The sequence below is a fragment of the Rhinolophus sinicus genome, chromosome 3, assembly GCF_057876585.1.
Source record: "Rhinolophus sinicus isolate RSI-liver-muscle chromosome 3, RSI-T2T, whole genome shotgun sequence".
NCBI lineage: Eukaryota > Metazoa > Chordata > Mammalia > Chiroptera > Rhinolophidae > Rhinolophus > Rhinolophus sinicus.
This window is the reverse complement of record NC_142503.1, coordinates 24,027,592-24,171,770: the sequence shown is the minus strand read 5'-3', so window position 1 is coordinate 24,171,770 and position 144,179 is coordinate 24,027,592. Positions and strand designations below refer to the sequence as shown.

The 144,179-nt window shown below is 40.2% G+C and overlaps 1 protein-coding gene, 1 long non-coding RNA gene and 1 pseudogene across 3 annotated transcripts; 2 read left to right on the top strand and 1 right to left on the bottom strand.

Moving 5' to 3' along the window:
- The first annotated feature begins 698 nt into the window (after window positions 1–698).
- Window positions 699–12,363, top strand: LOC148758464 (uncharacterized). 2 transcript variants are annotated; one of them, XR_016020607.1, is made up of 4 exons: window positions 699–912; window positions 1,913–6,798; window positions 9,642–9,720; window positions 11,617–12,363. It is a non-coding gene; the product is annotated as an uncharacterized LOC148758464 (long non-coding RNA). The 2 variants fall into 2 exon arrangements; XR_016020606.1 differs by having other exon boundaries at window positions 1,913–9,720.
- A 13,751-nt stretch (window positions 12,364–26,114) lies between these two features.
- On the top strand, window positions 26,115–26,699 carry LOC148758463 (large ribosomal subunit protein uL15 pseudogene; annotated as a pseudogene).
- Window positions 26,700–48,872: 22,173 nt separating this feature from the next.
- Window positions 48,873–127,173, bottom strand: SLC1A3 (solute carrier family 1 member 3). The gene is made up of 10 exons (XM_019737239.3): window positions 127,034–127,173; window positions 125,184–125,460; window positions 106,249–106,386; window positions 65,227–65,431; window positions 62,359–62,401; window positions 59,228–59,520; window positions 56,554–56,787; window positions 55,804–55,998; window positions 52,966–53,100; window positions 48,873–51,196 (listed from the first exon to the last, which is right to left on the bottom strand). Exons 2-10 carry the CDS (start codon window positions 125,362–125,364, stop codon window positions 50,992–50,994), a joined length of 1,629 nt encoding a protein of 542 aa, XP_019592798.1. The 5' UTR covers window positions 125,365–125,460; window positions 127,034–127,173; the 3' UTR covers window positions 48,873–50,991.
- Between the last annotated feature and the right edge of the window lie 17,006 nt (window positions 127,174–144,179).

Sequence of the window (144,179 nt, the reverse complement as noted above, 5' to 3'; positions counted from 1 at the left end):
TGGAATAACAACTGCCATAAATATTAGCTGTTAATGTCATCATGCGAACCCTGGCTGTGTCACATAATTGCTGTCTGTGATCTTGGGCAAGTTACTTAATCTCCCTAAGCCTCAGTTTCCTCATCTGTAAAATGGGGTTAATAATAATCTTTACCTCATAGGATTAGTATGAGGACTAAATGGTATTAATTAATTGCTCATCTCTAAATTATAGTAGGTTGTCAATAAATATTTGTTACTGTTATTACTATTACAATATGACCATGGGTAAGTTATTTAACCTCTCAGAGGCTCAATTTTTTTATCTGTAAACTTGGAATGGTTATATCTGGCTCATAAAGAAGGGAGGAATAGATGTAATAATGTACATAAATGACCTGAATGCATAGTAGATTCTTGATAAAGGGAGCTATTTTATTATTTCCACAAATTGGCCTTCATGCTGGAGAGCCTCTCTGGCCGAGGGCCTTCTGTGGCCAGCTTCATGCCTTTAATTTGCTGCCCAAGTTGAACCACGTTCCCCACAGAATTGACATCTTTCCAGAGTGGATTCTGTTCCAGGTATCACCGTGCAACCTAACTCCTGCCCAGACAGGACCTACGTAATTGCTTTGTACACACAGTACTCTCAGGGCCCCAGTGGTGGCCTGGACCGTGAGGCCGCTGTATTTGATTTCTGTAGGTCAACAAACAAACATGTGAAATGAAATAAGCACGTTAGTCATGGCAGGTTCAGGTTGCTGTAATTAGCTTCTGTCCGGCCTGCTGTAGCGGCAGCAGGCCTGTGCTTCTCACTGCCTGTGTAACAAGAAAACACTGGTCCCAGAGCTCTGAGGTTGCTGCGGCTGAAAGCACTTGATGCTGATGTGTCCAGACAGACGCTGGCAAAAGTCTCTTCCTGTGGTGGTGGCGGTGAGCATGGGACCTTTAATTTTTCAGGCTGTAGAGTGTTACTGAGCCAGCTATTAGGCTTGGCAATGGGAATATAAATATGGGCTATGGACAGAGTCTCTGATTGCAAGGAAGTGCGATGGGGGCAGGGCAGGGATGGACACACACAGGCCAGGAAGCAAACAAGGACCATGTTTTTGGAGCTCAGTGGCTCCTGGGCTGAAGCCACTTCAAGTTTAGACTTTTCTTGGGGTCTTGCTGGGGAGGTGTGGCTCCACCAGGTGTGGCTACCTGCTGCTCCTGGAACAGCTTACCTGTGAGTGAGTGTCCTGTGCTCCTCTTCGTCCCTCCCGCTGCACAGGCCCCGCTCCTCTCCCTGCTCAGAAACTCTGAGTTACCTGGAAGCCAGCTGGGCCTCCCTTTCTTTCTCTCCACTGGAAATTTAGCAACTTTTCGACTGAATTGCAGTCTCTGTACATCATTACCCTGCAATCTGCCGAAGCTGTGCTGTATTGAATCACAATGATCGTGTCAGTAATAATAATGATAATACATTGCTTTGGTAAAGTTCTTTTGATTTTTCAGAGCAAACTGTATTTTTATGTCTGTTTTTTCCCCCAGAAGCTGCTACATATGCATATTTGTCATGTCCACCAGGCATTTATTGAGGACCAACGATGTCTATGAGCCTTGGAGGTGTAAAGGAGCATAACATACAATGCCCCCCCACCCCTCCTCCCAAGGAAAGTAAAAATAACGCAAGCTTTGTCAGTCTTCCTGCTATCTACTATCTCTGTGACCTTCGGCCTATCATTTAACCTCAGTTTTCATGTCTGCAACATAGGAATAATAACAGTATTTTTCCTTAGGATCTTGATGTGCTTGAATCTCACATGCAATCCTGGTAAATGTCAGCACTGAACTAGGCACCCAGAATGTGCTGGGGGAGCTTATTATAAGCGCAATCTCCTATACCTTACCACTGCTCTGTAAAGTAAATATTACTGCTCCCATTTTACAGGTGGGAAAACTGAAGTCTGGAGACATTCTTAAAGTCACAAAGCTATTGTGTGGAAAAGCTGGTGTTCAAACCCGGATCTTGTCTAAATACTGCACTGGAGCTCATTGGACGCTAAACCCAGAGGAGTGGTACGAACAGTATAAATGACGAGAATGAGAGGAATGCAGAGAAGCGAGCCCAGAAGATAAGTGCCTAGTTATTTTGAACATGTTCTTGGTCCCACCCTATTTTTAGTTGTATGCACTTCTACATTTAACAAGAAAACGATACTTAAGTACACTGTTCCAGAATGATTTGTGTTTATATCAGTGTTTGTGCAGTTAGACATTTTGCTTTTAGTCAGTGCTAGTGTGAGGTATTTGTATTCAAAGTTTTGCTTAAATAAAAGAGTGCATTTTGTTTAAAGGGGAACATTTTGGTGATAGCAAAGCCCAAAATATACTACCGTGTTTCCCTGAAAATAAGACCTAACTGGAAAATAAGCCATAGCATGATTTTTCAGGATGCTTGTAATATAAAATAAGCCCAATGCGTCTTTTGGAGCAAAAATTAACATAAGACCCGGTCTTATTTTTGTGGAAATACGGTAGGGCTTATTTTATATTACAGAGCACCCTGAAAAATCATGCTAGGGCTTTTTTTCTGGTTAGGTCTTATTTTCCGGGAAACACAGTATATGTGACTTTGTGACTCAATTTGGTACTAGTGCCCTCTGGTGGTAAAGTTGGAAATCGTTTACTTCTTACTGAGTGTAAGCGCTCAAGAGGAAAAAAATCTTGAATTTCCCCAAGATCTTTCCGATATCTCTTGCTAAAATATTAAGCAGTCCATCCTGGCACTGCTATTTTTTTTTTAATAAAAATATTTTATAAAGGTCCAAAACTGTAAGAAAGAGGTAAATTTTAACACAAACATTGGCTGCGTTGGCCTTTAATCATTTTGGGTGGAAAATATTTTGAAATCAATGACTTCATGTTACGTGAATTAATCTCAAGGAAAGTAAATATTGGCTAAAGATTTTTACTTGCCTTTTCCACAGAGTTATTTAGAGAATGTTGTGTTGGAATAAACTTTTTTTTAATACTCCATAAAGTACACGTAAAAAAAGACCCCCCCACTGGATTTCGCGTGGGTTTGTTTGGAGTAGTCACTATTCTAAAGCCCTTGGTCACTGTTCTAAAGCCACTTTTCCTCAGATTCTCAGGAATCTCAGGGCAGAGATGAAAGTCAATTGTGTGTTTCTGAGGAGAGTGATAGTGAAATTTCCATATTTTCTTTGAGGTTCTCCAATGTGGCATCTAATTCAATGGTGCAGGCTGTCCCCCTCTAAAAGAGATGTGAGCAGGTGCTACAGGCCAGCCATTGTATCGGGTGTTTTACATCCTGTTTAATCTCCAAGACAATCCTTTGAGGTCTGATATAGCTCTCGTTTTCTATAAGAAAGGGACTCAGAGAACTTAAGTAACTTGCCACCCAGCTATTAAATGGCAGATCTGGGATTGAACCTCAAGTTTCTGACCTCTCATCTTATGGCTTTTCTTTCTTCCTGTGGAGGATTCCAGGTGCTGGGTCGTGTTTATATGCAGCTCAAATCCCAAACTGCAACTGTGAGCTTGGCTGTGTATTATATCCCCTCAGGGAAGAGTGGCAGTGGGACTGATGTGTTTGTGTAAATAGCCTTGGCTGACACATGGCAATGTCACCTCTACAGAACCATAGGAAACAGAAAGCTCTGCTCTGCCTCTAGCAATAAGTTAAGATAAAGAATACCGTGACCTGTACTCACAACGGTGAGATTTGCACAAAGCCACAGCTGTCCAGCCTGCCACAGCTCCTTTAAACACAGTAACCACCTCTATGCACAAGTTAGAATTCTCAAAGCCAGTATTTGCCTCAAGAAACTAGACCCAGTGCAAACTTGCACCTCACCCTGTATCTTTCTTGGCCCTGATTTTGCTACTCCTTTTCTCCTGCGTGGCTGACCCTGTCCCTGAGATATGATATAATTGGATGCTTTCTTGATTAACGATGCTAGCTCCCAACGGCAATTCTGCCTCCCTTCCTTGGAAAAAGTACTTTGTAAAAATATTTACAATCCTAATCTTCTCACTCACTGATACACTGATGGCAGGAGGATAAATAGATTCTTTGGGAGTCAAGTTGGCAGTGGCTGTTTTGCAAATTCACTTCCAGGAATTTATTCTATATAACTACTCATGCATAAAACTGTCTAGGATACTAATTAAACAAATTATGGCTACTCGATTCCATAATATACTTACACTATAGACTCAAGCAGCTGTTTAAAAAATGACATGGATACATTCCCACAATATATGGCTGGAAATGGTTTTACAATATACTGTTTAATTTAAAACCAAAGACAAGCTGCAAAGCAGTGTATGTGCTTGAAAAGTTATATGACTTTCTATATTCATAGGAAAAATATTTGAAATGACAGCAGTGGGTGACGGGCTGTGGGGGTGGGAATGAGGAAGGAGTAGGATAGGGTGGAGGGAGCATCCGTTTTCTACTTATAAATTCAGGATTATTTATATTAAAAAAATAAGCATGTGTGAGTCTTGGAATTAAAAAAAATAATGCTTTCTGTATATTAACTGCAGCAAAAATATTTGAAACAGGATTTTGCTAAGAATATAGATAACATGTAGCATTTCAGGTCCACTTTATCAAGTACTCATGGGACAACCTATTTCACCTACATGTCTCAGATTTACTTCAGCTAATGGCCCCTCATATTGCCCCAGGTGGACCTGGCACCAAAGCGTGTGAAAGCTGGACCATGGTCAGTGTTGGCAAGTTGCCTCTCTCAGTGCCATACTTCACACTTCTCCCCCCAATTTTGTCATAGGCCTTTCTGGGATATCATCAGAAGTGGGAATTCACAGTGGAAAAGAAAGGTGATATGACCCAGTGAAGTGCAGTAATAAATTAGGAGGCACAGTGGAAGAAAGTCTGTTCAGCAAACTGGAAGTCGCATCTGGACAGTTCCCCAGAACTCAGGTAGAAGCCCCAGTCCCCAGAGAAAGGCTGGCTGCGTCCCACTGGTGGACAGATCACTGTGATTTCCAAGCAGGCTGGCAGGGGACATCAGGAACACGTAGAGCACTTGCCAAACTGGGGGCTGAAAATACCAAAGCATGATCTGGGTCCTAGAGGGGGTGGGGTATTAGGTCAATAGCCAAAAAATTAGGTATAAGGAATAAAGTTACCCCAGAATGGGCCATGGAGTGGGAAAGTCTCAAGAACAAACCAGAAGTTTTCCAAAAGTCTTGTGAAAGGTCAGCATCAGTAAAACCTGGGATTGGGGTGGGCCCTGAGTATGCAGGGAAGGGATGGGGGGCTCAGGTTGTGTAGGGAGAGAAGCCACGCAGAAGTGGCAGCTGCAGACGGCCTGAGAGGTGGGGAATTTTGCCTCTTCTGGTTTCCAATCACCCCGGCTTCTTGAAAACCTGAGTTGAGTGTGGGTGTTGGGTGAGGGTGGGTATGACGGGATTGACTTAATGAGCAACTGAAGCTGGCACATTGCTACCATCAGGAGTCCATTATTCTTTTCATTTGGAAAATAGTGGGTATGTAAAGACCTGGAAGGCTTAGTAGGTGTTGGAAAAACCACCACATTCTTGGTATTTCAAGAGACCACTACATGAATAACTTCCGGCCTTTCTGGTGACTGTTTCTTCTCGGTCATCGTCTCCAATCACCCTCACTTCCAGCCACACTGGCCTTGTCATTTTGCCTTGGACGTGCTTCCAGGCCTTTGCACAGAGTCTTCTCTTTGCCTGGACCACTCTTCCTCAGGATAGCTACACGCCTCCTTCCCTCAACTCTTCCAGGTCTGCTCAAGTCACCTTCTCAGGGAAGCCTAACCCAACCACTCTATTTTAAATTACAGTCTCAATTACCCTTAGTTTGCTCTTTTTTCCCCATTGAGGTCACTGCAAAATTTACTTAATTTTTTATGTTTATTGCCTGCGTCCCTTTCAGCTTCCTCCTGCATCTTGGAATGTAAATTCTATGAACAGATAGAGTGGTGCTTTTTTTTCTTCTTTGTTTGTTCGTTTGTTTATTTATGTATTTATTTTTTGGTCTGTTTTGTTCATGGACACCAGTGCCTAGAACAGTATCTAACACAAGGAGTATTTTCTACTTGTTGAATGAATGAACTGACGTACAAGTGGTAAAGGACTTGGCAACCTTTGGCCATGAAATGCTGCCCAGATACATAGAAATGCTTTCCAAAGACCTACGGTCTTCCTTCTCCTTACACTCTAAAATCCCTATGGATTTAGGTCTTGGCATTCAGCCCAGGAGATATGATTGCTGGCAAAAGTTGAGTGAAGCAGTTAAGAGCGTGGGTTGGCAGTCAGATAGACCCAGGTTGGAATATAAACCTTTCCACATACCGGCTGTGTGACTTTAGGACAATTACCTTCTCTAAGCCTAAGAATTTCATGCGTGTGAAAGCATGAAGCCTGCCACATAGTTGCCATTAAAGTGGTAGCTCATACGATCGATGATGGAGATGGATGAAAGAAATGGAGCCATGAATTTTTAAAAGGCAGTTTGTCTCTTCATCGTCGTTAGCTGTCTTAGATGACAATATTGGGGACCCCCCAAATTCTAGTTAATTTAAAAATATCAAGAGATTTTAATGGATTCTAGGTTTGTCCTTCAATAAGATACTTTTTAAAAGCCCAAACAAGCACAGAAGCTTGGAATTGGGCAATGTTTCTGAGCTTCAGATCTCTCTTCCAGGAAGGTGTGTAGATACCACGAAGGCAACTTGTGGCTGAGATGCACTGAGTGGAGCCAAGCAGAGAATTTGCACGGTCCCAACATCTGGATACAGGTTACCGGTGCAGGTGGAAAATAACAAAATGCAAAATCTATGGGCTCAGCTGAGGGAAGCCAAAGCAGAAAGCCTGGGAAAGCGAGTGAGAAGTGGGCCAGAACCAAAGCCCCAGCTGGTGGCTGTGGCAGCTTTTTATGTAGAGCCCATGGCCTCAGATAGAGACAAGAAGATGGGAGAAGAGAGCTCAGGGTCACCTGGGCCAAGCTTCCTCTAGGTACTAACCCCACCTCCTCAACAGCCCAGAAGAGGGCTCTAGGGTAACCTCCCACTGCTCTTCCAGATCTGATGTCTGCACCATTGCTTGGCTTCTTCCCAATCCTGCTTCCCCCTCTCCCTAACAGGCTTCTTCTGGGACCTTGGCCCTAAAAAAGTGTTTGCATCTGAATCATCGACTCAGGGTCTGCTTCTGGGAGAACCCAACCAAATACAGAAGGCTTCTCTCAGCTTTAGTTTTCAACAACTCAGGAAAGAATTCTGATTGGCCTGCTAAGGTCACATGCCCACCCTGGTCTTTGACAGCTTCTCCTTCATTCCTACTCCCTGCCCCTCCCCACGTGATTTGATCTAGACCGCCAGCACATCCCCAGCCCATGATGTGACCCGCTTTGTACCAGGCACTAAGGACGCTATGGTGAGCACCATGTTTGCCCGCCTGGGCTTACCATCAAACGGGAGAGAGCCATGAATCAAATAATCCCCCATTTACAAACTGTGGACAGTGCTCTGAAGGAAAAGCACAGGGTACTTTTAGTTTGTGGGAGGGAGCATGGCACTTCCTCCGCTCCCAGCTGCTGTGTGGAGAGTAGGCCGGCCAGAGAGTAGTGAAGAGTGGAAGCCAGGGCAGGAAAACCGATGAGAAGTGCTGGTGGTTTGATTAGAGTGGTGGCCCTCGAGTTGTAGTGAAGTGGACAGAACTCAAGAACCTTAAGGACTTAACCTATTGCTGGGGGGACATGGACGTCATCCTCACCAGTCCCCGTCATTGCCACAGGGTAAATGAAAAAGCAAAACAAAACAAAAACGGAAAGAAAACAAAAGCTACACCGTACATGGCAATTGGCGAACATTAGGAAACGGAAAAGCAAAAGAAAACTGAGGGGTGCTCTCTAGTCTAAAGATTCGTTTTATCATTTACTAGCCCCACCCCCTCCTTATTTTCAACACATGCATCCATCTCCTGTTTGGAATTTGTAATACAAAAGGGCTTCTTGGCTTCTGAAAAATATTACCTAAATAAATGTCACACATTGTTTCCCCATATTTTCATTATTTTTATTCCTTGGGGTGGGGGCTATCTAACGAATAATCTGATCTGTGAATCTGATCTCTATTCCTGATTCTGTAGGTGATAGAGACAAACTGCTTTCATGTATATTTTTCATGAAATTATTCATATCTGAGGAAAGATAGCTCAGAAATAGCTCTTTCACCATCTCTCCAAAACGTACTGTGGAGGGATGGTGACCACTTTCTGGAGACCCAGAATGGGGATGGCTAAATCATTGTCCCCAGGGTATGTGATGTTGCCAAGGCCTGATGTGTAAAGGTAGGAGTTGCTGGGGGCCCCAGCCCTCTGCTGCAACCAGGGGCAAACCCCTACACTGATCGCACTTCCTCTCTGCAACAGCAATGTGGAGGTGAAGCATAGTGAACCAGCCTTGTTTCCAAGCAGTAGAAGGAACTAGAGCTTTGGGGGGACTCCCAAGTAACTGGAGCCCATGCCGCCCGCTATGTCTGAAGGAAAGGCCTCTGAGGTTTCAAGAATCCGATTGGCTGGTTGTTCTAACATGCCAGGTCCTTCTTCCATGTGGCACTTCACTATGCTTACTAACAAATATTACAAATGACCCTGCTTAGAATACAAAGGGGCGTCTTCATTGTCTTGTGTTTTTGTGGGTTTTTTTTTTTTTGTCTTATGTATTTTAAGTCTTCAGAATCCATCAGGCCATCAAGCCCCTTGGCAGTTCTACTTCTCTTTCCAGACACGACTTTGTCCCCCAGCTCGCAGTTCCTTTACTCTTTGTTTTTTGTTTTCTGTTAAATTCATCTTTCCCCTACCACTTAACTCCCAGTCCACCTGTGCTGTTCTTTTTGTTCCCCTAATATGCTGTGTCCTTGCCCTTGTTCCTTCTCCTTTCCCGTTCATTTTTCCCATTCTGTGCTCCCTGCTACATCTCATGAACTTAGAAATTGCTTTCCGAAGACCATGGGTACCACCATGCATTCAGTGGCAAGGGCTGCTTCCATTCTGGCCTGGCCGATGACATTTCCTAGAGTATTCCCCACAGACGCTGACCCATCTGACCCAGATAATGTTTCAGTTAAGATAATCCTGGCTCAGGGCCCACAGGACTCACCAGTCATTATGCTATATTGGAAAGTAAAACTGATTTGGCAGTCTCATTAGATTATAACCAGCTCAAATCTTCCCTTCTGGCTTCTTCAAGCATAACATGTGTCCCTGGGAGCAGCCGAGGGGAGAAAAACCACTTCTCCCCACCACCCCCAGCTTTCTGTACTTCTTCTAGGCTTTTGGCTCAAATTAAATACTTACTCTGTTAGAGCAGGGAATGACTCGTTGGCCACTGTGCCTATCACCTTAAGTGGGTTTCTAGTTTGTTTTGGAAGCTACTAGGGAGTTCCAGAATATCATCTACCAACTTAAGAGTCCAGTTTCAGGATACAGATTGTATAGGCCCATGGATGCTGGGCCAAGAAGCTTGGACCACATTCTGTAACAGTAGTAAAAATAGCTACCACTTACTGGATGCTTATTAAATACGAGGCTTATTCTATATCAACTCATTTAATCCTCAGATTAATCCTATGAAATATGTATTATCCCTATTTCAGGAGGACATGGAGGCACACAGAGCTAAGTGACTTGAGCAAAGCAACAGAAATAAGTGGCAGAATCAGGATTGGAGCCCAGGTAGGTAGGTAGGCTCCAGAATCTGTGCTCTCATTTCTCTATACCACAACCTGTAGGTGATAGAGAGCTTCAGAAGGTTGGTAAGTAAGTGTGACATGAAGTCACTGATGCTCAGAAGAGGCATTTGTAAGCAGAGAGATAGAGTGACGGACGAGTGAATGAAGGAATCCAGTAAGAGTCTATTGTAATAAATCCTGGTATGCAAATATTGAAGTCTGAATTAGAGTGGAAACAATGACTATGGAAAGCTATAGATGGGAGAGATGGGAAGGACTTGTTTGAACTAATTTGGGACACAGAGGGAGGAGCGTGGCCTGAAACGTTCACCCCTGAGAGAATGACCATGGCCAGAAGTAGACGTGGCAGAAAGGGCCTCTGACTTGTATGTAGCCCTGAGATGGGGGAGGAGGGTCTTCAAAGCTCAGCTCCCCAGGGCAGAGCTAGGAGTTTGGGTCAGAAACTCCAGGCTGAACTGAAGATGATGCATTTGTCCTCAAGCCATGTCTTCCTCATAATCCAGGGCAAAGTGCTCAATGGGGGTGAGATTTAAGGATCTGGAGTCTGCCTTTATCAGCCATAATAAACATTTTTGTTTGTTTGTTTAACCAGATTTATATTTCCCTTTCTAGTTCTTTAAGGTTCTAACCTGCATCTGTCTTCCTATTTTAATAAGATACTCAGTGGTGATAAATATCCTTGAAATATTTGGTACAAAGAGCTAAAAGGAACTGTAAAAATAAAAACATTTCCCTCCATACTCCAAAGTATTATGGTGTCTGATAAAATGATAATATCTGGAGCCTGGATTTTAAAAAGCTCTCATTGCCAATAAACAAATGAAAACCCAGGGCTATGTAAATGTTAATGTTTTAGAAATGTAGGTGGAAGCATCGTTATTCTTTAATAACCTATGTTAGTACTTCATTATTTTGATAAAGTTCTTTTTTTATTGCAATTTCAGCGGGAGGTATCCCAGGGTAAGAAAATAAGATTTGGATTTATGTGAATAGGATTTTTTATTTCATCACTGATTTCAAATAGTGTTTTCCTTGTGTAAAAACATGTCAGAGACTTTATTTGTGGTCCAAAGCATTATGACTGAGAGTGAACCTTTCTTCAACAGGCAGATTTGAATAAATTCAGGAAGTCATTTAAGACATGATATGTCTCCTAGAACCTGATCCATGACAGGTACTTTTATTAACAAAATTTATACACTCAAATCCAGTGAATCAGAGGAGCTAATTTTCATTCTGGCAAATCATGAATTTTTTCATGTTTTGTTTTATTTTTTTGCCACTGACTACATATCAGGAGATTAGCACTGTCATGGAAAATGCAGTCTGCGTGAGTCACAGTTTGCATGTTTCTCATATCCTAGCTGAAGAATGTCTTCTGAGCTGGTTTTCAAGAATTCAGTGTGTTTAAAATAAATTTTGGGGGGAAGATAATGAAATTCTGGTTTGCTGTTAACCTTATTAGTCTATAAATTGTAATTTTGGTATCTCCAATGATGCAAAGTTTAAATGAGATATTGCTGTGAAAGGCTGTTTGAAACGATAAATTACTTTACAAATGTAAGAGGATCGTGTTACTGAGATAACACGCAGTTTGTTACAAAGCCAAATTTCTCTCACATTCCCAGTGGAAATTAGGCAATTAGGTAAACTCTTCCCTGCTTCTAGAGTATTTGTTGGATAACTATGGTTTTGGAACCGAAACAGGATACCTGCTGGAAGATTACTTTCCCATATCCCATGCCCAGATATGGGAAAGAGCTGAGAGACATGTGTGTTTGCAGTGACTTAACTGTCAAAGTTTACTCTTGGGTCAAGTTCACATCCTTATCAGTGAACTTCTTGGATTGTAATTCCTTGATTTTTCTTCTCTTCTCAGTTTCTTTTCACCCCCACCAACACATCAACTCAAATTTATAGAATGAAGGAGGATTAGGTGACACAGTGCCCAAACTAGACTGAGAGCTCTGAACTGGACAACGCATATCAGTGCACCAATAAAATCTGCTTGGCCATGTAGGACCATGCAGGTCTCCACAGACACAGGATCTCAAACTTCTGTGTGATGAGACTCTCTTGGGTAACAGTCACAAAAGTGAAAAAACAAAACAAAACAAACAAATTCTGATACATTAAGTCTGAGATGGAGCCCAGGAATCTATATTCTTCACCATCATTCCAGAGAATTCTGATGCAACTCGTTGAAGGACCACAGTTGGACAAACAATGCGTAAAGTCCTAAGTCCATGGTACTCTAGTGCTCAAGAAAATTGATTATAGTTATTAAAGTCCTTACTTTTCTTTGTGTATAAATAATTTTGTTCTGTCTCATAAGTACAAATAAATAAATATGGCATTCTACTGATTCCTTCTTCACCAAGGTTGGGAGATGCTGGATGAGAGTGGCTATTCCCAGAGTATGTCATGGTCACAGTGACCAAAGAGGCAGGGTGAGACTATAGATCTAAGCTTTCAATACCCTGCCCGTGAATCACTTTTTCTGAATTGACTTGTAAATCAATAAGAAACAACCGGAGACAGCCAATTAGTAAATAAACACAAAATCAGGAAAAGCACAGAGGATGATGTAAAGTCGCAAGGATCTGGTTAATCCTGTAGGAGCAATATAAAGAGTGACAGTTCGAAGGGTTGGAATGCTCTAGAAGCTATGTGAGCACAAGGGGAGTTCTCAGTCTCAAAATGCTATTGTGTGGCTTTAATAAATGTATTCAGATCCTTATTATTGTGGTCCAAGTGGGGCGCAATGTAGATAGCACAGAAATGTGTTATGCTTACCTTCAGCAGGCACGAGGAGGAAAATGGAGCCTTGGCTCTCAGAGCCTGTAGGTAATTTGGCAAATGTTTCTTGTGTACCTACTGTGTGCTCATCATCGAGCCCAGAGCCATAGTAGGTCTGACTCATGTTCTGTGTTCACTACCAGCCAGACAGCTGCCTTGCATTTCTCAGAGTCAAACTGAGGCTGGCTTTCAATCCCTGGATATAGCACACAGATACAAGCAGCTTTCTAGAGTTCTGGGCTTTCACTCTTATTCAAGAGGCCAACTCCATCCCTCAACCTGGAGAGATTAAAAGGCCAACTAATTGCTGCAGATCACTGATTTCTAGTTCCAAACCTGAAAAAAAATTAATAAAGACCACTGACACACTTGAGAAAGAGGTACACTATTAAACCCCAAGCATTAAACAGTGTGTGGGAGAAGCCATCAGGTAAATGGGCAAGATAAGGACTTTGGGACCCCTAGACTTGAATTCAAATCCTGATTCTGTCACTTCTTGCTCTGTCCAAGCCACAGTCTCCTCATCTCCCAAAAGGGAGTGATTCTACGTACGCCATCAGGTTTATGTAACGATTGATAGTATACAAATACATAGTAGCACAGTGCTGGCACATAACATGGGTTTGGGAAGTATAGAACGCTCCCTTCTTCTTCTTATCCTTATATCGGTCCTTCTATAATCTCGGTTTTGGCAAAGCCTCAAATCAAGCAGGTAGTACATTTGGTTTGAACTTTTTGGGAGAGAACCCTGTGTCAGAGTTCTCTGCAAATTGAGCATAAAATATTCTGATTCTAAAAAGAGAAATCATCATCTCTCTCTGAGGGTGTCTTAGCCAGGATTCCTTCCAGAAAGTAGAGCCTGAAACAAGGGTTTGTATGCAGTAGTTTATTTTGGGAAGTGATCTCAGGGAACTGGAGTGGGAGACTGGGGTGGGAGAAACAGGGAAACAGGGGAAGTCAATATATACAAAGGTTGTTATCAGTGATCACAACTGTTATCAGTGGGGAGCTGGGGCCTGATCCTTGTGGGACCATCTGAAAGCCGGGAAGAATGCATCTCACATATGTCCACTCAAAGGACACAATGGGGCAGGCATCCACCATCTTCGATCCCAGGCTGGCCAAGGATTGCCCCTCACACTGCCAGGTTTTCACAAGTGCTGGGTGGTTCCCATAGATGACCCAGGACAGGTGTCTGAAAAGCCCTGGCAAGCATATGGCAGAAGGAGGTGCATTCAGGAAAATTGGAGTAAAATGTTAGTTCCAGAGAATGTGAAGTGGACACGACCACGTTTAATACTGCAATCAAAGGAAATGTCAGCTGACAGAAAAATGAGCAAGTCTGCATCTCCCTTCAAACCTCAGATATCTTCATTGTTTACAAAACTAGCCACTGAAATATTCTTTAGTTTCCTCCACGTGGCATTGGGTAGGCTCATTGGTCCCTTGGTTTCCTGAACTCTAACTGCATGTACAGTCTCAGTTACTTAGCACTTGATGACATATCCTCTTCTTTGTCATCCAGTTTCTTTACATGTTTTAAATATGTTCCCTTTTCCCACAAGAGACACTTATCTCCTTGGGTACCTTTGGATGAAGTCTTCTAATTCTTTTTTATCCATTCAACATCTAACGGTGCTTGACAAAAACCTGTTGATTTGAACTCGCTTGAATAGATGATAAATCCTTTCCTAGAAGCACAATTGTCCTTTCAGGGGCCTGTGGAGTCTTCCTACTTCCTAATTATATTAAGACCTCACCAATTAATGGGGCTTAGACAGCACCTTCTTTAACGAGGGGCAGGAGTTGGGAACATGTTGCCAGTGCTTGGGGGTGTTGTACAGTTTTCATCAGCAATCCATTCTGTACTCTTTGTATTTGGTTTCATTTTGGTTGCTTCACAGCCAGTAGCACTAGAAGTGACATTTATTTAGACTAGACTTCAAGTCTCTTTTGAAGCTTTCTATATATAATGAAACACAAATGCACTGGCCCTTTGTCTGAGTACCCTTTTCCCTCTCTGCTTCAGTCCTTCCCAGTAGATAACACATAGGTATGAAAAGTGACTAGGACCTGCATGGATCAGCAGGGAACTAGTATTTTAGATTCTTTTAGATGACACAAAAAAAGAGCAGATCTAAGTTACTTTCAGTGTCTCTTAGTATGAACTTGGAGAATTATTCCCACTGCCACATTTCTCTGGGCAGGTTGTGCCCTGCACAGCTCTCAAGAGGCATTCAGGTCAAAGCCAATACGGATGAGAGCCCAGAGGAGTGCAGTGAACAACCTCTGTGGCTGCAAATAATGGCCCTGTCTGCGGCCCCACTCCAGTTCTGCTGAATCAGGATCTCCAGGGAGGGCGCCCAGGAATGTACCTTTTAACAAATTTCACAGGTTCTTATTAACACTGAAGATGGAAAATCACTGCTTAGGATGTAAGTTTTAAGAGAAGGCTACACCAGAAGGAAACAAATGTGGGGAATTATCTCAGTACCTATGCCATGCCTGGTTTCTCTGCTTCCCAGGCTTAAATGTTCAGCTGGCTTCATAGATAACTCAGTGACTCATTGCCATTTAAAATATAATAGTCCTATTACTGACCTGGTCGTCTTTTTATCTTTCTAGGCAGGCCTCTATTGCTTTCTTTTCTGTGTGCTTTTATATTCCAATCTTTCAAGAGAGAAGTTCTGATCAGGCTGGGCTGTTACCACCCAATTGGAGTGCTCCATTTAGGTGGCATCTCAAGTCAAGGTAGCTCTTGATCAGGTCTTGCTCATGTTCATTTTATATACACACGGTGGCCTAGGTCCTGGGTATTCATCTTTGCTTCAATGACCATCAGCTATAATGTCTTAGTGAAGAAAAACTACCCATGATTATGTTCCTCTGAAGGGAGCTACGTGCGTGGCCAGTACCCAGTGCTTCATTGTTTACCAGGACAGGAAGGAAATGTAATTCTTCAATGTACCATCCAGATGCCATGTCCATAATAATATAAGCTAATACATATTGGGTACCACCGTGTGCTAGGACATTTTTCTAAGCACATGATTAGCATTCATACATTTAACCCTCAAAAACAGCTTTTTGTAGATGCTATTATCTTTAGTTTACAGATTAAGAAATTGAGGCATAGAACTTGTCCAACAGTTTGTATATGGTAGAGTCACAATTGGAACTTACATGATTTAGCTCTAAAAACACTTCTCTTTATGATTATGTTGGGGTCACAACTGAGGATCATTCTGTGTGTGTGTGTGTGTGTGTGTGTGTGTGTGTGTGTGTTTATGTATTGGGATAGACAGTTATCAGAGGGATAATTCAAGGCATAAATTAGGTCAGAAAGGCAAGAATGTGCTGAAATATGCATTAGTATATATTGGGGGAGGCAGTTGGAAGACAATGACAGACAGATGTCACAAAGCAACAAGACACAGCTGGTTTGCCTTGGGGGAAATGACATCTAATTGTCCATGGTTCCTTTGCAAAATGAGGTCATATTAGACACCTTCCTTTGGAGCCATAAAACTCCATCCTAGCCAATACCCTCAGGGGCATAGCACTACTTGATATACAAGCCTTGAGAATTTAGGATTAGACAGGGAAGTTTAGATTTGAATGTGAAATTTGAATTAGAAAGAAGGTGGAGGGTGGCTATGGGAGCATTGCTGAGGAGCATGAAGTTTGCAGTACGAATGTGAAAAGGAAAGACACTCCACCCTGAAGCTCTAAGCCCAAAGCTGTAATTCAGTCTCCACTAAAGATTGAGGCAATTATTCCAATCATTCAGGAGGAAGAGGCGCTCTTGAATTTCTAGAATAATTATCTCTACGTCCTTTCTTTCTGTTTTTGTTTGTAGAGACAGATCGGGTCTGCTCATGTCAGTGTGTGCCACGTTGATGGGTGGGACTGCCTCCTAAATCCTTAACTTTTTAAGTAAAGCACAGTATTCATTGAAATATCATTTTTTTTGGTGAGTCCTCTTGCCGAGGTCTCCTTGGCGCTTCTGAAATGGAACCTTTTCACCTTTCATAACTACTTTTCTCTTTTAATCAGTGGCTTAAGGAAGTAACAGAGGAAACTTAACTTGAAAAGAAAGTGGCTATTTAGTATCATCGCCCACTCATAATCAATTTCTTTTAGGTCAGGATTGATTTTGCATAATTCTGGCTGAAGACAGGGGGATGGGCAGGATGATCTTTGCTGGTCCAAATTCTGAGTAGGCTGGTGGTCTGTGCAAGGTGAGGGTTTTGGCTAATACTTGGCACACTGTGTGAGCTGGGTATTTATACACCCCACATCAATAGGTCTTGGTTCTGAGAGCAGAATTTGAAGGAGGGGCTGTAGTTCTCTTGGTCGGTTGTTGTTCTGAGAAACACTCACAATGATGTTCTCTGTTTCGTGCAAAACGATTACTCCAGAGACTTTAGGAGTTTCAAGACAACTGAATTCAAGATAAGAAAGGGGATATCTTGGAGAAGATAGACTGTTCATCCCCACTGGGACTCTTCTGTAAGGCACATTATTGACTTCAAGGCAAGAGGCCATGAAAGTGTGCTTTTCCATAAGACAGTAAGCTCTCTGTTTTCTGGAGTGAATGGAGAAAAGGCGGGTTTGGGTTCCCTATATCAGTTTCCAGAAATGAGTATATCATACAATGTACTTGAATCTACACTGCTACCAGATGCAATTTACTATTACTGAGATGATTCAGAAGACCCTCTGGGATCAAGTCAAACTGCAAATATTTCATGCTGCAGCTGTGTGGAGGGGCCATTTCCCACTGACTTCTAGCAATGAGTCAGAAAAATAAGAATAAATGCCCTTTTCTGTTATATTCTAAACCAATCATTCACTCAATTGGAATTGATAGTTTACCTGTGACCGTCAAGGGATTGGACAGGTATGTGGGGAATAAAAAGAAGTGTAAGCAGGAGATTCACTGGTTGCAAACAGAGTTACATCTGTATAGGTTGTTTGTTAGAGCTTAAGACTAGAACTCAGTATTGGGGGTTTGTGATGGATTTGGTAGATCTAACCCAATGTCCACTTCAGCTACCTTCTAACATGCCTTCCTCCAGGGTAGTGGCGGCTAGAGAGCCAAACACTGCATTTCCCAGACTCCCTTGCCACCTGGGCTCTGGATGTGATTTAAATCCAAGCAGTATATAGCACTGGTGCAAGTTTCAGAAGGCAGAAATGAGGCAGAAGCCACGCTTTTGCTGCTTCTGCTTTTGTTTTAAGTTTGGTGGTGGAAGAATTTGCATTTTTTTGCAGCAGCATTGGCAGAATTTTGTGGGTGTCAAGAAGCAGGTTACAGGGAGCCCGTTCTGCAGTTGAGCATGAAAGCACATCTGGTTTGGTGTGGAGCCAGCTTCCTGTCCACGAGGGCCACCACACTATGATGACTTCCTGACTTCAGCAGTCATCTTGTTTAGAAGGTGACAATTTCCTAATCTTGGGAGTGGCTTTGGGAGCCAACAACCTGAGTCTGTTTTCCTGGCTCTCCCAGTGATTCAGCGAGCTTTTTAATGCCCCATCATAAATCCTTTCATGCTTCAACTTGCTAGAATGGATTATGTTCCTCGCAACTGAACCCTGTCCATGAATGTGATTTGTGTCAGGAGGGTTATAGGCGATAGATTCTGAAGAAATTAGAAATCTGAACTTGTTTTTTTCTGACTTGATTTGGTTTGAAAGGATCAGTAATTCTGTTAGCATTAGCATATGGAATACTAACAGGGTATGAGATGGAATAGCAAAATAGTTACTTAAAATACTGGTCACAGGGAATGAAGTGCCCCGTGAAGGTAAGGCTTTGGTGGACTGAATGCCTACTGACCATTATGGTGAGAATAAGGAATTCAATGACTGTGGAGTTGGGTGGCTGTTTCTCCCTACATTAGAGAACTTAGAGAAAGAACATGACATGCTCACGATTTTAAAGTTACTGGCATGAGGCATGATCAGAGGACCAAAGAGCTCTTATGAATTTCTAGAAGAATCATTTATTTCATGTAGCTGCAGGGCTGATACATTCTAACAGTAAATGCCATCTTATCGTGTGGGTGGAGGATGATTAGAAAATAATCTGAACTCACAGAATCACTAGGTCTCTTAGGCAAAAGGTTGGGTTATTGATTGGGAAAGAGTGGGATCCTGAAAACTGGGACCATTTGGGTGGGTTCAATTGAAGCTGAACACTGAGATTCCCAAAACTCCACTGAACCTCCATTGCCAATAGAAGCATCTCTTCCTCCCTTGTCTGATAAGGCTGGTCCAGCTCGCTTGGAACCTCTGTGATGACCTTGCTGAGGTGGTTTCCTTCCAAGGAGATGCCAGTTTTCCTTCTGCACCTATTTTCCACCACTCATTGTTCTAGATCTATAACTATAGTCAAACACCAGCATACCACCAAAAAGACAAGTACAATGGCTATCTTACGAGGCAAAGGTTTACATACCAAAAGAATTGAAGATTTTGGTCATTTATATCAGCAAAAACCTAGGGAATAGGTGTGGAAATGGATTACAAGACTCCAGGTCAGAGAGGAAGAAACATAATTTTTCTTCAGGCTTAATTTATTGGTGTGGGTGCATTTTCCAAACATTCTGAATTTATTGTTCTAGCTGGTGCAGCTGAAAATGGTTCTAACTCCTGGCGTGGCTGATTGGCTAAAAACGAACTCAAAGGTGGCACACGTGGAAGGAAATTGAGGTGTCAGAAATCCATGGTATGATGTAGGGGGAAGGAACCAAGTTCCTCTCCAAGGAACCAAGTTCCTCTCCAAGGAACTTAGGAGAAAGGACTATTGGAGTTGGTTTTTCACATATGATACAGTAATCCACTAATGGGCTGAGAATACTCTTTTCACCAAGGCATTGCAAAACTAAATTGGGAGAAATCATCCTTGAAAACTGTTGCAGTGGAGTCCTCTGTAAGTCAGGGATGAAGGTGAGAGCTACTGGTATTGAAATGAACATTTTGATTGCGATGCATCTGTTGAGATGCTGGAGTGGCAGAGGACAAGTAGCAATATTTAAATAACAGAAGCAAGGTGGAAGCAGCTTCTAGTAGCAGAGTTTGAATGGAATCCAATCTTTGCTGGCAGTTAATTTATCATGAGGTTTCTAGGAATGACTAGACGGACAGTCTATCAGAATCCCACCTGATAGATCTTGAAAGCATAGGCCCTACTTGAGTCACAATGGTGGAAGTCAAAGGCCTTCACTCAATTTCCAGATCAGTTATAAACCTAAAGCCATTGAATAAAGGGGATATCAGGACCCTGGATCCTGTCGAGAAAATTTACTGTAAATTTTCCTACTAACCTTTCTCAAAGAAACCTGTAGCTATTTAATAACTTAACTCTGCAGTAGGAAAAGAGAACCACCAAGACTTTTCAGGACTTACTGAACTTACTGGATTTGAGCTTTTATTAATATTAATTCCTTAAGACTCACAATACCACCATGGTTCTCTAGAGGTGATAAATGGAATTTAAATCTGAGTTTATCTTTGTGAAGTGCTCTTTTAATTATTTCCCTTACTTTTAAAATAGACCTTTCAGCAACTGCAGAATTGCCACATTGGCTTTGTGGAGTAAAGGCTATTAACTATGAAGCGTCAGGTGGAAGGTGGAACTACCCCTACCTATCAAAATAGTAAACTAAAAATAATACTGTAACCCCGAGGAAATCACAGAGATTAGTGTCATCATAGAAGGCCTTAAAAAAGTGCACTGATACTGATTCTTCTCCGATCTACCTTAACTCATCTATTTGGCCTCTTTAAAAAAGCTAAGGTAAGGGTCTTGGAGAATGACAGTGTTTTACTATAAACTTAATCAGAGGGCAACTCCAATTGTAATTGCTGTTCCACACGTAAAATTCTCAGTGTCTAGCACATGGTATGGATGTATACATTTGGCAAATACTTTTTTTTTTTTTTTTTTAGTTAGTACAGAATACCAGAATCAGTCATCTTTTACCTCACAGAGATAGTATTAATAGTCAAGTTTCCCTATTTCTGGGCTATGTCAACTCTCAGATTCTCAGCCATATTTTAGTTTTCAGGGACGTTAATCATCACACCATGTTATAGAACATCATACTGTTTGTCCCCTGTATTGATGACAACGTTAGATTGTGCCCGGTGCAAAAGAAGTAGTGCTCTTGGTAAGATGCATACATGACAGAGGATATTATAAAAATATAAGGGCCTGCCACCTCAGCAAACTTTACGGAAGACCAATGGTCTGGAGCATTTTGGGATAACCTATCCAAAGTGGAAGACTACTTGTTGCACCTTCCACTAAAAAAGAGACAAGTTTGACAGGTTATTTTTTGGCTTTTAGAAATGGCATATACCCCATTTGGGTGCTGCTCAGACCCATTTACTGAGTAACCTGTAGGGTGACCAGGTTTGTGTGGAGTGCAGAGCATGAAAAGGCTTTTCAGATGGTTCAGGCTGCAGGGTAAGCAGTGCTGCCACTTGGCCCTAAAAACCCAGCTGATCTAATGGTGACCGAAGCATCTTTATCAGCTAAGAATGGTGCCTGTAGCAAGCCTCTATAGGAGTATTACAGTACAGGTCCCTAAGGTTTTGGAACAAAGTCATGCCCTATTTGTCAGTTGATTACTCTTCCTTTAAGAAGTAGACCTGGCTTGCTTGTCATGGAACAACAAAGTGGTCATGTTACCTGAGCTGTCCATCATGGGCTGGTGTTATCTGATTAACCAAACTATAAAAATGGGTCCTCCCATGCTTCATTCTTCAACACTATCATTAAGAGGTCTTGAAATTACAAGTACATTGCATGAACAGAGAGCTCACTCTCCCAGGGTGTCACCTACTGCTGCATTGTCCTCTCCCTCAGTCAATACCTTGTTTACTTGGGGCAGGCCCAGTGAACAAGTTACCTGAGAAAGGAAAAAAAAAGCATCAAGCCTAGTTTATGGTTGTGTTCCATTGGATATGCTTGCATCTCCTGAAAGTCAACTGCTGTGGCGTTACAGCCCCACTCAGTGGTGACTTTGAAGGACAATAGGGAAAGAATACTTCTCAATGGGAAGATCTTGTCGATGCTGTCTGAAAATAAAGCTGTTCAGTGGTCCAGGTCAATACAGATTCATTTGTAATGGCTAACGGGCACTGGATTATGTGGATGGTCAGGGACTGGGAAGGAAAAAGATTGGAGGACTGTTGTCAAGAAAGATGGGGGAACAGGTAAGTGAATTGAACTCTTAGGATGAGCACACAATATGAGGATATGTGTGACCCACATTTTGTTCAGAATAGGGCATGTTTTGAGGAGAAGTTGCTGGAAAATGAATTAGACACATTGACCTGTTTTGTGGGTATCTGTAAGCTTCTTTCCCCAGTCTGACCGATTGTTTCCTCTTGATGAGACTCAGGTTATGCATTTTTGGCAGGAATACCACATAATTGATGTTCTCCATCAAAACATCAGAGGTACATGATATCAATTTGTCGCTTTAAATTGGAATTTGAGATTGCCACTCACCATTTTGGGCACCTTGTGCAAATGACCAACAGGCATAAAGGGGGGATCATTACTATGTCAGCTGGGTGATTAATCTCTGTTATCAAGGGGAAACAGGACCACTGGTATACAATGAGAGCAGGGAGAAGTATTTTTGGAACCCAGGGGTATTTTAGAGTAGTGCAGTGCCCAGTGGTAAAAGTTATCTTATGAGGTCAGACAATTAAGGTCACGAACTTACGCGACCTTAACTGTCCGACCTCACATATCAAAATATATATTTAATATGTATATTTATTTAAATTATGTATTTAACATTAACTTGAAATGGAAGAGTATAAAAATCTAGGATAATCAGGATCACCAAGGGTTCATATCCTCTAGGAATGTGATCTGGGTGATTCCACTAGTGAACTAACCTGGCCCAGCCATGGTGCTGACTGTGGTCAAAAGTGTTCTATGATGAGCTATGGAGGGAAAAAGTTGTAAATACCAGCTATCGTCTTGTGACCGAAACTGGAACTATCATAACCACCCATGACTTCTTCCTTGCCCTGTTATGTACATTTTATATATATTAACCATTTTTCCTTCCTCCTTTTTCCTTTTCCTCACGATTTTATAGGTGGTCTACTGGTAGTGGTTAATTTTTAAAGTTAATTTATATATTATAGAATATCAAGGTGGGGTTGTGACTGCACTAGAGAAGGAATGAATATCATCCAAAGATAGATACAGAGACTTACGGAACTTTGGGGAAGGTGAGTGAATCTTTTTTCTTTTGTACAAAGGGAGGTTATGATGTTGTTGTTTGGAAGTTTAAACATGGAGAGAAGTATAGATGTTGAAAAGCCAGAGGGAAAGTCTATAACATTTATGGTAGATTGGTGCTCAATATCCATTCACACTTTCTTCTGTGAACTTTTCTGATCTGCAGAAGTGAGAAAGTAAAATATTTTACCTGGACTCTCTTGCAGCTAATTTTGAATGTCATTTAGGCTAATCGAATCAAACACAATTGGAAAAGATTTGGAAGGCAGAAGTGGAATAGAGGCTATATTCGGCTGTGCTTACTTTTTTAAAAGAAAGCAGTCATGGAAGTAACCCCTCCCCCTCCCCCCCCCCCCCCCCCGCAGCAGTATTAACATAGATACCAGTGTCTAGTAACTCAGTTGATTTGAGTACTAAGAGGCAGAGCATGGGCCCCCTGTTCTGCAGGTATGTCTCTGAGCTGGTGTGGTGCAACTTCCTGGTGTGGCAGCTTCTTCACTGCAGTAGCTTCCTGAGTATAGCTGTGTAGTATGACTCTAGAACCAGCTGCTTCCTCATCACAGAAGAGGCAGCAGCTCCTTTGGTGACCCATTTCTGCATTGTGGCTTTTTGTTCCTGAAAGCTTGATTGAAGGCTCTCTCTTTAGCTTTCCCAGTGATTGAATAAGCCTTTACTATAAGCCTGTAATAAGTATTTTTTTCCTGCTTAAACTAGCTGCAATGGATTTTGTTCTTTGCAAGTAAACTCTGATCGATATAGGGATTTAAGAGCCCACTGTCCTGTACCAATATTTTACATGAGGAGCATGCAAGGTTCAGGTGTGACTTGTCCACTGCCACTTGTTATGCTATTATTCTGGAGAGAAATCTGTCAAAAATTTATGTCCTTTATTTCTCTTTCATTAGCCGTTGATTCTGATGGGAAACAGTTATGATCTGAAGAGTATGAGACCAAAAACGATTGAGACATTGAGGAGTTAATAAGGACACACAGCACGCCCTCTATGACAGTGGTTGTCAAGCTCACCTTCATATTAACATTAGAATCATTTGGGGAGTCTTAAAAATTCCTGAGTCCTGGGCTGTCCCAGATGAATTAGGTAAATCAGAATCTCTGGCTGTGGGGCCCAGGAGTCAGTATTTTGAAAGCCCCTAGGTGATTCCAGTGTGTATCCATGGTTGGAGAACCACTACAGTCTGGGAAGAGCGAGAGGTGAATTCTCACGTTATGTATGAGTTGCAGTTTGGGAGAAATAACATACTAGTAAAGTAGTAAATTTACTATCTCACAGTCAGAAATCCAAAGTGGGTCTCACTGGGCTAAAATCAAGGTGTCGTCAGGGCTGGGTTTCTTTCTGGAGGCTCTAGGGGAGAATCTGCTTTCTTGCCTTTTCCAGTTTCTCATGACGCCATCTTCATGGTTTTGACCCTTCTGCTTCCCTCTTTCACTTTTAAGGACCCTATGATTACACTGGGTCCCTAAGATAATGCAGGTTAATCTTCTGATCTCAAGGTCAGTTGATTGGCAACTTAATTCCACCGTCAACCTTAATTCCTCCTTGCTATGTAACCTAACATAGTCACAGGTTCTGGGAGTTAGGATGTGGACATCTTTTGGGGGCCATTATTCTGTTTGTCATAAGGAAATAAGGGACAAGGGCTCTGGGGAAGATTCCTTCACTACACTTTTTGAATCCGAAGAGGCACTTAGAGGGGCCAAGGCACTTAGAAATTATTACGCTATTAATTCAGACTGATAGGAAGCCTGGTGCACTGTATATTTATACTTCTGTAAGAAGAAGTGTTAGCTAGAACAGATTGCTAAGAAATCAGATAACAATTTGAGATTGTTTAGTCTTGCCACTTTTCACCTATTTGTAAAATGATACTTCAAGGATGTATAATTTGCAGTCACCTGGACGCCTGGCTACAGATAACAAGAGAATAGAAACATGCAAACCTTCCACCATGCTGATATGGTTGTTAGGAACCAAGAGGGCCCTACCACATACAGGAGATCCTGCTAACTCATTGCCTTTCTCTTTTTAGAGCTATTCGGTGTTAACCATTCCAAAATGAAAATTATTGTTTTGGCAGATGTCCTCCAAAATTGATTGCTTCACATCGAGTAACTGCTGCTGGAGGCTCATTCAACTAGTTCCTCTAGGGGCATGTTGTGCCCCTAATTCAGCCAGGCAGGCTCACTGGGAAGCTGTTGCTTATGAAGGTATTTCTGAGGTTCTTTTTTTAACCTTGCCAAATGATCGGTAACACTGCTTTAAGCACAGTCCATGCCAAGAATATCAGAGCTGTGATCCGTGGTATAGAATGCCACAGCCTAAGCACTTATTTGTTGTTGTGCTAGAGTAGATCTTGCATCTTGAGGAAATTTCTGGCTTGGTCCACAGGTCCCTGCAGATGCTCATTTAACCACTTACTCATCTGATTTCAAAGGCATTTGTCCCTAACCAGCATCTGGGACTAGCTACACACCGCGTCCTTGACTGGAAATTAGTAATCTATGCTTCCCCAGGGCCACACTCAGTGGGGGTGGGGATGGAGTTAGGTTGCAATCATGGGAACAAAAGTGGGAATCTCTGGCTCACTGGCTGAGCCCAGTCCAGATTCACAGGTCTTTCAGCTTTGCCCTTTTGGGTGCTCTTGTCCCCCCACCCCCGTCCTCCTTGTGATTCCAGTGGCTCCTGCTGTTCCTTCCTCACTGGCCTGAGGTTGGCCTCATGGGCCCTGGCTCCTAGGTTGCTCTCTGGCTGCCTGGAAACTTCTTTCCCTAGCTAATTATAGGCCCTTATAAGCTTTGTCATGGGCTTTTCCCAGTCCTGACTTTCTATTTTTATTTATATGATCTCTGCTACTGATTCTTAGCTTTAATTTATATTATATCATCATATTATTGCATGTGTTTTTGTTGAAAAACTCTTCAAATCCCCCATGGACTAATAGAGGACACACATATATAGAAAAGTAACATTGATGTCCCTTTCCCCATTGATGTTGGACGTTAGCTGTTCATTTTGCTCCAGTACATGGATAGGGCAGGGGCGATGGAGCAAATTTCACCTATTGCACTTTATTGATCAAGGGAGGTCTTGGCTGCCTGGGCGAGAAGACAGGAGCTTTACCCTATTAGGCACGTTTTCCAGATAGTCCAGATAGGTAAATGGTCCTCGAAACTATAACACACCAGGATTTAACCTCAGAACTGAGTCGGTGGAAAAAATTATCACCTGGCACTTCCATTTTTGTAAAAGAAGTAAAAAGAAATGAAATATAGCTACCTGAATTCCCAAAGTTGGAAAATGTTTCCTGACATAAATAAAAAGTATGCAACTTTAGTCTCTTTCTTTCGTCTTGGCTGTCGACATGCCATCCAGACTGAGGAAGACCTGGAAACTTCAGGGCCACATGAGCCACAGCCACGGCCACATCGACAAGCACTGGAAGCACCCAGGAGGCTGACGTAATGCTGGCGGCATGCATCACCACAGGATCAACTTTGACAAATATCACCCGGGTTACTTTGGGAAAGTTGGTATGAGGCATTACCACTTAAGGAGGAACCAGAGCTTTTGCCCAGCTGTCAACCTTGATAAACTGTGGACCTTGGTCAGTGAGCAGACACTGGTAAATGCTGCCAGAAACAACACTGGAGCTGCCCCGATCATTGACGTGGTGCGATCAAGCTACTTACTACAAAGTTCTGGGGGAAAGGAAAGCTCCCAAAGCAGCCTGTCATCTGAAGGCCAAATGCTTCAGCAGAAGAGCTGAGGAGAAGATTAAGAGCATTGGAGAAGCCTGTATCCTGGTAGCTTGAAGCCACCTGGAAGGAAGTTCATTAAAGCTCAAGTGTTTTTCTCAAAAAAAAAAAAAAAAAAAAAAAAGTATGTAAATTTATTTCCAATTGGCAACTTCTGACAATCAGATAAGAAAGGTCACTTTGGATTGTGCATCTAGGGTAGACATTAGCCTGAGGAATACTTGTAAAACTTGTCTGATTCTTTCTTTCTCTCTCCTCTTTCTCTCCCTCCCCACCTGTTACTGTGCGTTCCTCCTCACTTCGCCTCCCTGTGCCTTATACTGGGTGGAGTTTCCATGTGGGCCCCACTGTTGTGCTAATAATAGCGATGGCTGCTATCTGTCAAGCCTTTACCACTTGCCAGGCGCTGTGCAAAGCACCCTCAATACATTACCTCACTCATTCCTCCCACCAGCCCTTCAGGAGGATGGGCATGTTTGTGTAATAAGCCCAGTCATACATGGTGTTTAATAGCTCCATTATGTCTTTTGTCAGCAGTCCAAATAACAAAGTTATTGGTATTCTTGACTTTTTCATGCTTGGTTTAAAATATATCAGTAAACATGATGCCGTCTATAGAAAGGAATTAGCAGGAGAACTCTGGGGAATTGGAGTTATGCTTTATATACATTTTTAATCCTTTCCTTGAGCAGTAATTACTGGTGGTAAATGAAAGTACTGGGAGCTGTTGTTTTATATTGAAATTTAACTGCTTCCTTCTCTGCAGTAAAACAAAACTGGTGAGATTGAACGAAGATAAGAGCCTACAGATGTAGGAAAGTGCTAAATTTTGAACTCAACTTCTTTTGATAGGCTGAATATTCATTGCAAATGAATAAGCATCATTTACAATGCTTAATTGTATGAGAGAACAAAAGTACCAAGTTCCTGTATACTCTGCAGGCAAGATGTTTCAGTCTGTCTCCGGAAGGACTGACCTTTTGGAGCAAATGCATCAGGAGGGGATGGCAGGTCAGGGAAGACTGGGGTTTTTGTTTTTGATTTTTCCTCCTGGAGTGTACAGCACTTTCCTACCTTCCTCACTGTCCTAGCGAATCTACCTGTGTGCAGAGTTCTTCAGAGTTCTTCTGCTTTACAGGTAAAGCTGTACAGGTTGCTTTCAAAATCAGAATATGCGGCTCTGGGGACTGGCAAATGTTCCCCAGTCAGGCAGTCCCGTTCTCACACAAGGGCACAGGCCCAGCTTGTTGGGGCACGAGGGCACCAAGGGAGCACACTCTTGCATCAGATGCCCAAGGTCTTTCATCATGTTGCTCTGACAATGAGTCTGGAACAACCACAGTTGAAAACTGATGCAATAGGACGGAAGGGATTGCTAGCACTGGGAGTTAAGTTACCCTAGCGAAAGGGGAAAATGGAAATTTAAAAACAACATCTTGAGGTACTGAATTTAAATTACCAGCTGCATATTACCTGAGACCATGCCATATCTTTTAAGATGACCGTCAAGGGAACATAATTAAGTGGTTTAGAGGAGAACTTATGAGGGATGTTAGAGATTCATCAGAATATTAGCCTTTGTTAGTTTTATTAACATGAGTAAGGTCTAAACAGCAGTTTAGTTTTGGTTATTGTCATTAATTTGTAAATGAAAGCTTCAATGGCCCCCAAAGATATCAGATCCTAATCCCTGGAACCTGTGAATGTTTCTTTATTTTGAAAAGGTGTCTTTGCAGGTATGATTGAGTTAAGGACCTTGAGATGGAGGGATTATCCTGGATTGTCCAGTGGGCACTACACAATCACAGTGAAATCCTTTTAAGAGGGAAACAGACAGATTTGACATACACAGAAGAGAAGGCAATGTCACCATGGAGGTGGAGATTGAAGGGACATGGCCACAAACCAATGAATTCTGGCAGCTACCAGACACTGAAGGAGACAAGGAAGGGAATATGCCCTCGAGCTTCTGGAGGGATCACAGTCCTGCTGACACCTTGATTTTGGCCCAATGATACTGATTTGAGACTCCTGGACTCCAGGACTGTGAGAGAATTTTGTTGTTTTAAGCCACCAATTCTGTGGTAATTTGTTACAGCAGTCATAGGAAGCAAATGCACTTACCTAACCTGAACCTAGTGAGTTAGATTCTTAAGTCATGAATATAGGTCTCTCTACTGGAAAATACGTCAGTACCTACATGTGCTTGTAGAGAAGGAGACACAAGAAATCGGCAGCCATGTTGCCTTTGGGAAGGAGAACCAAGACAGTAAGAGTCTAAAAAGGCAGACTTACTTTTCATTTTACACACTCTCATTCTGTTTGAATTTTTTTCAAATATATGTTATTCCTTTTTTGTAAGAAAATAAACTTTTAATTTTAGAAGAGTTTTAGGCTTACAGAAACATTGCAAAGATAAAGTTCCCATATACCTATACCTAATTTACCCTTTTGTTAGCATCATACATTAGCATGGTACATTTGTCATAATTTGTCACAATGAACCTGTACTGACACGTTATTATTAACTGAAGTTCACACTTTGAATTTTCCTTAATTTTTACCTAATGTATTTTTTCTGTTCTAAGATCCCATCCACGATACCATATGACATTTCGTTGTCATGTCTCCTTAGGCTTCTCTTGGCTATGACATTTTCTCAGACTTTCCTTGTTTTTGATGACTTTGACAGTTTTGAGGCCTATGCTCAGTAGTGGCTTCTAATTGATGGAATATCTATTAATTGGAATTTGTCTCATTTTTTTCATGACTGGGGCATGTATTCCTTTTTCAATTAAAAACTAGTTAATAAAAAAGAAATACATTATTTGTACACTAAAAATATTTATGTAGATTACTGTGAGGATTAAAATAGTATATATGTATATATAATATAAATATATGTAATATATCTATATACAATATAATATATAATAAATAATATAAAATATTTAGGACATTGTTTAGCATTTACTACACATTGCATAAGTGTTATTTGTTACTACTGCTATTATGAGGTTAAAATGTGAAAAGCATACACTGAAATAAATGTTTGGATAAAAAGGTGTTAGGTAGGATAATGTGGTGAAGGCAGAAAGGTTACAACCTCAGGTTATGACCTCAGGCCTATCACTTGTTAACTCTGTGACCTGGGGCCAATAACCTCTCTGAGCCTCAGTTTTGAAACTTATAAAATGGGGATAATAATACATACTTAATAGGGTAGTGGTGAATATTAAGAAAGAAAATATGTGTAAGACTCAAGTGCAGCTACAATAAATTTTGTATTGTTCTTAAGTTTAATATTGGAAATAAACTGGATACAATCGATTGTAATTAATTTGCTTGTAGTAAGGTATAGTGTACAAATAAAGCTGCCAAGTTATTGCCGTAAGTTACCTGTGTTTATAAATATCTCTGCCTTTCTAACTGTGATGATTTATCCATCAAATACTTATTTAGTCTCTACCAGAGGTGAAATTCTGTGTGACACAGAGTTATACAAGACATGGTGCTTCCGTACAGTCTAACAGGGCAGTAACGAAATGACATATGAGTGCAGAAGAGGAAAGGGTATTCCTGGCAGCTGGGGCAGCTTTGTCTTAAAATATAGGTGGCTAGAAATTTTATATTTTATCTTCTCTTGATTATCAACATATTGGAAGCATACTGTAGAAAAGTTGGAAAAGTATAGATGAGCAGAAGGAAAATATTCAAACATATTTCTTTTTGGCATAGTGTATTCCAGTGCTTTTTTTTTAACCATTAATTTTTTAAAAAGCTGCCGAGATCATATTATACATACAATTTAGTATTCAGGGTTTTTTTCACCTAACATACCATAAACATTTTTCATGACATTCAAGCTGCTTCTTAAAGCATCATTTAAAATAGTTGCTACATTTCCTGTGCTAATAGGAAAAAGGTTTGGCTGTTGTGAAAGAGACACAAAATAATAGTGGCTTAAACAAGGTAGAAGTTTGTTTCTCTGTCGTGGCAGTCTGAGCCAGTGGGGTGACTCTGCCCTATGGAGTTGTCAGAGGCTCAGCCTCCTTTAGTGTATGGCTCTGACATCCCCAGGTGTGGCCCATGATCCAAGATATTTCATCACCATGTTTATGTGAAAATCAGAAAGGGGGAAAAGAAGGTGGGGAAGGCACACACCTAATCTTTAAGGACACAATGCAGAAAGTATGCCTATCACTCTGCTCACATTCCGTTAACCAGTCCCAGTCACACGGCTATAACTAGCTGCAAAGAAAGATGGGAAATGTAGTATTTATTCTAGGTGATTATGTGCCCAGCGAAAAACCTGTGTTCCTACTACTTTAGAAGGAGAAGACAGACATTGAGAGTCAACTAGCAGTTTCTGCCATACGTTGTATGGCTGTCCTCCACTTATGTAAACCATATATTATTGCTAGAGATTTTTGCTATCTCAATTTTCTTTTGCTTTAATGATAAATCTTTAGCATCCTGTGCTTACCAAGTATCAAATGTTTTACCTATTAGTTCATTTAAGCCTCACGATAATATTATAGATAAATACTATTATCCGTATTTTAAATTGATGAAAGTCAAGTTAAGGAATTTGCCCAAGATAATGTAATTGGTAAGTAGAATGGCCAAGATTTGAACCTAGAGTCCATATTCTATAACCACAGCTATATACTTCTCATCTTTGACCAGGTATTGGTCATTTCCTTAGAGAAGATTTCTAGAATTACTGGGTCAAAGTATATGGATATTTTTTAAGGCTTTTGATATATTTTCCCCAATTACTTTATAGAAAATTTGTACTAACTGGCCATTCCCTCCAATGAGAAGAAAGGACATCCTACCACTGGTCCAAAACAAACCTTTCCATCCGGGCATGTAAGTCACCTTCCCCACATCTCCCTGGAACTTGTCCCTTTAATTGACTCTTCTCATAACTAGGCTTGATTTTCCCTTCATGGCAGTGGTGCTCACCAATGGGCAGTGGTTATTCTACACATACTTATACACTCCAAGGTGTCCAGCCCAGCGTGGAGGAGCTCATTGCACATTTGTTGAATGAACATAAGTGACACATACTCCTGTGTAATGTAAGCCCTGTGCCTGGCTATGGTAGGTGTTCCACAAATATTTCTTACATGAATTTACAGGCTCATGTTGAAGCAAATCTTTGCTTGGCCCTGCTATTTCCATAAGCTACTATCTCATCACAAGCCTTTTTTTCATAGCAGAATTTCACAAACCCACAACCGTATGGTTTTCAGTTCTCTTTCCCATTCACTCCCAAACTTCCTGCCATCCAGCTTCTATCCCAACACCCCCTCCCACATGCCCTTTCAAAGGCTTGTTCTAGGAATCTCCATGTCAAAAGTGAGAGAAGGCAACACCGGATGTTTAATCTACCACTGTATGTAGTCCCCTAACCACCCAGGGTAGATCCCCAGTGAATATTTATTAGATGAATCAATATGTCTAGTGGCCCCTTCTTAATTACAAAATCATGAAATCTTTGATCTAGAAGGAATTTAGCAACCCAAAACATGGTATAGGAATAATATATAAATTGCTTCAGAGAAACACACATAGTTAATCATGCTTGTCAGTGGGGTGGGGAGTGAGATAAGGAGGCAAAGGCAACGTGTATGGTTTACTCTGTTTCTTTCCCTATTATCCTGTCATTCAAATCTCTTATAAGGGAATGAATTCATGTACTATTTTTAAAAAACATAAAATGTAAGCAAAATAATTTACTATATCTGTTTTAAATAATTTAGATCAAATAATGGCTGCAGAATCTGAAAGGGTTTTTCTAGCATATTTCTGGGTAGAGATTTTTTTTTAACTTTAAAAAAAAATCTATTTAAGTGTGTTTTTCCAAGACCGATCAGCTCCAAGTCAAATAGTTGTTTTCAACCTAGTTGTGGAGGGCGCAGCTCACAGTGGCCCATGTAGGGATCGAACCGGCAACCTTGTTGTTAAGAGCACCGCACTCTAACCAACTGAGTTAACCTGCTGCCTCTCTGGGTAGAGTTTTGATTATTTGAAATTGACATGGAGAAGGACCAGAGCCTTCCTTGATGTCAGGATATCATGATCAGACACCAAATATTGTGTCATGAACCGTGTGAGTATGGCCATTTTATTGTCAAATATATGTTTATTTCAGATTTCTAACACTAACACAATCTCCTCTCTTTTCTTTCCTTCCTCCCTCCCTTTCTTCTACAACAAATGCAGCGCTGTGCTAGGTACCATGTGGGATATAAAGAAGACATACACAGCTCCTGCTTTTAAGAAATTTACGCCTTGTCTTGGGAGATAAGACAAATGAAAAGGAAGCAGATGATCTGTTGTAGAAGAGATAACACCATACACCCAACATACATATGATTAAGTTATAAAATGTAAACCCATAGGAAATGTTATGAGGTGTCACTATTGATGTAGATGAAAACAGAGCTGACCACACGAGTGTAAATAAAACAGAACCCTACTTAACTCTTTTTACCCTCCTTCAATATTGGCTACCACTGTTCTCAAGTTGTTACTGTGAGATTAACTGGCAAGTGTTTATCCTTAACATAAGTGTGAAGGGAGCCCTACAAGTGGTTTTGTTAATAGTCTCACTTCTCCTGCAAAAGTGGTATGCTCAGGCTTAAGCTGAAATATGTCCACACTCACCTGTCATTTGGGAAAGCCTCTCTTGGAATGCAATGCGACTTGTATCACACAGCCAGTAAGAGGCAGAGTCAGGAGTTGAACCAAGCAGTCTGTCCCCAAAGCCACTGCCTGCAGGAAAGATAAGGGAAAATAACCCCTGCTGAGTAGTTACTATGTGCCAGGCACTCTGTTAAGCACTTTTGCAAACACTATTTCATTTAGACAATACTTAGAAATAGCTGTTATAACCCTCACCCCCTCCACCCCCCCTTCTGTAGATGAGGAATAAAACAGAGGATCAGAGAGGATAAGTAAGTTACCTAAAGTCACAACAGCTGGTAAATAGTAGAGATAGGATTCAAACCCAAGACTTTTTGACTCCAAAGCGCATGCCTGTTCTATCATTTCAGGTAATAATGGCAAACATCTTTCAAAACATTGTCGTGAGAGACTAATAAAAAGGGTGTTTGGTGATGTTGGGAATTTACACCCTCTGCTAGCCTGGCTCCATACTGGGCTTGTATTTGTTAGCAATTCCACTCTGACTTTTCTCTCTAATCCCCATTATCTCCCTTCTGGGGTCCTTTCCTACCCAGTGGTTTCCTTTTTTTCCCACCTATCCTTCCACTTAAATATTCTCATCTTTAATTTCCATTAATAACTCCCTGAGTGCCCCACAGCTCTCATGATATGTCCCTTTTGGTGCTATAACTTGTACTGAAGTGGTTTTGTAATATGGATTTGTTTCTTTTGTCCTCCTCTGGATTTCCTGAGGACAGAAACCACATCTCATTATTTATCTTTGTTTCTCTCAGGTTTGGTGCTCACAGAGTAGGCAAACAGCAATCATTTCTTGACTTGAATTCTCCTCGGATTGCTCATAGAAGTCCACTGCATTCCAACTGTATTCCTCTTGCACGCCCCCCCCCCCCCAGCTCCCACTGTTCACTATCAACCTACAGTGTCCTAAACTCAGAGACAACTCAATGAATAAGACTGTCTGCCCTGATGGCCATGTCCTATATATGTGTCATCCAACTATGTGGGTGACTAGCCACATGTGGCTTTTAGTACTTGGAATGTGGCCAGTGCAACTGAATTTTAAATTTCATTTTAAATATAAATAACATCAACTAATTAATTTAAATAATTGACTTAAATAACTAACTGAAATTATTTTAAATAACCGCTACCATATTAGATAGCACAGCTCTTCAAACTTGGAGCAAACAAGCTCCCCAGCCCGAAGCGTGACTGGAGAACAGGCTTTTGCAAGAATTCCACAGACGTGTCTTCTTGAGTACAGAAATGAGGAAAGCTGTACAATTCATTTCCAGGCAGGTTGTTGCTCACATTTGTTCTCAAGTTGTCTTGAGCAAATCATCATGCAATCAATCCATAGACTACATATGCAGACGCCACCTGTTGTCTAGAGGGTGGTAGCTCCACTAAAATAACATTCACATCTATCGCATAAAATGGGGAAGATACCTAAACGGTCTGTTATTGAATTGCCCTAAAATCCTTTCAAAGGCACTGAGATACTAACTGGAAAAAAATTTCTTCTCTTTTTCTCCTTTTCACTCCTGTCATATTTAATTTTCTTATTTTCTTTCCCCAGAACTCTGGTAGCTGTCAAAAATGTATTGCTGGGAGCCAAATTTGTCATTTTACCTTCAGCGGTTGAAGAACTTTGATTTTTTTCTTTCTAGGGGTAATATGTCTCCACTTAAAGGACAGCTAAGTGAAAAGTCATTCCCAAAACAAGATTTGTTCTGCTGGCTTCTTTCAATTTGTCAAAAAGACAAAAATCTCACCAGCCTCACTTTGCAATAATGCCCTGAAATTACTTGGAATCATCTTCCACCCACTTTTCTTGTCTCTATTATCCAATATGTGTGGCAGGGAAGAAGAAAATGAACACGTTTACCATTTAATGTTCTGCTTCTACATGTATTGTCAAAGCTAATTGGTTTAAGCAAAGTGTCTCATCTTTGAGGAAAGTGATCAGTGCCTATGAGTATAAAAGAAACAATAGTAGAGTTTCACAAGTCTTTTTTCATAACAGAGTCCCGTGCTTAACCTTTTCTTGTCCAGACATGAGTCCTACCTTAAGCAATAATTACCCTGCAAAATAGAAAAGATGAATGGCACAGTCATTAATAAAATTATCTGAGGTTCCTCTGTGTTCTACGCAGTTAGAATGAGAGGCATTAAAAAAAAAATTCTCATTTGCAGAGAAGGAAACTGAGACCACCAATCGATTAGAGATTTTTGCTTTCCCATTTCAACTGGGTATCAGCAATGTTGAATATTCAACATAACTTTCAAGCCTCCTAATTTCCAGCACCATCTTCAAAGCACACGAGGCATTGCTTCAAGCTAGTCATTTGCTCCTGACATAGACCTGATATCTACCGCTACTAGGATATTTGATGTTAACAGTGGATAATGAGGAAGCAGAAAGAGATTGTTACTGCTTCACAAAGTAGGTCAGTTAGAAACAGAAGAAGACTACCTCATTCTTGCCCTGGCAACGTGACCAACATTTTCTTCTCTCTGAGCTCCTCCTCCTCTTCTCACCCTTCATCCCTATCATGGGCAGACTCATCAGGACAATGTTTTGCTGGGCAGCTCAAGTTCACTGTTATCCAAGAGGGTCTTCTGGAGATCCTACTATGTACCAGGCACTTTCCAGAGCTGCTCTTCAATCCTGAGAGCAAATGGTGTTTCTATTTCACAGAGAAGGAAATTGAGGTTTAGTGAGGTGCAGTGAGTTAGTGACCCAGCTGATAAACAGTGACAAGAGCTGAGCTAAGAAGCCCTGTCCTTTGATTCTAAAGCACCACGCCTTGCTGCTTTCCTATAGAGAGTAAAGATTCACTTCATGGATATGGAGCTTCAACTGCCATCCTGTTAGAGAAGCAGAGCCTAAATTGGAAAACCCCTTGTGGGAGGAAACCTTGCATAGGCTTATGTGGTAGGCTGGTCACCTAATCATGGTCACCCAACAATGTCCATGTCCAATCCCTGGAATCTGTGACTATGTTACCTGACATGTAAAGGGGATACTGTAAAGATCTTGAGATGGGGAAATGATGCTACTAGATTACCTGGTTGATCCAATGTAATCACAAGGGTTCTTATGAGAGGGAAGCAGAGGAATTGTGTGCATAGCAGGAGACGTGACAATGGAAGCAAGAGGTTGGAGTGATGTGAGGAAGGGGCCATCAGCCAAGGAACGTAGAAGTCTAAAACCAAGGTGTTGTTGGCCAGGCTCCCTTCCTTCTGGGGGCTTTTGGAGAGAATCTAGAAACTGAAAAAGACAAGGGAAATGGATTCTCTCCAAAACCCCCCAGAAGGAAGGGAGCCTGGTTAATACCTTGGTTTTAGACTTCTGATCCCCAGAACTATAAGAGAATAAAGACAGTAAAAGAATAAATTTTTGTTGTCTTAAGTCACTAAGTTTGTGGTAACTTGTTGCAGCAGTAATGGGAAAATAATACAGCTTATTAACAAAAGGAACAGTACCTGAGGATTTTATTTTGCATAACACCATAGGAGGGTCTCATATTAAATGTGGTTGTGAAGTACTCAATTTTTAAAAAGTTGTCGAATTGTTCTTGTGTTAAATATGTTTATTTAAGTTATATGCATATACTGTATCAACTGTACTACTGAAAGACCCAAAAGAAAGTACAAAATTAAGAGAGTTTGGTTTCTGTGATTTCATCAGTGGAAATAGGGTCTTGCATAAGACAATGTATCTTTTAAAACAGGCAGAACAGTGCCAGGCTGGGAGCAGGTAACTGACAAACAAAGATCTTCTAGTTGGACTATCACAATTTGGTAAACATCGTGAATGCCTGATTCGGGGAAAGGACAGTCCATCTAGAGCAAAACCACCTTTCAGCAACACTGGTTCTTGAGCCAGGGAAGGTACTTCCCAGGGCACATTTAGAAATGTATTAGGGTATTTTTGGTTGCCACAGAAACAGGGATGAGAAGGTGGGAAATGGGGAGGGGTGTTGGGGAAGGTAGAGGGATGGGAAATGACTAGCATTTGGTATCCAGGGTCAGGGATGCCCAATGCCTGTAGTTCTCAGGGCAGTCCTACCTCATGAATTGTCTCCCCTATAATGATAATAACACCCCCACTGAGAGACACTGAAAGGGGAAGGAAATAGAACTCAAATAGATGGTAACTCTGGCCATTTGGAATTCATCATTTATATGTATACATAATAATATAACATAATATAACATAAGATATAATATAAATAATATGGTATGGTATAATAAAATTATATATAAAATTATATATATATTTATTTTAATTTTTAATTTTTTTTTTTTACTCTGTGCCAGACACTGGGCTATGATGGTGAAAGAAAAATCCTTTTTTGCCCCCCTCAAGAAGCATATAGTTTGGAGGGGGACAGGGCACATTCTGCCATGATATCAGTAACCCAGGAGCAAGGAAAACAAAGGAGGGGTCCAGAAAGGCTTCCTGAAGGACATGCTGCCTACCTTGAGGTCAGAATTGGAGTCAGCAAGAAGGTGGGCAGAGAAGTTTGAGGTGGGACGAGGGGTAGGGAGGTGAAGGTTCTAAGCAGTATGCGTAACCTAGCATTAAAAGAGCACAATGCCATTGGGGTAACACAAGAAATTCAGTTTGCCAGCCACCTCAATTCTGACCTGAGAGAGGACTGAGAAATCAGTCTGGAGAGGGAAGCAGAGGTCTGATAATGAAGGGTCCTGAGACTCTTTTCAGGAGTTTGGACTTTATCCTGGGGCCATGAGAAGGCAGGAGACTTTAAAGAAAGGAAATGACAAGAACCCAAGTTAGAGATGGTGCCATTGAATTGGGAATTTAATTAGTGTCAGTTCTGCTGTCACCTGCCTTGAGATACTGGACAGGAAATCCCTTGAGAGTCACCTGGGCTTTCTCTGTGTCTCTCTCCTTGTGGTTGCACCAGCTGTACAGTCACAGGGCTGGACGGGTCTCCCTCACCCACTTCTCTGTGATCACGGCGCCTATCATCCACCACTTGATGAGGGGAGCTTTCTGCAGGCACACTGTTCTGCCTTTGAGAGCACAGATCACAGGCTCATTTGGGAGGCTGACACTAAAGTCTAAAGGAGAAGAGTGGTTAGGACCACAGATCCTAGAATTAAACTATCTGAGTTGGAGTTCCAACTTCTCCATTTGTTAGTTTGGTGACCTCAGGCAAGTTATTTAACCTCAGTTTTCTCATTTGTGGAATGGGGATAATGACAATGAGTATCTTATAGGGTTTTAATAAAGATTAGATGAGACAATGTATATAAAGAGCTCATTTCTTAATAAGAACTCAATAAGTGTTAGTTATTATTATAATGAGAGGCAAAGAGCCAAATATAGCGCTAAAGTTAAAAGTGTGTCAGCTAGAGCTACATTGTTGAGTTTAAAATTTTAGTACCATGGCTTGTGTGGCCTTGGGCAGCCTACTTAAACTCACTGTACCTCATTTTCCCGTTTTCAGTAAAATGGGTGATCATAAGAGTCGCTATTTCAGAGAGCTGGCTTTAACCATGTAAACCTCTTAGAATACTCTTAGATATCTATTAGAAATCTCCTGGCACATAGTAAGCTCATATTTAAATAATAAATCTTATTATATTTTAATCGAGTAAGCCATGCAAGCAATCTTGGGAAGGAAGGAAGACTCTAGACTTTGAAGGACAACTAGTGAGTGCCTTACATAACATGATGGTAGGGGGAAAGAGACTATATATATATATATATATATATATATATATATATATATATATATATATATAAAATATATATATGGTGCCAAAAAAAGTATACACATTTTAAGAAAGGAAAAAACTATTAAAATTGTAATACTCAATATACACCAATAAGAAAAGATGAATACAAGTCACATTTGACTTCTGCAATTACAAGAGGTGTTCAAAGTGGTTACCATCAGCATCCAGACACTTCTGATTACTGCAATCTACTGCTTGAGAAACATTGACCGAAGTATCCACTTGTATACATTTTTTTGTCACCCCCGATTATATATATATATATATAAATAAATATATATATATTTATAAATATATATAAATATATATATTTAAATATATGTATATATTTAAATTTTATTTTATTTAAAATTTCTTTCAATTATTATTTTAGGTTCTCATGTACAACACAGTGATTAGATGTTTATATAACTTCAGATGTACAACATAGTAATTAGACATTTCTATAACTTAATGTGATCACCCTGATAAGTCTAATACCCACCTGACACCATATGTAGTTATTACCATATTATTGACTATATTCCCTATGCTGTACTTTATGTCCCCGTGACTATTTTATAACTGCCAATTTGTACTTCTTAATTCCTTTACCTTTTTCACCCAGTCCCCCCAGCCTCCCTTCCACCTGGCAACCATCAATTGAGAACCATTATTTTTTGAATGGTTGATAACTATCTGGAACTTACCATTAAAGAAGTTGTTTTGAGGGCCAAATAAAATAAGATACCCCCGTGGTCACAGTAGGTCATTGTTCTCTTCTCCTGGCTTTGCAGCTGAGCCTTACAGAGTTTATAAGTTTACTCAGGATCACGTGATAAGTGATGGACCCTGGCTATGTTGGACTCTAAGTTCCTGTCCTTTCCCTCCGCCTTACTTATCCAGATACCAGGAGAAGGGAAGTGATCCAGGAGGGGTGTGGGGACCTGAGGAATCAATGCGTCTGCAGTCAGGATTGGTGCCTGGTTCCCAGGTCGATGGTTTCCTTTAAGTTCAAGGTACTGGGGTGCTGGCCCCACGATGGCCACCAGATGGCAGTGCTAACAAGGAATTCCTCCCCTTGCTTCTGTTTCCAGAGCTACGTGCCAGTGTGCACTTATTTCTTCTTTTGGCAAGCATCTGCCAGACATGACTGTCTAAAAGAAGTTTAACCCGGTCGTGGAGCCCATCTTCAAATGCACCCACACGTGGACTGATTTTGGAGCGCTGGGTCAGAGAACGTATGTTAGCAGAGCCCAGAACTGAATTTGGGAAATATGTGGTAGTAGAACAACTGGCTCTTGCAGATAAAAGCCAACTCATCACTCCCTAAGGAACAATTTATATTTGGAAGATGAAAGTTCCCTGAGGGCGGTTAGTTGTGGAGACCAAAAGGCACTCAAACCCTTGGACTCACGAGGTGAAAAGAAGGGATTGATTGGTTATTGGTTATTGATCAGCAAAGTCATGGAACTGTAGCTTTAAACTTTTTAATCATAAAATGCGATTTACTCACAATGTAAACCTGTACACACAGACACAATTAAAAAAAAATTTCTGCAAACTGTACAACATGTAAGGCACTCTTCTATTCTATTCTTTCATTAGAAGATGCTAGTGGGGACCCACCCAACTGATGACCCATAATATGGGTCATCACAGTATGTTTTAGAAGAAGTCCGGGGGGTTGCAGTGCTTGGTCAGAGTTAATTTCCAGGGTTAGAGTATTCTAAGGGGGAAAACCCCTGAAATTGCAACTGTGCCTGGAGTAAGTTATTTATTCTCTGAAGCTCCACCTTCTCATATATAAAATGGATATAATAGTCGTCCTCACATGACTGTTGTGAGATGCCTGGATCACAACAGGTTTTCAACATATGCCTTCCTCATCTGTACTCGAAGCACTTTATATTATATGTGACTAGAGAACTTTATAATTTAAATGAGAGCATTCTGATTAGGAAGGGGATTAATACTAAAACCTGTGATTGGAAATCCTTAAGAATAGAGTCAACCTGTGGGTGTAGTTCAGGCATAATTGCACTCAGAGGCAGAGTGCTGGGATAATGCCTCTTAGAGGTTTGGGGAGAGGAAGATCTGTCCAGTGTACAGCAATGTTTTCACTGGAATTCCTCTGTCTGTCCTTCGCTTAGCACTTATCACATGAATAATGTTACCCATTTAATGATTTTCCTTGCTAGGATCTGTGACTGGCTGGTAATCAGTAAGTGCTCAAAATATTGTTGAATTAACAGACAATTATGAATGCGCTTGGGACTGGTGGGTCAGATATCCCATCTGGAGAATCTAGCCATGAAGCCCTGTGAGGCGCTCAGGGGGAGCTGGGAAGACTGAATTTTCAAAGCTCAAGGTAATATATGCTAATCAGCAGGGTGCCGTGACTGGTTTTATAATGGAGGTGCTTACAGGGATTTTTCAGTGTGCGAGATCCTCATAGTTATGTTACCTGAGGGAGAGACTGATTTCCTAGAACTTCAGCTTCCCTGAAACCCTGGCCTAAGAATCCATATGACCATTGGCATTGTTTTCTTGTGATTGCTTTTATCTCTCCTCTCCATCAAATTATAAATTCCTTGAACCTGTTTTAAGATAAATGCCTGTTATTTTGTCATTACCTGCTCTATGTATGCATGAGCACCTACCCTCACAGCTACCACAGCAAGGTAAAAGTTTTAATATTCCCATCTTACAGATGAGGTGACTGAGGCTCAGAGAGGGTATAAAACTTCTCCAAGGTCACACAGGTAGCAAATAACAGAGGCAGGAATGAGGAAGCATCTATTTGGAGTCTGGGTGTTTGACACAGGTGGGTAAGGGATCTTTCCCATTCTGCTTATATTGACTGCTTGATTTCTTCTAATGAGGGCCCCTGAGAGATGTTATTGACATCCCTGTCTCTGGTTCCCATTTGGGCAGGAAACAAATAGTAAATAGTGGCCTCTTTCCTATGTCAAGGTTTTCTTGATCTTTTTGGGGGTGGATTTGAAAAACACTTTCGTTATTTTTACTTCAAGCACCCTCTCCATTTCAAAAGGGCTCTTACCTGAGGAAAATGGCCGGACTTGATTCAGGGTCCAGAAGCCCCAGTGTGGATTCCTTTACAGGGTCTGAGCTCTACAACTCCTCAGCTTTTTCTCCAACTGGGGCCTTAGTCTTTTCTCTGACGGGGACTCTAAACGCAGCCAAGAAGTCCAGGGGGACCTGGCATCATGATACAGGGCAAGTCACTACATCATGGGATAGACAATCAGAAGAAAGTGTGTGTGTGTGTGTGTGTGTGTGTGTGTGTGTGTGTGTGTGTAACCTAAGTCAGACATAAAAGCTCAAAGTGGTTTGAATTTCTTAAATGAATAAATGTCAAAGGTAGCAATAAGGACTTGTTAAGCAGAAGTAAAAAAAATCAGTCTATGAAAAGACCCTGGGAAAGTCGATTGAATGAAAAAGGACCCCAGTGAAATTTCCCTCTTCCTGGGCCTCATTTTTCTATAATAATAATCATTATTATAAAAATTACAGAATATTTTGGTGGGAAAAGTTGATATAATTTTCTTTTGCTCTTTTGAATATACTTCCTGCCAAGCCAGCCAAGGGCAGTCATCTGCCTCAAGAAATTAGTGTAATTACAGCAGAAAGAAATCGATAGTACGTATTTAGGTTCTGATTCTCAAAATAGGATCTTACTTCAAGGCAATAGACTTGACAGCAGGCATTGTGAAGAGAGATTTTCCAAATTCCCTCGTTTCCATTCTTAGCTTATCAAGACCCAGGCCTGCTGAACAAGCCCATAGGGTTTTCAGTGGGAAATTCATGTAGGAAGAGAAGTGGGTGACAGAATGTCGTGCGGGGAGGCCTGCGGGGTCTCTGCTCCCGCTCCCCACACAAGAACGCAGGATATGGTGAGGCCAAAAAGGAACACCCACGGAGCCATAAGTAGGGTAATCATACCACTATGGTCTCACTGGAGGCTGGGTTCACCGGACGTGCGACCTGCTGTCCGTTTTTCTGCCAACCGACCGACCACTCTCCTCCACTCTCCTCGGCTCTCCTCCGTAGTCGCAGCAGTTATATTAGTGGCCAATGGCTCAATGGCTACAGCTGATGGCCAACCAGCCACAGCTGATGGCCATCTACCACCCGAGCCAGCACCCCTCCATATGAGGCTGAGAGCCTGGAAATTGCTCTTTGGGGCTCTGTCCCCACACAGAAATAAATCCTTCCAGCTGTGGGGGTGGCTGGAAAAAGAAAGGAACCCAGGAGAGAAGCTTTTTCTCCAAGAGGGCAGGTGTTACATAGCGGAGGAGAACAGGAGAAGACCAGGGGCAGAGAGCTGACACTGCCCCCTTACTGTGCTAGGCTGCCCTGAACCAACAGATGTGTGGTTTGCGTATCTGAGACCACACTCTCATTTCCTGTGCCATGTGGATATCAGGTTGAGAGCCAGCAGCTCTGACAGGGACTCTGCTTTGGTGGGAGCAAGTTCCAGGGCTGGATGAAGAATGTGCAGAAGAGGGGAGGGAGCAGGAAGTCTAGGGGATTGCACCGAAAGATGCTGAGCGTTTAAATAGAAAGTGACCCAAAGGAGACTATTTAGGTGGGCAAAGACTGGGTTGTCAGCCTGGAGGACGAGCAGATAAGTTTGAGATAAAATAAAGGATCTCTTGCCTCTCAGACTCCCAGTGTTATCCTATCACACCTAGAATAACATCCAGGGTCCTCACCTGGTCTGCAAGACGGCTCTAGAGAAGTGGTTCTCAAACTTTAGTGGGCATCAGAACCACCTGGAGGGCTTGTTAAACAGATTGCTGGGCTCTGCCCTCTGAGTTTCTGACTGGTAGGTAGTTTAGCGTGGGATTTGAGACTTTGCATTTCTAAGGCAGACCACACTTTGAGAATCACTGCTGCAGACACAGAATGCTTCAAGTTCCTTTTTTCTTCAAACTTCTGAACTATTTTCTGTCTCTATAGCCTTTGCTTGACTCCATGGTAATGAGCTTCTAGTAAATGCTCTGTGCTTCCGTGAAGCCTGCCGTGGCCCTCAGGAGCCTAGAGAAAGTCTTTTGCCACAGGGTGGCAGCAGCATCCCAGGTACAGAGGGTTTGGCTTCCAGCTGGGGACAGCTCGTTAGCTCACCATCCCCTGGGTTCCCACAGAGAGGGCCTGACTGTCTCTCAATTCCCCCTTGGCAGGGAGGAGGGTGGCGGGAGGGGGCCTGGCAGAGGGGTAGGTCGTTGGCACACAGAGGGGCAGTTTTGTTCTCTGGGAGACTTGGAGGAAGCTGGGTGGTCTCCTCAGAGTGTCGAATTGTGCCCTACACAAAACCTCCATGCAGTGTGGGGCTGCTGGGAGAGCCGGCCTGACAAAGGCCTTGGAGGAGACTGGCAGGGGCTACCGGTCCGCTCCGGGCACAGAGGCCTGGGCCACTCTGTAAAGAGGCCTGGCAGCTTCTCATGATGTCAGTTTCCAGGGGTGACAGGCCTCGGCAAAGCCTCCCTCTCAGAAGATGTAGGTCTGTGGCCGCCTTGGGGAGTTCCGTCCTGCTCATGGTGGGTCCAGATGGAGCCAGAAACCATGCTCCCCGCATCCAGCGTCACTTCGTGCCTCTTCCCCCTTCACTGAGCCCACTTTGTTCTAAACATCTTACGAATCTTCCTAAGTGACAGAAACTGTGCTGAGAATGTTATATTATCATCTGTTTAATTCTCATCACACCCTCATGAGAAGGTATTGTTATACTCATTTATGATGGGGGGTTGAAATTGAATCTATCATTTGCTACACTTAGTGGACAACAGAACCCCACTTTAACACCTCCTCCAATACATGGGAATCTGATATGGAAATTGGTTCGGAGATGGTGGGTTTCAGCCAACCCCACATGCACAGAGGAGGACACTGAGGGCCAGGGAGAGTGAATGATTAGGTCAAGGGATCAGCTTTGGTTACAAGCAAATCAGAGACAAGAACCCACATTTTCTCATCCAGGTCTGCTTTTCACTCTACCTGCCCAGTGAAGAAGCTGTGTTAAAACTACCATTACCAGGATGTCCCATTGTGTTCTAGAGTTAAACGAGATGGTCCATGGATGCTGATGAAATTTCTCAAGAATTCAGGCATGGATTCAGCCCAGCACTGTGTACAAGTTTGGAACCAACCACTTCTCTGAAGTTGAAGCTTTTAGGTTTAAGGAAACAGGAGCTAATTTCTGTTTAGCTATGTTAGTTTTCTAACACACGTGCAGACTTTCTTGAGTTTTCTACTTCTTTGGCTAATAGCTCATCCTCAGCTTAAGTGAAACAATACCTCACAGAGGCACAATAGGGCCAAGACAGTGGAATTTGGTTACAGTTTCCAGACTTGTGTTGCTGACAGAATCCTTGAGTGCTAAGTTCTCCCCAGGGCGGACCCATCATCAGTTCCTTTTGGGAACTGACTCTTGGATAGTCTTCTCCTGCAAGCTCCTAGCTGGCTACCTTCAAGACACTGTAGGATCCCCTGAACGGAGTTGGAAAAGAAATCCAAAAGTTGTCATGTGACACCATCTTCTACGAGACTCACTACTCTCTTTAACGTGTCTGCATATATGTGATTATTGGAAAGGAGTTTATGATTTTAAGGGGCATATTATGTCCTTCTGCAGTACCAACCGGGCCCTGCTTTTCATAAGATTCAGCCTTGGCTTAAAGAAGGGGCTTTTGTGGGAATGACGCTGGAGTTCCCTAAAGAGACTTTGAAAAATGCGTTGTTCCCAACTTTACAATGACTGGGAAATGATTGGTCTTTGAATAGTGCCATATGAAAAGAAAATATGGGTGCTTTTCTAAAAGAAGCACTCCAAATGACAAAAACGTGTTCTCCATTGGAAACCAACATGTGAATGCCAAATTTTTCAGCCCTGTAATGGATTACAGAAAATATTTTATGTTTGAAGTGGGGGAGGTGGGGAGCTGCAGGAGGAAGGAGTGAGAGAAGGAAAGGAGAAAAAAAGAAAAGAGAAGAAAACAGATGTGAGTCTTAAAATATTTCAAGCATGGATAACTGAAACGGTATTCAATTTATTTAAGACTGTTCTGTGAAGTCTTAAGTGTGATTTTTTAAGTGCAGCCACAAGATTTATAAGCACATAATGAGTGATGGCTTCTCCAGAACAAATAAATAGTGGGCGATGTCCCAGATCTGGACTCCAAAACCTGTGTTTGCCTACAGACAGAAATTAAAAATTAGGATGATTAGTTCTAGTGATGCCAGAATCTCGTTCACCTATAACATCTACTTCACTGAAGCAAACATAAATTGTCTTGAATCTTCATTTTGCTCTATGTAGTGTTGTCAGATAAACAGATAAAAATACAGGTTGTCCCATATAATATTTGGGACATACCTATACTAAAAATTGTTTATTTACTACTTATACTAAACATTTGTTACTAACTTGAAGTTCAAATTTAACTAGGTATCCTGTGTTTTATCTGATAACCCTTCTTGTATGTGTAAATTCAGTAAAATGTGACTGTCCACAGTGAAGGTTCAGACAGCAGTTTTGTGCGCACGATGAGGGAAAATCAGCGGACATTTTTACTATGCTGCTTTCTGAGTACCTGTCTGAGTCTGGGAAACATAAGTGATGAAACGGGGAGTGATAATCCAGAATAGGATGGCAAAAAAAAGTGGGTGGGGAGAGAGGCAGGGAACAAGGGAGACAAAACGGAGTACCCATAAATGAAGGGGCTCCTGGCAGAGACTTTTGGAGAAGCAGAGTGACCAGAGGGAAAAGGGATATGGGGACAGTGAAGAATCTTAAAATCCTTGATGGCTTTCACTATTGATCCTCCCTCTGCAGACCTTAGAATTCCATGTGCTCTTAAAGCGAATTCTCTCTGAGAGGAAGTACAGTCCCTCCTAGTGAAGAGACCCGAGCTCCCCCTGGTGGCTATTGTTGCTATCAGACCCGGCCTCATATATCCCCAAGATTTCTCATCTCCCACTTCCCCTCTTAGAACACGGACGGACCATCAGCTTCCTTCGCTCTTCCTTCCTTGCTCTCTTTCTGTCGGCTTATTCATTCGGAGCCCGCCTTCGGGGTGACATCTCCCAACTGCTCTGGCCCCCCGGAAAAGGCCACACAGAGCTGGTCATTGTTGCTGGAGTTCTGGGACCACCCGGGTGGGAGAAGGGGCAGCGCGCTGCTGCGGAGGCCAGATGACTGACAGCCGACTTGGGTCAAGTGCCCAGCGGGCCGCCGGGAAAGAGGGCAGTGGTCCGGTCCCCCGCAGGACCTCCTCAATCCGCTCCCATCCAGCGGGGAAAGGCGCCCTTCCTTCAAGTTCCCTTCAGACCCACGCAATTCACAGCACTAAAATCTGTTTTCAACTTGGCATATATGAATAAAAGCTTTACAAAAAAGGATTTTATTAGGAAAGCGAGACTTTTCAGCTCGGGGGAAGGGAATCCTGCTTGGGGTGGGATGGTGGTACTGATGGGATAAACATGGGCTGGCAGCACAGACTTCCAATTTCTCAAAGTGTAAGATACAAAACTCTGTTAGGAATATATTTATTTATCAGAAACATTTAAAAAATGTTAACCTGAAAAATTTTCATAGTTCCCTTTGTGAACAGATTTACGACTACCACACGTGGAGATGTACGCTTGTTTCCCTCTCCATTATCGAAGTTACACCCTGACAGAGCTGCCAAGTCCCTTAACCGTGATAACGTTCCCACAGGCTGGTGACCAACGTCTCAAGCACTGTGGAGGGGGCAAAATCCAGTTTAGGCTGCAGAAGGGAATGAAACTGGTGATGGCAGAGGGCAAGTGCTTCGTAGCAGTGGATTCATCTCTGGTGGCACTTCCCAGCATGCCTCATTTCCAGTATGTCCCACAGGTGTGCAGATGTGGGTCTCCTCAGGGTGGCCTGAGCTTGTTTGGTTCCCTCAGGCTGTCAGCAGCCTCCTTCCATTTTCCCAGTCAGCCATTCAAATATCACAGAGGCCTTGAAACAAGTTAGGATGTACTGATCAAACTGTGACTTGTAAGATTTTTGGCCAAAGAGCCTTTGGAGAAATAGATGGAAATTGAGGATTTCTACCCCAGAGAAAGGCAAGCGCACAAAACTTTTCCCATAATTTCAGGAGCTCCATGAACTCATTGGCATCTTCACGTGGATGACCCAGGGGTGTGTGGACCCTGAGCCTCTGCTGTAAGTGGCTGCCACCTGCAGGGAGAGGGTCAGATGAAAGGGTCTCTAGACACCTCTTCAATCTGGCACTCCATGATATTGGAATTGAATAATTATTTATTAAAAGGCATGATGGAAAAAGGCAGCTATCCACAAGTCGTTCTTCATGACTAGAACGCTTCACCAGCACAATGGCTGTTTCTGAAACATCCCTTGAGATCTTATTCAGCTCTTCTCACAAATGGCAGTAGTAATCACATAGATAAATCTACTTAATTTGAAGGTCAGATGGGAAATTATTTTTTGGAAGAACCAATGGTTCTTTTCTAATGCCAACACGGAAATGATTCAATTTATCTGAGGAATTTGATGAGGACAAGTAAGTGCAGGTTATTACAGCAAAGTGCTTCCCTCACCTCCTGTTTCCAGCCCAGTGGTAGGAGTTGGGCAAAGGCGAGCTTGTCTTTACTTATTTTCTTGTGGCTGGCTCTCCTAGACGGTTCTTGCGAGATTTTATCTAGTAAAATCTAAAAAAAATTTGCATGGCTTCCCAAGCATTGTCCTGAGCTCATTGCAATACTTCCATAAATGTTTTTTTTTTTTTTTTCAGGGATAAGAATAACAACGTGCAAAAGTATAATGTAAAACTAATTTTTTTCTTTATTGAAAATACATCTACAAAGTAATGCTTCTCAGTCCACACTGGGTGCATGTATGCAGAGCCTGTGATGGGCTGGCGAGAGGATCATTCTAGAGGACCTGCTTTCCATCAGAAATGGTTAGTATAAAAAGAGATCACACTGTGTAACAGAATTAATTTGACATGATTAATTTTCGCTCTACCGGCGTCATAAGATGACATCCGTGTACATTAACGTTTGTAGTGTATTTCCGAACTAGAGCCTTGACATTAAATGATTACTCCACCACAGCCTAATGTTAACTTTTGTACACATATAATGCTTGGGATTGCTATAAAAATATCTCTAATTGTATATAGAGGATGTATGTCTAGATTTTCAGTCTGTTAGCATAATTAAGTCAATTTTTCACCATTTTTCAGTCAGAAACTCAAACACAGCTGGTATTCTCTGACAGCTCCCAGTCTGCATCTTGGACTGGATATGCCTTACGAGGCTGAAAAAATTAATCTCCTCCAAACCTGGGAGCTGCTTCGCCTGAAACTAATGCTCCTGCTTTTTTTTTTTTTCCCTCCCTTAGAACCACATTGACAATGTCTTCCTACTGATTCATCTTCTACCATTTCTCTCAGGGACACAAGCAAAACAAAACCAAACCCCACGCCAGCTGAAGGTTTTGAATGATTTGGTAAGTAGAATTCCAACACAAAGAAATATCTTGTTTCCCTCATTCTAAGAACTCTTGATTATAGTCCAAAACCTTTTCAAACAAGAGACCACCCACCCGGCTCACAGCCCTCTATCAGAAAGAGAGCCCATTCATTTGACTTGTTTAAAATATATAAGAAGTAACCCTATATTTTGATATGCAGACTTCCTTGGGAAATGATTTTGAACTGAAGAGAAATAGTGTTTCTGGTTTCAAAATAAAACCTCATTCAAAAAAAAAAAAAAATGTTCTTCCTTAAAGATGACCTGTAATCTTGGTGTTTTAAAAATCCTCTCTTTGTGATGTCAGCCATGCTCCACTTTTTCCTAGCTGGCTCTTTAGTGTTCCATAGTAAGACCAGGAGCACCCTTGCTAGTTGCTAGTCTTACACTGTAATTTCTAAAAGTCTATTGTCAGTTGAGGAGTGCTAGGAGACATCCTTCCCAGAGTAGTCCTTTCAGTTTGGGAAGAATAGGAAACAAGGGAATACTTCTCCTGTTGGGAAGCACTGAGCAAAGAGATCATGAATAACTCCACTCCTGGAATGACCTCTGGCCTAATGACTTGTATAACTGACATTTTAGACACAAGCTCTGGTAAACCACACTGCCAACCCGCCCCTACTTAGAAATGTTCATTCCCAATAAATGTTCCTTCTGAAAGTCCCATGCTCCATGGGATGATACCTGCTACAGGATGACCTGAAGGGAAATAGAGGGCAGGCTCTTTCATGATGCCAAAGGACACTTGGGCTAGAAGAGAACACAGAGGCATCTAGGGAACTCACTTATTTTACAGATGAGAACACTGAGGCCTAGAGATAAGATGTAACTTGCCCATGGCCACATGAAAATTTCATTTTATGTACCTCCTCACAGTTGTGCAAGTGTGTTTTCATAGTGTCCTGCTACTAATAAAATAAGGACACATATCAGAAGAGAAAGGGGAGAAAACCCTTCTATTGTCCAACTGATAGCCAGTTATAGCTTATCAAGTTGTTTTGTTTTGATACGAAAACTGAATTGTGTTCTGAAGGATTTTTAAATTTTGAAAGTTGATTTATAAGCATATTTTTAGCCTACTATTTGTTTGACTCTAACTTATAAAAATCACATTGACAGGATTGTGTGCCACATAAACTTGTAAAATCTGATCAAGACTATTTTTGATCTCAGTTACCTTATTTGATAAGACTAACATGAAATTACTTAAAAATTTCAAATGTGGGATAAACACTATACATTTTGGCCACTGCAAAATCCTCCCTTGTTTTTGGATGAATGCTTCACAATACTATCAGAGTAGGGAGGTAAGGGGCTTACTGGAGAGAATGAGTTGTAATGACATGGAAACGTTTTGTGATGGTATTCAAAACACATGGTGCTCAAGAAAGCATTTCTGTTCGTCTACATCTTGGTTTCACTGTCGATGGGTTTCTCAGTTTCACTTTCCTGGGCAATCAGTTGATAGGGTTTCTTCATTTCATTCTCTTCAATCACAGAGTTACCCATTTCAACGTCTCGGTTCTTCAGTTCATGTCGTGACAAGTGCTCAACAATGCCAGCCCCAAGGGAGTCTCCCAGCACGTTGGTGGTTGTGCGGAGGCGGTCCCTGGGAAGGGCAGGAAGAAGGGAAAATGAGGTGCCTGTGAATATCACGTGACTTCAGCTCATCTTTTGAACCATTGACTACGTGTTTGGAAGCATCTCTTAAAATTCTGCTTGGTGTATACCTCAACGGTTGTATTACATAACAGACACTAACTTTTATAGTAGCAGTTATTGAAAATTATAAGGACATATAGATGATTAATTGTCAGTTACTAGGTTACAGTACCAACAGTGGGAATGACCCTTCCCTTCCTCCTTTTATTTAAAACTTCTTTGATTCCCTACAACTCTCCTTCCTTTGTACCAGCAGTTCTCAAAGTGTGGACCAGAGATCCTGGGGAGTCCCTGAGGTATAAACCATTTTCATAATAATGCTAAGATATTATTTGCCCTTTTCACTCTCATTTTTTCTCATGACTGTCTAGCAGAGTTTTGCAAAGACTACAACACAACACAAAAGATACTGCAATGGATTAAATACAGAAGCAGTTAGGAGACTCCAGCTGTCTTGTATTAAGCCAGACATTAAGGAGATTTACAAAAATGTAAAATTCTTTTCATTCTTTTCCCTAAAAATTTTTCTTTTCCCTAAAATTTTGGTATGGAAAATGATATTTTTTTCATAAAAATGTTATTTATGTTAACATGTAATGTTAATGAATTCATTATTGTAACCTTTAAATGAATTCAACATTTAAAAAATTTCTAAGTTTTTCTAATATGATAAATATTGATAGATATAACCTACATAGATAAAAGCTTTGAGTCCTCAATTCTTTTTAAGTGTAAAGGGGTTTTGAGACTAAAAACTTTGAGACCCACAGCTTTATACTATAAAAGTCCTCATAATTGTTGAGTGCTGACTGTGGGCTAGACAGTGGACTAAATGCTTCCCATGCATCATTGACTTAATCCTCACAACACCACCAGGAAGCAGATGACATTATCATCCCCTTTTCACAGAGGAGAAAGCGGGTGGCTGCGTAACTTGCCCAGTGCCACACAGGGACACGATGCAAACACAGATCCAAGTGACAGTGGAATTCATGCTCTTAGCTGATTACCCTCCCCTGTACTTATCCTGCCCTGAGCACACCGTTGGGCTCTTCATGGTCATTAGATCTAGTGAAGTCAACATATGTTGACTCCAGCACCTGCGTGTCCTTCTAGGCATTTACTTTGGGAATCCTGGGAGAAATTTTTTTGCAAGTGGAAGAGAACTTATGTGAGAAAAGAGGCAAAGAATGTAGCTGGAAGGGTGAGGGGAAAAGAGCAGAGGGATGGGCCCTAGGGGTTAGTGTCTGAGGGTGTGGAGGGTACTTTTCTTGGAACTTTCCCCAGAGCCAAAACTCAGTTCCACTTAATGAGAGCAGCTAGCTCTCTTCCCACTGTCTGCATGGCTGTCCCTCTCCCTGTTGGGCTCAGATGGGACATCTGTGCTGCATTTCATCATTGGAATGGGAGGCACACGGATGCAGGGCCTGAACCAGTGTGTGAGGCCTGCCGTTCTGTGGGGTGTTGTGCAATTCAGAAATGGCCTTGCTCATTTATGTTGGCTTCGCAGACCGTGGATTTCCCAATCCCTGCAGGGCTTTATGGAGTGTGAAGTGTAGCAGCCAGATGTGCCCCACAGGCTGATAAGGGAGTGAATGCACATGGCGTCTGGGGCTTGGTCTCCATATCAGGGCATGGGTCAATAAAAACAATTTAATTTCTGCCCTTTTGTTGGTGCCGTGTGACAGGAAGCGTGAACAGTCCACGCATACTCACAGGAACCAGTCCACTGCGATGATGAGTGTGATGTCGTCAGTGGGCAGGCCCACAGATGTCAGCACGATGACCATGGTGACCAGGCCTGCCTGAGGAATCCCAGCTGCCCCGATACTGGCAGCCGTGGCTGTAATGCTGTTAAAAGAAATCCCAAAACAGAAAACATTTGTACAAATCTCCCCAATAGAAAGTATACCCCACAAACACACACAACACAAATTCTGACTTGCCAAATTAACAGAAGAGGATGCGCTTTAGAAAAATATAAATAAGATTAGTTAAAAAACCCATTGAAATCATAATCATATTAACTTATATTTATCAAGTGCTTATTATGTACCATCAGATATGTTAAGCATGGCTTATCTCATTTGATCTTCAACAACCCTTAGGAAGTGGGTCCTATTATTATAGCCATTTCTAAATGAAGAAATGGGTGGCTATATACTTTTCATGTACCTGAAAGTATTTTGTAAAGTCTAAAATACTGTATAGTTCAATGGCAGTTTGTTTCTAATCATTCCTCTGTCCAAGTAGAAGATTGTAAAGATGCTGAACTTGTATGGTTAATGAGGTCAGAAAAAAAGATCAAATTTATCCATTAAAAAGCAAAATGATTATGAACAAAATTCTGTAGCACTATAAATATTTTTATGGAGGCAGTATAGACCTGGTTTTTAAGGCACATAACCTGTCTAGGACTCATTTTTTAAAATGCTTATTTGACAGGCTGACGTGAGAAGATGAAAATGTTTTATAAATAGTAGTTTTACCTAGACAGATAGTGGTATTAATAAAACGATAAGTCTGTGGAAGATTCTGTTCATGCTTCCTCCATGTTGTTCCCCTTCCATTGTATTAGAATGTCTAACTGGTGTATGGCTGCTCAGAGTGAAGACTATAGTTCCCAGCCTCCCTTAGAACTCCGTTAGACAAAGTTCTGGCCAATGAGAAATGGAAGAAAAGTGATCAAATAACTTGCAGGCTATGTGACTCCTTCTCTTCCCACTGGCTAAAATTTGGAGGTGGTGATAAGCCAGCCATCGTGGATCTACTGGATGAGGGTAACACCCCAGCTATGCTGGAACCTCAAGTCTTGCTCCCTTACACCATAGAACACCTACCAGCCTTGAGGGCTTTGTGGAGTACAGCTGCTCCACACAGGAGAAATACAGTTCTATCTTGCTGAAGTCAGTGTTTTGTTATTATTTTTAAGTCTGTCATATGCAGCGGAACCTTTTCATAACTCAGGGCTTTTCAGTGTGCTAAGGTATGCCTAACAATAAGTTCTCCAGCCCCAGGGTAGCTAGACTGGGCCTGGGGCGCCCAGAACTCCCCAGTGTCACCTCTGGCCATGATCAGTATCATCTTTTCACCCCAATGGACCCCACAACTATTATCGTTTTCCAATAACACATATATACAGTCCAATATAACTTATTTCTAAATAAACATACACACAAAAAATGTGTGGGAACTGATAGAAATGAAAGTGACATAAAAAAACAAATGTAAGCTATAAATCTGGATGTGATCTTGGTCTAGGAAAAAAAGCTATAAAAGACATTTTTGGGATAACTGGGGAAATTTGAATATAGCCTGGATATTCTGGAAGTATTTTTAAGATTCTTACTATTGTGGTTATGTAGAAAACTATCCTTATTCTTAGAAGATGCATGCTGAACTGTGTACAAGTGAAATGTCATGGAGAGAGAGAGAGAGAGAGAGAGAGAGAGAGAGAGAGAGAGAGAGAGAGAGAGAGAGGAAGCAAAAGTAGCAAAACATTAATAAAAAGTTGTGGAAAAAAGAAAAAATCTGACTTATTTGATCTCCAAAATAAATCGCTAATAATAACATACACACACAGTGACGAGCAGGATCTGATCTGGATTGTGAGGCTTAGTCTCCAACATACCTACTTATTGTTTGCTGTGCACGCTGACCTTCAGTAAGCAAAAAGAGGGGATTGTATTTGCATATGCACACAGATATGTGTGGACTATTTCCAGAAGAAAACTAAAGAAACTAGCAAGCAATGGTGGTTTCTTCTGAAGGAAACTAAGAGATTAGGGGAAGCTATGAGAGAAAAAATTACCTTTCACTACACACTTCAAATATGACTAAAAAAATAGTCCACAAAAAAAATTCTCAACCTCTATGTCACTGTGGTCTGTCATCTGTTTTATACTGCCCCAAAATTAACCCAAGAGAAAATGTTAATCCAGTTTTTCAAGTATATTTTTATTTTCTAATGCGGTAAAAAAGTTAACACTTTAGTGCCTTTTAAAACTGAAGTATAATCTAACATTTTTTAAAAAAAGAGAAATATCCATATTATGTATTCTGCAGAAAGATGTATTTTTCTATTTCTATCTATTACATATTTCTATGTATTTCTTTAAAAAGAAAGAGCTAGATATATTTATGATGACATATTGATAAATCAGTCAAGTGGCAAACAGTATATATGGTGTGATTCCATTAATTATTAAAAAAAAAGTTTGTGTATGTCTATGCATAAGAAAAGGTCTTTATACACCAAACATTAACAGTGGCCATCTATAGGAAGATGGGGAGTGATAGTGGCAGGCAAGTTTCACATTTTACTTTATACATTTCTATATTTCTATAATAATTTCATTAAATGTGCACATCTGTAATTTAACAAAAAATAAATTTAAAACATCTAAATATAAAAAAATAGAACTATTCCTGCAAATCCCAACCTCCTATTTATGTGTGATCCCTTTCCAACTGGTTTCTTCCCCCCATCTCTCATCACTGTCTCATTGTTTAACGTCATTCTTAAGAAAGTGTTGTGTAGAACTTTCATTGTACCTGATTGTAATAATCTGTCCAAAGTTCAGCTCAAAGTTGTTAACTTGAGCGATGAAAATGGCAGCCAAAGCCTCATAGAGGGCAGTTCCATCCATATTAATGGTGGCCCCTACTGGAAGCACGAATCTAGTGACACGTTTGTCCACGCCGTTGTTCTCCTCCAGACACTTGAAGGTGATGGGCAGGGTGGCAGAACTGAGAACAGTAAAACAGGGCATGTCAGCTGACGGTCCTGAAAGTTCAGACTGTGCCAGTGTGTTTGGTATTTTGGACAGAGAGTTCCTTCCTCTCCCATGTCCTAAGTTAAAGGGAACCTAGTCAGCACTTATATAAATAGGGGAGCAGGGTTAGGAACTATGGGTCCCCTCACGGGGTCATTTGGCAGCTCTCCTGCTTCTGGGTTCCTCTGTGAGGCATCATTTATCTTTATTTCTCCTCAACCTGTGCTGAGTCACTCTGCTAGCTCTCCCTCAGGCTAATGTCAACCAGAGGAGGGAGATGACAGTGTACAGGAAAGGATAGTTGATTTCCATTATTGTCCCCGCAAAGGGTATATAGCCAGGCATTCTCTGACTCCCAAATAAGTTTGATTAGCACCAGAAGTGAAAAAGCCAATTGACATGCCTGGAAATTTAAATCACGCCTTCCCCAACCCCCAAATATCTTCCTCTACCCTGAACCTGGGGGTTCTGGTTCAAGGTAAAGTTTGAGATCCATTTTCTGATAGGAGTAAGCCACATATATCTGTACCTGGAGGAGGTTCCTAGAGCTGTGATGAGTGCTTGTAGCAACCCTCCGATGAAAACCCAAGGGTTTTTCCGTGTTACCAAGAAGTAGAGGAGAGGCAGGACAATGACCGCATGAATGAGTAAGCCGACGATGACGGTCACAGTGTACATGGCAAGCTGGCCCCCAATCACTCCCATGTCTTCCATCTCAACAATTTTCCCTGCGATCAGGAAGAGGATACCCAGAGGGGCGTACCTAGGTAGAAGCAACACACGCACAATTGGAAGTCTGATTTCTAACAAGCTATTCCACAGAAATTACCAAGTGATAAATAAAAGTGAAAGCGAGTTAATTTCCAAACTTTTTTGCCCAGGATACTGTTAGGACTTGTAGAAACTGTGAACTTCTTTCTTGTCTTTTAAAAAAATATAAACAAGTATAAATATTGCAGAATTAGCCTTCTGTCATTCAGAATTTTTCTAAGTCACAATTGTTTTTCTCCTAAACCTGTGAAAAAAGGCAGGCACAGAGGTTTTACTACCGACCTCTTTTTTCTTTTTTCTAGATAATTCTCATTTCACCACATTTGGGTCACTTTTCTGGTCCTCAGATGCCACCCACTCCCCCTACCTCTTGCTGCCCTGCTAAGTGCTTGGAACTGCCAGAATTCACCCAACCAATATCCAGACCCCTAGAAACATTTCCCACATCAGAGCCTGATTCCTAAGTTGAAGCAAGATGGACACAATGCCTTTTCAGTGTTTCAGATTTGCAGACAGCTCTCATTCAAGGACCACTTTCATTATTTTTTCCTATTTTACACACCACTTACATATAATATTACTTAATACTAGTCTTTAACTCTTTTACTTAAATAAATTTACTCTAAGAGGAAATTTTGTTACAGTGCAAATGGAAAATCAGTACCATTTGCCATAAATGGAAGGCACCATAAAATAAATTTAGAGCTATTAAAATTAATAACATCATATATATACTACCACAATCAGGTTATAGGTGTTCTAATGAAGTATCACCCACAGGCTGCTACTGTCATTTGTGATCTTTCCTCTGCAGACTTGGCAAGAAATGAACAACTGAGACACAACATGACTTGTACATATTGAAACAACCCCAGTTGCTTCAAGGACCTTGCTGCCTGGTATTCAACTCCCTCTGTCTGATGTATGCTGTAAACTACAATCAAACTCTCTACCAAAATCAGAGAGGCCAATCACCCTTAAGGAGAAGGGTCTGCTGGGAACTGTGGAGGACTTATTTCAAATGGAAAAATACAATGCTTCTTTTAAAAGTCGTTTAATAACACAGGCCCGGAAATTATAAGTACCTGTTTTCAGAAACGTAATAACTCAATGTTGAGTGTGCACGCAAAAGGTACAGCTAGAAAAGCTACATGTGAGGTTCATTCAGCAGCCCTGAATGGGCTTCTTTCATAAAAGAGGTGAAAGGTGGAGGCATTTTAATAATATGAAGATAAATGTCCACTTTCAGCCCTGCCAGGATTTCAAAGGAGGGCCCCTAGGATTTCATTTGGGGGCTCCTGTGGAGACCACATTCTGATCCATCTTTGTGCCCAAGTTCATATCCATCTTGTACAAACTCCTGAAAAATGAATTTCTCTGGGTTTTGGTAGCAATGAAGACAAAGAATATTTTTAATCATGTTGGTGAGTATTTTTCTTAGAAATGGATACCTTTATGTCTCAGGTGCCAAGAAGGAGACTGGATTAAAAATAAAAGAGAACAGTAAGCAACCCCTACATGAGGCTAAACCAATCAAAGGGTTCTCTCTCTGCTGGGGAGAATTTATTTTCCAAGGTCAATGTTCCTATGTGGATTAGTCTTTTTCTTTGTCTCCTGCTCTCAACTTTATTTGAAGGAAATTTTGTTATAAGTTGTGGCTTGGCATTCTATAATACTTCCCACGAGTCCTTCAGGCATGCCGCAGAACTGCCATTTACATTTCTTTCTTAGGGCTGAAACAGAGGAGAGGAGATCTCAGTTTTTCTGAGGGTCTCGGGGCCTCTACATTTGCTTTTCTTGCTACTGGGAATGCTCTTCCCCTGGCATTTTGTATGGTTGGCTTTTCCAGATAATTCAGGTTTTAGCAAAAAATGTTACCTTTTCAGAGGCCTTTCTGTACCAACCAAGGCAAATTTTATGCCTCCTCGTCAGTCTCTTTTTATCACATCACATCACATCACATCACAAAACCTGCTATTTTATTTTTTTTCACAGCACCTGTGACTAAAGTATATGGTTGATTTGTTTGTTTATTTTCTGTCTTCCTTAAAAGAATATAAGATCCAGGACATTCTGGTACATTTTCTTCAGTGCTAGATCCATAGTGCTTGGCAATATATACTTGGTATATAGTAGATGTTCAATAAATATGCATTGACTGAATAACAAAATATACATAAAATGGAAGAATGAGGAATGGGAGCCCATCAGCACCAGAGTAAAAGAGTTGACACCTTTCAAAAACAGGGAAGCAAACTTATTAAAAGAGGCTTGCAGATAGGTTCAAATCCAGAAAATCACTGATTTTCTTACCAGAATGAGATCATTGTAATTGGCCACCTCGCCTGGTGGCTTCTTCCTCAGTATAGCACACGTTGATGGCAATAATAAGCATCTTGTATATGGCATATACAGCAAATGGAAATACATACCACATTATCACTGCTACCAATCTCATGATGGCTTCATTAAGAGAATCAAAGAACTCTTTCAAGGCTTGTCCCTGCTCCTTCATGTTTCCAATCACGAAACCAAAGCACATAGAGAAGACGACGAGTCCCAGGGCATTGATCCCATTCACAGACCCCGAAACTGGGACCAACTCCTCTCTGATCTTGGAAAGAGTCTCCATGGCCTCTGACACATTGTTTACCACAGCGCCCACCAGAGTTTCGTTGGACTGGATGGGCACTTTAATACTTCTCTTCTCATAGTTGGTTTTAAACTTAAAAAGAAAAGGCACAACAGGGATTAAAGGTGATATTTTTTTCTTTGTACTTTTCTGTTATCCAAATTTTCTATAATGATATACATTATGTTGCATTCAAAGCATAGAAAGTAGCTATGTACCCATCTATTACCTATATCTATCTATCTATCTATCTATCTATCTATCTATCTATCTATCTATCATCTATAAGTGATCATTTATCACTTATAGATGATACTTCCTCAGCGCACTCGTGTGCGCATGCACACACGCGCACACACACACACTCAAACATATAACCAATCATAATAGGAAAGCTATATCTGATTGAAGATATTAGACTAAACACACTCATGTGTTTTTGCTTTCTTTTGAAACTCGAATCAAATGACTATCACGGGCTTGTAAAAACTTTAACTCCAAGTATTCCCAACAGTCCCTTTACTCTGTGGGATTATAGAAAAATCACTAACATTCTTTTGCTCATAGTCCACAGCTGTGAAGCAGGGACAACCGTTCTGGTTCTACCTCATGGGGTTGTTGTGATGGTCAAATAAAACAGAATGTATGCAAACATCTTGTAAATTTTGAAGTATTGTACCAATGTTGGCTAATGGTGCTCAATAACAAAGCCCTTCAGGGACTAGACTTAGTTGGAGATACTAAATATTCTAAACCCCAAAACAACAGTCTTCAAGGCATTCCTGATAGTTACCAATTCTTAAGAATAGGTGTTTGATTAATAGTTGATGATGACAACCCACTTCTCAAGTCCCTAGTGGCATTTCTTTCCTTATTCAAGAGACGGTCTTTTCCCCATAGGTTCTACATAGATGCCCTAGACAAGAGATGCCGAGTATATTAATTGAGGCCAAATGAAACAAATAAACCCATCCCTCTATGATTTTAATGAGAGTAGAATTCCTGGCCCTCATGTTGATGGTAGTAAAGCATCAGAAAGAGTAATAATGTATGGATGTTGACAGGATCTAGAGTCTAGGGGAAGAAAACACAGCTGTACATAAAGTGCCGGGCCGTTTCTTTACCAAGAATAAATGGGATACTTCCTTGTCCCAAACCATTATTTCGAAACACGGACATGGCCAGCTGTCAATACTCTGGACATATCCCTGAAAAATCAGTGGTACTGCTGGTAATTTCAAGTAACAAAAAACCTGGCCCCTCTTTGTCTCCTAATCCAGTTGACTCTTAAATCTCTATTCCATTGGGGTGCTTATGCATTTTATGGATTGTCTAGGGTAGATTTTCAATCCTGATTAGCCTCTCCTGTGCCTCCAACGCTGTCTCCTTAGGCACAGTTTGTAGCCTTCACAAGACTGCTACCTCGTTTGCATTCTGGTCTAAGACAAATAGATCTGGGAAGATACATTTACTTCCCCTCCAAAATCCTGTAAATGTAATCCAAAACCAAACACAATAAATCTGCGTGAGTCAGTACTTTTCCCAGTGCTGCTAGAAATCAGCATTTTTGATGTCACCCAGTGCCAGCTGACTAACTGGAATAACAATCCCCGTGGTGCTGGGGTTGGCTGGTTGGATAGAAAAGGATTTTATTTATGGTTAGAGTTGTTTTTGAATAAAGAAAGTTAGATTTTGTCCTCTTAGGCTTTTTAAAAAAAATTAAAGAAAGGATTCTGTTAGAATTTTGCAGTGTGGACATGCGTTACCTATTAAAAATAGTCAATAAAAGTTTTAAAAAGGGAGACAAAATCAAAGGGTGACTTTGTTTCTTATATGTGTTTTTATACTTTATATACATGAAACTTGGTCCTTCACAACGGCGGGGGTTTATTTTGTTTGTTTTACAGATTCTAAACAGAAGGATTAGGAAATTACGACAAAGGTAAAATGACACCAACTGGGGAAATGTTTGGGAACTATTACTGAACACAGAAAGTCTAATTATTTCCCTTTTAATGTTTGGGTAACAAAGTTTTTTTTTATTCAAGTGAGAATAGAATGAACTTTGCTAATTTTATCCTCTCAGAGTAAAACACAGAGAGCCAAGAGTTGCTTGGATATGGGGGGCTAACAGAAACTGGACCTCACTATCGCCTCCAGGTAGGTGTGTCATCACCCCGGATATCCCTTTCTAGGAAGCAGAATGTAGGATAAAAAGATGATGGAATTTGGAGTCAATATAACAGATTGAAATCTGGGTCTGCCATTCACTACTTGTGAGACCTTGTGCCTGCTACATAATCCCTGTGAATTATCATAGATGAGCTGCCTCATCAATGAGCCAAAGACAATGGTACCCATTATATTTATGTGAGGACTAAATACAACATTAGTGCTTGGCACATAGCAGGCATTCAATAAATGAAGATGCCATTGCTTTCTGATATGGTTACTCCTTTAGAAGTAAGACAGTAGTAGGCTTTTAAAAAATGACCTACTGAATTTTTCAAGTCACTTGATTTTTCCAGAAACTTGAAAAATCTCCCTAATATTTAAAAAAGCTCATAAATATATTTTATACAGGGGTTTGCTTGCTTGATGGGCTTTTGTGTGTGGGGTGTGGGGGTGGGGAGAGAGAGGGAATCTAGAGAGAGGAAAGATTAGCCTTCTTACCAATTTAGAGATTCAATGAGCTATTTGTATGCAAGATGCACAGTACTTGGCAACTAGTAAGACTTTAATATAAGGTGAGACCAAACCCTGCTCCTTAAATTTATCAGGAAACCCTAGTGCTTTCCATCTGGTTGAGAAGAAAAGTGTTTCTTACTGAAGAGAAATGGAAAAATAAAAGAAAAAGAAAAAGAGGGCCCCACTCTGTTGGTATGCCAAAGAGGAATTTCAAAGGTGAATTAGTAGCTGTAGAGTGTTTACCTGTTTAAAGCAGGCTTCCACCAGATTTGGAGGGAACATATTCCTGCAAAGAAAGCAACAATCACTTGAAAAACTTCCCAAATAATAAGTTACCTCCTTAAATATTTTTCCATTGCGTCTAATGTAAAGATTGTATTGAACTAAGCAGCAAATGGAAAAAGAGATAGATTTTGGTGGATTTTATGACTCAAAATGGGACATATAGTCAATCCCAAGTGTGGCCCATGTAGTTCATATTTTTCAGGGAAGTCCCAAATTCAACTCATCTGTCCTCTTGTCAGACAATGGGATTCTTTGTTCAGACGTTATCTCATCAAAACCCTGCTCCTCAGAAGAATCAAGGGAAGAATGGAAATGCTTTTTGTCAAAAGCCTTCTGGTTAATTGAAGTATTATTCAATAATGGCCATTTTGCTATTGTGCCAAGTGTCTAGGGTCCAAATATTCTAAATTCAAAGTCATGGTCAGACTGTGGAATTTTTATTCTCCACAAAGTTTTCCCAAAGGCCCTCTGAAAGATGGAATATTGACACACTATTGCTGGAGCTTCTGAAGTTCTTCTGTTGACTAATGGGGAAAAAATGGCCCACAAAATTTCACCCTGAGGCCTATGTGGCAGGGTTTGTCACTTCCTCTGAGCATTGCCTGAGTTTACAGCAGGGAGAAAATAAGGAGCGACACTCTAACTGGGGAGTCCCTAAACAGATGTGCGACCTTGGCACCCATTTAGGTCTCAGTTGGCTATCCGTTAAAGAGGAAATTGAATTAAACTATCATAAAAGCTCAAAGATTGAAGACTATGGGAGAAGGAGACATAACTCAGGCAGTTGCAGAGCCCGAGATTCTAGCAATTGTATGCTATCAAAATAATTTTTTCAGGTTATAAATTCTCGTCCCTTTCTTCCTACTGCCTACACCATCCTGTTTCTTTTTCCTTCCTGTCTATGCTCTACGGGTCTGTTCCTATAAACCTTATAGAAATGTGAGTTCAGGAGATTCCAGGATAAAAGCTAAGCCAAGTGACTGGATGGGGACAGGTTTGTCATACACTTGTCACTGGAGCAAGGAAGGGCAGAAACACATGGTGCCCTAATGGATTGACTAGACTGGAAATGACAAGAGCCCAATTCTTCAAACAAGGAACAGCAGTTATACAGAAAGAGACTTTAATCAAACACTCCTAATCCAAACTACCTGAGGGTAAATAAAGTTCATGAAAAAAATGACAAAAGGCTGTAATTAACTGGATGAACTAAACAAAAACATAGCTATTGGGTGACAAATTGATATGCAATTTTGTAGGGTAGCTTGTTACTTTCAGATCATTGTGATTAACTGCCTGATAAAGGCTTTCAAGAAGAGGCTCTGTGGGGCTGGCTTGTGCTTACACACAGATGGTACAAAGTCACCCACAGTAGTAATTGAGAGACCATTGGTTCCCCAAATTTTTCTTGAATCTACCTGCCACAGCTCCAGTTGTTGAGATGGCATGTGAAATCAAGTCCCTAGGAGGAGTGTTTTTCAGATGATCAATGGGGATCCCATTAGAGTAGGTATCTAATATTGGCACACCAGCTACTTTGCAAATAAATTGTAAGGAAGGGAGGAAAGAGCTAGGTTTGGGGATGACAGACTGGGTGGGGCTACCTGGTGTGTGTGGGAGTGCTAAGCAGGTGGGGATCTAGAGGCCTGTGCTGGAATATCTTCCATTTGCCCTTCTAGATCCTCTCTCCATCTTGCCCTGGGAGGCTGATCCCTTGGATTATAGCATGTGGGTTCTCTTGCCTTTTGGTTTCCTGTTGGGTGTGTCCAGTGGAATGTTCTGAAAGATCACAGGGTAGTGAAAGAGAGAAGCGGATGCACATATTCTTCCAGTTCACCGCTGACAGGTTGGACAGCAGCTCATTCCCTCCAAACTAGAACGACAGATCCTCTCCTGAGGGTCCTTTCCCAAGGCCATAGCTCTTCCTGGGTTTCAGTAACAGCTCATTCCTTTGTGGCTCAGAGCTCAGGGTAGTAAATAAAACAGCTTCCTATTGCTGCTAGTCACCTGGTGCCTCACCATCCCTCATAGGTTGCCTTAACCCTGCTTGCACCTTTGCAAGCTCTTTTCAATGATCCTTTTGAAAATGCAATATGCTTCCTGCCCACACCTAACTGATGCAAGGCAGGTATGTAGAGAGGGCGATCAGGAAGTTTCAGGATCAAATTTTGACTTACGTCGCAGTTCTGTGTTAGACCGACTCTATCATCAAGTCCGTTTCAAGTATTAGATAAGAGTCATTTGTAATCAGTGTATGGTTTGTACATAAAATGATGCTAAAGAAACCATCCTTTAATCTTTTATTATTGATCTGCCAACTCCTTTCTTCATAAATAGCAATTTAAAAAAAAGACCTTGAAACAGGTATGACCAGATGATCTCTAAAGTCCCTTCTGGAAAGAAATTGTTGAATACAATGGGTGATAATACACAGCACAAGTTCTAAATTAGAAGAGTCCAATCAACAGGCTATACTTGAACAAAACGAGGCTTAAAGAGAAGACTCGAGCAAAGTAAGTTAAAAATCATTAATAATCCAAGGCGAGCAGCACAGTTGAAAGGAGAACTGAGTGATCAGATTCTGAATCCTAAAAGCAGGGCTCTCAAAATCTATGTCCTCTCCTTGCTCTTCTTACGTCTTTCACATAAGATCAAATCATGCATCCCTACTTTAATTTCTGTTACAAAGAAGTAAAGATGTCATCTTCATTTCAAACCCAGGGCTGGTTCAGTTGGACACCTCTTTCAAGGTCTGATTACCTCTCCAAAATAAGAGGGGCTGGGTAGTTAAAATAGACCCAAACGAATGGGCTTTCAAGGACATACCTGATCAAGTCCAGGAAGGCGTCTGCAGCTGTCACTTGTACAATTTTGCCTTCTCTGTGCATGTTTTCCTTTGTGCCCTTCCCAGGATGGATGATCATGACAATGATTATGCCAATTACCACGGCAATGATGGTCGTAGTCATGTAATAGACTACAGCTCGCATGCCCATCTTCCCTGACGCCTTACTATCTAGGGCCGCCATTCCTGGTGAAGGCAAACAGAAGGAGATTTTCAGGAAGTCAGTCCAGGGAATTCTCCAGTGGAAGGTAATGGGAACAATATTTCCTTCAACACTCCCAACCCTCATCCCACCTAGCAATGGAATTTTATATATGGTATGAGGCATCACAAAAGGTAGAGGGAAAAGGCCAGAGAATGGCTAGGTATCAGCTGTGTCAGCAAACACGTGATCACCTGTTTTCTGCTTCTTCAAGAGTTGATTTCATGTGTCTCTCTAATGATTTGGAAGTGCAATCAAATTCTTTCCTAGGTTACTACTAGTAGTTGGGGAAGCTATGAGTGTGACTAATTAGTGGTGTGTGTGTGTGTGTGTGTGTGTGTGTGTGTGTGTGTATCTATAGATCAAGAGATAAATACTTTAAAAATATTTCTGGCTGGATAATCTCAAATGCAAGCACTCTGGTGACTCATATAGATTAACTGGCATTAAATGCTTTTAAAAGAATTATTATTATTGGGAGTCTTTTTGATGTTTTGAAGTAAAATTTAAGCTATTATTCCCATCACCTATTGATTTACCTACAATTTGCACTTAAAGTAGACGTTGGGTTATAAGGCTGAAGTTCACAGATAGCTTCTTTCCTGTTTCATTTCATCTTATCTAATCAAAACTTCATTGAAAAGACTTATTGGGGGGGAGGTCTTCTCATTTTTGCACCATGCCTTCCTCCACCTTGTCCCACAGGCCTGGAGTATCTCATTTCATGTTAAACATTTTTCTCATTTTCAGGACATTTTAAAAGTCTACCTCAGGCAAGGTGTTATTCTAGGTAAGAAAGGAGGCATGACTTTTAAGATTTCCCTAACTACTCTAGCAAATGGAACATATCTCAATGCCTCTTGGGACGGAAAAAAGAAATGGAAATGATACAAAACTCTCAAAAGATAAAATTATTTATAATAATATGGGCTCTTCTGGTTCATTAGCTATTTCGTCAATTTTCTTCCTTCTTTCACCTACCAATACCACTATAACCAATTATAGTATAATCCAATTATAGTTAATTGGACTATTTTTTTTAAAACTGTTTCTATAATCGTATTAAAAGGTGTATTGTATTTCAATGATCAGTATCAGATTCTAGGAGTGATTTAACATTTAGGTAGTGACCCTCTTTATACCAACATATTTACAGTAGGGTAAAATATTGAAATAATAATGCTCATGATTGCCAGATAACTGGCTGGGTTTGCCCAAAAATCTTAATCCGATTGTAATGAGCTTATATGTGGAGTGAAGTCATGACCTTCAATTTATAACTTCATTTGCACTTGAGTCATATCATTTATAATTTTAATAATAAGCACTTACTTAGTACCTGATATGTTCTTATTTTTAACTACAACCTATAAGACAGATTAAAAAAAAATTAAGTAACTCCCTAAGGCCCTAGTTAATACTCAGTAAAATGGAGTGGGAATTGAACACAGGGCTCACGGGACTAAGTTTAGTGTACTTTCTGCCCCTGAGGAAACCAATTCCAGCTTCCATAAACAAGAAGGCTAACTTTAGCTTTAATGCATGAACTCGGCTTTTTTGATTCTTGCCCTGGGTGTTTTGAAACCCAGGGTTAACTCTCCATGTATTGGGATGGTGCCACTTTGACACTTCACCAACATTAAAAATGAGCTAATCAGTTCTCAAAGTGTCCCATCCCTTGTTTTCATTCTCAGGTCTGAATCCCATCTCAAAAATATCTTGGCTTTCCTGTATTTGAAATAATTTCTCTCAGAAAGGGCCCACTCTCTTTCCCATCATTGCCTGAGCTTGCGACCATTGAAGCTTGCAATTCTTCCACCGGCGACTGGTATGGGCCCAACAGGCTGGGTATCTCTGCTAGGGGATAACCGGCAGCAGTATTTTCCTCCGAGATGTTTTCTTTCCCTTTTTTTTGCCTTCTGTCATGGCAACTCTTCTCTGACGCTCCTGCCCACTATTCCCAACCTATAGCTATTCAGAGAAAGCACTAAGTGGTCAAGGCAGAGCACTGGAACCCAAGTGGCAAACAAAGAAGGAGGCTTAGAACACTCTCCCTCCCGCCAAGAGCAGAGGGATGGAGGAAATTATCCCAGAGTCCACAGCTACTCTTGTTTCCTAGAGTCTAGGAAACAAAGTTTACAAGTCTTTTGTTGGCTTGTTTGTTTCATTTTTAGAATGAAAACCAATATGAAAGTATTTTCTCCACACTTTCTAATGCTGAAGTAGCTGAAGACAACCACTGAGCCATATTTTTAGCAATGACACCAAGATGAGACGAGCTTAGTCACATAAAAGGCCTCACTCACCTCTGCATATTGGCTTTTTTCCTTTGAAAGAGAATAAAGCAGTAGCAGCCTGTTGTTTCCGCCAACGAAGGGGTTTGTGGGGGGTACCTTCATTAATGAATTCTCCAAGTAGGTCCTTCCCCTAAAATGGGTCTGGTGTCCCACATTGGGCTGTTTGTCCACCTCTGTTGCTGGTACTCCAGCACCTCCCTCCTTCCAGTTCTAACCACTCCCCTTTTCTCTGAGACAGGCGTGTGAAACTAATGGGACCACCAGAAACAAGGCCACACACTGTCATCAGTGCAACAGCAGGACAGATGTGGATAATCTGTCACTCACCAGGCCTGAAAGAAAATGGTCTCGATATTGGTGGGACTAGGAAAATGGAGGAAGAGCTCTGGAGACAAAACCCACCACCAGCAGGGTGTCAGTTTTCTCTCCCTTTTACAAACTGTGACCGCGTCCTTTCCGCAGCCTCACAAAATCTGAGACAGAGCTCTATACCAGAGACTACACACAAATGTCAAAGTGTCTGGGGGCAAGGGGAAATTACTAGATCACTTTATAGAAAAGGGAACTTTTGCAGGAAGTGCCCTAAACATTTGGGAAAGGAAAAGTTTGCACTCAGCCTTGTCACTTGAAAATATATGGAAGAAAAGGGCACTGGGGAAAAGGAGAGATAAGAGATCGCTGGGGTATGTGGGTATTTGTGTGAGTGTGTTACAACAACTATGAGTTATCTAAATACATATTTGAGAAATGCATTCCAGAGCAAGTAGTAAAGATAACAATCTTGACTGGTCTCTTTTTGTTCATTTGATCTGGGTTTAACTAAACCAGTCCCATTCAAGATATCCTGGTATCATTATCATGAAAACAATCTGCCATCAGAATTGGGACGCTTTTGAAACCCAAAGATACACTAGATTGTACAATTGCTGCAAGTACTGTGATTGGTTTTCCAATTACAATGACATGTTTGTATGTTCATATGTTTTGTATATTTTGAGTTGACTTTTGTGCCAGTTCACTAACTCACTCACCAAATCCTACCTCCAGTCAATGGCACATATTCATCTAATTTCATGACAACTGTATGTTGCATATTGTTGATACCATTTTAAAGGTGACGATACAAGAGGCCAGAGAAGTTAAGTTTAACTTGCCCAGTGCTGCACAGCTAGTAAATGGCAGTGGCAGGATTTGAACCCACACTCTCAAGGGAGTGCCCTTTCTCTTATACCTCTCTTCTTACGGACAAGCTAGAAGTCACCTACATTTCACTTCCTTGGTATCCATGGTATCCTTCTCTAACTTTCTTGGATTTGAGTTCAATGCTGAGATGAGCCAGCTGATGGAGGAAAATTCCATGGAGGAGGCAACTGTGGAAAGACTCTGACTGTTTCTCAGCATTCCCCACCTTAAGGAGAAGTGAGCAACACTGGTCACCAGACAGGCTAGCTAGAGAACTAACCAATCAGATCAAATTCCTTATGATTCCTAGAAAAACAGCCCAAAGCCTGTTCTAATGGAGTGTGGAGAGCCATGAATACTTGCTGGCTATGGGCACTCGAGTCCTGGTTTCCTTTTTAAAAATCAACCTAGCAATAACCAGTCATTAACAAATCAATCAATCAATCAATCAATCAATCAATCAATCAATCAATCAATCAATCACTCAAGCAAGCAATCATTTCTGCAGACCTCTTACATATTCACCAATGAGGTAAACATCTAAAGGAGATCAAACAAGATGTTTTCCAGAATGAAACTGATTAAGACTTTACTTCAAATACCTGGGTATTTTAGGCAGCAGTCACTTTGAAAAGAGGAAAGGAAGAGAGTTTCTTCATGCAAATGGATAAATATGCATTTACCTCTTTATTTATGAAGACAGTCTTTTGATAATCAGTTTAGCCAAAAAAATATACACCAAATTCATGGGTTTTTTTGGGATGCAGTGGGGAAGGAGTGTTTCATAAGTATATGTGTGAAACTGTCAGTATGCATTTTAAATTAGATTTCTTAGGTATAATATTTAGTGTGGCTTCTTAGATAAATGAAATATGTATTCAGCCAAGTATTAAAGGATAGCACATAAATAATGTCAAGGTATCAAGGCTCTGTTATTTGCATGGATTTTATTCTTCCATCTGCTAAAGACCAATGTCTTTTATCTTAATGTGTCTCAGTGTACTTCCCCCAATATGTCCTGTGTCTGTTTTTTGTTTTTTTTAATTTATTGGGGTGACAATTGTTAGTAAAATTACATAGATTTCAGGTGTACAATTCTGTATTACATCAACTGTGTCTGGTTTTGAAACGTGAAATCTAAAGAAGCCATTTGTTATGAATTGTCTGTTTTCTCATGCACATGGTGTTTCATTGTTCTGCTTGGGCCACTGGACCTGACCCAACAAGAACAGAGAAGGGGGGATGGCAACTGCTGATTCAAGAGTATTGCTCTGTTTCAGTTTTCATTTTATTTTAGATGTACTCCTTCTCCACAATGGGCTTCTCAAACACTCATCTAATGAAAGCTGCTTGTTTTCAATCCTTCTAGAATTTCAAGATGGGCAAACGTACAACAAGGAAATCAAAGATGAGCTCTAACATGTGCTGTAGTCATTTGAATCTGAGGGTTTTTTGTTTTTTTTTAAAGAAGATTAAACTAAAAATACAATATACTTCATATTTACAGTTTGAAAAATGGGCTTTTGTGCTCTAAAGCAGCTGCCCCCTGCTGGAGTGAGGGCACACTGGAACACTCAGGAAGGAGAATGAGCAAGAGGGCCCTAAAGCTGAGAGGAAAGGAAGTGAGGGGGTGGGAGTGAGCACAAAACAAATCACTTTTAGTTTCTGTCTATAATTACATATATATATATGTAATTTTTTCCCACTAAAATATCTTCTTCTACAGACTAAAATTGTGAAAAAAAAAGTAGAGTTCTATGATTCAATGGGTTTTGGAACAGAAGGCAAATCTTTAAAAGTTAGGTGAGAAATTGTTGGTTACACATGATTGTATCACAATTTTAAATCACAGTTTGTGAGCAGGTTATCGCATTAGAACTTAATCTTAAAGACAATATTTCAAACTACTTAAGGCCAACCTCAGGCATTTTTAGAAGCACATTCTTTTTTTAAAATTATGACGCAGTGATTAAGACTTCAGTCTCTGAGGTTAGAATACTTGAGTTCTGCTTCTGGTTCTGGTACCATGTGACCTCCGTAAAGCCTCAGTTTCCTCATCCATAGAATGGGAATAAGGAAAGCCCCTTCATAGAGTTTTCATTGGCATTAAAGGGACTTCCTTACAGAGAGCACTTAATATGGTGCTTGGCACATAGTAAGCATTCAACAGATGTTAGCTTTTATTATTAATTAAGGAGATAAATAATAAACAAGTTACTCACTAAGTGTTATTTGACCTCTCTAAGCTTCCATTTCATCTAGAAAAGAAGCTACATTGGAAGCTTAGAGAAAGCTTACATAAATAATCTGTACAACCAGAAATAAACCCATATAAATATGGACAGATAATTTTCGACAAAGAAGTCAAAAACATACAATGGAGAAAAGACAACCTCTTCAATAAATGGTACTGGGAGAATTGGAAAGCCATGTGCAAAAGAATGAAACTAGACTGCTATCTGTCACCATGAGCCAAAATTAACTCAAAATGGGTCAAAGACCTAAACATAAGACCTGAAACAATAAACTGCATAGAATAAAACATAGGTACTAAACTTACAGACCTTGGGTTCAAAGAGCTTTTTATGAATTTGACCCCAAAGGCAAGCGAAGTAAAAGCTAAAATAAATGAATGGGACTATATCAAACTAAAAAGCTTCTGCACAGCAAAAGAAACCATTGACAAAATAAAGAGGCTATCAACCAAATGGGAGAAGATTTTTGCAAACAATTCCTCCGATAAGGGGCTAATATCCAAAATATATAAGGAACTCATACAACTCAACAACAACAAAGTAACAAATAATCCAATTAAAAAATGGGTAGAGGACCTATAGACATTTCTCCAAAGAAGACATACAAATGCCTAGTAGACATATGAAAAAATGTTCAACATCACTAATCATCAGAGAAATGCAAATAAAAACCACAATGAGATTATCACCTCACACCAGTTAGAATGGCTATAATCAACAAGACAAATAATAACAAGTGTTGGAGAGGCTGTGGAGAAAAAGGAACCCTCGTACACTGTTGGTGGGAATGCAGGCTGGTGCAGCCGTTATGGAAGGCAGTGTAGAGGTTCCTTAAAAAATTAAGCATAGAATTACCATATGACCCAGCAATCCCTCTCATGGGTATCTACCCAGAAAATCTGAAAACACTTATCTGTAAAAATATATGTGCTCCAATGTTCATTGCAGCTTTATTTACAGTGCCAAGACATGGAAACAACCAAAGTGTCCTTCGATAGATTATTGGATAAAGAAGTTGTGGTATATATACACAATGGAATACTATTCTGCCATAAGAAAAGATGAAATAGGACCATTTGCGACAACATGGTTGGATCTTGAGATTATTATGCTAAGTGAAATAAGTCAGATGGAAAAAATCGAGAACCATATGGTTCCACTGATATGTGGTATTTGAAACTGAAAACAACAAAAGAACAAGAGAAACAAATAAACAAAAACTCATAGACACAGACACTAGTTTAGTGGTTACCAGAGAGGGTAAGGGGGAGGGAGATGGTAGAGGAGGGTAAATGGGATCAAATATATGGTGATGGAAAGAGAATTGGGTGGTGAACACACAATGTGATATATAGATGATGTATTACAGGATAGTACACCTGAAATCTATGTAACTGTACTAACAATTGTCACCCCAATACACTTTAATTAAAAAAAAAAAGAATCTGTACAGTCGGCCCTTGATATGTGCTAGCTCTGATCATTCTATGTCTTTCTCTAGTAGAATCTGAGTGCCAAGAGGGCAGAACCATCTGTTTTGTTCATTGAGGTAACCTCAGTGCCCAGGACAGTGCCCGCATAGGAAGGCACCCAGTGAATATTTGAATAGTCATTACTATTACTGTTGTTATGCTGGGAAGAAGCCACACTCTTTTTTTTTTTTTTCCTTTTTTTAACATTTAGATTAGGTTCCTGTTTGAATTACAAGTTCTAAAGTTGCTTTTGTTTAAAATACTCGGAAATTCTGACTCACCAAATTTGGTTGCTCTCCCCCCAATTAATCCAAAATAGTCAGGTTCATTCTACCTTGAAGAAGGAGAGATGGACCTTGTGGAGAAGGAGTGAGCAGTATCACCTGAGGCTGGGTTTGCAGCGCTGGGTGGTCCTTCACAGCAGGCGTGTCCAGACTGGTCAGGAGGGCAGGAGGAGGGCATAGCTCTGCTCCCACCACCAGGAGGACCCCTCCCCCTTCTGCCTTCTCCCTCTCCCACACCTCTATTATTTCCCCTCGTTTGCTAACATGCGTGACACTTGCAGATGAGCCTATATAAGTAATTGCTACAGTCCTATCTGTCCACATGATAACAGAAGAATCAGGGAATAAATGAAAAAATAAACGCAGAGAAGGGAACAGAAGAGAGAGGTAGGGTCTCCCGAGTGCTTAGGATGTAGGTCATGAAATCAGTTTAGTGGGTCATGCCTAGTATTTTTATCCATTAATGAAAGAGAATAGAATAGAAAATATTAGAGTGTATCACCTGTGGTAAAGGCAAGGATTCTTTTGTGAAACTTTTTCCAGCTGTGTGTGTATATGTATATGTGTGGCCAGGTCACAATGTAAAATACATTTATCTGTTATTTGTAGGTTCTGGTAAAAAAAAAAAAAAAAAAAAAAAAAAAAAAAAAAAAAAAAAAAAGTTTGCAAACACTGGTGTATACTTCCATTCAGTTAATAGTAGATTCTCTGAAATGGAACCATGAGCTGTGGTCCTCCCTCTCTGTCATCTTCACTTCCTGTGAGCTTGGGCAGCCCACCACACCCAAGAACTTGTTTCATCTCATTAGTAGAGACCAAGAAAATGAGGGTGCTGTTCTCTGGCATCTGGGCAATCATTTGAACAGAAATTCTACGGACATTCTAACTAGGGAAGACGTTTTAGAAAAGGTTTGCTTCTTGGAATTTTGAGCAAAGCTGGCTTTTACTGTAATCAGTGATTCTTAGTGAAGGGAGTTAAACCACCTCCACAGAGAGCTCAGAATGATTTCATGGAATTCACAGTCAGTTAAATCACAAGTATTTTCACATTGGTTTTCATCCTGGCCAAAGTTTCCTTCCTATTATGACTGTTCATAATATCACAGAACTTTACATTTCATTCACCTGCAACACCACTTAGCTTTATGAGGTTATATTGCATGAGACTGACAAGGACGCTTCCGTACAAATTGACCGCGTGTGATGGCATATAATTTGTCAGGCAAATTGAGTTTTTAATTTGACCCTTCAAACTTCTCGACAAAAGTCCTTCTTCGAGTTCTAGAGTTCACTACTGTGGAAAGGTAAAAGGGAAATGTTCTCTTTTGAAAGATAAATACAAACATCAGTGGAGCAGACAATAGTATCAGTGTCAGAAAAAGTCACATAAATCACCTTTACCCTCAGTGTGGTAGGACTAAGCAGACAATCTCTTCCCTGGCTATAGTCCTCACACAGAGAAGCAGTAAGAGGGAACAGAAGCTGAACTTCAACTGCTGGTTCCTCAATCATAAAGTGCTTCCAGTGATGGTCTCTTTAACCTTCGGAGTGAAGACTGTTTTTCCGGGGGCACCAGCTGGTGAGGTCTTCTTTGCTTCTCTCTACACTAGTCTTAACCATCCAATAGACCTCATTACAGCCTAACACAGCCCTGCAATCGTTCCAGTAATGTGGTCAGCCAGAAAACCCATCACAGAGACTTCCTCTCACTCTCAGCAAGGCCTCAGGAAACTCTCAGAAGGGCCAGCTCTGAAATTCACTTCTCACAGGCCCACAGCTGCGGGTGCAAGACCCACTGAGTGGTGATTGAGATGCCCATTTACCCTTCACATTGGCCCACCCTTCGCTCACGGTATTGGAATGCGCCGCACAATATGCTTTTTTGAAGAGGAACCAGGGAGTAATTCATCTTCTTTATGTGTGCTCAGCAGAGCAAGAGGGAAAGGCGAGCGGGACCCATGAGGAGCTGGGGTGTAGTGATTAGTAACAGCTGACAGCCTCAGACCAAGACCCTTTCTTTGGTTACATCATTGTAACAGCCGAGCACAAAGGAATCACTGTCCTCTCGCCAAGATTTAGAAGCCCAGGACCACAGAAAATAGCATCGAAAAGTGTGGGTTGGGGAGTGGGGGTGAGGGGCTGGTCAGACCAACTCTGGGTTATACCTGTGAAACCTGGCTCTGAAAAGAAACCTCCATCGTGTGGAAACACACGCCAACGTGCTGTGGACCATTGACCTGCACTCACTAGGCGCAGTGATGTGAATGGGGAGAGTCGGTGACTTAGGGTAGGAAGAGAGTGCAAAGAGCAGCAAATTGCTTTGATTTAATGAGAGGAAGTTCTTTGAGGGCCAGAGCACCAACCCCCTCAGCTTTTTCCCCCCCAAAGAATCATGATTTACAACCAACCACTGGATGAGTAGTTTGCAATTTCCAAAACAGCCCTCTTTACTTTGGATTGGGTTACTTGCTGTGGAAAAGAGTTTTACGTTCTGGGTCCTGAGCAACTTTCTTAGGAAGATGATGATCAAGGCAGCTCATTTCCTAGCAGGCAGAACGCTGAATGAGACCGAATTCCACAACGGGCCAGACTCGTCCAACCTTAATCAAAAGGCGTCTCAAGTTGACTGCAGAACATGGCAGACTCAAGGGGTGCCCTTTCTTCCCATGGAAGGCCTGTCCCTCATAGTAGAAAAGGAATTGAAAGCCTCATAGAAATAGAGAGCAACAAATGGACATTAAAAACCAATACGACCTGGCCCTAAGTCCCACAAGAATAGTCGAAGCAAGAGAGTGACTCCAGGCCTTGGATGGGGCTGGGAAGCAGCAGAGATTCCTGGGGCTAAAGGAGCTACGCACACCGTGTGTACTGTCCCCCACTTCCCCCCACCTTCCTTGCCACCAAAAGATTCTGGAACCATAACCCAACGTGACAACTCTGAAATGGACCGAGGTTAAGTTTGTTGCTTGAAACTGAAATTAAAATATTTTTAAAAGATATACTTCTTACATAGAAAAATAATTGAGAATAAAACATGCTTTCCTCAGCAATTTTCCAATTAAATCAAGAATATAGACTCTTAGGTACTATATAAAAGAACATATTTTAAAAAATTTAAGTCCACGGTTTTGCCAGTTAAGAGAGTGTGCAAAATTAAATCTTTGGGGATAGAATTAGGGAGAAAGAGAAGATTACGGAGATAAGAGAGTTGAGAGGATGACAGATAGGAGGAGAGCAAAAAGAAAGAGAAAGAAAGATTAAAAAGCAGAGAAGTAAGGAATGGAAGGAAAGTTCAGTAGGTGTTTTTATCTCAGACAACATATTTCTTGGGCTGTGGCCAGCACCCCCCCCCCCTTTCAGTCTGATTAATTTTCTCAGCATTTAAAAGTTCATCAATTGTTCTTATCTAATCTATGAAGCAATAGTCACACCCACAGAGTGGGAGATTTTGCTCCCAGCTACCTGACCCAAACAATAAAACAGTATCACTTCACAGAGTGGAAAAGACTGTGGTAAACTCTGGAATTGGTTGGCTTCCTTCATCTCTGCCTTACTTGTAGGAAGAGAACATTCTCCCCTTGGAACAGGAAAAGCTGCATTTTTGCCCCCAGGGCCAAAGGCGACAATAAAATTGAATTATTCCTGATATATTCCACCAGTAGTGGTGCAACACTTTCAGTCCTTTTTTCCTTTTACAGAAAGGAATTGTTTCTACATATTCTACTTTAGTTTCGTGAATTTATGCCCACAGGTTCTGAGTCTCAGTTTCATATTTTGCTGTTTTTTTCAAGGGGTATTTAGGAATTCCCAAAAATTCTCCAAAGAAAATTGTGGGCAGCCCCTTACATCAAACTTTACTTATCCTGAATAGACTTCAGGGATCTAGGAAGGTGTCAAAGAAAGGATGTAGAAATGGTGTTTGGTTGATTTGAGACTGATGTTGAATGGACTGGATTGATAAAATTTTTCTTAGAATTTACAGAGAGGGTAGGTAACGATGCAATCACCAGTGTTTGAAAAAAACAAAAAACACAACTAGTGGATGGGTACATTTGAGTAAAATCTGGTAACACTAAATGAGAGAGAGGGAGAGAGAGAGAGAGAGAGAGAGAGAGAACAAACTGCAGACATTGTTGCTCAAAAGGAATACTGGATAAAAGATTTATAAATAAGGTAAAGGAAAGCAGGGTACAAAACACTGATTTCAAATGAATGATTCAAAGGGCTATGACTACTCCAACACAATTAATGGAAAGAAGTGGTAAAGTAGTGAAGTTATATGAAGGGTAACTTGCTTCTTTTAAAAGTGGCTATATTGACTGTTCCTACAATTAACATTTTTTCACTTAGTCATGTATCATTCAACTTTTATTAAGGATCTTCTCAATGCTCTGGCCAAAGACTTGATCATTGGGGCCCTCGTGTAGTCACTATAACGAGTGAGACTGGAAAATATATTACTGGGAAATAGCCCTGAACAAATAAAATGCGTAAAATTATCCAGCAGGGTATTTGGAATGAAATTGGGAGGAAAACAAGAAAATTTGTTTTCCAAATCTGAAATGGGAAGGAAATGGTTGTAATAAACTCTAGAGTTTGCTTGGTGTGAATCCTGGCTACCTCTCCTATTAGCTTGTGACTGTTCAAGACATGTAACTTCTCAATGTCTCAGTAAATGAGGGAAAATAATAGTATTTACTTCATAGGGTTGTTCTGAGGATTAAATGAGTTCAACCTGTGATGCCTCCGAACAATATCCGGCACATATCAATGAGCCATGATGACAGTCATGTTTCTGTTTTTTAAAAATATTTTTAGCTCTGAAGGGCTCCTTGGAACAGCACTGTAAAATGTGAGAACCCAGTAAGTAAAATTAGATCCTGCATTGCCAGGCACATGCTGAGTGCTTTTTCTCATTTAATCCTCCCAAACAACCTGCAAGGTTGGGACTAACAATGGCCAATCCCCACATATAGATCAGGAAACAGGGAGGTTAAGTAACTTGCTCAGATCACACAGCTAGCTAGTACCTGGCATTGCTGGCATCTGAACTGGAGCCTTTCTGCCTCTAGAACCCACTGTGTAATCCGTACTCCTGCTGCCATAGAGATTCCCTGTAAATTAAGTCTCCTTTGCACTGAACTTGTATCAATTGTTGGTTTGCATTTGATTCCCCTAATGGGGAATTCTCACAAAAATCTGTTAAATTCATATTTCAAAGGATGCCACAGATCATAGTAAAAAAGGATGGTGCACTTGTTGTAAAGTAAAGCAACGATGACGAGGGGCTACAGGGTAGCTTACACTAGAGTTAGTCTGACATCTCACTGAACTGGAGTCATAATATGTTGGCTTTATTCAGAAGCTGGCATACTAATGGATACCCTAAATCAAAGAAGAAAGAAAGAAAACCCAACAATGGATAATCCCACATCGGAAGGCCTTGGTTAATTCCTAGAATTGCCTGGTCTCTTGGTGAAACTGCAGCATCTCCTCGCCCCATTCCCTTCAGAACGTCAGTTATGAAACTTTCTCTGAGCCCATCCATGATGGCACTCACCATCTCCAAGACTAGCTCTTCATTGTTGGGCACCTTTGATTAAAACAAAAAACAAAAAAGCCCCCCCGATGCTTAGAAAGAACTGAAATCTGGTTCCTTATAAACCTTTCCCCCCTGAGATACATTTTTACTTCTGGAGGAATACAGAGCAAGTCTGGTCCACATTTCCCAGAGGACCTTGGTCTTCTTTTCTCCAGACTAAATACACATCATTTCTCCAACTGATCCTCATGTATTATTCTTTCCAGATGGTCAGCAACCTGTAATCCCTCCCACTGCCGCTCAGTCAGCACCTGATTCTCGGGTCCACACCTCCTTTTCCCGGCTTCATTCCCTACAAAGGCCTACCCCATTCTGCCAGGCAGTCGACTACTTAGTACTCCCTAAACACGCCTTGAGTTTTCCTGTCTCTGCGTCTTTGCTTTTAAGGCATCCTCTGCCTTCGTCCTCATTTCCTGTGGAAATCCTACCACTAGTCCAGCTTCTGAATCCACACGGCACTTTCTTTGTGCTTCTTGGCTTCATAGTCTGCTTCATTTTACAACCATGTATGTACCTGGTAGGCTCTCCATTTAAATTTTCAATACCTTGAGGCTGGAGACTGGCAGTGACTCTTCATATCTTTCTTCCCACACCAGTTAGCACATTGCCTGCTCCAAACAGGAGTCCAATCAATGTATCTTGGATTGGACCCAACATCCTCTTAGCAGCTACCCCGCTTTGTCAAAGTCACTCCTGATTGTGGGCAGAACTAAACAAACTACTCCCGACGCATTGTGACCCGTGCAGACTACAGCGAACTATTAATAATGCTACTGAGGAAGCACACGACTATATTCGTCTTTTGTAGCCACCGCCTCTCAATGTTGGTTCATATGAAGCTTTTAGTCACACGAACTGCTGTCAAGCTCAGTCACTCCCCACCCTGCAATGGCGCAATTGCCTTTTGAGTCTAAAAGCAGAAATGTAAATGTTCCCCTGCTCAGCTTCATCCTGTTGCTTTCCATCCAGTGTTGCAGCATATTGAAGTCATTTTGAATCGTGATCATGGGCATATGTGGTAGAAGCCATTTTTGGGGGGAGGGAGTTTGTCATTTGAAAACACAGTGTAGGTGTCTTCTAGGTCTATAAGTTGTTGATAATATATGGAACAGGACAGGTTTTTTTTTAAAAGTACTTCACCAGGTATCTTTCCAAGTTGACATGCAGCCTTAAATACTCTTTAGGTCCAAATGTTCAGCCAGTTGAAAATTGATTTCACTGTTTTATGAGGTCCTCTTTTATTGTCAAGAGGACTTAAACATTTTTTTCAGAATCATCAAAACAAATTGCATCAGGAATCCTACAGCCAAATGTTATTACAGGAAGTATTTTTAAAATATAAAGAGATGCCTGATAGTACATGGAACTGTATTATAAAATGTTTTATGAAAACACAGTAAGTTTGACTTTGTAACTTCAGGAAATAACTGCCTTTTCCTAAAAGAATCAGTGATATCAATCTAGAAAAGTCTATGTTGATATCTTAATCTATGTTGATATCTATGCTTAATGCTACATTAAGCATTAAGACAAACATAAGTTATTCATATGAGAAAGGAATAACAATAATTATTTTAGGCTTCAGGAAAGTTCATTGGATAATTCATTGGTGAAAAATTCTGGAAGTGCTGCATTAATCACTAAAAAGTCCATTATTTATGGAAGCAACCCAAGTGTCCATCAATAGATGATTGGATAAAGATGTGACACATATATACAATGGAATATTACTTGGCCATAAAAAAGAACAAAATCTGACCATTTGTGATGACATGGATGGACCTACAGGATACTATGCTAAGTGAAATAAGTTAGACTGAGAAAGATAAATACCATGTAATCTCCTTATATGGAGATCTAAAGAACAAAATAAATGAACTAACAAAACAGAAACAGACTCACAGCTATAGAGAACAAACTGATGGTTGCCAGAGGGGAGAGGGTTGGTGAGCTGGGTAAAAAGGGTGAAGGGATTAAGAAATACAAATTGGTAGTTACAAAATAGTCACAGGATTGTAAAGTACAGCATAGAGAATGTAGTCAATAATGTTGTAAAAACTGTGTAAAGTACCAGGTGGGTTCTAGACTAATCGGGGATCTCTGCATAAATTATATAAATGTCTAACCACTATGCTGTACATCTGAAACTAATATAAAATAATAGTAATGTCAACTGTGAAAAAAGTCCATTATTTAAAAACATATACCTTTAATTCATCTCCATTTCACTCCTTCCACAATAACATATCAGTTTGTGATTTTCCAGGTTATAGTTCTTCAATTATAAATATACATGATGGTCTGTATTTATTTCTATATGCCCAGTGGCTACAGTAGAGACTCAATAGATATTTGTTGAGTGAATGATGAATGACAAAGTCTGCAAATTCTGCTGGTGAGAATAACTAAGCAACTGTACTTAACCCACAAATCAAGGGGTTATTTCTGCAACATCTAGTATAACAACTAGAGCTGGGATGCACATGTACAAGCATGAGTTCCTACTCTCAAGAAGTTCTTTTGTTGAGTAAACAAACCATATTCTCCCCAAATAACCAAATGTTCAAGCACACATGGCATAAGTGCACAAGTATGACAAATTGTGGAGAATACTGAGCTCATGCAGAGAATAGACGTTATCATAGGCATAAATTAAGGCAACAGATGCACTTTAGCATTTTAAGTTGATTCAGTATAAACCTAGAGGCCACACCACACTTGGGGTTTCACGGCATGACAGAGAAGGGGCTTTAGCGACAAATAGATCTAAATTTGAATCCAGGATCAGCCACTTGCTAGCAGGCTCAGCCACTTTACAGATGAGGGAACATCCTTGGGAAGTTCCCTCATCTGTAAAGTGGAGATAATAATGACTTTGCAGAAGGGATAACAAGTATGTGTGTCCAACGCCTGGCAATAGCAGCAATTATTATGCAGGTAAAATAAAAAATGTCACTGACCAATCAAAGAATGCATCTGTAATCAAGATGATCATTTTACTACTTTGAGGTGAAAGAGAGTAAACACGATCTGAATGGCAATACGAATGTTCTCACACATTTTCAGCTAATTATTGAGGTGTTAACCACATGCCAGGCTCTGTTCCAGGCTAAGTAAATGTCACTTCGGTTGTAATTTGCACACATATGAGTGCTATGGAAACTTGATTGAAGAGAACATGATCCCACAGGAAATCTGCAAACACCCTTGGAAATCCAGTCTGTTATCAAAAAGCCAAAATTAAATGCCTAAAACTGAGGCTTTGTCATGGCTGAGGACCTCTAGGTTTGGAGAGTGAGGCCAAGAAACCAGGACGTTCAATGATGTACATACATAATGACATCCCTAGTTAGTGGTGACGCTTGGACAGAATGAAAGCTTCACTACAGCCTATTGCAAAGCAGTTTCACACTTTGCTTCAGCTCACCAACTTGAAACTGGTGACCTTCCCAGTCTTGAAAGGTCATGAGGTTTCTTGGCAAGTGAGTATTTTCTTCTAACACAGAAAAATACAGTGACTTCAATTGTTTACTCAGGGTCATCCGCAAGTAGTTTTCTTGTCCAGAAACATTGACAAGATTCAGCGAGCATGACTTAGGAAGTAGCAAGTCCACTGAAAGGAGGGGAAGTAACAAGCAACACCATCCCTGAAACTGGCTGCCAATGAGTGACAAAGCCAAGATGTCAAGGAGGATACCGTCAGATGACCTGGGCCAAGACCGAGGAAACGATACTCTCTAGGCAGATGCACAAGCAAGGAATGGCCTCACACCACACACTCTCTAGCGAGGAAGCCCACAGGGCCTCGAGCTGGATGTTTACACCGCTGAAGTGGAATCTAAGAGGGGCAGTAATCACTAACACTAGCCCAGTGCTAACAGTTCACATAAAGCGTGCTCACAGCCATGATTTCAACTGAGCTCCCCTCAGGGCTCCCCATGTGCCATGGATGAAACGTATTTCTATCACTATCACTATCACTATTATTTGCACTCCATAAATGAGGCTTGAATGCCAAAACGACCCCCCTTAGCTATCAGTGTTGGCCCTGGTATAGAAATGAATTTGGTAGCTCCAAAGCTTGTGTTCTGAAGACCCAAACAAGGATTTCCACACGTAAATGAGCCCCAGGGAGCCTCCTCTTCTTTGACGGCATGCTCTGCACCACCCATCTGGCCGCTCTTCAACTCTTCAGATGTAAACATCTCGTCTCTATGCAGAGCAGGGAGATCCAGGGCCCAGAGTCCATGTGTAACAGCTCTGTGACTTCTTTCCTCAGCACCTAGCACCACTGACCGGAGGAGCTCAAGACCGAATGAATTAATGACGTCAACTAGACCATAGCTGCTGTGCGGTGACTGAGAACAAATGCAGCGAGGACCGGGAAGGGAACGAAGCACGAGAACACATGGAAGGTGGTGTGGGGACTATTTACTGCATATCCAGTGAAAGCACGGGGCTGTACAAGGTTTGACAGGGAAAATAAAGGAGGTGGGGCAGTCCGGGCGTCCTGAGGAGTGCGTCAGGTGTGTCGCGGAGGCCACCGCACACGTCAGTGCCCCAGGAACGCTTGCGGAGTAACTCGCCAATGAGTAGAAATGTGAACTAGTTCAAGGAGGTAGATACAGTGTGTAAGGAAGTGAAAGGTGAATGGGATAACCATTCATGGGAAGTTAGTACACAAGAGGTACAAACATGCCCCTTCACCTACCACCGAGTGTTCTGAATGAGCACATTTCCACCGGCTCATCCAACCCACCCTGGATTTTCCGGCTACACGAACAACTTGGTGTAGGCTCCCTAACAGCCCCTGGAGGGGCGTAAGAACCCCCTCGGAATGTCTTCTGATGTTAAAGCTGACTAATAAGAAAACAGGACCATTTTCCTTTTCCTTAGCTCATCGTCCTTGGCTCATTTGAGATAAATTTATTGAGCACGTATCGTATGAGCCCTTTCGGCCTGAGGCTGAACATGGCATTGCAATCTGTTGCTTGCTCTCAGCCCGAGGAGGGCACAGGCACAGGAGTTGGAGAAACCACATTCCGGGGGGGTTGGGAAAGAAGTGATGCATGAGGGGCACGAGAGAGGGACCCTGGAGAAGGGGACTTGGGAACTGTAATAACCTATAAGTTAGAGTTTTGGCAACACTTGACTGTACTGTTGGCGACGACTGGAAAAGCACATTTAGGAAGAAGGAGCCGAATATTGTGCCAAATCAGATCTGCCTGTGCGTGTTTACCAGATTGGACTTTGAGAGCCAAGGATTTAATAGCGATGGTGTCAGAACCAATAAATAGGTTAGGAGAACTCGTGAGGCGTAAGTGTCGAGTCAGAGGTTAGGTATTTATGTGAACACTGGAACACACTGAAGACATAAGGCTGTTGAAATTGTAATTGTGAGACATGAAATAACCCCAAATGTGAAAACTAGTACCCCTCACAATGCTGCCAAACACCTAGCATCTGTTCAAATTTATTATGAACCATTTCCTTGGGGAGGGAATGTGAAAGAATTGCCAGCAGCTGCCGAGAAGCGTGCTAGCAGGTGATACTCTTTCCAAACTGCAAATTTATGTGCAAACTTATTCACCAAGTAACACCATTACAGACCATGGACATGCCGCAGTGGACGAAGAAGTGAACCGCAAAGTACATGTGAGGTCAACGCTTCTAAGAGGTCATATTACGATTTAAGGAGTACATCTTAGAAAATGCATTAAAAAGCAAGCTAGCAACAACCTGACCTCTCCCATTCGGTTTACGAAGCTGTATCTATGCTTTCCAGTGGAAGTATTTCAATTGTCAGTCCCCTCAGCCTAACCATTCCAAAGCCTGCAATTTACAGCAGTCGTGTCAGTTTCTCTAATTCAACTCTTAATGGTTTTAACTGTATTTCTTTTTTTTTTTCTAGTGCCTAAGAATCGCTCTTGGTGAATTTTTCTTCCACTGTGCATTTGCATCCTAGATTCACTATGGGAAGAGAATAATAAAGCCATGTGATACAGCAGTGTTACTAACACATTGCTATATTGGGTTACTTCCCTTTTTTACTAAACATTTTAGGCACAGTTCTTGCTCTCTGGGTAACTCTGGGAATTCTCCTGAGGCATACAGAAGACGTGAATCTAGCTCTTTGTGTCTGTAACTGTACACCTGTTATTGATGCAGAGGATGAAAAGAAAACACCAAACACGCACTGTTCTATTTTTAAGCTGTTGTACTCAGTTCCAGGGGAGGGAAAGATGTCCTTTCTCTCCTTCAAAGTTACCAAGAGCCAGCTATTTTGCTACAGTGTAAACTCAGTTTTCAAACTTTGAAGACAGATAATTTTAGGCACTGAAAGAGAAAGTATGGAGTGAGTGAGTGAATGAGTGTGTGTGTGTGTGTGTGCATGCATGCTCACATGTGCACATAACAGTTAAGAGCTGGGGATGCCAAAATAAATCTTTCCTCACATCCGGAAATGCCTATCAGAGAAGCGAACTCCTGGCAACCAGAAAACTCCCCTGTAATGCTCACTGTTTTAAATAGCATACACATCCTAGGGCAGAATTACATGCCATGGCTTTAGTAGGCAATCCACCAAATATTAACACAAATATGGAATCAGTGAATCTTTCCAGGAAAAGAATGGCAAAGCTCTCTTCGCCTGTTTAAAAAGAAAAAGAAAAAAAGCCAACCATATAAATTGACAGTAGGGTGCAATATTTCTTTAAGTCAAGAGTCCATACTTTGGCTTTTCTGGTCTGATAGGAAGCAGTGTTAGAGTTTCAGGCGTTGCTGGGTCACCGTGGAACTTTGACTCTTTCCCTGCTACGTTAATCACTCAGAAAAGTGTTATGCAGAGTATAACACTTCTTTACATGAAAGTGGAGACTTGCGTGACACTTTCTAAAATAACTGGAAACTCTCTGGGATCTCAGAAAATGATTGTTACCAGCCACTAGCAATGGAGTACCAAACAAAATGGTCCTTTGCTTTCAGGAAACTCACAGTTGGCTGGAGGACGTGGATATTGACAGTGGGGCCATCTAATTACACTGCACAGGGTAGAGAAGATTTCCTGGAAGAAGCGACATACAAGGTAAGACCTGAGGGTCAGGAGGGGATTCAGGTGAAGAGTCTGGAGAAAAGAGTGCAGGTAGATCTGAGAGGGAGGTGGTGAGAAATGAGATGGTAAGAGAGAAGCAAGAGCCATACAAGACAGGCACACATGGGGCCTGTTCATGCCTAAAGAAGTCCTTTTCAAGCCTCTCTCCTGATGAGGTTGCGTTTTTCAAATGTGATTTGAACTATCTACCTGTGGGAAGTTGGTATCAGTAGCTCAGAGTCACAAGAAGGCGGGGGTTGTATCCTACAAGAGCACTGTGATTGAAGCTGTAAGAGACTTCTAAGGGCAACCGAAGTTTGTAAAAGCCAAAGTCTCAAACTATACAGAGGAGGTGTGGTACAGAATGCATTTGGAGCTTTTCCAAAGGTCGAATTAGGTGAGCAAAAATGGTACATTTTGCAGGCTCGAATTAATTTAAGAGCTGTGTTCCAAGTTATACTAATCATCAGTAAGCAGGGTTTATTGACCCAAATTGCAAATTTCCTTGAAAAGTTTCTAAGCAAAAGTTTTGAAACTTAATTTTTTTGATCAGAGTGGAATAGTCCTACCTGTAGATAAAATAATTAAACAGACAAATCTTTATTTTCTTCCAACATTGAGACAGTACAATGATTTTTAAAAACTTAATAATGGAAAGGTGTTTAGAAGAATAAAATACTATTATTTCTTGCACGTCTATGTGATTGGTCCTCAACAAAAGGATAAATATAAACCAAATGGTAAGTTTAATGCTAATTAATACTTTAAAAGAAAATTCTAAGTGATCACTTAGAAATGCAGAATGGCTTACATTAACCCCTACTCTATAATGCTATAGAACCCCAAAATGCTCACTACAAACTCACAGCACTCAGAGCTCATCTTAGCCTTCTCTGAATAAAGGTTGGGATAAATTAAAACAAGAAAAAAAAAAGCCATGAAGTCAATGTGATAAATTGCGCTAAGAGAAACTGCTCTCTTTTAAAGTATAGCAATGGTTGTGACTGTTGTCTTTTCTCTATTACTGATTTCAGTTGTAAAAATAAAATAAAATGAGTCTGTTAAGGAAAGACTTTCAGTCAAAATTTGACCAAAATCTGCCTTTCTTCTGTGTTGACAAAAAAATCTCTTTCCTTGAAAGAATCACTGATTCTACCTTAATTTTTATATGTATTCTTTGGTGTGAGTAGACTGATGGTTAGATTGGCAGGAATAATGTGCCAAAGTAAAACTGATTAAATTTGCTTTGATACATTTGATCTCTCTCCCTCTCTTTTCTGAACAAAATTTGGAATCATTTTGATTGCCAAAGGAAATGTCCTACTTAACGAAAGATGTATTTGAATTTCAGTGTTATCTTGATTGAATGTCAAAAATGAAAATATTTATTTGGAAAGATCAATATGCTTTGCTCCAGAGAAATTCATGGCAGCTAATTTTGCCTTTTGTACATTGGAAATAATTACTTCATTGAAGGCCTCTTGCTAAGTTGCATGACTGACATGTAGCTGAAAATAGAAATTGGTTAACAGTGAGTGTTTTTTAGTATTCACAGGGCTCGTAGAATATTTTAAGAGGAAAATGATCAAATTAGACTCTTAATTAAAACTACAAAAGAAGAACTACACATTTCCAATAGGGTAATTAAAGAAAATCTCATGAAAACCTAAAACTCAGTTATGCAGAATCGCAAAACAGTCTCTGCATCTCCTGTGTGTGAATATGAGGTGGGCAGAGACCAATTCCATTACAACTCCCACAAATATGTATTTTACGATGTAGTGTCATATGGGACCTATGTTTTATGAGAATAGATACATTTTGGCTAGTGACACCACGGCTGTGTGTGGATGGAGATGATTTCAATGAGAAACATCCCATGGGACCAATTCTACCCCTGACCTTACATCCCAATAGCCCAATGTACACGGGCTGGATACAGTGCACTTTTAAATTCCTGCCTTCACCTCTTCTTCCACCGCATGGCACTGTTTGTACTGCACCAAGGCAGGAATTCCTTGTACCTGCAGAGTTTCAAGGAATCTTTCTTTTTCTCAAAAATACTCCATGAAGCATTATTCGTGAGCACTCTTGAACCATAAGTACAGAAATATGTAGTTTTCAAAGACTTAGGAACCACGTGGTGGAATTTTCTCCTTATTGTTTCCCTTCTAATATCCAAATCCCATTCCCCAGCAGGGAGGTGACACTGTCATTGTCAGTGTGTACAAACAGTGACCCTGCACTGTCCCAGCACCAGGCCAGGGAGGCACCTACTGAGAGGTCTGATGACAAAGCTTAATCACAGTGGAGATGCACTGTCTGCCTTCATGCAGCTTCCAGTTGGACAGGACTCTTTGGCCCTGAGCCACCAAAAGCAAATCACAGGGCTGAAGAGTAAAGCCAACACCACATGACCAACCACGGGGCGGGGGTGGGGTGACATTACTGACTGATGTCTAACATTTAGATTTCCAAAAAGCTTGGGATATTTTCTTTTTCTTTTTTGAGGGTTTTGATGTTATGACCCTTGTGTGGATTTCAACACAGAAAGGATAATCTGAAACAGCAAAATAAACAGAGGAAACCAATTGTTAGTGAAAAAACAAAAGCCCTTGTGATCAAGGATAGTCTGTGTCATGCTTTATCAGTGTTCTTAAAATTCCAGAGTTCCTTTGGTCAGACCAATAATCCATCGTGTCTCTGGCAGCAGCACCTACAGTGTCCTCCTGACATGGACTTCAAAGGACCCAACCGTCTTGAGTTTCCCTTAACAATATAGTTTTGTTTCTTTAAAGACTGTTCAGTGGCTTAAATTTAGCGTATACCAAAGAGTCTTGGGGGGTTTTCTTCAGTGAACATAAAGAAATGACTTGTAATTGACCTGGACATTACTTATATATCTGTTAAAGGATGTCAACATCAATGCAAGAAGTTTCCTGGGCTGTAGCCATATTTCGGCATAAAAACCAACAATAATCAGTAACACGATAAAATAGCTCATCAAATAAAACTCCCTGCTGGGAATTCAAGACATGATATGGAAGCAGAATAAAGCAGCCCCCAAATTACTGAGAATAGTCAGTTGGCAAGCTTCACTTTGGCTCCAAATGATGGTCAAAAGGCAGTAGAAGTCATTATGCAAAGATGCAGAGTTCAAGATTTGAATTTGAGGTCTCGCTAGTGCTTTAAAAAGTACAGTATCCTAAAAGAGCACAACTTGAGGGGCTTTTTTTTTTTGTGGTCACCCAAGTGCAGACACCTAAGGAAAGCAAACATTTACTTTCTTTCTGAATTGAAAATGACCGACCTGGAATGATACCTAATAATAAAAAAATTATAATGAATGTGGAATTCAACAGTGTTGGAAAAGACCTGGACAGAACTTTCAGCAACGGGACCATTCTGTACATTGAGCTGTACCAGGCCACTAAAGGCCATAAAATCCACTTCATACCAGTGAGATTTGTATCAGCACTCCAGTCTTAGCATCCACATTCCTTGGAGGGAACGTGAATATGGAATCCAGAGGTCCTCTTGCTTCAGCCTGTGTCGTCCCCACCCCCACGCCCAGCCATCTCCGGGACAACCACAGAGGCGGCTGAGGAATGTCTCAACTTAGGGAAATGATCTGATCACCACCGTCCTCAACAACTAACATTCTGCACAACCCAAGTATCTGTATTACACATTTCCGAAAGCGAAATTAGGGAGAAAGCTATCTGAGTCGAGCAGTGTATGATGTCCTTCAAAAGCTTTGTGTAAAAACTCTAACTGTGGAAGGTTAGATTGATAGGCAGACAACCATTTAGAACGCCCCTTTCAAAAGAGTTCATGTTAAAACATCACACCTACCTTATTGAAATAAATTAATTATGGTAAAAAAACATAAAATTTACCATCTTAATCGTTTTTAAATGTACAGTTCAGAAATGTTAAGTATATTCATATTGTGTCACCTGCCTTATTGTTTAATTTACGTTATTTTATTTACTATAACTGAAGAAATTAACACTTTGTATTTTAATGCAGCAAAGTTGCAATCGATGCATTTAAATCTCCATTTTAAAGGATTACAACAATTATTTTAGTATAGCCAGAGACTTCATATGTGAATTTTACCATTTTCGAAATGTAAAATGCACAATTATATCACGCAGTTACATCTTATGACTTCAAAAGTTTTAATTAAAACACAAATCTTTACAGGTAAAAGCAAGAGTCCTCCTACACCTGAGACAAACAAAATGTATTACTAATAAAGTGCCACTGTATTAGACAATGCCATTCAACTATTTCCTTTTTTTGGGGAAAGGGGAACTTTTATTTCAAAAGAATATAATATTATAGAATCAGTCATTTTCACCATTGTTTTATCACTTGCTTTATACTTTGTAACAAGAACTTAAGAGCGCTTACTTATAGTAAATATTAATCACAATAAAGAATCTTTCTCAAGGACCATAGCAATGATTTATGACAAGGTGACAGTCATCACTGCATACAGTCTAGTGTTCAGAGCTCTTAAGAAGTGTAATTTTAATATATAAAGAACTACTGCAACTCAATAATAAAAAGACAACCCAATTAAAAAATGGGCAAAGGATCTGAATAGACATTTTTCCAAAGAAGACATACAAATGGTCAATGAGCATATGTAAAGATGCTCAACATCATTAGCCATCAGGGAATGTAAAACCACAGTGAAATACCATTTCACACACACCAGGATGGCTATAACCAAAAAGACATAAAACTAGTGTTGGCTGGAATGTGTAGAAATTAGAACCCTCATCAACTGCTGATGGGAATGTAAATAGAGCAGCCACAGTTCTTCAAAGGTTAAGCAGAGTTACCATGTAATCCAGCTATTCCACTCCAAAGTGTACACCCAAGAGAAATAAAAACGTATGTCCATGAATGTTCATGGCAGCATTGCTCATAATAGCAAAAAAAAAAAAAAAAAAAAAAGAGCAACCAAAATGTCCACCAACTAATGAATGGATAAATACAATGTGGTATGTCCATACAATGGAATACAGTTGACCACAAAAAGGAATGAAATGCTAATACGTGTGACAGCATGAATGTACCTTGAAAACATGCTAAGTGAAAGAAGACATCATTTATTGTATTATTCTACTTATATGAGATGTCTTGAATAGACAGATCTATAGAGAAAGAAAATAGATTGGTGTTTGCTTAGGGCTGGGGTAATTAGGGAGTGATAGCTAAGGTGTTTAGGGTTTCTTTTTAGGGTAATGAAAATGTTCTAAAATTGACTGTGGTGATGGATGCACAACACTGACTAAACTAAAAGCCATTAAATTATACACTTAATATGGATAAATTGTATGCATGTGAATTATATCTCAATCAAGTTGTTAAAGAAATGAATGCAATCTTGAAATAAGACAAACCAGCTACCAATAACCAGCTACAAATAAAAGAACCTCTCTTTCTATTGTAAAATAGGTTTCTACCATCCTAAGGAACAAAGGGAGCTTAGTGGTGAGTGGCAAAATTTGGCAAAACTTCTCTAGAGAGAAGCTGAAAGTCTGATACGCATTACTATATATCCATCTTTCACACGAGGAAAATGTGCTTATATGATGTATACAGAAATTTTCAGGCACTTGACCTCACTTGGTAGTTGTTACATTAGTGTTCAGATGTTTATTTAATGGGAAATTATATAATGACTGCAAATCATGTTCCCATAGAACATCTGTGTTCTGTAAGCTCAACCCAAATGTTTTCTGCTAAAATCAAGTTATGACACTGTGTGTCCAATTCAGAGGGGAAAAATGAATAGATTAAAGTCAATAGATTGAATTCTCTTAATTTTAAGATTTTTCACTATGAAATTTTCTTAAACCTTTCTTGCCTTCTATTCACCTGAATGATAGCTGAATGAGAGTTTGAAAATAATGAAATATTATACCTAAGTGATACAGACAATTTGAAATTGTCAATCATGCTTAGAGATAATCGTGTATCCTGTGCATGGAAATGTGCTTGTAGTTCTGCTCTTCTGCTGCATCAGCGCCATCTTTTCTCAGAGTCAATGTGTTCCTATGTCATATAGAATTCAATATGTGAACATTTTTAATGTACCTATAAGTGTTATGAATTCTTAGTGTTATTCCTAAATATGTTTAAGAACTACTACATTAATGTCTGGTTTGAAGACTATCTTTTGGGGTCCACACCAAAGGAATGCTTTCAGATATGTCATTAAGCACAGGTTCTAAGATTCCAGTATAGAAGCTACTAATGTTTCCATTTTTTTCTTCAATACTTAGCATGTGTAGATTAAGTATGCTGATAGAATTTTTTTGTATGTACCACCGTATCACAATGTGGGAACATTTTGCAATATACTTCCAGGAAGTTAGCTTTAAAATAATAAAACAGCTCTTAGCACAAACACCTTTGAGAACAGTGTATTTAAATTACAGCTTAACTAGAAATAATCTAGTTGAGACATCTTAAAGTACAGAAACAAATTCTGGAAAAAGCTGTAAATTAAAAAAAAAATGTTACCAACAGTAGAGAAACAGTCAGAGTACAGTACTTGTCAGAGTTGGAAGGACTTTGGAAAACAGAACAAACATAAAAAAACAATGTGTGTACAAACACACACTCATATTGTTCTATGATGAAAAATTGTCCCAAAATTTCATAGCATAAACATTTGATTGCATTATTTCCTACTAAAGACTTATCACGCTCTGGCTGCAGGGGAGTTTTGGTAATTAATAGGAAGCAGTGGTAGAGAAGCTGGTGCCATAATTGGAAAGAAAGTAAAGAACTTGGTTGGCAACACTTTCTTCGAGTGCCTGACAGCTCTTGGTGTGTGTGTGTGTGTGTGTGTGTGTGTGTGTGTGTGTGTGTGTGTTAGGATATTAAAAAAAGATAAAATATGTTAAAATCATTCAAAATGTTACACCTGTCTTATGTTTCCTTTGCTTTTAAAAATGTAATGAAATAGCTGATACTTGCTTCAAAACAATCCAGTAGTTGGAGGGAATGTAGGTGAGGGAGGAGGCTCAGGGATATTACAGATCAAAAAAGACTGTGTGTATATATACCCTCGCAGATGTTTTCCCAGGAGTACTGACAAGTCCTGGCAATGTGGATGTCATGTTACCAGGCGGCACCGGTGAGACTACAGTCATCCTGCTCTTATAGAACTAATCCTGAAAGGTTAGCCAACGGCTCTTTCTGACTTGTTCACTTGCCCTCAGAGTCACAGAGCTCGGGTACTGGCCAACCTTAATCCAATGCCCTGTGAAAAGGAACCCCCTTAGTAATTTAGGGGACGTTTCTTCCTTCTGAAGAAAATTCAGATAGAAACAAGCAATTGTTTAAAATAAATAAATAAATACGAAGGTGGCGAAACCTCTTTCTCCAACTGAGGATGTCCAGAAAATGCACATCTGAAAGCAGTGTCACCTGTTGTGTAGATGTTGATGGCTTAGCAAAGCCAGTGCAGTCATGGGGAGTGCACTCACTGGTTTGCTGCTTGGGGAGCTGAGATGACTGCAAAGATCTTCTCCATGAAAAAGCTAAAAAGAAGTTTATCTTGTCTGAAAAAATGAATTTGCAGAAACATGAGACTTGGGGAACTAGATTCTACCCAGACTGAAAATTGGCTGGATCATTCTGGCAGATCAATCCTCCAGCAGAGAATACCACCACCCTAAAGCCTGCTTTCTGCTTCTCGTGAAATGCCCACTACCCACAGAACACATACAATCCATGGCATTGTCACAGAAAGCTTTGTCTGGCTGTAGAACCTTTTCTGTCTCTCTATTTCTCTAACATCTCTGCTAGTAGAAACTAGCATCTTTTTACTTGGCTTTATGGGACACAGAGAAGTCTTTTACAATGGAATGCAGGTTCACTATAATTTCCAAGGTAAGCAGTTCTCCTAGCAGAAGTCCATTCAAATCAGAGGCAATAGCCTGGTGTGTGTGTGTGTGTGTGTGTGTGTGTGTGTGTGTGTGTGTGTATACTCTTGTGGTTTGCTCTAAAACAATTTCTATGTTGTTTTATTTATATAAATGGTAAACATTCATATTATTTAAATGACTTTGAACAAAACCATATGGAATAAATAATTAAGCTACTCCTCTGGGAGCATGTGTTAGTAGGAGCCGGGGGAAATCCAGGGAAGGCTTCCTGGAAGAGAAGGTATCTGAACTAATAAGGACTTGAACTAAGTGATGATATCCCACCCAAAGAACAATTCTAGAAGAACTATACAGTGATGGTCCTCTTTACACAATAAAGTCACTTGGAGAACTATAAAGAAACTTCAATTCCCAAGCCCCATTTCAGACCAATTAATTGAAGAATTCTGGGCGGGTGGAAGGTGGAGCCTGGGAACTGTCCCATGCAGCGTAATTAATCGGAATGGAAGGCTAGAAGTTAGAAGTGCACAAGTTGGTGTCTCATGCAGAAGCATCCCTGAACCCTAGGCCCCACCCACCACATCTAGCCCTTAAGCACAAATCTCTAGTCAATTCATTAGGTAACTTGCTCTCCTGGAAACCATTATTATATCAACAGAAGAAAAGCATCTCTTCCCAACACCGCCCCCAGACATGCAATTCCAACAGTGGTTTAAGGAAATGATCAAGTTGGTAAAATCTTATTTTTCTTAGAGAATAACTTAATTTTAAAGAAAGTTTTTAAATTTTTGTTTTAATTTTTTTTTTTTAAAGAAATGTTCAAAAATTTCTTACAAACCAGTCCAATCAAAACCCAGGTAAACTTAAAGCTGCTGAAATTCACACACAGAAATCCCAACTCACACAAACCCAAGTCTTCTGGAAAGTCTTGTCTCAAACAGAGCCTTGAGCCTGGGGCTTCTGATCTTTCAACTCAAGAACTGTTCCATTTTTACCACAAGTTTTTTCCATAAACATTCAATTCTGAGGGATTAGGTGACCACAGGCTGAAACATACTGAGATGATGGTTTGTTGCAGCTTATACCACAGCTGACCCAACCCCAGCTGGTATTAGCAGAGGGGTGGGTCCAGGTCACTGTCCCTATCTAGGCATGTGTCATATGGGGCACTGAGATCAATTCTGGGAACACAAAAGGGCGGAGGGGAGGGCAACCAGGATGGTGAAGGGTTTAAAAGAATTGGGCACATGAGAAGAACTGGGACACCTGGGCCATGCTCAGGTGCCCTCCGGAAACCATCTGAAGAATGTCATTCTCTATTGCTCTGTGTAGTGCAATGAGGACCACTGGTGGACCTCTCAGGAGGCAGACGTCTGCTCAATAGCTTGGACCATCTGAGCATGGAATGTTCAGGTGGCAGCTGATGGCCACCTTCCAGGGATGCTGGAGAGGGGGTTCCCACCCTGGGTGCCAAGTTACACAGTGTTCCCTCTACATGCCTTCTAGCTCAGAGAGCCTCAAGTCACTTAGCTCCCCTCCTGAAAGCTGAGCAGCTCCCCTCTGAAAGGGAAAGTTTTTGTGGTTGAAACCCTGTCAGGCGCATCTTCTCTCTGACTTCCCATCTGTGAAGCCACGTTCTCCTGAGTGACTTTTGCTGGGAACCTCACAGAGTCCCACCCCAACTCTTACTGCTCTTAAAGGTGAAAGAGTCAGCTGTGAGGAAAACAAGACTGGATCAAAAAACAAATACAAACCAACCAAACAAAAACTCTTTCCCTGCTAATAGAGTTGTTTCCTGGCTAGGGAGCCTGAAAGTGTAGAGTCACAAAGAGGGATGGGGGCATTGCCGGTTCCCTACTTTATTCTGCTACTGGGCTCATCCTGCCTGGCCACCATGACCCTGAGCTATTCTAGCCACAAGACTATTTCCCAATCAGACTTTGAACTCCTTGTCATCTCCTTGTCCCTTGTCAGGGACCCTGTCGTCTTCATTTTGATAAACTCAGGTCCTAGAAAAGTTGCTGGTCCATAAAAATCCTCAACAAATGCTTACTGAATGAAATTGTAATGGAAAAGTAGACATTGTCTAGGACAGTAAGACTTTTATAATATATTTTATTTTTTGGATGTATCAATTTTTTTCAATTATAGCTGACATTCAGTATTATTTTATATTAATTTCAGGTGTACAGTGTAGTGGTTAGGCATTTACGTAATTTATGAAGCAATTCTCCCAATAAGTCTAGTACCCACATGGTACCATATATAGTTATTACAATATTATTGACTATATTCCCTATGCTGTACTTTACATCCCCCTGACTGTTTTGTAACTAACTACCAATTAATTCCTTCACTTTTTTCACCCAGCCCCATAACCCCTGTCCTATCTGGCAACCATCAGTTTGTTCTCTGTATCTATGAGTCTGTTTCTGTTTTGTTCGTTTATTTTGTTCTTTAGATTCTACAGATAAGTGAAATCACATGGTGTTTGTCTTTCTCTGTCTGACTTATTTCACTTAGCATAATACCCTGAAGGCGCATCCATGTTGTCACAAATGGCAAGATTTCATTTTTTTTTAATGGCCGAATAATATTCCATTGGATATATGTACCACTTCTTTATCCAATTATCTATCGATAGGCACTTAGGTTGCTTCCATATCTTGGCTATTGTAAATAGTGCTGCAATGAACATAGAGGTGCATATTTCTTTTTGAATTAGTGTTTTGGAATTCTTTGGATAAATATTCAGAATTGGAATCACTGGGTCATAAGGTAGTTTGTAATTTTTTGAGGAACCTCCAAAGCGTTTTCCACAGTGACTGTACCAATTTGCAATCCCACCAACAATGCACTAGGGTTCCTTTTTCTTCATATCCTCGCCAACACTTGTTGTTTGTTGATTTATTAATGATAGCCATTCTGACAAGTGTAAGGTGATATTTCATTGTGGTTTTAATTTGCATTTCTCTCAAGATTAATGATGTTAGGCATCTTTTCATATGTCTATCGGCCATGTGTATGTCCTCTTTGGAGAAATGTCTGTTCAGGTCCTCTGCCCATTTTTAAATTGGATTGTTTGTTGTTTTGGTGTTGAGTTGCATGAGTTCTTTACTACATCAAACTTTTTAGTTTGATGTAGTCCCATTTATTTTTTCTTTTGTTTCCCTTGCCCAAGGACACAGACCAGAAAAAAATATTGCTGAGAGCAATGTCAGAGAGTTTACTGCCTATGTTTTCTTCTAGGAGTTTTTCGGTTGGGCTCTTACATTTTAGTCTTTAACCCATTTTGAGCTTATTCTTGTATATGATGTAACAAAGTGGTCTAGTTTCATTTTCTGCATGTATCTGTCCAGTTTTCCCAACACCATTTATTGAAGAAACTGTCTTTATCTCATTGCATATTCTTGCTTCCTTTGTTATTGACCATAAAGTGTGGCTTTATTTCTGGTCTCTCTGTTCTGTTCTATTGATCTATGTGTCTGTTTTTATGCCAGTACCATGCTGTTTTGATTACTATGGCCTTGTATTATAGTTTCATATCAGGTAGAATAATACGTCCAGCTTTGTTCTTCTTTCTCAAGATTGCTTTTTATATTCAGGGTCTTTTGTGGTTCCATATACATTTTAGGATTATTTGTTCTACTTGTGTGAAAAATGCCATTGGTATTTTGATATGGATTGCACTGAATCCATAAATTGCTTTGGGTAGTATGGACATTAACAATATTAATTCTTCTTGTCCATGAGTACAGTAAGCTCTTCCATTTATTTGTATCTTCTTCAGTTTCTTTCTTCAGTGTCTTATAATTTTCTGAGTACAGGTCTTTTATCTCCTTGGTTAAATTTATTCCAATTTTTTTATGCAATTGTAAATGGGATTGTTTCCTTAATTTCTCTTTCTATAGTTCATTATTGCTGTATAAAATGCAAGTGATTTCTGAGTATTAATTTTGTATCTTGCTACTTTACTGAATTCATTTATCAGTCCTAATAGCTTTTTGGTGGAATCACTCTCTATATAATATCACGTGATCTGCAAATAATGACAGGTTTACTTCTTCTTTTCCAATTTGGATGCCTTTTATCTTTTTTTCTTGCCTGATTGCTAGGGCTAGGACTTCCAATATTATGTTGAGTAGAGTGGTGAAAGTTAACATCCTTGTCTTGTTCCTGATCTTAAGGAAAACACGTTTAGTTTTTCCCTGTTGAGTATAATGTTAAGTGGGTTTGTTGTGTTGAAGTATGTTCCCCCTGTTCCTACTTTGCTAAGTATTTTTATAATAAATGGATTTTGTCAAATCTTTTTCTGTATCTATTGAACAAACCTTGCATCCTAGGAAAAATTACACCTGATCATGGTGTATGATCTTTTTAATGTATTTACTGTATTTGGTTTGCTAATATTTTGTTGAGGATTTTTGCATCTATGTTCACCAAGGATATCAGCCTATAATTTTCTTTCTCTTTCTTTCTTCCTTCCTTCCTTGCTTGCTTGCCTTCCTACCTTCCTTCCTTTCCTCCTTCCCTCCCTCCCTCCCTCCCTCCCTCCCTCCCTCCCTCCCTCCCTCCCTCCCTCCCTCCCTCCTTCCCTCCGTCCCTCCCTCCCTCCCTCCTTTCCTTCCTTCTTTCTTTTTTGTAATATTGTTGCCTGGTTTTGAATCAGGGTAATGGTGGCCTCGTATAGGATGGAAGCCTTCCCTCCTCTTGAATTTTTTTTGGAATTATTTAAGAAAGATAGGTGTTAGTTCTTCTTTGAATATTTAAAATTCACCTGTGAAGCCATTCAGTCCAGGACTTTTGTTTGTTGGGAGGTTTTTGATTACTGATTCAATTTTGTTAGTAGTAACCTATCTGTTCAGATTTTCTGTTTGTTCTTGATTCAGTCTTGGAAGAGTATATTTTCCTAGAAATTTATCCATTTCTTCCTGCTCACCCAATATGTTGGCAAATAACTGTTTATAACATTTTCTTATAATCCTTTGTATTTCTGTGGTGTCAATTGTCACTTCTCTTTCATTTCTGATTTTATTTATTTGGATCTTTTTTTTTTTTTTCTTGATGAGTCTGGTTAAAGGTTTATAAATTGTGTTAATATTTTGAATCTTTTCAAAGAACCAGCTCTTGGTTTCATTGATCATTTTTAGTGTTCTTTTTCCCCCCCCAGCTTTATTTTGTTTATTTCTGCTCTGATCTTTATTATTTCCTTCCTTCTATTCACTTTGGGCCCCATTGTTTTTTTTTAAAAAAATTTCTTTAGATGTAAGGTTAGATTGTTTATTTGAGATTTTTCTTGTTTCTTATGGTAGGACTGCATTGCTATGAATTTCCCTCTTAGAACTGCTTTTACTGTGTCCCACAGATTTTGAGTTACTGTCTTTTCACTTTGATTTGTCTCAAGGTATCTTGATTTTTTTCATCATTGCCAACCCATTCATTGTTTAGTAGCATGTTATTTATCCTCCAGGTGTTTGTGTGTTTTTCATTTATTTTCTTGTAATTGATTTCTAGTTTCTTATCATTGTGGTCAAAGCAGATGTTTGATATGATTTCAAATTTTAAATTTATTGAGACTTGTTTTGTGGCCTAACGTGATATTCCCTAGAAAATATTCCACGTGCACTTGAAAAGAATGTCTATTTTGCTGCTTTGAGGTGAAATGTTCTAAAAATATCAATCAAACCTATTTGGTCTAATGCGTCAAGTAAGGCTGCTGTTTCTGTGTTGATTTTCTGTAAGGAAGATCTATCCATTGTGATGTCAATGGGATGTTAAAATCCTCTATTATGACTGTATTACTGTTGATCTCTCCCTTTATGTCCATCAATATTTGTTTTACATATTTAGGTGCTCCTACATTGTGTGCATAAATGTTTACAAGGTTTACATCCTGTTTGATTGATTCCGTTGTTGTTATGAAATGTCCTTCTTTGTCTCTTACAATAGCCTGTGTTTTAAAGTCTCTTTTGTTTGATGTAACATTGCTACCCAAGCTTTTAGTTTGTTTTCATTTGCATGAAATATCTTTTTTCATCCCTTTACTTTCAGTCGGTGTGTGTCTTTAGATCTGAAGTGGGTCTCCTGTAGACAGCATCTGTTTACTGTGTTTCCCCCAAAATAGGACCTAGCTGGGCAATCAGCTCTAATACGTCTTTTGGAGCAAAAATTAACATAAGACCCCGTATTATATTATATTATATTATATTATATTATATTATATTATATTACATTATATTATATGACTTGGTCTTATAGTAAAATAAGACCGGGTCTTTTATTAATTTTTGCTCCAAAAGATGCATTAGAACTGATGGTCTGGCTAGGTCTTATTTTCAGGGAAACATGGTAGGTTTTGTTTTTTATCCATTCAGCTACTCTATGTCTTTTGTTGGGAGCATTAATCCATTTACATTTAAAGTGATTATTGAGAGGTATGTATACTAGTTATTTCCATTTCATTATTCATATTTTTCCCCTTCTTCTTAAAGAAGTCCCTTTAACATTTCTTGTAATACTGATTTAGTGGTGATGAGCTTCTTTAGCCTTTGCTTGTCTGAAAAGCTCTTTATCTCTCTTTCAGTTTTAAATGACAGACTTGTTGGGTAGAGTAGTCTTGTTGCAGGTCCTTGGATTTCATCACTTTGACTATTTCATGCCAATCCCTTCTGGCCTGCAAACTTTCTGTTGAGAAATCAGCTGACAATCTTATCGGAGCTGCCTTGTAGGTAACTAACTGCTTTTCTCTTGCTGTTTTTAAGATGCTTTGGCATTTTAATTATGTTGTGTTTTTGTATGGAGCTGTTTGGGTTCATCTTGTTTGAGATTCTCTGTGCTTTCTGGACTTGTACGTCTATTTCTTTGCCAAGTTAGGGAAGTTTTCAGTCATTACTTCTTCAAATAGGTTATCAATCTCTTGCTCTCTCTCTCTTCTCCTTTTGGTACCCTTATGATGCCAATAATATTATGCTTGATGTTATCCAAGAGGTCCCTTAAACTATTCTCATTAAATTCTTTTTTTCTTTTCGCTGTTCCAATTGGATGTTTTCTACTACCTTGTCTACCAAATCACTGACTCCATCTTCTGCTTCATATAATCTGCTATTGATTCCTTCTAGTGTATTCTTCATTTCAGTTATCTTACTGCTGCTACTCTTATTGTCCATAGCTACTAATAATTGAGCAGATACTATGTGCCAGGTGTAAATGCACACAACAACCCCATACCATAGGTACCATTATCACCTTCATTTCACATAGAATGAAAGGGAGGCCCAAAGAAACTCCTCCCCACCAAGATAGTGACTTTTTCTTCTTCAATAAAATGTATGTGTGGGAGAAAGAGAATAAATCTACTGTCTCTTATCTTGTACATAAGTGTTTGTAGTATTTCAAATAGACCTCAGTTATACAGCAGAGCCATGGCAATGAATAGTTTAAACTACTAAAATTTTCTTAAGTGATTTTTGGCTCTCATTTTTGCAAATTCTTAACAAACCTTTCACATACTATGTGCCAGAATTAAGAATTGTCTCGCTCATTTTTTTGCCCTCTTCTGTTAAATGAAATAACAAAATTTGGGATCACTTTTATTGCAACTGCCATTTTTTTTTTTTAAGCCAAGGGCCATATTCTGAGGTCCTTTATTGTCTCTACTTGCATTTTCTCAGGCAAGAGAGCCCTTTGCTGGTGATTGCAGCTTGGTAGCTTCACTATAGTTAAGTCCCATATTCCACTGAATTCACTGGTCTATAAATTTGGAAGGAAGCCGCCTAAGGAATATATGACATTATGAAGCTTCTCACATGGAGGAGGGATTACAGGCAGGTGTTTTGTTTTGTTTGATATTCTGTTTTGTTGTGTGTGTGTGTGTGTGTGTGTGTGTGTGTGTGTTTCATTTTGGATGCAAAAAAAAAGAAAAGAAAGAAAGGAAAAAAAGAACTATTAAGAGTTTTCCAGGAACACATGGATTCCAAAGATCTCTTGTCATTGGAAATATTTAGGCAGAACCTGGACAATGACTTGGAAGGGATTTTGTAGGGATGGTTGGACTAGATTAGTGTTTCCCAAAATGGAGTAAATATAGTGGTTATTTATTTATTCTAGTGGTACAGAAACGCCTCCTTAATTTTAATTCACATGGTGAGAAAGTCACTCTTCTAAATTCTCTTTCAATCCTTTGGATTACAGGGAAGAAAAAGTCTTATTTTGGTGCTCATGTGTTATTTAACACTTTGCTAACTTTTTCACCCCGCCCCCGCCAACCCTTTTGAAATGAGTGAGCTAGTTTCAGGCACTCAGAGCCTTTGGCAGGCAACAGTATCAATCTAGACTTTCATTACCTTGTAATTTATTATCTCCTTCACAAGACAAGTAATAGGAGGTATCTATTTTCCATAATGATTTGAGGCATTGGAAGAAAAGTAGGTTGATTTAAAGAACATTTTCAGTAAATGATGGAAATACCATGATTCAAAAAATCAGATTTGGGATCATGTTCTTAAAATTAATTCAATTGTCTCTTTTTTTGCTGGGAGTACAGAGGACCATCCTTAGACCCTTATAGTTGAAACTGGAAATTGCTTACAGATATTGTATAATTTAAGGCATGTGAGGAAGCTTCCCCCTCCGCACCCAACACACATCTTGTACGCATGTATCCTCTGTGCCTAGCTCAGCTCTGACAGTAAGCGCTCAAAAACTAGTTATGAATGAATGAAGGAATGAATGAATGGATGAATGAATAAATGAATGTTAAAAGATAAACTTCATACATGTTATAATCCTACCTCCAGTGTGCCCTAGCATAGGCTCCAGACATTACTGCTACTTTTACTGTTGCTGTTGAGACCCCCTCACCGACCTTTTACTTACAATTTGCCCAATTCCACAGTGATTGCTTGTCAAAAGTGATCCTCCCCCCTTGCAAAAAACTGGAGATACAAAAGGTTTCCTCTCAGGAGATGGAGGAGTGTACACTTAGCATGAGAAAAGAAGAAAGCACAAATTTTCTGAAAAGATTCAGAAGTAAAGAGGAGGTGATAGCTATGACTACACACCACAGCTTGAAAAGGAGTTTAATTATTATCTAGTGAATTTAATCAGGCTAATCCAGCCAAAGAAACTCATATTTTGGGCAAGAAATATTTAGTTTGGCTGACTTTCCTGACCAAATCAATAGAAACTGGTGCCAGACCCCTATTTTATTGTGTGGTGTGTTGGCAGAGACATATTTTTCTTGTTCAAAGAAAAGGTACTTGAGTACAAAATCTAGCCATTAGGCTTTTTCCCAGCTTCTCTCTGGCAGCTTCTGGAATGCTAATGTACACCAAGGATGTTTGGGAAGAATGGAATGTCAAATTCAGGAAAAGGAGAACACGGCTTGCAGGGGCTTTAGAGCCACAACTCACAAACACGGTTGTTTCAAGGACAAAAACCTACCTTAGATATCTGAGAGTTTAAACGTGACTTTAGGACAGTTAAATGTACAGAGTCTCCTAAAACAAAGTGCCTAATACAACAAATGCAATAAGGGTTTTATCCATTTCAATTTCTGTCTGAACAGATCCTGGGACTTTCGAACCGAAGAGCATTAAGTTTGTCAAGCATTTTCCCATTGGGAAATGCTTTCTATGGAAACATACCCTCTGAGCTCTTCTTCCGGGGTTCCCGTCAGGTGCAGAAAAGACCAGCACAGCTATGACACAATGTGGAGACACCCAGAAGTTGGAGAGGAGAAGGTTTCCAATAGCTGTTGGTTTAGCAATAAATGTGGTGTTTGGTAGCTGACTCCACGTTAAACTAAACTTTGGCATGGAACGGTCGATAGTGAAATAAGGTAACCTATGAAACCCAGTGATAGCCTGATCAGCGCACAAGTTTATCAGTGCATTTCTTGTAAATTATTGCACTGACACTCAAACCTGAGTTCTAATTTTGGTAGCCTGAGGGTTGGACTGGACCTGCAGATGTGCTTTGTTTGGCTTGCAGTTTTTTGTCGTGTTAATTGTATCAACACAGTAAAATCTAGAGGTTCTTAAAATTTTTTGGATTTCTGGATTCTCTTGAAAAATGAGAAGACTTGGCCCTTGGTGACACATGGCTGGAGCTGATACTTTTAAGGTCACAATAGTCTCCTTGCCTCCCTTTGTCTACACTATTCTGCAGCTGGGTCACTTTCTACTTATCACACTTGTCCATGTTACTTCATCTGTCGAAGAGAAATATTTCTCTGTATCCATGACTTTATCAAAGTAGGAAAACAAACAGTAGCCTGAAATGGCAGTTTTATATATATATGTCACCTGCTTGGCCACTGGAGGCATTTGAGTTTGCTTTTCCATTCTAAAATAGTGGACCCCCACTTTGGTCCCTCCCTAGGCAACACATTCTTTAGTAACATCTTTCAACACACACAGGGATCCTCCAAGGCTGTGTGCAATTTGTAGAAGTAACCCCTCTCTCTCATTCTCACTGGATCATATCCTGCTGTGGTTTAGAATCATTGTACTTAAAACTCTGAAGGAAATTCTTATCGAATCAACCATTCATTCTAATTAGTCATAAGTACCTAAATTACTGTGTAGCTTGGAAATTACTGCTTTGAGACTAACACCTTAAAAAGATGCTTGGTAAACTAAATAATTATGCCCCTTGTCTTAACACAGTTCTGGAAAAGAGCTGACACTCTCTTAATGGTCCTAAGTGACAGCATTCCCAACTTGCAATTAGGTTACCTTTTAGAAGTTCATTCTATATTGGTTGCTTGCAGCTTATAATTCCTTTCTCTTTAACATTATTATAAATGATGATTTCTCCAAGGTTTACCCACAAGTTGCCTCTTAATCAGGCAAAAGGGATTGTGTCATAGTATTTTCTCCTGCATAATTACTCAGCGAAAGCTCTTATTCCTTCAGTAAAGTTGATGTATGAAGTATTAGGAAATTTCACTGCAAGGTAACTGCCCACTAGGATCACTACTAAGGGGAAGTAATATTTTCTCAAATTGTACCTAATGGGGGCTTTCCCCTTAGAAAGGGTAAAACAGTAGGTATTGAGCACAATGACCAGCAAGCAGAAACCTCTAAACACTGGGCCCACCCTTGAAGAGACAGGATAAAGGAACCCAGGACCCCTCAGCCTGTGTCCAGGACAACTGCGGGTACTCAATTCAGGCACCAGCCAGTAGGGATGGTGAAGGCGGACTCCTTGCTCCACTAAATATAAATGGCAGACATGAGTTCTGTCCTCTAGGTGCTTACTGCAAAGAAGGTGCTTCCCAGAGAAATGGCAGCACATGGATAATAAAATGAGGTTGTGCCCTCACCTCAGCATTGATCTAGCTTCCATAATAAGAACTGAGACTGACATGTTTCATGTTTACCCCTGGTCAGTGGTGGGCAGAACAGTTTCAAAAACAAGTGCGCCAAACCCTCCTGTCTGCATGATGGTTTTACGGGCAGTTCTTCCTTCAATGGGAGCTTCCTGCACATGCAATCACTTGTTTAAAGACCTGGGCAAGTGGAAGCCAGCAGAGCGCTATGGCTCGGAGGAAAAAATCTGACATAGTTTCTGTCCAAGTAATGTCCAGCCCCCCTAAGGCATGTGGTAGTTAGAATCTGGCCCCATGACTTTTGAGTTGTACTATGAAGTTTTAATTACACAGAGATCTTGAAAGGAGATAATAAATATCCCTGAGAACTCCCTGGGTGGGGAAAAGATGTGCAGAGCCAGTTCACATAGGTGGAGTGACTCGCCTAAGAGGGCACAGTGAGCCAAGGGTGGAACAGGGTCAGGAATACCTGAGTCCTGGGCTGTAGCTACAGACCCAGAAACCATCCTGCTGGGGCAGTGTCTATGGACTTTAGTTCTCCAAGTCAGAGATGTGCTGTGAGGAAAGAGAAGAGTGGGCAGGAAGGAATGTACACTAACATTTTCCTGCAACCTCTTGGCTCCATTTGTATTTACCAATCGCATATACCAACGACTCCAGCCAATTTCCCATGCAGGAGTAAATTGTTATCTCACTGCCATAGAAAACAGAGTCCTACCCAGCAAAGTTTCTACTTGTTGAAAATCCAAGTATCAACTGACAAAATATGGGGATGGGGAAAATCTCCCACCCCCTCCCCATTCTCCCACCAGCGCAAAAAGCAATGGGGGTGTGTGGACCACTGGAGGAGGAAATGAAATCATGCGGGTTCACCAGGAAAAGATAAAGTGTCCGTGGCAGCAGAGTTGGTGAATGTGTTGTGGGCATTACCTCTTGATGAGGCTTCCAAGAAGGCTCCCGCTCAAGTCCTGGTGGCTCTGAGAACAAGCATTCTTGCATCAATAGCTAATAGGCTGTCCAACCAGATGTTATCTGGGTGGGATAAGAGGGTGAGAAAACAGACCTGTTGTACGCTGTTGTCAACTATACGGCCGTGGTCAGAGAAGGCTGGTTGTGTAGTGTTTAGCAGGGCACCTCTTTCATAGTGAGGCAGACCAGATTACGTGGTTGTTTAAATCCGTTTCCTCTTGTGATTGGTAAAATACGAGTTATAATCATTCATGCATTACTAAAGCCTCCTTTCCACCATTTTGAAGGGACTTTTTCTTTTTTCTAGAACAGAGCATGCATCCAGCAGAAACCTAAAGCATTTGTTTTGCTAAGCAATCTTTTGTAATAAGCACTCTTTAAACAAAACGCCGATGGTACCTGTGACAAGACTGGAGATGATAAGTGGTAACACCAGCATCTGTAACATCCTCATCAGAAGTTCCCCAGGAAAGGAGAAGTACTTGACTTCCCGGTAGCTCATTCTGTACGGTCGGAGGGCAAATCCAAGGATTGTACCTGAGGAAAAAACAAAAGAAGAAAAATTGTCTCTTTTGAAACTGAAGTAACAGTCCTAGAAAAATGAGCAAGTGTTTGGCTGGTGATCACACCGGTCTGACAGGAGCAAATTTATTTAAGCAGCAAATGTTTGTGCTGCTGTGAGAGCAAGGGCGGTGCCTATATTCAGGCTTAGCCCGGGAGGGTCTGGCTGAATCCAGGGCTTCGTGCAGAACTTACAGAAACCATTTTTTTCCTGGTTTTAGCAAATGAAAAATTTCTTTGTCTAACTTAAATGCAGTGGAGCCAAGTTGGACATGGCTCTGTACAGAGTTACAAAGATTGGCATAACTAGGAGACAAATCATGTATCTATGAACAAGGCCATAAAAAAATAAAAGTCTTATTATAAAGTTCTTTTGCAACAACAGATGTTAGAACGGCTAGCATAACCACTTATAAAGGATAGTATAATTTTATCTTTTTCCAAGTAAAAAAACCTCCTCTTGTTCACATTGTTAATCCATATTCATCATCTCCCTGCCTGTAACCACACTTTCAGTTTACATGGTCTTGATATCACCTTGGCAACTGTATTGTACAGACTTGTTAGTTGCTGGCAAGAGAAGATTGCAAAATGAGCAGAGATTTTTTTTTTCCCCAAAAATTTCCCCTGAAAACTTAGGGGAAAATAGAGAAAAGAGAAAGCAATTTTCCCCTTCTGCTCCTGGAATTTTAAAATATATTTTTAAAATGATAACTTTATATGTAAATCAAATTAGGCATGCTACCTTTTGAAATGTTTGGAAATTAACACAGGTATTGAATAAATTTACTGCCTCTTCCCTTTCCCTAACTTACTTTCCTTGCCCAAGAAAATTTACTTATTCCATTATCATAAATACCGGGGGTGCCAAAAAAATGTATACATATGACTTGTATTCATCTTTTGTTATCAGTATATATCGAGTATTACAATTTTAATACAGTTTTTTCCTTTCTTAAAATGTGTATACATGTTTTTGTCACCCTCTGTATTTTCAATTTTTTTTTTGCCCAGCTATTCCTAAAATGTATGAGTTATAGAGAAGAACTGAGTTATCTAGAAGACAGATTTGGGGGAAGGGAAGAAAACATTGTAGACACAAGTTTTCCAAAGGATGCAAGCAATCCTTTAAGGAAACTGAATCATCCTAACTTGTTATGAAATGGGCTTCTTCTCTTATGAAATGGGACATGAAGTTCACTTCAATTGTCACTCAACTCCAATTTCAACTCTTGGGTCTCAGCAACCATGAGGTATCTATTCTTTGATTACCTAACTGTGATATTCCAATTGAGAGTCTAAATCCAGTTTTTAGGGCCTTCAGGAAAATATTTATTGCTTTTTCCTAATGTAATAGTAATATGTTGAAGAGAGAAAGGTTGATTTGGAAAATGTAGAAAAGTGTAGGCAAAAGTCTGCCCATATTGGTTCTACCACTTAAGTAGCAAACTGCTAATGCTTACTGAGCTCTTAGTATCAATATATGCCAGGCATGGTTTACAGTGTTAGTAAATTTAATCCTCACAAAAACCCCAGGAGGTAGGTACTATTTTACCACCAATTTACTGAGGTAAAAATCTAATCACAGTGAACTTAAAATTTGCCCGATTGCAATAGCTACTCAATAGTAGAGTCAAATACTGGTAGCTACACAAGTTGACAGAGCCAGGATTTAAACTCAGGCAATTTGGACTCAGATCTCACATTCTTGACCACTTCACATACTTCCTGCCTCTTCAGTAGAGCAAAGACAACCACTGTCAGTGCTTCAGTGAGTTTCTTTCCAGAATGTTCCTATACAGAGTTAAATATATGGAAATCACGTAGAATATACTTTTCCATATATGGTCAACATAAACTTCACTTTTAGGCCTCATGATATCAGATTAATGATTGAATTAAATTTACTTAATACTTCCTTTATTGTTGAACACTTAGGTTGTTCAGTATTTTTCACTTTTTTAAAAAAACACCATGATGAATATATGAAGGTTGTTTTCCATGTAGGAATATTTTTTTTTAGTGTAGTTTAGAGAAAGCAAACCAGTGCATTAAAGAATATGACCACTTCAATTCGTGTTATCAAATTGCTTTCCCAATGGGTTGGCCCAGCAGTTTAATGCTCCATTAGTGAATGAGAAGGCCTTTTATTTTCTGTACCTCAAGGAGCATTATCATAAAAATGTGTTAAAACAAGCAAAATTTATGAATGTGATGAGTAAATAGTATGTGTTTTTATTTTCCTTTTAATTTACTTAATATCTAATGATATCGACCGTTTCTCCCAATTGTATTTTCTCCAAGCATTTTCTAAGTCCTAATAATTTAAGAGTTTATGTATATGTGTGTATGTATTTGGTTTAGATTCTTTATGTAATAAAGATAATCACACTTTGCCTATGTGTAACATAATATTTGCTAAAACTATTTTTCTAATTTGCTTGCCATATATTATTACTTCAAAATATACAAGCGTTTTGCATTTTTATAAAATTTATATTAGCTATTTTCCTCAAGAGTTATAAACTTTAATTTCCCTCCCCTACCCAAGTTTAATAAATCTTTAACTCATTTTTCCTTTTTTGTTTGCTTGCTTTGTTTTAAAATATTGAACCTTTACTCTTCCTGGAGCTTAAGTTAGGGTAAGGCATTTAATTCCAATTTTCAGTGTGTATTTTTCAACACAGAAGCACAGAAGCATGTAGGAATAATAAAAGACTCTGGTTATATCTAGACCTTTCTTCCTTATTCATATAAAGGCCAAGTCACACTGAGATAAGTGCTTCATCTTATAATAGATATTTATAAAATTTACTTCTAGTCAAATATAATTTCACTGGAATTGATTATATTTTCTGATCTTTATTTAAATGCATTTTAACTTTTGTCACTCAATTATAACAAAAAATATGCACAGTAAACACAGGAAACTCATTTGGTCATTTGGAATTTGAACATATCAAACTATTAGGAATTTTAAATATCCTTCAAGTAAAACTTTAAGACCAGGTTTGGTTTGACAAGGTCATCTCTAAGTTGGCTGTTATTAGAAATATATTTACTCGTACACAACATTTCGAAGGGTGGGTGGGATCCAGGCTAGTCCATAAAACCTATTTAAGTTACAATTTAGATTAAAAAAATTGGCAGAATAGCTGCTCTACCAATGATGCAGTTTCCAAAAGCAAAAGAAAGTCAGTGTAATGAAGGAAGGGATTGTTTTTTCTAAATACTAGGGGCACCTGATCCCATGCCCCAAGTCTAATGTGTGCCAACACTGACTCTCCTCTCCTCTCTGCAACCACACCGGCTGTGTCCAGCCTCTTTCCCTCCCTGGGTGCTCCGTGTACCTTCTCTCCTCCGTTCCCATCAAACCCTGCATTTACTCAGGGCAACCAATTTTCATCTACCTATGTGTTAGGAGATAAAGTAAGCTGGCTCCATGAATGGATTCTGGGCACTGTGTGAAGTTAAATCTCTTAACTCTCCAATCTGCCAAATACATATTTAACAGGGCAACAGCAAGACAGTCAGGGAGGCAAAGTCTCAAGAGGTGGTGATACTTTTCTTTCATCTCCTTCCAGTCAACAAGCTGGTCTTGCTTGGAAGCTTAGTCCCGGCATCAGCTACTAGAATGTCTCAGTTTCTTTATATTCTCCAATGCAGAACCCACATTTCCTAAAAACTCTTCTTTATAGTAGGCATAGCAGAGAGGACACATCATTTATTGATAAGGTATAGTTTTAGGTTAATGCTTTGAAGACAGGAGTTGTTTAGAGGAATCAGTGTTATCCCTGACTCCGCTTTGGTCTGTTTACTCTCTCTGGGTTTACCAAGCGAGCCATTTCTACTCTTGGAGAAGAGGTCACATTGGGGAAGGGGACAACTGACCGAGCCCTGACTTCATGTTAATGGTGGCACGATCCTCATGACAACTTTATGAGGCAGATATTACCATGTCTAGTTTCAAGGTGAAGACACTGAAGCTCAGAAGTTAGTTAACCTGCTCAGGGTTACAGAGCTAGTAAGAGGGATTCTAAACAAAGCTCAGTGCCCTTTCTACCACATGTTAATGCCTCTCAAACACAAACACATCCTTGCAGCCTGGGCCTGGGAATCTAGGAAATATCTTAACTGGAATGTTTAAGGTGATCAAATTCTCCAATGAGTCTGGCTCCTGGGTCTTCACCATCTCTAACCCCTAAATCGTAGAAGCATTTGAGTAATAATCTTGGGTATGCTACAGATGTCCTGGAGGCACCCAGCACTTCTTTCAACCCATCACAGGTTCTACTCAAAATTATTTGTACCAGGTCACTGTTTAAAATGGTTACACTAAGTCCCTTTTTATGGAATGATTTAACTAAACTTATTTCAAATTTATTCATTAAAATAGCCTGCTTCTTTTCCTCCATGGCACAGATTTTAATTCTTGGAAACCATCAGTAACAACAGTGAGAAGGACATTACATAAAAAACATGCTTCAGGGGTGGCCAACGGTTATCTCAGTTGGTTAGAGCGCGGTGCTCTTAACAACAAGGTCGCCGGTTCGATCCCCATGTGGGCCATTGTGAGCTGTGCCCTCCACAACTAGATTGAAACAACTACTTGACTTGGAGCTGATGGGTCCTGGAAAGACACATTTAAATAAATAAAAGTTTTTTAAAAACCCAAACAGGCCTCAGGTTCCCATGCTTAATGACAACAGCTAACAGTCTTCACTACATGCAAGATGTCAAGCCCTCACAAGCACAGTGACTCACAAATACCATGGAGGCCAGGACTAGTAATACCCACAATTCACAGATAACGAACCAGTGTCATAAGAGGGCAGGTAAACTGCCAAAACCACACAAATGGTATAGGTTGGAGCCATGGTCGATGTAAAGAGGGGTCAGTTTACTTCCCCCAGGCAAGGGGAGTGGCTGAGGAAGTCTTCACACCCAGGCCCCAGACTTTTACCCACTATGCTGCACTCATGGCCTCTCAATGGCCATGGTACTAATTTAAAGGCCTAAGTTAATATACAATATTTTGCCTACCTTTTCAGTCTATTTTGAATTATGTTAACTAAATGTGGAGCTTAAGTTGGGGAAAGGTTTTGTTAGTTGTACTTAATGAGGTCAACATCTAGCATTTTCCAATTCAGTTGTTGAATGAATAAACAAAAGACATTTTTCTTCAGCTTTCTGCTGTGACAGGCAGCGTTAGGGCTGAAGCCAGGGTGATAAGGCCAGCCAGCTATCAGAGTCAAATCAAGAGGAAATGCTCTGAATGCAAAGACTGCTTTTTTGGGTAAGCAGTTCAGGTTTCTGATTACATTCTAGCCCAGCAATGAAAAAAGCTCCTTCCTTGAAACACGTTCTCACAGCCTGATGCACAGGCTTCTCAGAGCCTCCTACACTCTGCCCTTCAGATCAATTCAAGAGGCAGCAGGGTGGGGGAGGCCTGCTTCCCTTCGGTAAAGCAGCTCATTGCCTCTGCAGAGCTGAGCTCCATTAGTGGGTACTTATTTGTAGCACATCGATTGGATGTTCCCAGAGTTAATAAAAGCCTTTATGGCCAACAGATCTTTAGTGCAAACGAACAGATGTTTTATTATTGATTTCTCTGCAAAAATAACAATGATAATCAGAATGACTTCCCAAGAGGATTTGTTAGGGCTGAAGCAAACTTGGCGAAGTTTCCATCTTGGTGACATTATGTAATACGTAGATGTCGCGAGCATTATCCAGATTGCTCAGTCTCAGTCAACACTCTTTTATCATTCCTGTTTTAATATTTTAACAAGATTTCTGGAGTCTAGGAAATATTTTAACTGGAATGCTTTAGGTGATCAAAATTATCTCTGCTGGTTGAGTCCTATGAACAGCGATGTATTTTTATTTAAACACTTTTTCTGTCCTGATGTGGAGAGCTCAAGAAGGGAGTCCTTTGGGGGTTCACTGTTTCCCCTGGGGAGTCTATACAACAAACACTCCTTTGGAAGATTAAATATCACTTTGCTTTCTAAACTGAGACAATGTGTGCACTGGAACCTCGGAGAGAACACACCACAGGCTTGCTTTTGAAAGCCAAACACACACAAGTTAAAAGCCAGAGACCTATTTTAAGAAACTGGTCCATATTTAATCTGAAAAAAATATGGAACATATTAAAAAGCCAGAAAATACTTCAGAGTAAAAGAAGGAGGCAAAATTTGACGTGAAATTTGGACCAAATCACCCAATTTATCTTTTGGTAAATGCTGGAGTAAAATTTTACGAAGTTCCTGCCTCATCTCCAAACTTTGTCATGAACAAATTGGCAGAACAAAGCCTTCTAGAATTATTACTCAGAATGAAAAAGAAAACGAGATGATTCCCCAAAAGAGGGCAGATGCCAGGCGAGAATCTAAAAGTAATAGTGGCATTGATCTTGAGACCTCACATGATGCTGTTCATAAGAAATCTACCAAATGCCCACCCACGATGGGCCAAGGAGCTCTTCTAGCATTTACACAGCAAACCAGTCAAAGGATATTCAAACACATACTCAGGAAAAGCTTGCCTATAGATCTTTAGCCAGAAAGGGGATCACGCTGGCCACGTATATGAGAGATGGCTCAAGGAAATAACAGTATCAAATATTTTTGATAGTGCATCACTGGTTTTACATGACAAAATACTATTTCCCAGCTAAGAATTTTTTCATTTTTGTAACAAAACAAAAAAAACAAAAAACAGTACTACTTTCTCAAAGTTACAGCAATCATTAGATGTAATGTATTAGATTTAATGTATGACATAACAAAATCACAGGAATGACATCCATCACCTTTGCCATATTTTGTTGGTTGGAAGCAAGGTAACAGGTCATAAGTGAGCAGGAGAGGGTGGTTAGGAGTTTTCTAACCTGTAGTCCTCACCAAGCTGCTTCTCCTGTGGGGTAGACACATCGATAGAGAAGATGCTCTCTGGGTGTTTGGTGAATGAGTGATGTTGGGATTCTAGTCCTAGCCCTACCTTGAACTCTCTATGTGACCGTCCCTCAGCCTCAGGTCCCCCCCCCCAATATAAACAAAGAAGGCTCTAGGATTTAAGTGTCACCCTCCTTCTTGCCCAGATTACTACAGTAGCCTTCTAACTGGTTTCCATTCTTCCACTTTGGACCCTCTACAATCTATTCCCAGCATAATACCCAGAAGGACCATTTCAAAACCTAGGTCAATATCACTCCTCTCGGTTCCCTCCACTGGCTTCCCATCTGACGGGGAGTAAAAGCCTAAGGCCATGCAATGGCTGCACCTGGCCTGCTCCCGTAGCTCCACATACTTAGAACCCATCTCCTACTCCTCTCGCCCTTGCCTCTCTCTCTTTCAACATTTGCCTACTTGTTGTTCCTCCGTCACCTTAGACAAGTTCCCACTTTATGACCCTTGGGCTGGAACACTCTTCCCTCTGCCTAGAACACTCTTCCCAGAAATCACAAGGTTCACTTCCTTTAAGACTTAGCTCAAACGGCAATTTCTTAATAAGGCCTACCCTGAACTTTCTTCTCCCTTATCTGGCTTTATTTGTTTCAGTAGGTCTTATCACCTTCCAAAATACAATATAATTTTCCAACTTAGTATGCTTATTGTTGTCTCTGCCTGCTAAAATATAAGCTCCATGAGATCAGGTTCCCCCCCCCCACCCCCCCAGTTTTGTGCACTGATGTGTATTAAACCCTTAAAACATGTCCCGGCACATAGCAGGTGCTCAATATATTATTGAATGAATGAACAAAGAGGATGACTTATTCTCTTTCAGATGATTAGTACTCATCACCGCCTGGCCCCCAGCTGGTGTCGAACGGTTTCCTGGATGGAGGAATCACTTTGTTCCACAGTAAATCTTATTCCCTACTGCCCTCCATGAGCATAGGAGACTACCCTTAGGAAAATGTGGGTAGTGATTTCCAAACTGTGATTTCTCTCTCATGATCTGTGAAACTGGTTCTTGACTGAATCATGATTTCTCTGATGCTTAGATTTCGAGATTCCTAGCATAGGAGTGATGGCTCCTGATCCCTGGTGCTCTCACGAGGCAGGTTTTTTGAGTCTGAGGAACAGCAGGTGTGATGATGTAGAAAGATCACGAACTGAGTCAGAGATGAGGTTTCTGGGCCTGATACTGCCAGTAAATTATGTCAGTAGATACTTCTCTTCAATGATTAAATCTTCATATCTAACCTGCAGGATTCAATATCAGCATCTCATACAAGAGGAGACTGAGCCCTAGAGAGAATGAGCCATTTGTCCAAGGTCACGTGGCCATTAAGTGGTGTTGGCAGAGTGGGGTTTCAAACTTTGATCTGCCTGTTTCCACACCCCGTATCTTCACATCACACAGTCTCTTTGGGCCTTTTTTTTTTTTTTTTTTTCTTTTAACTGAAAAATGGGAAGGATCGATCAGAAGATGTAGTATCTAAGATCCCCTTGAACTTTAGTATTCTCAGTTAAATGTTCTGAGTCTAAGGGAACCATGTAAACCAAAAAGCATTATAAATCTTAGCTGCTTTATATGCATTCAATCTTGTTTCTTCTAATGAATTCTAAAATCCTTGATAATGTATATGAAATCTTTATCAAAAATGCTTTATCAATTTTGCCATTATAGTTATAATGATAGGTATGCAATAAATAATTATTTGCGAGGTCAAATAAAAGTTTCTATTTCAGAACTTGGCTACATTGTAGCCAATCTTGGAGAAGTCATAGTCTGTCTCATGCCAGCTGAATGAAGCTGGTGGATATAAAGTTCTACTAGCTTGATTTTACAAAGAGGGCAAGAGCAGAATGGTGAATTACCTGCCCAGGGGGTATGCTGGTCCCTGTTCTTTTGTTTCAGCCCCAACTTCCAGATATTTCCTGGTGAGAAGTTACTGTTTGAGGCAACTTCTCCACCCTCCCCCACTCCTCTGTTCCCACATCCTTCAGAGATTTGGACCTTGGCTGGGCTCAGTCTTTTGTCCTTTGGTATTTCCTGTCGCTGGAGGTGGGAAATACCTGCTCCAGCCTTGTTCTACCAGTGGTGTCCCGATGAAACTACCGGGTGACCGGTGACCAAGCAAGGTGCAGATGCAGACTTGAGTCCACATGGTATGCAACTCTGAGAGACCACTGTATCAGAAGAACCCTGCAATTGTGAAAAGCCTGGTGCTCTCTTCCTAAAATCGCACTAACCTAGGCTATGTAGACCGGTAATTTAATTTACAAATGATCCTACAGGTCTTTGAAAGGTCCAGTCCACTGTCATTTAAAATAATCTATTTTAGAAACAGAAACTAAAATCATCAGAAGCTGTTGCCTTCCTTTCTGGAAAAAAAAATTACTGTTCTGAGTGAGTAGAAATTGGAAGTGAAATATATGTACAATTTTCTAAGTTCCCCTTACGCCTTTTGCTTGTCTGTCATATGCTTGCCAGCCCATGCAAATGGAAAAGTCCACTTATCTGGACTTCTGGCAGTGGCAGAAGTGTGGCAAACTCTTTTTAAATCCCACAGTTTGGGAAAGTAAATTACAACCTCTATGGGGTATAAATTAGCAATACCTGTCAAAATTACCAATGTGTGTACACTTAGTCTCAGCAATTTCATTTCTAGGGATGTATCTCACAGATACACTTTACCTGGGTGAAATTAACTTTTATACAAGAGCATTCATTACACCGTTTAAAAAATAATATCTAAGGGTTGGAGACAACCTGAGCGTCCATCGATTGGGAATTACTTAAATGCATTATGGTACACTCATGCAATGCAGCCCCAGGGGAGAATGGGGGGTGCTTTTATGTGCTCATAGGAATGATAGCCAAGAAATATTGTGAGGTGAAATAAGCAAGGTGCGAAGTGGACTATATACACTATGCTACCACTTGTATACAAAAGGCAAAACAATAAATATGTATTTATTTTTATGCTCATAAAATAACTCTAAAGGCATACAAGAAACTGATGAAGGGTAAACTGGATCCCTGGGAAACATGGGTGGGTGGAATACTTTCACTCCATACCCTTTTGTACTTTTTGATTTGGGGCAGTATAAGTTTATTTACTTCACAAGTAAAATAATAAAATAGATAAGCAGAAAAATGGCCCACAAGTATAAGAAAATCTTACTGAATTCTATTCTACATCTTTTCTCCTAGATGCTTTTTAAAAAGTCACTTTGGGTCTGGGTTGGTTTCTCCTCAATTCCGCTTTAATTTGCTTTCACAATGAGTTTACTTAATTGGGGCAATGAAGAGGAAAATCATTAGCTGTGCTCAGATGGATAGTAAATGGATCACTTTCTGACGAAACAGCTCCTTTTCTGGAGAAAAGGAAGTGAATCTGAAAAAAACTTTGAACTCAATCATTATGGGCTCATGTGGTGCTTCAGTCAATTAGCCCTTGGAGTTCCGAGGCTACGAAAACTGAAAACTCATGGTGTGAACCACTCGGCAGAGGTAACATGCGTGTGTAAAGCAATGCAATGCCAGAACCTGCAAAGCCCCGGGAAGTTTACTGAATCTCAGCTTTGTTTCCATGACTACTTCAGTTGCTTCAAAAAAAGCAAACCTAAGAACACAAAAATAAGCAAACAGATAAGAAGACAACTTCAGTCAGAGGCCGTCTCTTAAAAGACTCGTCATTTTCTTCTTGACGCCTTTACCGTAACATTCATCAATGAGCTGAAGACACCAGTGAGCGCATGTATCCCTGGGGTTTTGCCTTCCTTGCTTTCAAGATGGAATTTCAAGTGATGCAATATGTCTAAAAGCAGGGGTCATCTTTTCAGGGTGAGAAGGGCAGCAATTGTCCATCTCTACTCTCATTAGGGATAAATGAGCTTCATCTTACAAGATTCGGGACACAAAGTCTGTCACTAATAGCCCACTGTTTTCTCTCTGGGAAGCAGCAGCAGTCTGTGGCCTGGAATCATGGTTGGAGAACTGGAGAAGTCTCTTTGGGGACCAGAAGAATGGAGTGGCTCTCTCTGGAGACAGAAACTGGTCTTGAAATTCAAAACTTAAGTGTGCTTTTCAACTCGCTGTTCCTAAGTTCACCTTCGAATCTCTGATATGATACACAGAGAAAAAAAGGAGTGCCTTTCCCCCACTTTATCTCAATTCATCCAGGGTATATCTTTCTTTACCTAGTTTTGGGGTTTTAATTCTCTTTTGGTTTCAAAACCACTTGAGTATTCTTGGTGTAGGGAAGGAGCTCTGGGCAATGGAGCTCTGGAGTGCCAATACTTGACGTAAAATGCCTCATTTTATCCTCGGTGAGCACAGCGGCTAACCTTTGTGTCCTGAGTGTTCTGTGTGTTTCCGCATCTCACAGCAATGCTATAGCTCACTTAGCTGCCAGACCAAATAGCTGATGAGTGATAGCACCCCAGTGTTCCATAAATATCAAGTACTCCAACACCTGGAATGTACAACTTGGAAAAGATGGTGCTTAAATTCCAGTTGCCTCTTCCAAGCAGCGTAGGCGCTTCACAACCTTGTTTACTCTATACTGAAAACAAAGGCCCACGATTTTCCTCTTCTGATTTATGAGAGGTGGGCAGAAGACAAAAAGGCAGAGGTGGCTTCTGCAGATGTGGGCCTCACTTGTGTCCTCAAACATTGGTGAGGAAACATTGATCATCACATCCAGAGTCTGGAAACAGACAGTCCTCAGGAATTCAAACCAAGAGAAGGAGGTTGCTTGTTCAGTTGGAGAGACTGGCTAGGATGGGTTAGGAGACAATCACGATAGGAAAAAGGTCTTTAAAATTGTATAGCATCATGAACTGGAAAGAAAATACATGTGTATCTTATTCCACATATTCTGCTTTAGAAGAAGGCAAACTAGACTTTAAATAATAGAATGTGGAGTTGGAAGCAAATGTACTTCACTGATGAAAAAAATCTGAGGCTCAGAGATTTGTCCTAAATCATAAACTGAGTTAGTTGATGGCAGAGCTGGGTCTGTAACCAGGACTTTAGACTCTCAGTGCTTTCTCAGCTGCATTCCAGACATTTACAGATGCTATTCAGAAGGGGACGGACTGGCCCTGGGCTTACACTGCTAGAGTGTGGTACAATGGGACAGAGCTTTAGAAACTGTGCCACTGCAATAATGGAAGGTGTCATTGCTGCAGGTAATTGTTCTCAATACACCTGCTTATTTGATTACCTATTTGAAAGAGAAACAAATTTGAAATTGCCTGCTCAGTTTTCTCATGATCTGAACTAGCAGGAAGAGAGAGCAAAATAAAATCCAGAGATAATCTCAGAACAACATTAAGCCTTCGACCCTCTACTTCCAAATGACCTTTACCAACTCTGTTAGAAATCAGCAACATTTCTCCCAAGTTTCCAGAAACCCTTATCTCGTCTGATGGGAGTGGCAGTTAATGAGCACTAGAGAAAAGTGTTTTCTCCCAAAACACTGGAGAAAAGGAGAAACCAAGGCGGTGGTGAACTCTCAGATTGGTCCCGAATGGTATGAACATAAATGCACTATGGAGTATGTTAAAACATGTAGTGAAAACATTTTCTCTGCGACTGTGCATTTTCCCAAAAGAGAGAGACATCTGCTGTCAGGTGCTTTCTCCATTGAGCTGTCTGTATTGTGGTAACAGCTGCTTGGGGATTACTTTCTACTTTGGCTCAGGAGACCAGGCAGGTAAGAGACTGACAATGATGGTATCATTTACTCTGAGGCTTTCATCTCTGCCTCTCAAAGCCCTTGACAACTATTAAGTCTCTGCCGACAACTCCCTTGGCTCTCTCCTCCAGCCAAGGAAACACAAGCCACTTCTAGACCTAAACCAGGTGACCATCTTCTCTCCTTCCTCCCCCGCTGTCTCTCTGCACACCCTTGGGTCTCAGTTCCCTGGACGATCAGCATCATCAAATCAGTGTGTATTTTCATTTGATGCCATAGCAAAGATGGAAGCAAAAGACAAGGGGTTTACAGTTTTTGTGGATATTTTAGCTGCCAAGCATTTAAGAGATTACTTAAGGTTACATGGTTGTAAATGGCAGAACTGGGATATAAGTTTTGGCAGAGAGGTATTATAATTAGTCTATTTTGCATGGGAATAACAGAAGCTCAGTTCCAGAACTGGGACATAAACCTAAGCATCTGATCCATTCCCCACAAGAGGAGGCAGCTCCCTAAAATGCTTTTTGAGAAGGTGGGAGAGAAGCCTGGGATCCAAGTGTGCCACGAGCACATACTGCAGTCCCTGATGACTTTTCTGTATGTCTGCTCCCCTGGGGGAGAAGATGAAGCAGAGAATCAAGCTCAAGTGCTTACACCCTCTCCCTGCATCATTTCTCCAGCGCTGGACATTGCAAATCCACAGCTTCTCGGTTCTGAAGGCCTAACCCTTCCCTCCCAGCCCTCTGCCGGGGAGCTTCTGTGAGTGATGGGCCATTCTCCTCTCAGCTTCCTGAAGCTCCCTCTCTCCATTCTCATACCCAGGGAGTGTTGAAGGAACCATAAATCCCAACCCAAAAATCTGTTCACTATTCTTTGGATTCCTATTGTTCAACCTGTGTGAAGATACCTTTTCCCCAGTAAGCTTACAGGATGTCAGCAGCAGTGCCAGATGGTACCGACACCACTAGCTCAAGTAGTTGGCGAGTTTGGTCCCACTATCGGTCACTTCAGTGCAGCAGCTGATAATTAACCATATATATGAACTCTTTTGGTTGAAATGACTGACTCAGCTAGATACTGCATAGGTGTCCCGCAACAGGGTACCACTACAGCATTCCTGGGAGATGACTGCTTTTAGTAATCGAGAAGGTCCCTAGAATTAATACTGTTCTGAGAATATTTGCACGTTCTTACAGGGTAGCTTATGCATTAGGATAATCGGCTTCATTGATCATTATTCATTTAACATTCAAAGACAGAAGCAGTCCTCATTCAGTCTGGAGATGGTATGAACACCTTCCAAATATTTATGGTGAACCTCCTGCACAGCGTCTGTATTGTAGTGGCATCCCGCGTCTCAAACTCAACATGCCCCAAACTGAACTTACTATCCACCCCTCTCCCATCTTCTTCCTGTATTCTACCCTTACTGGTGGCACCATCACCACTTGGTCACCCAAGCCAGAAATCGGACCAGCGGCTTGCAGTCCACCTTTTCTGTCAACCCTCACGTGCAATCAAATACCAGGACTCAGGAAGACCCTTGTAATGAGGTCTCCATTCAACTTCTCCTTCCCATCCATCCTGTTGATGTCAGTGCACATCCCTAACCAGCTGCTGTAATAAATAAGAAGGGACATTCCCTGAGGGAGGGACCAGCACCCAGCACAGTGTGGTGGATGAGAGTAGGAGTGTGGAGCCAGAATTGTGGATTTGAATCCCACTCAATGTGCATCAACTGTGGGATAAGAATCTAAGCTTCAGTGGTCGCATTTGTAAAATCAGAAATAAAAAACACAAAAAAGCCCTCCATCCCTGGCTTGTTGTGAGGATTTAATAAAGCTGATACACTAACAACACAACAGTGTAAGTTTGCAATATATATTGAACGTGTAATGATAGACGAGGAAACTGAAGCTGGAAGCAGTGAAAAACCTTCTTTAGGATCACACAGCTGCTAAATAATACAGCTGGCGTATTATCCAGGTTGAAAGCAACATTTTCCCCCAATGGCACATCTAGGGCTCCCAATGTGGTTGCTAGTAAGAAACTGGAACCTTTAAAGTGCCAATACAGAAAGACATCATGTATGATATAGAACAGTATGCATAATATGATCTTTGAAAAAATGTTTAGACTTAATTACAAACTTCCCTATTACCACCTCTGAAACTTGTATATTCCTTTGTCACCTCATTTGCATCCATCTCTCCTCCTAAAGTACCTGAGGGTAGAGAATGCCCACTGCATAGCACAGGGCCAGATACACAGCATTCAACATTAACTTGCTGAACAGCACTGAATCTTTTTTTAACAAAATAATTAACTTGTTTATTTAGCAGATAATAGATAATAGTAGACAATACATTAATGTGGTTAACACATTCAAACTATACAAAAACTTATTTAGAGGAAAGTAATATTCCTTCCATGCCATTCCCCAGACACCCAGCTCCTATCTCAAGAGGCAGCCATGGTGACCAGTCTCTTATCCTTCAGAGATATTATGAAATTGCATTGAATTTTAGTGCAATTTAAATTTAATGTCAAAGATTATTAGTGGATGGTGAGAAAGGCTTCATACACATTTAGTCAGTATGTTTTCTTTCCTGAGAAGTCACCACTTTCTCCCAAACCTATAGAAAGGACATCCCAAACATAGACTCTGTGTGTGTGTGTGTGTGTGTGTGTGTGTGTGTGTGTGTGTGTGTGTAGGTGATAGTTGCTGTGTTTGTGAACTCCCTCACGTAAAACCTGCAATTCTACTTATAGATTCCTTCCCCTTGCAGCTGATCTTATGATCCATTTCGTCATAATTCTTTGGCCTGAGATTTCATTTTTATTGTGCTGTTCATTCCCTGGACATGGAAAAAGTGGGCATTCTGTGACAAAGGACTTATCCTGTCTGGCAGCAAGATGTCTGACGTCACTCTAACATAACTTACCACAGTTTGAAATAAGAAAGTGCTTCCTGAAGGAAGAAAGACAGTAACCACTCCTCTCAGTGTGGTTTCTGTCAGACACATGTCTGCAACAGCCCTGGAAGACACTTTATCTAATGCTTCAATAATGGATTCTCTTCAAGGGACTCGACACTTGGCCTTGCCTTCTCTCAGGTCGCTAACCTGCTCCTATTACACGGGCTTTGTTACATGGGCATGGCACACTCAGCCTCTGACATCACTTAGAAATGATATTAGAAATGTTATTAGAAATGACATCAAGTTGCACAAGTGGTTCTATGTCTGTGCTTGCAGAGGAATTGGTACTAAAATATTTACAATTCTCTGCTTTATTCTGAATATATGGATTCACATGTCTCTCCTCTTCTTCCATAATATTTTCTAGTTTCCGTTTCTACATACTAAATATACATTCATTTTATTTCTAAAAGACAAAACAAAATGGATTGAACAAAAAATTTACTCCAATATATAGGTTTTCCAAGTCTTTTTTACTAAAAGTGATTAAAACCTAAGAATTTGAAAACGAAGTAATAGCTATAGTTCCTCATCTCATCTTTGGGGAAAATAACTATTTCATTCTCCCTGCTAGCATCTTTACAATTTATTCCTATGCTGCAGCAAGTAAATTCGAGCGTTAATGTTCAGACATGTTCTTTCTCTATTTTTTCTTTTAGGGCTGATGTAGGCATGGTAGCCAGTGACAAGCTAAATGGAGCCTTTGTTTCCACTGGTCCCTCAATGGAAGACACACCAAGAGATAACTGAAGGGGTTCTTCCTTCTCTCCTAAATCTGTTTGCTACTATGTTGTCTGTTTGTGATTCCAAGTCTTTGGTGGAGACTCAGTGGTCTCCCTGACTGTCAATGAGCTCTTTTTATTTGTTTCTTTGTTAGTGCCTTCTTCTTGTTACTCTACCTCCTCAGTTTCCATTAGAAAAGCCAACCACGAGGGCATCCTGCCAAGTTATGTACCCCAGCTTAGCCAATTCATTGCAGTTCTCACAAATCTTAGGGAAGCCCTCATTGGGCTAGGAAATGATCCAGAAATCATAGAGAAAATGGACTTTCAAATGCTGGCGTTCTCTTCCTTCTATTAGAGATGTTATTTCTTTGTAATCACTTAGGAACTTCTTTCTCCATCAATCTGCTTTCCGTGTTAGGGTTTTATTACTTTCCATTCCTCTATTCTTTAACTGAAACATTTCTATCCTAGAAATTGAACTCTTCTCGTGTTTAGAATACCGTTTTGAATAACTGTTTTGGCATCTTTTCCAAACATACTCCAGTATCATTGAGCTCCATTATTACATGTATAGAATTGCAAAATAAATGGTTATTTGTTAAAGGAATGAGAGAGATGTGGTTTAATCATTTGTAGAAGAAATGTAAGTTTTCTGCTGAGTTTAAATCAGAGTAAAATGACAATGCTAAGTGACTGTATCTAGCAATGCTCGCTAATTGACCTCTACCAACACAGCAGCGTTTCGTCTCCTGGCATCTCTCACAAGATGTCAACTAGTCAGCAGAACAGAGGGGCAGGATGGCAAAGTGGTTTAGAGAATGAATGACCCCTCCTACTAGACAGCCTGAGTCTGACTTGCAGCTCTAGCATTTACTAGCTGCATGACTTTGGGCAAGGTGCTTGATCTCTCCACGTTCAGTCTTCTCTATAAAATGAAGATCATAGTAATCATCCCTACCCACTCGCTTCATAGGCTTGCTGAAGGATGAAGTCTGCTAATATACGCAAAACGCCTAGAAAATAGCTGGAATAGTACTATATCTAAATGTTCACTATTATTATGCAGTTATTGCTTGTCTTGACAATGACTATAATTCAAAGCAAAACACGAGGTGCGCATACCACATTTTACATCAACTTCCAAGAGAATGACACAATACTGAAATACTTCTTTCAGGAATGTACTGAAACCTGGGAACCTACCAAAGAAAGCCATTACTTCCCTGAGTCAATCATGTCACTTTCTCTTTGGCATCTCTTAAATTAATCACATAGTCATTAATCACCAACTATTACTAAAAGGAGCCAACGATGTTGAAATGGAATATATCTATAGTCTTGTGACAAACTACTCTTCTGAGATATTCCTATTTACCTGCAATTTAAGAATCCTATTTTTTTTTTTTTTTTTGGATAGAGTTATAATTACATTTACATGCTACAGAATTTTCTTAGTTTTTATTGTCATTACCTCTTTATATTTGATGGAGATCTTGGCAAACACCAAGGTAGAGATTAAAACTGTACACAAATGCCTTTTTTTGGCGGCAAATTATTAGGAATTTAAGTTAAACATTTTTTTATAGTATGGCATTAACTAACTTGTTTATCAGCCAAAGAGTTTCTACATGGGTTTAGTCAAAAGTTCCAAGTTATATTAAGTAGTTTTTTCAGCTCTGTTTTAAAGTAGGATCAATGCCACCCATAAGTAAAAAACTGTAATTTCAGATACCAATAAATCAAATAAAACAATAATGTTTTATTAATACAAATTGCTGTCAACCATGTTAATTTGTAAGAGGCTGAAATGTTTCAAAAAAGGTATAACTATTTATGGCAGATGCTTCAAGGCAACGCATGAAAGAGATCTGTGTTAACATTTTCCCTGATTTACCTTTCCCAGTCAGTTTATGAGAGAGTGGAAACACACGGAAGATTCAGTCTTCACATCTAAATGTTGGATACTCAGCTTCAAGTCAGCACCAGTTAAAATATAATTACTACTGGGGACCTGTATCTTATTTTTTGGGTGTACTAATTGTATAAATTAGTTTTAAGTGAAAGTGACATTGGATAAAGATTACATTTTGGTCAAATCTAGTCTGCGTGTTTGTTTTGTTATTTAACTGCTCAGGCCTAATGAATAAATGATCACTCTTTTGTCCCTCCAGGAGATGAGAAAACATTTGATTTACTTCCCTTTCCACACAATCAGTTGATTTGCATAATGCCTAATGATGCTTCTTTCAGATTCCCATGTGTTTATTGCTCCAAACATGCCAATGGACTCATTTAATGGGGAAAAATAATCTTCAAATTCAAAGGAGAATCTGATAATATTCCCAGGCAGCCAGATGCCCCAGAGAAACAAGATCCAGTTTTTTTGGTTGTTATCAAATGACTTACCCACAATGACGGCGGTAACTGTGAGAAGCACAAAAGCATTCCGAAACAGGTAACTTTTAACGTCCTCCTTTGTGATGTTCTGCACTTTCTTCTTAGCCAAGAGTGTGCGTTTCCGGACTCCTTGCTGGAACCTCTCCATCCTGCCTCCCATTTTAGGCTCTTCTCCATTACTTTTAGTCATATTTTACTTCTCCAGGAGTGTCTTTTCTTTGCACTTCAATGTCTTGGAATCCCCCCCAGAAAGCCAGACCTCTTTGGTTTTAAGAGACCAACACAACTAGAATAGAAAAGAAAGAAACAAGAGTTAGTCTCCAGGGGTGGAAAATCAGTGAGCTCCCCACCAGGAGAAGCTGTTGTCCAACTGCATAATCTCAGTAGGAATTAAGGGCTGCAAAGTCGCAATGCCAGGTTTCAAGGCTAGAATGTGCACCACGTGTGAGAAATGTGCAGAAATTTAGAACATATGAGTAGAAACTTGTGTTCTATTTTTAAAAACTTGTCTTTCCCCCTCCAATGAGGCTGTAAAAGGGTTCATCAGAGCTGGGTTGACTGAGCACCCTCAACCCCCACCATATCCCCCAGGACCTAGCTGAATACTAAATGTCCAGTTGAATTAAATGCACAGGAAACACTCAATAATTACTTGATGGCTTATGTTGTATACATGGTGAAGGCATAACCAGGTCAGTGAAGTGAATTAAGATATTGATATTTCACAGTTGGTGCTTTCTGTTATATATAATAAGGTAACTATCTTCTTCATGAAGAAAAACAAACAAACCATGAAAATATCAATGAGCAAATATGGCCATGAGAAGAACACAAGTAGCCACAGGACTTGGGAAATACACGTGACTATTTCACAGAGTAACTTTGAAAACTTTTTCTGTGAAATAAGCAAAGCACTCTGGGAACATCTATAAATGATCTGAAATCATAATTCATTTTCATTTTAGGTACAAGTAGAAGTACAATGCACTATTTGCCTTTGTGGCAAATACACTGAAGTCTTCTGAGGAAACTATCACCAGCTTCTAAGTATTTTCAATTTTAGGATTCCTAGAACAGATGAGAGATGACTCCAGTGTTCATCCAAACATTACAGTGTGTGGTTTCTAGTTTCTTTAAAGTGCTACTAGGTTATTCGAATATATCAAAGTAAATCGCTCCTTCGTGGAAACTGGATGTTTTGAAAAAATCAAGGGATACCTTCTGCTGTTTTACAGGATTTCTAATCCATAATTTTCCCCATGGATCCATCTAAGTAAAAATGAGTGGTGCCTGTGGACGTGTGTATCTGGCAACGCAAGCAGCCGGCGTGTGGGAGGCAACTGGAAAGGACTCCTGGGGGCTCCTGGCAAATCCAAGTGTGGAGAAAAAGATTTGCCTTAACAGTTTTGACTTTCAAATAACATGACAGGGTAGTATCAGCGATAATAAGACCCACAACTTGTTTAAGACATCACAGCAGATTAAAAGTTTAGGGAAAAGGGAAGAAGAGAAGACGCTAGACCAGATTTTTTTTTTTTTTTTTTTTTTTTTTTTTTTTTTTTTACTAATCTGATTCCCTTTACCAGTCACTTTTAAACAGGCCAGTTCAGCCTTGATTGTTTCTACAGCTCGAACCACAATCTGCCTCTAATCCGTCCTGAATGACTCAACTCCAAATTACCAGAGAACACAGCATAAACAGACACCTCACCCACGACATTAAATTACTAACATGAACTTTATCTACCAAAATGGCTAGCTTTTCCTCTCCCTACTCCTCTGCTTGGGAGACACTATCCATTGGCAGAGAAGTGGAACGAGAAATTAAACCCAGCAGGAAGACAGGACGTTAGACTTACCTTTTCTGATTTGTAACGGGTGGGGGATCCCCCAGGCAACGGCAAGGTGCGTTCCCCAGCAGGTAACAGCTGCGGAGTAACAAAACGCAGTGAAACAGGCATGCATGTGCTCTGAAACTGCAAGTTACTATCAGGGCAACTTAAGAAAAGGGGCGGAGTCTGTGCCCGGGAAAGGGGGAGTGGGGAAAAATGAAAACACCACAGGGGGAGGAGGGAGTAAACCGAGGTTTCTGGAATATTGATTAATCTTGGCGCACCAGAAGCATGCTTGGTGGCTTTGTTTTGCTCCTTAGACCACTTTCATGCTTTGTCAGTTCACTTTCATTAGAAATGCAAAGCCGGGACCAGGAAGAATTGAAGACTAACGCGCACACACATACTCAGAAAGCTGGAAGTCTTGATCAGGACGTTTCAAAGAAGATTTTTCTAAGGCTAAATTTAATTATCTCACATTATTGCAGGTTTCCTTCCCTTTAGGAAACACGAGCGTGTGCTCTTTTGCCTGGTTGTGCAACTGTTATAAAAGAGTCCCTCTTTTTAGAATTGGGGAAATAACTGACATTTCTTGGGAAAACCCGGAACACAATCAAACAGGGAGGGGAAAAAAAAAAGCTTACTATAATTCTCTAAACTTGCCTAAAGTTACTCAAAACACAAGATGAGACATGCCTCTATTTAAGCTGTTTAAACTCTATTATAACAAATCTAATCTAGCTCAAACTGCCTTCCTTGCAAAGACTAAAATGGTGAGTACAAAAACAAAGCACCTTGCTAAACTGTAAAATAAAAATTTAAGACCAAGAGTGTAAATACACACTTGAAATTTCGTGATTTCAAAAGATACGTTGCTGTGCAAATAGACGCTTTGATTTTAAGGGATGCTAAATGTAGCCCCCTCCGCCGGCCCCACCCATCAATGCCCTGAGCATATAACTTGCACTTCTAGTGCACTTTTCTAAAGAAGGAAAATAGATGGCGAAAACAGATTTTAAGAAATAAAAAAATTTTTTTGAGCCTGACTCAACTCCAAAACTTAGAACTTGTTTAAACATAAAGAAAAAAAAGTTTAATAGAATCCAAAACCAATTCCAAAACTTACAGCCAGAGGTCTGTATTCCTGTTCATTAAATCTCGTATTCTACACGCAAAATCTGCTTAATTTTTGTAGCTGTCATCCAAGAAGAAAGTGCATCTTTTTCCTTCATTACCAAATCCAGGGGAGATTCTAAAGACATGTCTCCTGCCAGCTTCAACTGTTCCATGCGTGCCCTTTTGAACAGCTATTGATATGAAAGCAATGGAGTCACGTAAAAGCTTTAAAGTTACAAATTAATGGCAAGTACAACAACTTTAAATTTGGCATCATTTTAAGAGTTTATTGAAAGTATATACTCTTGACAGTCCCAGCTCTCAGTGATCTTTCTTTTCTGCTGATGCCCTAGGTCACTTAGCAGCTGTACCACGCTGTTTAACACTTAGTTATATTGTTATCTACTGCTCCTTTCTTCTGAAAATCTGTTAAATTTTGGCTTCTCAACCAAGTTATAAGTTCTTTGAGGCCAAAAACCAGTCTTATGCTTGATACATAGTAAACATTAAAGAACTTTTATAAATGGGTGGCATAATATGAGGGCATGAAACAAAATGCTTTTCAACCTTCTGGGTTAAAACAAAATTACTGATATTTATGTTGGACTTCTGGCTTAGGTGTGTGGAGCAGATGTCATTTCTTAACACAATGATTACATTTTAAAGCATTTATTGTATGAAGTCCTATCTGAGCATGGATTTAAGGGTAATTTGTCCACATTTCTTGTGGAAGTGACCCAGTATTTCAAAGGAATTTAAAAGGGAATCTTTAAATGATTCTAAATGGAGTTTCAAGCCAAGTGGCATTTCTGCTTTTCAATCCTGTTTTTTTCATAGGTAAGAAAAAGGACTAGAAAAACCACACTTCGGTTAGCATAGAGATGAGAAAGCCCTAGTACCCTTTCCCCCTCTTGTTTCTAATCCCTAAAGCTTGGTTAAAAACTATTTCATTATTTTAGTTTGCATAGACATTATGGGAGTCTGGTATACCCTCAAGAAGGGAAGTAATTCACCACTGAAAGTTTTGTTGGCTGTAATAAAAACCTAATGAGAAAATGAGATGCAAAGAGTCTCAGTTCAGAGTTCATCTGAATTACAAGGTTTCAGTCTGGGGGAAATATTGGGAATTACTTCTTTTAAGCACTACTTTCTCTTTTGGAAAGCTAGAACAATAATGCCCTTGGGGCAACCTGGATTTACTCAACACATATTTCCACTTTCCCCCTTACTTTATAAATAAAACTCTTGAGCACCAAAACATTATTTTTCCTTCATAGAAAAACTAAATAAGTGAAAGATCAAGAAATTATGAGAAAGCCTCTGTAGGCTGCACTTCATTTAAAGCTACTCTGGATAGGAGACACAGAGCCAAGGAATCACATTAATTTTGGTATTCCAGAGTAAGAACAAACAAACAAAAAATGTGGCAAATGCTCCTGCTTTTGAAACGTCTTCCAAGAATTTTCTTTGAACATGTTATTATACAGTATGTTGTAGGTAAATTCTTTTTTTTTTTTTTTTTTTTGAGACAAAAACGTCACTATAACAAGAAACAGCCAAATCCAGCCATGCTTAGACTATTCCCATTCATTAGTTTCAAGTACAAGGGATCATGACTACAATAAGCATTGTAACATAGTACAGAACAATCAAATTTCAGCATTTGAGGAAGAAAATGGATTCAAAACCCTTTTAACGTTTATCGAAAATTTTCCACTTTCATTTTTAATTTCATGAGGGATTTTGTCATTCCTTGTTCAAATAACTTGCATTTTAGGATCATCATAAAGAGTGTCAATTCTCCTTCTAGAATTTGGAAATTATAGAATGTTACGACAATGAATGGGAGCAGATTTAACTAGTGGAAGTACTAGAAGTGGCAGGAATAGAAGTAGTATTTATGGTAGTTGGTGTTTTGTTTTGTCTCGATTTTTTCATTCTTGGGTTTGAATGTAAAAAGAAAAATAACACACACAAAAAATCTGTGGTGAATAATAGTGAGTTGGATTTTAAACCAATTACGTTTACTTTAAGCCCTTACGAAGCCTGAAAACCCCAAATAGAGGTGAACTATAATTAACCTTTATCACATTCACGCATTCACTTATTGATTCATCCAACAAATCTTAAGTACTGTGTTCTAAATACCAGTTCCATTCCTCAAGGGGCCCACAAACATATATATTATTATGCTCTGTGCAATGGCAGGCCCCACGGAGAGTTATGGGACCTCTGTGCTGAGGCCTATTTACCTGGTCTCCCTACGAGACTGAGAACTCCTTGAAGGAGGTCTCAACACTGTATGTAGAGAAGGCCCCAAAACACCACATTGAAGACCTTGAACTCCTAGGCGAGAAGGAGCCACAGGATTTATGCACAGGAGTGATTTTACTTTTAGGTTGATGCAAAACCTGTACATGAGTAAGATTTGAGTTAAGAAGCCAAGGGGGAAGAGGAGCGTTTGCAGACTGGGATAGTTCACACATTTAAAACAAATGCAAAAAATTTCCATTGAAAAATAGAGGCAATCTCACAATACTGAGGTTTTTCAAGGGACAGGCCAGTATTGAGTTCAGACCGCCTTCATTAGATGAGGTGTGTGTTCTCCAGGTCACTTGGCCTGTCCACTTCACTCGTAGTTATCAGTGTGTTCCCCTTTAACAAGCAGTCTGAGCAAGGGCAGAGGGCTGGGGAACCCCAACACAAAGGGGAAGAAGAACAAAAGGAGCCCCCTGAATAGATCCACAAATGATAAGCAGTTATACCAACCATTTTATCACAAATTAGCTGAGAGTTGGGCGTAATGGTGGTTTAAAGAAATTTAACACATTTTCTCCATGTTAAATCTAATGGGGGTCTGCTTTTTAATGAAGGTTTCGCAAGTGTTATTGCTATTATTTATGACTTACATTGGGAAATGGCATTTTTCCCAGTTACTCAACATGAGCCAAACCTCTGAAGCACCAGAATTTTGGCTGAGTTGGGAAAGATCACGCAGGTTAATTGGAATTAAAGCCTTCAGCATAGTGCTAGAAATGATAACAGTCAACATTTTTATTAGGCTTTATAGTTTTATAAGCACTTGTACACATATTATCTAATTTAGTCTTTGTGACAATGCTTTGAGGGACACTCTATTATTACAGGTCCTGTATATCCAGATGTTGACATGCAGCTTTGTAGGGATTAAGCAATTTGCCCCGGATTCCAGTCAGGGAATGACAAATGTTCTTAACAGTTCTTGAAATTTTGGTTTCTCATATTTTTCCAAACGAAAACCCAGTAGTTTTATTAAAGACAGATAGAATGAAAGTGGTGGACCTTCCTTAAAAGGAAGGTCTACCATCTGTAATTTCTTCTAGGAAGCCAATCCTAAACTTCTCCTGCTCCTGCTCAAATCCCTGACAAGGTTGCGTGACCCTCCTATGTGCTCCCAAGGCTCCTGAGCTTAAATTTCCAGAGCGATCACCACCTTGTTCTGTAATTCTCCCTTTCTAGAGAGATTTTTGAGAGCAGAGCCTGTGTTTGTAGCTACTGTATACTCTCAATAACCAGTATAGAAGGTGCTCGGTAAAGAGCAGCTGCATGAATAAATGAACACAACACAACCACAAATACAGTCCACCTGCAATCCTCAGACTTGGAGAAAGGACCTCAGTAAACATCCAACTTAAAAAAGGGAGAAAAAAGCCAATGAATTCCCTTTGCAATCATTACAGTATGAAATAGACGCAAGTGGGGCTGCTCTAATTGAATGGGTGGGAGGTGGGCATCAGAGCTTATCTCAGTGTCCTCCTCTCCCCCCTTCCCAGGTAGGACCCTCAGGCACTTCATCAAATCATGGATTCAACCCATCATCCTTGAAAACAAGGATGAATAAAGAAGTCAAGTTGGCTTGTACCATGATTCCTTAGTACCAGGTCTAGCTTTAGAGCTTGGGATCTCCCATTCCTGCTCCCACTGTCTTTTTAATCACTAAACCACATGTTCCTTCCCTCCCAATTTTGCACATCATCTGTAAAATGAGGTTAGACTAGATTATTTTTGTCAAGTCACTTTCCCTATTAACATGCTGTGATTCTAAATCACATCATGCCAATAATGGGCTTGCTCTATTCATTTTGGTCTATTTAGTAAAGATACACATTTTTATATGCACTCAATGATTAATGGCTTCTCATTAGATTTCTCCGCTGCAAATTAAACACAAACATACAAATAGTCAACAAAGAAAGCTTACTGAAGGGCACGGGTTTTATGAAGCACAGTGATGACATGAATCTTTTATAAGCGTTTGCTCGTATAGAATCATAATTACAGCAATCAAGACAGATACACATCTTTTGTAAGGAAAAAAAGTAATTATAATTTAAAAGCACACAGCTCAAAGTTGCCACCACAAAAACCACTATTATAGCAACTATTTCGCATTTGGACATTTTTTTGGCAGGAGGTCTGGGCATTGTTTATTGTAAGTCAGAAACAGGCACTGAGAAAATATGCAAATTTTTTAAGCAAGAGAAAATGCAGCTTTGGGTTGAGAAAACAGGGTGAATGGTGGAAACTGTCTGGGTCTTGAACACAAATCAACCTTAGCGGCTGAAATAATTTTGGGTCATTAGATGCTATTTTAGCAATCTGGGGTAAGGTCAGAATAAAATTATTTTATGCTTTAATACATACATTCAAGATTTGTGTTGCGCTCCTGAGTCAAAATGCATCTTCTGCTAATGTTGTGTTTACGGATTGATTCGAAGCAGAAAGATCAGGGAAGAAAGTCTCCAGAATGCTTACTGATCCCATTTTCTATGGCCAGGCAGGGAAATTGCTGTCACGTCACGAGGCAGTTCACTTCCGGGTCACAGAAGAGGCAAAGCAAGCCTCCTTCTTCATCCAGCTGCCTCCCCACATGAAATCACACTTGCCGAAGAGGTGAAATGAATTCAGGGTGACCAGTGCATTCCTGTCAACAGGCCTCAGTTGTAAAAGGGTATTTCTATTAGAATTGTGTAAGTCCAGTAAGTTCTTCAAAATCTCTTAACATCATCAGATGATGATATTACCTATTTTCACCTATTTTCTAAATAAAATTCTCTAACATGTATTGAAGAAAAATACACTGAGACTGGATTTTGTAAGCTTGGGCACATATTGTGGTCCTCTCCTCTACATGAAAGGTGACACAAGAACTGGGTATCAAACATTTTTAACCCTGTGTTCAAATAAAATCATATAATGAAACAAATAGCAATGTGGCAATCAAGGATAAGCCTAGGGTCGGCCTGTTGGCTCAGGCGGTTGGAGCTCCATGCTCCTAATTCCGAAGGCTGCTGGTTCGATTCCCACATGGCCCAGTGAGCTCTCAACCATAAGGTTGCCGGTTCAACTCCTCGAGTCCCGCAAGGGATGGTGGGCTCTGCCCCCTGCAACTAAGATTGAACACGGCACCTTAAGCTGAGCTGCCGCTGAGCTCCCGGATGGCTCAGTTGGCTGGAGTGTGTCCTCTCAACCACAGGGTTGCCAGTTCAATTCCCACAAGGGATGGTGGGCTGCGCCCCCTGCAACTAGCAACAGCAACTGGACCTGGAGCTGAGCTGCGTCCTCCACAACTAAGATTGAAAAGACAACCACTTTACTTGGAAGAAAGTTCTGGAAGTACACACTGTTCCCCACTAAAGTCCTGTTCCCCTTCCCCAATTAAAAAAAAAAAAAAAAGTCACAGGAAAGTGGAAAGTCCTATTTCTATTAAAAAAAAAAAAAAAAAAAAAAAAAGGATAAGCCTAATGTGGGGACAGGAAGCCCAGAGCAACTAGATTAGATTAGATTTGCGTTTCCTCTGCTGTCCCTTCCCCGTCCATCTTCTCTTGCTCCCACTGCCGGCATCTGGACCCTGAGTGGGTTCCCAGGGCAAGATATGGAAACAACTGGATCAGGAACTCAAAGCACTCAAATTCTAAGAATAACATCCTCATAAACTGGAATAACCTCTGAGGAAAAGACAAAAGGCACAAAATAAACCCTAAGAACCTCACAGTATTAGTGATGCCTCAATTAATAAATCTTATGAAGGCATAACTTGTTTTAGTAAATTCAATCGCAGGCAATCTGCATGGATAGGTGTGTCAGGTCTCAGGCCTAGGCCTTGGGGGGTGGGTGGTGATAAGACAGACTGGACTGAGGGACCGGTCCAAGTTTTTACAGCCTTGTGACCTACCTAGCAGAGCCTCAGGACAGATGTGGGGAATGAAGCACAGCCAAATTAATGGTTTACCCAAAGTCAAGCAAGAAAATGTCAAAGTCAAGACCAGAACCCAGTGTTCACTCCCAGCCCCAATCATTTTCAGAGAAACATATTGTCCTATGACACCAATTATGTTCAGTGAAAGCCTGGTATGATTTGATTCATTTACAAGGCAGGTAGTTTTAAATCCTATGTTATAAAGCTATGGTGTCCAATATGGTAGCCACAGCCATATGCAGCTACTGAGCACCTGAATATGGCTCGTGTAACTGAGATGTGCTGAGGGGCGGCCGGATGGCTCAGCTGGTTAGAGCCCGAGCTCTCAACAACAGGGTTGCTGTTTCGATTCCCACATGGGCCAGTGAACTGCACCCTCCACAACTAGACTGAATACAACGAGCTGCCGCTGAGCTTCTAGAGGAACAGCCGGATAGCTCAGGTGGTTAGACCGCGAGCTTTTAACAACAAGGTTGCTGGTTCATGGGATGGTGGGCTGCACCCCCTGCAACTAAAGATTGAAAGTGGCAACTGGACTTGGAGCTGAGCTGCGGCCTCCACAACTAGACTGAAGGACAACGACTTGGAGCTGATGGGCCCTGGAGAAACACACTGTTCCCCAATATTCCCCAATAAAATAAAAAAATAAAAGAAGAAAACAAAACAAAAAAAACCCTGAGATATGCTGTAAGCATTAGGTATACACTGGATTTTGAAAACTTAATCCAAAAAAGTAAAGTATCTCGTTAATAATTATTTATATTGATTACATGTTGTAATGATGATATTTTAGATATTGGGTTAAATAAACTATATTGAAATATAATAAAATCAATTTCATCTGTTCTTTTTGTTTCTTTTAATGGGACTAATAGAAAATTTTAAATTACATATGTGACTTATATTTCTATTTGATAGCACTGTTATAAAGTCATTAGTCTTTATAGAGGAGTCCTTGGAACTGGCAGAGCTAGCAAAATGCCCTCTCCAGCCCATTTTCTCCCAAGTTAAGTAAATAGATTAAAATGTGGTGAGAATATTTTGGTCTCTGCACAGAGGTTTAATATTAATGGTAATAATAAAAATGGCTACCACTTATTAAGTCTTTTCTATGTGCCAAGCTCTGTGCTACATGCTTTACATTTACCTCATTGACTTGTAACAACAACCCTGTTGTTACTAAGTTTTATTATTCCCACTTTACCAATGAAGGAATTGAAGTTCTGAGAAAACAAGCCACCATTCAAGGTCACAAGCTGGTTAAGTAGTTGGGCTGGGATGCCACCCCAGGCCACTTGCATTCAAAACTCAGGCACTTGAAAGCCACACAATTCTGCTCTGCCGGAATCAACACACCCAATGGAAATACTGCCCTCAGAATTCTACAGGTTCCCACTATCTTCAGAGGCACTGGAGAGAAGGTGGGATACACAGAGAGGGACAAAATGGTTGCAGTCTTCAAGGAGTTACAACACAGTAGGGAAAACATATGTAAGATACGTGAAACAAAAAAGGACCTGATGAGAGATTAAAAAATAAAATTCTCTAGACAGACAGGAGAAAGACTAATTGCAGGTGTGGGGTAAAAGGCACGGTTGCATGGAATCAGCAGCATTTCAGAAGGAATTCTAAAGGTGAAGAAGTTTTTTCCACAGTTGGGAATAGCTAGGGAGAGTCATTCCAGGTGGAAGAACCAGCAGGAGCAAAGACACAGAATCATGGAGAGGGGATCAGCATGGAGTCCAGATTGGCTATTAACACATGGCAAAGGCGAAAGAAAACATGGAAAAGATAGAGCATACCATGTTGTGGGCAAGTAGAGAAGTGGGAAGAAAGAAAGTAGAAGCAACTTGTGTACCTTGCTTTCTTGACAATACAGTTGGCAGCATTTCTTAGATTGAAAAGAAGTCTTTCGGTGGGACTTTTGAAATGAGAAGGTAGCCTTGTTTTAATTAATTTATAGAATGCTAAATGCTTTTTTCTAGAATCTGTCATAACAAGCAATAATACAAACCACAACAAAATCAGCCCCTAAGACCTTGAAGGACTACCCAATCTTCATGAGCCAAAAGTATACATCGATCTAAAGGTCACAAAGACACCAGGGGAGCAATCCCCTCGTGGCCAACATTCGTCTACATTCCATGATCTCTGGCAGCAGAAACAGAATGTCTTCTCAGCCTTCCCACCCCCTGCCCCAATCCACACTCTGGTCAAAATCCTGGTTTTCTTCTATTCCATTAAAGCAAGCTCTGCCTCAGGGGCAATAGATACACCAAGGGATAACAATTTCTAACATTTATGAGGCAGATAGAAAAGACTAGAAAAAGCAGTTTTCACCAGATGTAGAAGAGAGCCAATAATTTTATTAGATAATCTGTTGGATTCCTTTTCTTCGATGTTGGCCATGTTTTTCAAATGTCATGTTTAAGATAGCGCTCACTCCTCATGCCCTTGACAAAGAAGCTGGAGTTTCCCTTTTCTTCAGAGCTGCTTATACTTGTATCTTTCTTCCACCAAATCCAATAGGATTCAGAACTTCTACCGCTGGTTCTATTTTCAAATTCTTCCAGGACACTGGAGATACCAGGTGAAGCCTATTGTTCTGGAGCAGTATAGTGACTGCAGTGTTGTCCCAATCTAATCCCAACCCAGGGTTTGCCTGGAGGATAAAATGTGTGTGGGGGGGTGGGGGTGGGATTAAAGAAAGGAGGCACATTGGGGGGTAAATTTACCACAGGTTGACGACTCTTTGAATCTTTTAATTCAAACTACAGATTACCACACTCCTTCTGAAACTGGCCCTATTCCAGCAGGCACTTACTGTCAATCCTGGAGCTACCGCTCTGGCGTTCCTTTCACTTACCTGGAATAACTGGTTTTCCCAACTTCTTATCACAGAGAATTCATTACTTCCTTGCTGGCCTTTAGAAATGTTTTCTTGGGTCTTCTTGATGAGATCGCAATCTTTATTTGAGATAGCGGGGCTTTAAGGAAGAAGGTACTTCTTTCAGGCTTGTCTTGAGTTGTGGAGAGTTGCCTGGAGGTTTAAAAATGCACATTGACTGTGTGATTTGAAGTTGGTGTGATTAGGGTGAGAAAAGGGTAAAGAACAAGGGAGTGAGCAAGGGCACATATAATCTTCAAAAGGAGAAAACAGCCTATGGCCAAAGCTGGGATTTCAATCCTCATTACAAAGTCAGTGTAGATTAAAGAAAGGCTCTTTTCTGATCTTCCTTATAAAGTTTATTTAACATTTTCAGATTCCTTAGCTCCATCAGCATGGGACCTACAGATTTTTCTACATATCTTATTCTTGTGCCCATTCAGTCCTTAGATAGAGCTTGAACTTGTTGACACATTTAAATACATTTTTTCCCCTTTAAAATTTTTGAAGACTTAGGTCTTCAAAATGTCTTCGCAAATGAGTAAAAAATATGAAGATGTTAGTGTTGCCCTTCCACACTCCTTCACACTCCCAACCTTCACTCCATATTCAGCAGTTTATTTATTCTTCAAGCAATTTATAGTTATGGAGTCCCTACTCTCTGCCTGGCACTGTTTAAGGGGCTGTGGGTAAAGTGGTGGAGAAAGGAGAGGAGGTTTTAACTGTCAAGGAGCTTAAGCATACACACTAGTTGGGGGTGGGGGGTGGGGGGAAAGGATACAGGCCCTAAACAAATAAATGCTTGTCACTTCAGAAAAGGACTTCAGATGTCACTCTGTGTGGGATAGGAAGCCATTGCAGGGGTTAACTTGGTGCGGTGTGAAAAAGGCTAACGCTGGCTGCTGCAATGGAGAATGGTTAGTAGAGTGAGAGATTAGTTAAGAGGCTACCAGAAAAGCATCCGTGAGAGATGATGGTGCCTTGGTTTAAGGTGACTAACCAGAGAGGTGGTGAGAAGCAGTCCTATTTGGGGAAAGACAACTGTCATGATTTGATAATAAATTGGACAAAACGTATGAAAGAAAGGAGTAGTGAAGGATAAAATTAAGGTTTTAGGTTAGAGCAACTGGGTAAATAGAGTTTAAGGGGAATGGGGTGGAGAGCCAAAGGTTCAGGTTAGGTGTTAATGAATGAAGAGTTCTGTTCTGGATCCTCTCAGATCTCCAAGTGGAGATGTTCATGTGGCAACAGCATTCAAGAAAGGGAGAATGCTGGAATGTCACATTTAGGACTTTTCACAGACGTGGACGTAAAAGCTACAGCTCTGTATGAGCATGTCAAGGGCACGCGCGAGGGAGTATGAAGACAGAGCAGAAGGTTAATAACTGAAATGGAATAACTAAAGCTTAAAGAGTTATGGTTATTTGGTTTAACATTATACATCCCAGCACACTATTACAAAGTATACTATTACATTATTATAAAGACTGGAATTACATCTCTTGAAATCTCTATTATTCTGCCTCATATTGTTAGCCAAATTTTTATAAGCATTTATTGGCTCAAAAAACGACAGCAAGGTTTTTTTGGGCCTGAGAAACTGTAAGACTATAGTTGCAATGTATTGATTTGGGGAAGACCAGGAACAGACTTGTGTGGGGTGTGGTCAGGGCAGGAAATCAAAACTTGAGATAACAGAGGAAAGATGTTTAATAGGCTATTAGATATAAGAGAAGGAATTCAAGGGAGAGGTATGGTTTGAGATTAGATTTGGTGTTATCAATGTCTAGATAGTGTTTAAAGCTATTGTACAGTTTAATATTATTGTCATGGATATCATCTTAACAGGGCGTGAGTGTAGCGAGAGAATAGATAATCAACAATAGATAATCAAGGACTGGCCCTGGGAGCTCTCCAATGTCTAGAAATGGAGAAGATGTGGAGGGGTTGGAAGGGAGATGGTGAGATAAGAGAGGGAAAAGCACAAGTGCTGTCTAACATATCAAATTACCTTAAACATTACAAGTTTTCAAATATCAAATAGTCACAGATTCTTTTTAAACTTAGCACAAGAATAGAGTACCATAGATTTGATTTACATTTTCTCTGATTTTAAATCTAAGTCTCCCCAGGATTACAGATACTTGCCTGCTAAGAGAACAATTATGTTATCCAAATAATTTTGGGGTTGCTTTCCCAAAGGAATATTTTGGAATCATGTTTCCAGCTGTACATTTCCAGCTAGTCAGTTCTGCACACTGACCAGAGATTTTGGCTGGGTGTGACATGTGAAGTTGCAGATTTGCAGATTTCCTCAACCCCTACTTGCCATCCTGTGGTGCTCTTTACAGTCTCTGTGTCATGAATTTGAAGGGTAGAAGGTGGGGTGGCCACATGACCCAGCTCCCAGAAGTTGAATTTCTTTGCCTAACATTCAAGTCAGGTGGGTGTCTTTAAGCAGTCACAGGGGAGCTACAGCCCTTGACTGGGCTTTGCATCTCTTTATCTTGTGAGGTTGTGTCAAGATATTGCCCTGGAATTCTGAACCTGGGGCTGGGGGAGCCCTCCAAATGGATTCTGTGGATAGCACTCAGAAACCTGTGAACTTGGGTGGGAAAAACATCCCAACGTGATTTTCACTAACTTTTAACTGCAATTCAACAATCTCTTTAATTATGAATGTAGGCAACAAACCACATCAGTATTAGCAGTACATGGATGTTGTCACAGTAGAAATCACAGATATTATCATTTGCCTTACAATTGTTTCAGATATCTCAGAATGTTATCTATGCTTCTCATTACTTTCAAATTGCAGTAATTATTAGACTTGATGACATATCTTTTTATTGTGTTAGTAAAGAAGCACATATAGATATAACTTTATTTCAATATAATTGGTTCCCTTTGTAAACTTTTTCATTTTATTTTATGTACTTATATTTTTTATTTTATTCTGAGAAGAGACTTCATTAGACAGTCAAAAGGGAAAAGGGTGCAGAAAGGTGGAGAAGCCCTTCTGTCCCTAAACTTGTGTCCTGGAGTCTTTTCCACTTCTTGGCACCACACCACTCTTAAAGATAGGGTAAGCAGGGGTGTCCAAACTGCGGTCTGCGGGCCAACTGCAGCCCACAATCTATTTTTAATTGGCCCGCAGCAAATTCCAAAAATATATTTAGTTTACTTAAATAAACCAGGTGAGGCAATACATACTTCACCTCCAGTGAGTGGCCTGGCTGTTTGTGTATTTTACCGCATATGGCCCTTGGTGAAAAACGTTGAAAAAAGTTTGGACACCCCTATTCTACAGGATACCTTGAGGCTTTGGTCAATGACATTATTTTTATTCATCTGAGGTTTTAAATTTTAGGTAGTGAAGTCTGCTATTTTTACATTCTTCTCCATGGCTTCTGGATTTTGAGTATTTCTTAGAAAGTCCTTCCCCTCTTTAAAGTTATAAAAGTACTGTCTTCTCCAATGTTTTCATCCAATATTTTTATAATGTTTGCTTTACTTTGCTTTTCATATAGGACTTGAATCAAATTGGAATTTGTTTTTATGTCTGCTGTGATGTAAGGATCTAGCTTTAATTTGTTCTCCTAAAATGGTAGCCAAATATTCCAACACCATTTATTGAATAGTCAATCTTTTCCTCATTTACCATATTTCTAGCAGCTTTACTGAAGTATAGTTGATATACAATAAACTCTTCATATTTAAAGTATACAATCTGGTAAGTTTTGACATATGTGTACATCCATGAAACCATCACCACAATCAAGATAGCGAACTGTTTTCATTTTTAATAGCTTACATTTTATTTATTTTTCTTTTGAATAGTTAATATAGTCTCATGGTTCAAAATTTAAAGACACAAAATGTTATGTTGTAAAGAACTTCTTTAATACTCATGCCCTACCCCAGCCCCAATCGCTCGTTTCCTTCTCTGAAGGCAATCCATGGATTTAGTTTTTTGTATCCTTACAGAGATATTTATCTGTGCATATATTTATTATTACATATCAATTATACCTTAGTAAAGCTGCTAAAATATGGTAAACAAAAAGATTGCTTATTCAAAATTAGAAATATTTGTGTATATATAAGCAAATACATGTAATGTACACACACACACCAAATAATAAATAATACACATTGTTTTCCACCTTCCTATTTTTTCCTCACTACTGTATTTTGGACATCATTCCATATCTGTATTTAAAAAGGTTCTTTATTCGATTTTACTTCTACTTAGAATTCTATTGTATGGATATAGTCAACAAATATTTGTTGAAAACATATCATGTGTGAAGCACTTTTCTAAGCTCTGATATATCAATGAGCAAAACAAACAAAAATCCCTTCCCTCATAGAGTTTATATCTTAATGAGATCTATCATAATTTAATCTGTTCCTTAATAAGGAATATTTAGATAGTTTTCAATCTTTTGCTATTATAAATACTGTTGCACTGAATACCTTATATATTTTGCACATATGCAAATATATTGGTATAATAGAATTATTCTAGAAGAGGAATTTCTGGGTCAAAGGGTATATGCATTTATAACTGATATGGTCAAATTATTCTCGGTAGAGAGTGTATCGATTTATACTCCCACCAATAATGTGTTGATAGTGCTGGTTCCTCCACAGTGCTCTATGCAGGTGTTTTATTTATGCCAATTTAATAGGCAAAAAGTGACAAGTCATTGTACAGTTATTTACAAGTTTCTTCTGATGAGTGATACTGGGCATCTTTTTATATCTTTAAGAGCCATTTCTATTTCATATAATTTGCCTGTTTATAGAATTTTTAGTTTTTTCTTGCTGTTTTATAGAATGCATATTAGGAAATTATGGTCTTTTTTCTGTGATTTAAATTTCTAATATTTTGATCAGTTTGTCATTTACCTTTTGATTATGGTTATGATGGATTTTGCTATACATAACTTTTGATTTTTATATCATTGAAAGAATCAATCTTTTTGTGGTTTTCTGGGAAACTGTATAGTACTTAGAAAAGAATTTCTACTGCAGGCTAATAAAAAGACTCAAAAATTTCTTCTTGAATTTTTATTATTTTATTTCTTTGAATTTTTTTGGATTTATCTCAACATAAAGGTAAGGACCCAACTTAATTTTTTTCCCAGGTGGCTATCTCAAAACAATTTACTAAATAATCTCTATTTTATCCATTGATTTTAAGTGCCATTTTTATAAGTACTAAATTTCCACATATGTTTAGGTCTATTTCTTGGCTTTCTACTCTAAGCCATCGATCTGTCTGCATATTCAATGTGCCAATACCACAGTTTAAATTATTGTAGCTTTATAATATAAAGTTCTTCTTTTACTATTCTTGTTTTTCACAATTATCTTAGCTATTCTTGCTTGCCTATTTTTCTACATGCACTTATACATTCCAATATCTCATTAAATCCCAGTATTTTGTTGGGATTTCCCAGGTAGCCTAATATACAGCATTTCTTTTCTCTGTCCAGGTTCTGAACATATTGAGAAAAAAGATAAAGAATTAGGTATATGGGAAATCAAAATATAACCTTTCTTAGAGAATAAGCTTGAGCTGGATAGCTAAGTATGGCCTCCAAATGGGCTTGTGAGCTGAACCTCAGATTTAGGCAGGTATGTCCCCCTGCGTCACATACAACCCTGGTCTGGGGATGATGGCCTCTTGAACTGAGAACTGTGCAGGTAAGACTTTTGGAAGCAATGCTACTTGTGGCCCACTTACTTCCAAGAAAAAGGAAGAAATAAAGTCAAGAAGGTCTACTTTCATTTTTCTCAAATTTGCCAGAGGAAGAGGAAGAGGAGTGAGTGAGTGGTTGGAAAGAGGGCTTGAAAGTTACTCTTCCCTGGGAAACAGATTTTCCCTCCTGATAAATTATCCCACCTTTCAAGGTGAGAGACATAATACATAGAGATGTTAAGAAGAGACACTGAAACTGGCATCTTCTACCTCAGTTCATTCTATGGGCAAAGCCACTCTTGCCTTCAAAAAATTCCCTATATTAATTATGTTGGTGTATTCTCCTATCTTAATATAAACATGAGAGAAATCATAAAGAGATATTTCTCCATTGTTTTTCCTTCTTTGAAATGATTTACAAATAATCATTAACACAACCTCGCAGACAAATAATCTCCAGTCCAAACTTAACTGTTGCCAGTTAGAATTCTGACACCGAGTTCAACCTTTTCCAGTGGTGCTCATTTTAAGACAGCATCATCTGTCTTTCTCGGCATCTATCACAGAGCTTGGCTCTGACTGTCTTACCTCAAATTAATTAACCCCAAAGAGATACCGACCTGCATGCATAGTTCCCTCTACACAGTGTGTTTTACATGTCCTTGATGATATTTATGGGATTATTGTCATAGACCCTAAAACTCAGGGGAGAAAGACCCAGCATCCTTGATGATTTGCTGAACTTGATCTCAGGACCAGTCATATACCCTCCACCCATTCTGTTTCTGTCCCACTAGATCTGGCTGCACTAACACTGACCACCAGTAGGTCCAACATGTCTCTTCAGTAATCACCTAGCTTCTCCTAGTCCACATGTTCCTCTAGGTGGCAGATCCATCTTACCTCCCAACCCTTGCACCTCAGCCCTGAGACACAGGACTCTATGGAATGCCAGGGTGAGGGCATTATTCCTAAATACATGTTCTGAAAAACTAATGCTTACTTTTAAATTGATATGTTAATCTGGTAGGTGCCCATAGGAAGAAGAAAGAATAATCTTACGTGTACATCATTATAGGAATCGAAAGAGAAAATTTATTTTTGAATGTACTGTTGAAAAGGAATTCAGCTTTATTGCATGACCTCCCGAAGAACTAATACAAGTCATGATTACAACAAGCCTTTTCTTTCTTTTTATAGTAATTTTTTTCTTAAATTGGGG

Excerpts from the sequence above, each read along its gene's own strand:
- SLC1A3 (XM_019737239.3), bottom strand. The coding sequence starts at position 125,364 with ATGACTAAAAGTAATGGAGAAGAGCCTAAAATGGGAGGCAGGATGGAG. Across the intron at positions 55,999-56,553 it reads GCTCTAGGAACCTCCTCCAG|TTCTGCCACCCTGCCCATCA; the intron begins GTACAGATATAT and ends TACTGTTCTCAG. Across the intron at positions 51,197-52,965 it reads ATCGCAGTGGACTGGTTCCT|GGACCGCCTCCGCACAACCA; the intron begins GTGAGTATGCGT and ends TGCCCTTCCCAG.